General features: G+C 43.7%; 2 protein-coding genes across 3 annotated transcripts; one reads left to right on the forward strand and one right to left on the reverse strand.

Moving 5' to 3' along the window:
• Positions 1-28,704: 28,704 nt before the first annotated feature.
• On the reverse strand, positions 28,705-34,109 carry LOC142401412 (uncharacterized). The gene is made up of 4 exons (XM_075486804.1): positions 33,856-34,109; positions 31,993-32,522; positions 29,715-29,904; positions 28,705-29,114 (listed from the first exon to the last, which is right to left on the reverse strand). Exons 1-4 carry the CDS (start codon positions 33,953-33,955, stop codon positions 28,795-28,797), a joined length of 1,140 nt encoding a protein of 379 aa, XP_075342919.1. The 5' UTR covers positions 33,956-34,109; the 3' UTR covers positions 28,705-28,794.
• Positions 34,110-39,428: 5,319 nt separating this feature from the next.
• Positions 39,429-104,715, forward strand: hlcs (holocarboxylase synthetase (biotin-(proprionyl-CoA-carboxylase (ATP-hydrolysing)) ligase)). 2 transcript variants are annotated; one of them, XM_075487051.1, is made up of 11 exons: positions 39,429-39,880; positions 45,829-45,966; positions 50,649-50,811; positions 52,099-53,120; positions 71,667-71,846; positions 76,063-76,343; positions 96,236-96,303; positions 96,730-96,890; positions 98,924-99,038; positions 101,902-102,115; positions 104,116-104,715. In XM_075487051.1, exons 1-11 carry the CDS (start codon positions 39,593-39,595, stop codon positions 104,285-104,287), a joined length of 2,802 nt encoding a protein of 933 aa, XP_075343166.1. In that variant the 5' UTR covers positions 39,429-39,592; the 3' UTR covers positions 104,288-104,715. The 2 variants fall into 2 exon arrangements, with proteins under 2 accessions (XP_075343166.1, XP_075343167.1); XM_075487052.1 differs by lacking the exon at positions 45,829-45,966.
• Positions 104,716-118,929: the final 14,214 nt, after the last annotated feature.

Genomic DNA, 118,929 nt, shown 5'->3' on the forward strand with positions numbered 1-118,929 from the left:
GCAGGAGGCCACTTGACCCGCTTTTGGTGTTGTGGAATGTCTGGAGCTAGGGCTTCCCGAGCATGGAGGTTCTGGGCGCTGTGGGTTGACTCCTGGCTCGGATCCTCCTGCGTCTCACCAAGGTCCTCTGGAGTCTGTAGGGGCCCGTGGGGCTCGACCCCCACTGGCTCCTCCTGCGGCTCGCAGAGGCTGTTCCTTGTGCGCTGCTCTGGTTGCTCTCTCACCAAACATCCCATCTTGGTCTGGTGGATCTTCAAACCCCGCGGGTTTTTGCAGCTCTTGCCGCATATGCACGTTGTATTCGTTGTCGGTTGTCCGTTTGCATGGGTCGTTGCCTGGTTGTCCGTCCGGTTGGGGTGCTCATTCTCCCCCCCTCTCGGGCTCCCCTGGGGGTATGTTCCTTTAAGACGTTTCGTAGCTGATTAGGGTTTCTTCCTCTCGGAAGATGCAGGGCGGGTTGCTGGCCCTTCCTGCCCCAGTTGCCGTCTTTCCGTGCTGTCCGCTGTCTCTCCAAGCCGTCACCACTCTATTCATGGTCGTCAACCAGTCTCTTCCTGGACGTCACTGGCTTTGCCAGAGTGATACGGTTATTCAATACATCTTGTGATGCAAGATCTTGGGCACATCATCAGTGATAGTACCTGGGGTCACAGGGGGTTTCGGGTCTTTCAACTTCAGACCCCCTCACCCAGGCGACCCGACCGGGAGTGATCAGTTCCCGGCCTGTGTCCAAGAAGCGCTCTTCCACGCCTTGTCCCTCTGAATCCACAGCCATCTGACGCTTTCTCAGCGGCCTCTGTAGCAGAGCGGATGGCTTTCCTCTTACGTGCCCCTGTGATGCCTAGGAGACTGTAGGCCCTGCAGAGTGACTTCCCTGCAAAGCCCCTTCCCCCGACCTCAATGGGCAGGCACCTTGCTCTCCACCCCCTGTTGCGGCAGTCCTCCACCAGCTCAGCGTATTTCTCTCTCTTCCTCCCACTGGCTTCCTCCATCCTCTCCTCCCAGGGCACCGTCAGCTCCAGCATGATGACCTGCTTGGAGTACTCTGATTGCAGCACAATGTCTGGTCTCAGGCATGTCTCTATGATGTTCTCAGGGAACTTGAGCTGTTTTCCCAAATCCACCCTCAGCTGCCAGTCCCTTGCTGTTCCCAGAATTCCTGCTTGGGCCTTTGGCTGGGGAGGAGGCTTTTCCCCAGCCTTCACGAATGGTATCCTGAGCCTCAGTGGTTGTAAGTGCTTGCTGTGGTCAATGGCACAGTGGATGGACTCAGCAACTGCCTTCAGCACCTGGTCGTGGCGCCAAATGACCCAAACGATCCAAACGATCCAGATGATCCACACCATCCAGACGATCCAAAGGATCCAAACGATCCAAATGACCCAAATGATCCAAAGGATCCAAAGGATCCAGATGATCCAAAGGATCCAAAAGACCCAAATGACCCAAATGACCCTAAGGATCCAAACGATCCAGATGATCCAAACGATCCAAACGATCTAAACGATCCAAACGATCCAAACGACCCAAATGACCCAAACGATCCAGATGATCCACACCATCCAGACGATCCAAAGGATCCAAACGATCCAAAGGATCCAAACGATCCAAACAATCCAAACGATCCAAACGATCCAGATGATCCAAACGATCCAAACGATCCAAACGATCCAGATGATCCATACCATCCAGATGATCCAAAGGATCCAAAGGATCCAAAGGATCCAAACGATCCAAACGATCCAAACGATCCAGATGATCCAGACCATCCAGATGATCCAGATGATCCAAACGATCCAAACGATCCAAACGATCCAAATGACTCAAATGATCCAAATGATCAAAGGATCCAAATGACCCAAAGGATCCAAAGGATCCAAAGGATCCAAATGACCCAAATGACCCAAAGGATCCAAATGATCCAAACGATTTAAACGATCCAGACTATCCAAAGGATCCAGACGATCCAAAGGATCAAGACGATCCAAAGGATCCAAATGATCAAGATGATCCAAAGTATCCAAAGGATCCAAAGGATCCAAAGGATCCAAAGGATCCAAATGACCCGAAGGATCCAAAGGATCCAAAGGATCCAAATGATCAAGATGATCCAAAGGATCCAAAGGATCCAAATGACCCAATTGACCCGAAGGATCCAAAGGATCCAAAGCATCCAAATGACCCAAAGGATCCGAAGGATCCAAACGATCCAAACAATCCAAACGATCCAAACGATCCAGACGATCCAAAGGATCCAGACGATCCAAAGGATCAAGACGATCCAAAGGATCCAAATGATCCAGATGATCCAAACGATCCAGATGATCCAGACCATCCAGATGATCCAAAGGATCCAAAGGATCCAAATGACCCAAAGGATCCAAAGGATCCAAAGGATCCAAACGATCCAAACGATCCAAACGATCCAAACGATCCAAAGGATCCAGACGATCCAAAGGATCAAGACGATCCAAAGGATCCAAATGATCTAGATGATCCAAAGGATCCAAAGGATCCAAATTATCCAAATAACCCAAATGACCCAAAGGATCCAAACGATCCAGATGATCCAGATGATCCAAAGGATCCAAAGGATCCAAATGACCCGAACGACCCAAAGTATCCAAACGATCCAAAGGATCCAGACGATCCAAAGGATCCAAATGACCCGAAAGATCCAAAGGATCCAAAGGATCAAGATGATCCAAAGGATCCAAAGGATCCAAATGACCCGAAGGATCCAAACGATCCAGACGATCCAAACGATCCAGACGATCCAAAGGATCCAAAGGCTCCAAAGGACCCAAATGACCCAAAGGATCCAAAGGACCCGTGTGACCCAAAGGATCCAAATGACTCGAAGGATTCAAATGACCCGGATCCAAAGGATCCAAAGGATCCAAATGACCCAAAGGATCCAAAGGATCCAAATGATCCAAATGATCCAAATGACCCGAAGGTTCCAAAGGATCCAAAGAATCCAAATGATCCAAATGACCCAAATGATCCAAAGGATCCAAATGACCCAAAGGATCCAAAGGATCCAAAGAACCCAAATGACCCTAAGGATCCAAAGGATCCAAAGAATCCAAATGACCCAAAGGATCCAAAGGATCCAAAGGATCCAAATGATCCAAAGGATCCAAAGGATCCAAATGACCCAAAGGATCCAAAGGATCCAAATGATTCAAAGGATCCAAAGAACCCGAATGACCCAAAGGATCCAAAGGATCCAAACGATCCAAAGGATCCAAACGATCCAAACGATCCAGATGATCCAAACGATCCAAACGATCCAAACGATCCAAACGATCCAGATGATCCAAACGATCCAGATGATCCAGACCATCCAGATGATCCAGATGATCCAAACGATCCAAACGATCCAAACGATCCAAACGATCTAAACGATCCAAACGATCCAAATGGCCCAAATGATCCAAATGATCCAAAGGATCCAAAGGATCCAAAGGATCCAAAGGATCCAAAGGCTCCAAAGGACCCAAAGGATCCAAAGGACCCGTATGACCCAAAGGATCCAAATGACCCGAAGGATCCAAATGACCCGGATCCAAAGGATCCAAAGGATCCAAATGACCCAAAGGATCCAAAGGATCCAAAGGATCCAAATGATCCAAATGATCCAAATGACCCGAAGGATCCAAAGGATCCAAAAAATCCAAATGATCCAAATGACCCAAATGATCCAAAGGATCCAAATGACCCAAAGGATCCATAGGATCCAAATTACCCAAAGGATCCAAAGAACCCGAATGACCCAAAGGATCCAAAGGATCCAAAGGATCCAAAGGATCCAAATGACCCGAAGGATCCAAAGGATCCAAATGATCCAAATGATCCCAAGGATCCAAAGGATCCAAAGGATCCAAATGACCCAAATGACCCAAATGACCCAAATGACCCAAACGATCCAAACGATCCAGATGATCCAGATGATCCAAAAGATCCAAAGGATCCAAAGGATCCAAATGATCAAGATGATCCAAAGGATCCAAAGGATCCAAAGGATCCAAAGGATCCAAATGACCCAAAGGATCGAAAGGACCCGAACGACCCAAAGGATCCGAAGGATCCAAATGACCAAAATGACCCAAACGGTCCAAACGATCCAGATGATCCACACCATCCAGACGATCCAAAGGATCCAAAGGATCCAAACGATCCAAACGATCCAAACGATCCAAACGATCCAAAGGATCCAAACGATCCAAAGGACCCAAAGGATCCAGACGATCCAAACAATCCAAAGGATCCAGACGATCCAAACGATCCAAACGATCTAAAAGATCCAGACGATCCAAAGGATCCAAAGGATCCAAAGGATCCAAAGGATCCAAAGGATCCAGACGAACCAAACGATCCAAAGGATCCAAAGAATCCAAACGATCCAAACGATCCAAAGGATTCAAAGGATCCAGACGATCCAAACGATCCAAACGATCCAGACGATCCAGACGATCCAAACGATCCAGACGATCCAACTGACCCAAATGATCCAAAGGATCCAAAGGATCCAAATGACCAAAAGGATCCAAAGAACCCGAATGACCCAAAGGATCCAAAGGATCCAAAGGACCCAAAGGACCCAAAGGATCCAAATGATCCAAATGATCCAAAGGATCCAAAGGATCCAAATGACCCAAATGACCCAAATGACCCAAACGATCCAAACGATCCAGATGATCCAGATGATCCAAAGGATCCAAAGGACCCAAATGACCCAAATGACCCAAAGGATCCAAAGGATCCAGATGATCCAGATGATCCAAAGGATCCAAAGGACCCAAATGACCCAAATGACCCAAAGGATCCAAACGATCCAGATGATCCAAACGATCCAAACGATCCAAACGACCCAAATGACCCAAACGATCCAAACGATCCAGATGATCCACACCATCCAGACGATCCAAAGGATCCAAACGATTAAAACGATCCAAACGATCCAAACGATCCAAACGATCCAGACGATCCAAACAATCCAAACGATCCAAACGATCCAGACGATCCAAACCATCCAGACGATCCAAAGGATCCAAACGATCTAAACGATCCAAACGATCCAAATGGCCCAAATGATCCAAATGATCCAAAGGATCCAAATGACCCAAAGGATCCAAAGGATCCAAAGGCTCCAAAGGACCCAAATGACCCAAAGGATCCAAAGGACCCGTATGACCCAAAGGATCCAAATGACCCCAAGGATCCAAATGACCCGGATCCAAAGGATCCAAAGGATCCAAATGACCCAAAGGATCCAAAGGATCCAAAGGATCCAAATGATCCAAATGATCCAAATGACCCGAAGGATCCAAAGGATCCAAAAAATCCAAATGATCCAAATGACCCAAATGATCCAAAGGATCCAAATGACCCAAAGGATCCATAGGATCCAAATTACCCAAAGGATCCAAAGAACCCGAATGACCCAAAGGATCCAAAGGATCCAAAGGATCCAAAGGATCCAAATGACCCGAAGGATCCAAAGGATCCAAATGATCCAAATGATCCCAAGGATCCAAAGGATCCAAAGGATCCAAATGACCCAAATGACCCAAATGACCCAAACGATCCAAACGATCCAGATGATCCAGATGATCCAAAAGATCCAAAGGATCCAAAGGATCCAAATGATCAAGATGATCCAAAGGATCCAAAGGATCCAAAGGATCCAAATGACCCAAAAGATCGAAAGGACCCGAATGACCCAAATGATCCGAAGGATCCAAAGGATCCAAAGGATCCAAATGACCAAAATGACCCAAACGGTCCAAACGATCCAGATGATCCACACCATCCAGATGATCCAAAGGATCCAAACGATCCAAACGATCCAAACGATCCAAACGATCCAAACGATCCAAAGGACCCAAAGGATCCAGATAATCCAAACAATCCAAAGGATCCAGACGATCCAAAGGATCCAAAGGATCCAAACGATCCAAACGATCCAAAAGATCCAGACGATCCAAAGGATCCAAAGGATCCAAAGGATCCAAAGGATCCAAAGGATCCAAAGGATCCAGACGAACCAAACGATCCAAAGGATCCAAAGAATCCAAACGATCCAAACGATCCAACGGATTCAAAGGATCCAGACGATCCAAACGATCCAAACGATCCAGACGATCCAGACGATCCAGACGATCCAAACGATCCAGACGATCCAACTGACCCAAATGATCCAAAGGATCCAAATGATCCAAAGGATCCAAAGGATCCAAATGACCCAAAGGATCCAAAGAACCCGAATGACCCAAAGGATCCAAAGGATCCAAAGGACCCAAAGGATCCAAATGACCCAAAGGATCCAAATGATCCAAATGACCCAAAGGATCCAAATGATCCAAATGATCAAAAGGATCCAAATGACCCAAATGACCCAAATGACCCAAACGATCCAAACGATCCAGATGATCCAGATGATCCAAAGGATCCAAAGGACCCAAATGACCCAAATGACCCAAAGGATCCAAAGGATCCAGATGATCCAAAGGATCCAAAGGATCCAAAGGACCCAAATGACCCAAATGACCCAAAGGATCCAAACGATCCAAACGATCCAAACGACCCAAATGACCCAAACGATCCAAACGATCCAGATGATCCACACCATCCAGACGATCCAAAGGATCCAAACGATTAAAACGATCCAAACGATCCAAACGATCCAGACGATCCAAACAATCCAAACGATCCAAACGATCCAGATGATCCAAACCATCCAGACGATCCAAAGGATCCAAACGATCCAAACGATCCAGATGATCCAGACCATCCAGATGATCCAGATGATCCAAACGATCCAAACGATCCAAACGATCTAAACGATCCAAACGATCCAAATGACCCAAATGATCCAAATGATCAAAGGATCCAAATGACCCAAAGGATCCAAAGGATCCAAACGATCCAAATGACCCAAAGGATCCAAATGATCCAAACGATCCAAACGATCCAGACTATCCAAAGGATCCAGACCATCCAAAGGATCAAGACGATCCAAAGGATCCAAATGATCAAGATGATCCAAAGGATCCAAAGGATCCAAAGGAACCAAATGACCCGAAGGATCCAAAGGATCCAAAGGATCCAAATGACCCAAATGACCCAAAGGATCCAAACGATCCAAATGATCAAGATGATCCAAAGGATCCAAAGGATCCAAAGGACCCAAATGACCCGAAGGATCCAAAGGATCCAAAGGATCCAAATGACCCAAAGGATCCAAAGGATCCAAAGGATCCAAACAATCCAAACGATCCAAACGATCAAGACGATCCAAAGGCTCCAAATGATCCAGATGATCCAAATGATCCAGATGATCCAGACCATCCAGATGATCCAAAGGATCCAAAGGATCCAAATGACCCAAAGGATCCAAACGATCCAAACGATCCAGACGATCCAAAGGATCCAGACGATCCAAAGGATCAAGACGATCCAAAGGATCCAAATGATCAAGATGATCCAAAGGATCCAAAGGATCCAAATTATCCAAATAACCCAAATGACCCAAAGGATCCAAACGATCCAGATGAACCAGATGATCCAAAGGATCCAAAGGATCCAAATGACCCGAAGGATCCAAAGGATCCAAATGATCCAAATGATCCCAAGGATCCAAAGGATCCAAAGGATCCAAATGACCCAAATGACCCAAATGACCCAAACGATCCAAACGATCCAGATGATCCAGATGATCCAAAAGATCCAAAGGATCCAAAGGATCCAAATGATCAAGATGATCCAAAGGATCCAAAGGATCCAAAGGATCCAAATGACCCAAAAGATCGAAAGGACCCGAATGACCCAAATGATCCGAAGGATCCAAAGGATCCAAAGGATCCAAATGACCAAAATGACCCAAACGGTCCAAACGATCCAGATGATCCACACCATCCAGATGATCCAAACGATCCAAACGATCCAAACGATCCAAACGATCCAAACGATCCAAACGATCCAAAGGACCCAAAGGATCCAGATAATCCAAACAATCCAAAGGATCCAGACGATCCAAAGGATCCAAAGGATCCAAACGATCCAAACGATCCAAAAGATCCAGACGATCCAAAGGATCCAAAGGATCCAAAGGATCCAAAGGATCCAGACGAACCAAACGATCCAAAGGATCCAAAGAATCCAAACGATCCAAACGATCCAACGGATTCAAAGGATCCAGACGATCCAAACGATCCAAACGATCCAGACGATCCAGACGATCCAAACGATCCAGACGATCCAACTGACCCAAATGATCCAAAGGATCCAAATGATCCAAAGGATCCAAAGGATCCAAATGACCCAAAGGATCCAAAGAACCCGAATGACCCAAAGGATCCAAAGGATCCAAAGGACCCAAAGGATCCAAAGGATCCAAATGATCCAAATGATCAAAAGGATCCAAATGACCCAAATGACCCAAATGACCCAAACGATCCAAACGATCCAGATGATCCAGATGATCCAAAGGATCCAAAGGACCCAAATGACCCAAATGACCCAAAGGATCCAAAGGATCCAGATGATCCAAAGGATCCAAAGGATCCAAAGGACCCAAATGACCCAAATGACCCAAAGGATCCAAACGATCCAAACGATCCAAACGACCCAAATGACCCAAACGATCCAAACGATCCAGATGATCCACACCATCCAGACGATCCAAAGGATCCAAACGATTAAAACGATCCAAACGATCCAAACGATCCAGACGATCCAAACAATCCAAACGATCCAAACGATCCAGATGATCCAAACCATCCAGACGATCCAAAGGATCCAAACGATCCAAACGATCCAGATGATCCAAACGATCAAAACGATCCAGATGATCCAGACCATCCAGATGATCCAGATGATCCAAACGATCCAAACGATCCAAACGATCTAAACGATCCAAACGATCCAAATGACCCAAATGATCCAAATGATCAAAGGATCCAAATGACCCAAAGGATCCAAAGGATCCAAACGATCCAAATGACCCAAAGGATCCAAATGATCCAAACGATCCAAACGATCCAGACTATCCAAAGGATCCAGACCATCCAAAGGATCAAGACGATCCAAAGGATCCAAATGATCAAGATGATCCAAAGGATCCAAAGGATCCAAAGGATCCAAAGGAACCAAATGACCCGAAGGATCCAAAGGATCCAAAGGATCCAAATGACCCAAATGACCCAAAGCATCCAAACGATCCAAATGATCAAGATGATCCAAAGGATCCAAAGGATCCAAAGGACCCAAATGACCCGAAGGATCCAAAGGATCCAAAGGATCCAAATGACCCAAAGGATCCAAAGGATCCAAAGGATCCAAACAATCCAAACGATCCAAACGATCAAGACGATCCAAAGGCTCCAAATGATCCAGATGATCCAAATGATCCAGATGATCCAGACCATCCAGATGATCCAAAGGATCCAAAGGATCCAAATGACCCAAAGGATCCAAACGATCCAAACGATCCAGACGATCCAAAGGATCCAGACGATCCAAAGGATCAAGACGATCCAAAGGATCCAAATGATCAAGATGATCCAAAGGATCCAAAGGATCCAAATTATCCAAATAACCCAAATGACCCAAAGGATCCAAACGATCCAGATGAACCAGATGATCCAAAGGATCCAAAGGATCCAAATGACCCGAATGACCCAAAGGATCCAAACGATCCAAAGGATCCAGACGATCCAAAGGATCCAGAGGATCCAAAGGATCCAAATGACCCGAAGGATCCAAAGGATCAAGATGATCCAAAGGATCCAAAGGATCCGAAGGATCCAAATGACCCGAAGGATCCAAATGACCCAATGGATCCAAATGATCCAAACGACCCAAATGATCCAAAGGATCCAAATGACCCAAAGGATCCAAAGGATACAGATGATCCAAACGATCCAAACGATCCAAACGATCCAGATGATCCAAACGATACAGATGATCCAGACCATCCAGATTATCCAAAAGATCCAAAGGATCCAAAGGATCCAAATGACCCAAAGGATCCAAAGGATCCAAAGGATCCAAACGATCCAAGCGATCCAAACGACCCAAAGGATCCAAACGATCCAAACGATCCAAACGATCCAAAGGATCCAGACGATCCAAAAGATCAAAATGATCAAAATGATCCAAAGGATCCAAAGGATCCAAAGGATCCAAAGGAACCGAATGACCCAAAGGATCCAAAGGATACAGATTATCCAAACGATCCAAACGATCCAGATGATCCGAACGATACAGATGATCCAGACCATCCAGATGACCCAAAAGATCCAAAGGATCCAAAGGATCCAAAGGATCCAAATGACCCAAAGGATCCAAAGGATCCAAAGGATCCAAAGGATCCAAACGATACAAACGATCCAAACGATCCAAACGATCCAGATTATCCAAAGGATCCAGACGATCCAAAGGATCAAGACGATCCAAAGGATCCAAATGATCAAGAAGATCCAAAGGATCCAAAGGATCCAAAGGATCCAAATTATCCAAATAACCCAAATGACCCAAAGGATCCAAACGATCCAGATGATCCAGATGATCCAACGGATCCAAAGGATCCAAATGACCCGAATGACCCAAAGGATCCAAACGATCCAAAGGATCCAGACGATCCAAAGGATCCAAATGACCCGAAGGATCCAAAGGATCCAAAGGATCAAGATGATCCAAAGGATCCAAAGGATCCAAAGGATCCAAATGACCCGAAGGATCCAAATTACCCAATGGATCCAAATGATCCAAACGACCCAAATGGTCCAAAGGATCCAAATGACCCAAAGGATCCAAAGGATACAGATGATCCAAACGATCCAAACGATCCAAACGATCCAAACGATCCAGATGATCCAAACGATACAGATGATCCAGACCATCCAGATGATCCAAAAGATCCAAAGGATCCAAAGGATCCAAAGGATCCAAAGGATCCAAATGACCCAAAGGATCCAAAGGATCCAAAGGATCCAAAGGATCCAAACGATACAAACGATCCAAACGACCCAAAGGATCCAAACGATCCAAACGATCCAAACGATCCAAAGGATCCAGACGATCCAAAGGATCCAGACGATCCAAAGGATCCAAATGATCCAAATGATCCAAAGGATCCAAAGGAACCGAATGACCCAAAGGATCCAAAGGATACAGATTATCCAAACGATCCAAACGATCCAGATGATCCAAACGATACAGATGATCCAAAAGATCCAAAGGATAAAAAGGATCCAAAGGATCCAAAGGATCCAAATGACCCAAAGGATCCAAACGATCCAAAGGATCCAAAGGATCCAAAGGATCCAAACGATCCAAACGATCCAAACGATCCAAACGACCCAAAGGATCCAAATGATCCAAACGATCCAAACGATCCAAAGGATCCAGACGATCCAAAGGATCCAGACGATTCAAAGGATCCAAATGATCCAAATGATCCAAAGGATCCAAAGGATCCAAAGGATCCAAAGGACCCGAATGACCCAAAGGATCCAAATTATCCAAATGACCCGAAGGATCCAAATTATCCAAATGACCCAAATTACCCAAATGTTCCAAATGATCCAGATGATCCAAAGGATCCTAAGGATCCAAAGGATCCAAGGATCCAAATGACCCAAATGACCCAAAGGATCCAAACAATCCAAACGATCCAAACGATCCAAACGATCCAAAAGATCCAAAAGATCAAAAGGATCCAAATGACCCAAATGACCCAAACGATCCAAACGATCCAAAGGATCCAGACGATCCTAACGATCCAAAGGATCCAAAAAATCCATAGGATCCAAATGACCCAAAGGATCCAAAGGATCCAAAGGATCTAAAAGATCCAAAGGATCCAAAGGATCCAAATGACCCAAATGACTCAAAGGATCCAAACGATCCAAAGGATCCAAATGACCCAAAGGATCCAAACTATCCAACCGATCCAATTGATCCAGACGATCCGAACGATCCAAAGGATCCAAAAGATCCAAAGGATCCAAATGACCCAAATGACCCAAACGATCCAAACGATCCAAAGGATCCAAAGGATCCGTGATCCAAAGGATCCAGACGATCCAAAGGATCCAGACGATCCAGACGATCCAAAGGATCCAGATGATCCAAAGGATCCAAAGGATCCAAATGATCAAGATGATCCGAAGGATCCAAATGACCCGAAGGATCCAAAGGATCCAAATGACCCAAAGGATCCAAAGCATCCAAATGATCCAAATGACCCGAAGGATCCAAAGGATCCAAAGGATCCAAATTATCCAAATTATCCAAATGACCCAAATGTCCCAAAGGATCCAAAGGATCCAAACAATCCAGATGATCCAGACCATCCAGATGATCCGAAGGATCCAAATGATCCAAACGATCCAAACGATCCAAAGGATCCAAACGATACAAACGATCCAAATGACCCAAAGGATCCAAAGGATCCAGATGATCCAAACAATCCAAACAATCCAAACAATCCAAAGGATCAAAAGGATCCAAATGATCCAAATGACCTAAAGGATCCAAACGATCCAGATGATCCAGACCATCGAGATGATCCAGACGATCCAGATGATCCAAACGATCCAGATGACCCAAATGACCCAAATCACCAAAAGGATCCAAATGACCCAAAGGATCCAGATGATCCAGATGATCCAGACCATCCAGATGATCCAGATGATCCAGATGATCCAAAGGATCCAAAGGATCCAAATGACCCAAAGGATCCAGATGACCCAAACGATCCAAACGATCCAAATGATCCAAATGATCAAAACGATCCAACGGATCCAAATGACCCAAAGGTTCCAAATGATCCAAACGATCCAAATGACCCAAAGGATCCAAAGGATCCAAAGGATCTAAATGATCAAAAGGATCCAAATGATCCAAATGACCCCAAGGATCCAAAGGATCCAAAGAATTCAGATGATCCAAATGATCCAGATTATCCAAACAATCCAAACGATCCAAATGACCCAAAGGATCCAAAGGATCCAAATGATCCAAATTATCCAAATGACCCAAATGACCCAAAGGATCCAAAGGATCCAAACAATCCAGATGATCCAGACCATCCAGATGATCCAAAGGATCCAAATGATCCAAACGATCCAAAGGATCCAAAGGATACAAACGATCCAGATGACCCAAAGGATCCAAAGGATCCAGATGATCCAAACAATCCAAACAATCCAAAGGATCCAAAGGATCCAAAGGATCCAAATGATCCAAATGACCTAAAGGATCCAAACGATCCAGATGATCCAGACCATCCAAATGATCCAGATGATCCAAAGGATCCAAAGGATCCAAATGACCCAACGGATCCAGATGATCCAAACGATCCAAACGATCCAAATGATCCAAATGATCAAAACGATCCAAAGGATCCAAATGACCCAAAGGATCCAAATGATCCAAACGATCCAAATGACCCAAATGATCCAAAGGATCCAAAGGATCCAAAGGATCTAAATGATCAAAAGGATCCAAATGATCCAAATGACCCCAAGGATCCAAAGGATCCAAAGAATTCAGATGATCCAAACGATCCAGATTATCCAAACAATCCAAACAATCCAAACGATCCAAATGACCCAAAGGTTCCAAAGGATCCAAAGGATCCAAATGATGCAAATTATCCAAATGACCCAAATGACCCAAAGGATCCAAAGGATCCAAACAATCCAGATGATCCAGACCATCCAGATGATCCAAAGGATCCAAATGATCCAAACGATCCAAAGGATCCAAAGGATCCAAACGATCCAAATGACCCAAAGGATCCAAAGGATTCAAATGATCGAAATGACCTAAAGGATCCAAACGATCCAGATGATCCAGACCATCCAGATGATCCAGATGATCCAAACGATCCAGATGACCCAAATGACCCAAATGACGCAAAGGATCCAAATGACCCAAATGACCCAAAGGATCCAGATGATCCAGATGATCCAGATGATCCAGACCATCCAGATGATCCAGATGATCCAAAGGATCCAAAGGATCCAAATGACCCAAAGGATCCAGATGATCCAAACGATCCAAACGATCCAAACAATCCAAATGATCCAAATGATCAAAACGATCCAAAGGATCCAAATGACCCAAAGGATCCAAATGATCCAAATGATCCAAATGATCCAAATGATCCAAAGGATCCAAAGGATCTAAATGATCAAAAGGATCCAAATGATCCAAATGACCCCAAGGATCCAAAGGATCCAAAGAATTCAGATGATCCAAACGATCCAGATCATCAAAACAATCCAAACGATCCAAATGACCCAAAGGATCCAAAGTATCCAAATGATCCAAATGACCCAAAGGATCCAAAGGATCCAAACAATCCAGATGATCCAGACCATCCAGATGATCCAAAGGATCCAAATGATCCAAACGATCCAAAGGATCCAAACGATAGAAACGATCCAAATGACCCAAAGGATCCAAAGGATCCAGATGATCCAAACAATACAAACAATCCAAAGGATCCAAATGATCCAAATGACCTAAAGGATCCAAACGATCCAGATGATCCAGACCATCCAGATGATCCAGATGATCCAAAGGATCCAAAGGATCCAAATGACCCAACGGATCCAGATTATCCAAACGATCCAAACGATCCAAATGATCCAAATGATCAAAACGATCCAAAGGATCCAAATGACCCAAAGGATCCAAATGATCCAAACGATCCAAATGACCCAAATGATCCAAAGGTTCCAAAGGATCCAAAGGATCTAAATGATCAAAAGGATCCAAATGATCCAAATGACCCCAAGGATCCAAAGGATCCAAAGAATTCAGATGATCCAAACGATCCAGATTATCCAAACAATCCAAACGATCCAAATGACCCAAAGGTTCCAAAGGATCCAAAGGATCCAAATGATCCAAATTATCCAAATGACCGAAATGACCCAAAGGATCCAAAGGATCCAAACAATCCAGATGATCCAGACCATCCAGATGATCCAAAGGATCCAAATGATCCAAACGATCCAAACGATCCAAAGGATACAAACGATACAAACGATCCAAATGACCAAAAGGATCCAAAGGATCCAGATGATCCAAACAATCCAAACAATCCGAAGGATCCAAAGGATCCAAAGGATCCAAATGATCCAAATGACCTAAAGGATCCAAACGATCCAGATGATCCAGACCATCCAGATGATCCAGATGATCCAAACGATCCAGATGACCCAAATGACCCAAATGACCCAAAGGATCCAAATGACCCAAATGACCCAAAGGATCCAGATGATCCAAAGGATCCAAAGGATACAAATGATCAAGATGATCCGAAGGATCCAAATGACCCGAAGGATCCAAAGGATCCAAATGACCCAAAGGATCCAAAGGATCCAAATGATCCAAATGACCCGAAGGATCCAAAGGATCCAAAGGATCCAAATGATCCAAATTATCCAAATTATCCAAATTATCCAAATTATCCAAATTATCCAAATGACCCAAATGTCCCAAAGGATCCAAAGGATCCAAACAATCCAGATGATCCAGACCATCCAGATGATCCAAAGGATCCAAATGATCCAAACGATCCAAACGATCCAAAGGATCCAAACGATACAAACGATCCAAATGACCCAAAGGATCCAAAGGATCCAGATGATCCAAACAATCCAAACAATCCAAACAATCCAAAGGATCCAAAGGATCCAAATGATCCAAATGACCTAAAGGATCCAAACGATCCAGATGATCCAGACCATCCAGATGATCCAGACGATCCAGATGATCCAAACGATCCAGATGACCCAAATGACCCAAATGACCCAAATGACCCAAAGGATCCAAATGACTCAAAGGATCCAGATGATCCAGATGATCCAGACCATCCAGATGATCCATATGATCCAAAGGATCCAAAGGATCCAAATGACCCAAAGGATCCAGATGATCCAAACGATCCAAACGATCCGAATGATCCAAATGATCAAAACGATCCAAAGGATCCAAATGACCCAAAGGATCCAAATGATCCAAACGATCCAAATGACCCAAAGGATCCAAAGGATCTAAATGATCAAAAGGATCCAAATGATCCAAATGACCCCAAGGATCCAAAGGATCCAAAGAATTCAGATGATCCAAATGATCCAGATTATGCAAACAATCCAAACGATCCAAATGACCCAAAGGATCCAAAGGATCCAAATGATCCAAATTATCCAAATTATCCAAATGACCCAAATGACCCAAAGGATCCAAAGGATCCAAACAATCCAGATGATCCAGACCATCCAGATGATCCAAAGGATCCAAAGGATACAAACGATCCAAATGACCCAAAGGATCCAAAGGATCCAGATGATCCAAACAATCCAGATGATCCAGACCATCCAGATGATCCAAAGGATCCAAATGATCCAAACGATCCAAACGATCCAAAGGATCCAAACGATACAAACGATCCAAATGACCCAAAGGATCCAAAGGATCCAGATGATCCAAACAATCCAAACAATCCAAACAATCCAAAGGATCCAAAGGATCCAAATGATCCAAATGACCTAAAGGATCCAAACGATCCAGATGATCCAGACCATCCAGATGATCCAGACGATCCAGATGATCCAAACGATCCAGATGACCCAAATGACCCAAATGACCCAAATGACCCAAAGGATCCAAATGACTCAAAGGATCCAGATGATCCAGATGATCCAGACCATCCAGATGATCCAGATGATCCAAAGGATCCAAAGGATCCAAATGACCCAAAGGATCCAGATGATCCAAACGATCCAAACGATCCAAACGATCCAAACGATCCAAATGATCCAAATGGTCAAAACGATCCAAAGGATCCAAATGACCCAAAGGATCCAAATGATCCAAACGATCCAAATGACCCAAAGGATCCAAAGGATCTAAATGATCAAAAGGATCCAAATGATCCAAATGACCCCAAGGATCCAAAGGATCCAAAGAATTCAGATAATCCAAATGATCCAGATTATCCAAACAATCCAAACGATCCAAATGACCCAAAGGATCCAAAGGATCCAAAGGATCCAAATGATCCAAATGACCTAAAGGATCCAAACGATCCAGATGATCCAGACCATCCAGATGATCCAGATGATCCAAAGGATCCAAAGGATCCAAATGACCCAAATGACCCAAATGACCCAAAGGATCCAAATGACCCAAATGACCCAAAGGATCCAGATGATCCAGACCATCCAGATTATCCAGATGATCCAAAGGATCCAAAGGATCCAAATGACCCAAAGGATCCAGATGATCCAAACGATCCAAACGATCCAAATGATCCGATTGATCAAAATGATCCAAAGGATCCAAATGACCCAAAGGATCCAAATGATCCAAACGATCCAAATGACCCAAAGGATCCAAAGGATCTAAATGATCAAAAGGATCCAAATGATCCAAATGACCCCAAGGATCCAAAGGATCCAAAGAATTCAGATGATCCAAACGATCCAGATCATCCAAACAATCCAAACGATCCAAATGACCCAAAGGATCCAAAGAATCCAAATGATCCAAATGACCCAAAGGATCCAAAGGATCCAAACAATCCAGATGATCCAGACCATCCAGATGATCCAAAGGATCCAAATGATCCAAACGATCCAAAGGATCCAAACGATAGAAACGATCCAAATGACCCAAAGGATCCAAAGGATCCAGATGATCCACACAATCCAAACAATCCAAAGGATCCAAAGGATCCAAAGGATCCAAATGATCCAAATGACCTAAAGGATCCAAACGATCCAGATGATCCAGACCATCCAGATTATCCAGATGATCCAAAGGATCCAAAGGATCCAAATGACCCAACGGATCCAGATGATCCAAACGATCCAAACGATCCAAATGATCCAAATGATCAAAACGATCCAAAGGATCCAAATGACCCAAAGGATCCAAATGATCCAAACGATCCAAATGACCCAAAGGATCCAAAGGATCCAAAGGATCCAAAGGATCTAAATGATCAAAAGGATCCAAAAGATCCAAATGACCCCAAGGATCCAAAGGATCCAAAGAATTCAGATGATCCAAACGATCCAGATTATCCAAACAATCCAAACGATCCAAATGACCCAAAGGTTCCAAAGGATCCAAAGGATCCAAATGATCCAAACGATCCAAATGACCCAAAGGATCCAAAGGATCCAAACAATCTAGATGATCCAGACCATCCAGATGATCCAAAGGATCCAAACAATCTAGATGATCCAAACGATCCAAAGGATCCAAACGATACAAACGATCCAAATGACCCAAAGGATCCAAAGGATCCAAAGGATCCAGATGATCCAAACAATCCAAACAATCCAAAGGATCCAAAGGATCCAAAGGATCCAAATGACCTAAAGGATCCAAACGATCCAGATGATCCAGACCATCCAGATGATCCAGACCATCCAGATGATCCAGATGATCCAGATGATCCAAACGATCCAGTTGACCCAAATGACCCAAATGACCCAAAGGATCCAAATGACCCAAATGACCCAAAGGATCCAGATGATCCAGATGATCCAGACCATCCAGATGATCCAAATGACCCAAAGGATCCAAATGACCCGAAGGATCCAAAGAATCCAAATGACCCAAAGGATCCAAAGGATCCAAATGATCCAAATGACCCGAAGGATCCAAAGGATCCAAAGGATCCAAATGATCCAAATGACCCAAATGATCCAAAGGATCCAAAGGATCCAATGGATCTAAATGATCAAAAGGATCCAAATGATCCAAATGATCCAAATGACCCCAAGGATCCAAAGGATCCAAAGAATTCAGATGATCCAAACGATCCAAAGGATCCAAACGATCCAAACGATCCAAATGACCCAAAGGATCCAAAGGATCCAGATGATCCAAACAATCCAAACAATCCAAACAATCCAAAGGATCCAAAGGACCCAAATGATCCAAAGGACCTAAAGGATCCAGATGATCCAGATGATCCAAATGATCCAGATGATCCAAAGGATCCAAAGGACCCAAATGATCCAGATGACCCAAATGACCCAAATGACCCAAAGGATCCAAATGACCCAAAGGATCCAGATGATCCAGATGATCCAGATGATCCAAATGACCCAAATGATCCAAAGGATCCAAATGACCCAAAGGATCCAAAGGATCCAAATGACCCAAACGATCCAAATGATCCAAACGATCCAAATGACCCAAAGGATCCAAAGGATCCAAATGATCCAAAGGATCCAAATGACCCAAATGATCCAAAGGATCCAAATGACCCAAAGGATCCAAAGGATCCAAAGGATCCAAATGACCCAAAGGATCCAAAGGACCCAAAGGATCCAAAGGATCCAAAGGAACCAAATGACCCAAATGATCCAAAGGATCCAAATGACCCAAAGGATCCAAAGGATCCAAAGGATCCAAATGACCCAAAGGATCCAAATGATCCAAACGATCCAAAGGATCCAGATGATCCAAACGATCCAGATGATCCAAATGATCCAGATGATCCAAATGATCCAGATGTTCCAAAGGATCCAAAGGACCCAAATGATCCAAAGGATCCAGATGATCCAGATTATCCAAATTATCCAGATGATCCAAAGGATCCAAAGGATCCAAACGACCCAAATGATCCAAAGGATCCAAAGGATCCAGATGATCCAAATGATCGAGATGATCCAAACGATCCAGATGATCCAAACGATCCAAATGATCCAAACGATCCAAAGGACCCAAAGGACCCAAAGGATCCAGATGATCCAGATTATCCAGATGATCCAAATGACCCAAAGGATCCAAACGATCCAAACGATCCAAAGGATCCAGATGATCCAAACGATCCAGATGATCCAAATGATCCAGAAGATCCAAATGATCCAGATGTTCCAAAGGATCCAAAGGACCCAAAGGACCCAAAGGACCCAAAGGACCCAAAGGATCCAGATGATCCAGATGATCCAAATGATCCAGATGATCCAAAGGATCCAAAGGATCCAAAGGACCCAAATGATCCAAATGATCCAAAGGATCCAAAGGATCCAGATGATCCAAACGATCCAGAGGATCCAAACGATCCAAACGATCCAAACGACCCAAATGACCCAAATGATCCAAAGGATCCAAATGACCCAAAGGATCCAAAGGATCCAAATGACCCAAACGATCCAAATGATCCAAACGATCCAAATGACCCAAAGGATCCAAAGGATCCAAAGGATCCAAATGACCCAAAGGATCCAAAGGACCCAAAGGATCCAAATGATCCAAAGCATCCAAAGGATCCAAACGATCCAAAGGATCCAAAGGATCCAAACGATCCAAACGATCCAGATGATCCAAATGATCCAGATGATCCAAATGATCCAGATGTTCCAAAGGATCCAAAGGACCCAAATGATCCAAAGGATCCAAAGGATCCAGATGATCCAAATGATCCAGATGATCCAAACGATCCAGATGATCCAAACGATCCAGATGATCCAAAGGATCCAAAGGATCCAAAGGATCCAAATGACCCAAAGGATCCAAAGGATCCAAACGATCCAAAGGATCCAGATGATCCAAACGATCCAGATGATCCAAATGATCCAGATGATCCAAATGATCCAGATGATCCAAATGATCCAAAGGACCCAAATGATCCAAAGGATCCAGATGATCCAAAGGATCCAAAGGACCCAAAGGATCCAAATGATCCAAAGGATCCAAACGATCCAAACGATCCAAAGGATCCAAAGGATCCAAAGGATCCAAACGATCCAAAGGATCCAGATGATCCAAACGATCCAGATGATCCAAATGATCCAGATGATCCAAATGATCCAGATGTTCCAAAGGATCCAAAGGACCCAAATGATCCAAAGGATCCAGATGATCCAGATTATCCAAATTATCCAGATGATCCAAAGGATCCAAAGGACCCAAATGATCCAAAGGATCCAAAGCATCCAGATGATCCAAATGATCCAGATGATCCAAACGATCCAGATGATCCAAATGATCCAGATGATCCAAAGGATCCAGATGATCCAAAGGATCCAAAGGATCCAAAGGATCCAAATGACCCAAAGGATCCAAAGGATCCAAACGATCCAAAGGATCCAGATGATCCAAACGATCCAGATGATCCAAATGATCCAGATGATCCAAATGATCCAGATGATCCAAATGATCCAGATGTTCCAAAGGATCCAAAGGACCCAAATGATCCAAAGGATCCAGATGATCCAGATTATCCAAATTATCCAGATGATCCAAAGAATCCAAAGGATCCAAAGGACCCAAATGATCCAAAGGATCCAAAGGATCCAGATGATCCAAATGATCCAGATGATCCAAACGATCCAGATGATCCAAACGATCCAAATGATCCAAACGATCCAAAGGACCCAAAGGACCCAAAGGATCCAGATGATCCAGATTATCCAGATGATCCAAATGATCCAGATGATCCAAAGGATCCAAAGGATCCAAAGGATCCAAATGACCCAAAGGATCCAAAGGATCCAAACGATCCAAAGGATCCAGATGATCCAAACGATCCAGATGATCCAAATGATCCAGAAGATCCAAATGATCCAGATGTTCCAAAGGATCCAAAGGACCCAAAGGACCCAAAGGACCCAAAGGACCCAAAGGATCCTGATGATCCAGATGATCAAAATGATCCAGATGATCCAAAGGATCCAAAGGATCCAAAGGACCCAAATGATCCAAATGATCCAAAGGATCCAAAGGATCCAGATGATCCAAACGATCCAGAGGATCCAAACGATCCAAACGATCCAAACGACCCAAATGACCCAAATGATCCAAAGGATCCAAATGACCCAAAGGATCCAAAGGATCCAAATGACCCAAACGATCCAAATGATCCAAACGATCCAAATGACCCAAAGGATCCAAAGGATCCAAATGACCCAAACGATCCAAATGATCCAAACGATCCAAATGACCCAAAGGATCCAAAGGATCCAAAGGATCCAAATGACCCAAAGGATCCAAAGGACCCAAAGGATCCAAATGATCCAAAGGATCCAAAGGATCCAAACGATCCAAAGGATCCAAAGGATCCAAACGATCCAAACGATCCAAAGGATCCAGATGATCCAAACGATCCAGATGATCCAAATGATCCAGATGATCCAAATGATCCAGATGTTCCAAAGGATCCAAAGGACCCAAATGATCCAAAGGATCCAGATGATCCAGATTATCCAAATTATCCAGATGATCCAAAGGATCCAAAGGACCCAAATGATCCAAAGGATCCAAAGGATCCAGATGATCCAAATGAACCAGATGATCCAAACGATCCAGATGATCCAAACGATCCAGATGATCCAAAGGATCCAAAGGATCCAAAGGATCCAAATGACCCAAAGGATCCAAAGGATCCAAACGATCCAAAGGATCCAGATGATCCAAACGATCCAGATGATCCAAATGATCCAGAAGATCCAAATGATCCAGATGTTCCAAAGGATCCAAAGGACCCAAATGATCCAAAGGATCCAGATGATCCAGATTATCCAAATTATCCAGATGATCCAAAGGATCCAAAGGACCCAAATGATCCAAAGGATCCAAAGGATCCAGATGATCCAAATGATCCAGATGATCCAAACGATCCAGATGATCCAAACGATCCAAATGATCCAAACGATCCAAAGGACCCAAAGGATCCAGATGATCCACATGATCCAAATGATCCAGATGATCCAAAGGATCCAAAGGACCCAAATGATCCAAATGATCCAAAGGATCCAAAGGATCCAGATGATCCAAACGATCCAGAGGATTCAAACGATCCAAACGATCCAAACGACCCAAATGACCCAAATGATCCAAAGGACCCAAAGGATCCAAAGGATCCAAATGACCCAAACGATCCAAATGATCCAAACGATCCAAATGACCCAAAGGATCCAAAGGATCCAAATGATCCAAAGGATCCAAATGACCCAAAGGATCCAAAGGATCCAAAGGATCCAAATGACCCAAAGGATCCAAAGGACCCAAACGATCCAAAGGACCCAAAGGATCCAAATGATCCAAAGGATCCAAATGACCCAAATGATCCAAAGGATCCAAATGACCCAAAGGATCCAAAGGATCCAAAGGATCCAAAGGATCCAAATGACCCAAAGGATCCAAAGGATCCAAACGATCCAAAGGATCCAGATGATCCAAACGATCCAGATGATCCAAATGATCCAGATGATCCAAATGATCCAGATGTTCCAAAGGATCCAAAGGACCCAAATGATCCAAAGGATCCAGATGATCCAGATTATCCAAATTATCCAGATGATCCAAAGGATCCAAAGGACCCAAATGATCCAAACGATCCAAAGGATCCAGATGATCCAAATGATCCAGATGATCCAAACGATCCAGATGATCCAAACGATCCAGATGATCCAAAGGATCCAAAGGATCCAAACGATCCAGATGATCTAGATGATCCAAATGATCCAGATGATCCAAAGGATCCAAAGGACCCAAATTATCCAAATGATCCAAAGGATCCAGATGATCCAAATGATCCAGATGACCCAAATGACCCAAACGATCCAAACGATCCAAACGATCCAAATGATCCAGATGATCCAAACGATCCAGAGGATCCAAATGACCCAAAGGATCCAAACGATCCAAAGGATCCAGATGATCCAAACGATCCAGATGATCCAAACGATCCAAACGACCCAAACGACCCAAATGACCCAAATGATCCAAAGGATCCAAATGATCAGTTATTGAGACGATACATTTAAGGAAGTTCACAGCTCTAATCAGAGTGAAAGTTATACCTGATAAGCTCTGCTGCCTCTTCTCTGAACCGGGTTGTCCTCCATCTGAGATTCGACTTGAGTGAGAACGGTGTTCATACTGTAACACACACACACACACACACACACGCACACGGTGAACTGAAACCTGCTGACTCTGCTGTACACCTGAACTACAGCTGGAAACTATAATCACAGAAAGGCAGGTTGGAGCTCTGGAATGGGTTAATAAAGGGTTAATAAAGGGTTAACCCTAACCCTGGAGACAGGAAGTACATCAGTGAAATAAACTTGAGTGTAAACTGAAGTATGGGGATGGGGTGGCACAAGCTAAGAGTCTCTATTATTGCTTTAATCTATTTTTAATCTATATGTGCGGTAATCTGCAGATAAGTTCTTAATGAGATGAAAGGCTTCATCAACTCAGAATCCCTCAGGCCCAAGGTGAAGGGAAGGGTGAGAGCAGGTGGAAATGCAGGGAATATGTGCTGCTCACGTTTTAGGAGTGTATGTTGCATAGGTCGGCCCTTTTTAATGACTCAGCATATTGATGTAGCTCCTCATGCACACATGTGTTTTCTGCTCTGCATCACAGGTAATATCAGTGTTCAGCTGTACAGTTACAGTGAGTCCTCTCACACAGATTAATCATACAGTTTAATCATAGTGAGCTGATGAGTTGGGGTGGTGAGTGACATGTGATATATGAATATATGATATATGTGAATGTGTGCACTCAGGCTCTTAAAGAGTTCCCTTTGAGGAACGAGGTCCCTTCTGTTAAATGGATCTTGTTTGACATCATTTTTGAGCGAATGAAACATGTCGACCTGTTGGACGAGGTCATTCTGATGTGTGAAACGCCTCTTTAGAAAGTAGCTGCTGTGTTTGAGTGTCTCAGCTTACCCGTGCGAGGCAGGAACACAGCTCAACCCGACAAAAATAAGAGAATATTCCAACAGAACTGGATGAAAGTCAACCTCTCTGTGCTGCTGCCTCCTTTCTTCTCTCTGTCGCTCACAGGCTTAGCTGCCGTTCTTCCATCAGCATCTATCCTCCTTCTGTGTTTATTTCCCCTCCCATGACTTTCCCACAATGTGACATGGAGTGACGTACCTGGGCATTCAAGTAGAAGCTGGCGGGCTTAGTGTCACCCTCAGTTACAGACAACATGTGCAGCAGCAGCGGCTCAGTCCAGAGATTAGCAGCAGAGCAGTCTTGGCTGGACAAATACATCACGTTGTGGAGATGATCTAACTTCATGACTGACGTCACAGGTTTTTCTCCAAATAACTCCAGCTATGTCTGTCTTTAATGGAGAAATGTTTTTATCACGTATCTACGGGAATCAGCCATAGAATGATGAGCATTATCGTGCCTATTCTCCGGGGAAAACAATCCATACTCTGGATGAAGCTAAATCTGGGGTGGAAACTTATGATCCTTGTCAGTGTGCCATCAGGAATGATCCCCTAATGTGATTTGAAGGCCCTGGGCTCCTCAGATCAGGTACAGAAAGTTTTTAGTCCCACACAGTTAAGAATGCGCCCTCCAGTGTCCGATGGGGAAGCTGGATTTTATGCATCATTACATGACTGACCCCGTGTGACAGGTGGAGTGAAAAATATGGATGAACTGGTTCCATTGGCCTGTGGCAGTGATTGGACATGTTAGGCATCAGTAAAGTTAATGTGCATGAGAACAGGAAAGGATTTGAGCGATGCTGGACAGCCGGGGCGGCTCCTGTAGAACGTGTCTGCAGTGGTGAGGACGAACCAAACGGTCCAGCAAACGGAAACCAGTGAACCGGTGAGCGGATGGTGTACTTCCACGGCTCCCTGATGGGGATCAGTTGAAAGGGATCAGCTTGGTAAAGTCAGGCTCAGGGAAGTCATTGACCGTTTAGCAGGCGGTACAGTTTGCTGCTTAATAAGTAAACTTATATAAGTTAGAGCAAGATAAATGGGTAGAAAGTGGGTAGGCTAGTTTAAAAGGCTTCTCAATCAGGGGAATAACTTATCAGACATTATCAGGTACTCTTAATTTAAGATTTTAGCTTTTTATTTTACAATATTCCCTCTTGTAGAAGTATTTATTGACTGTGCTACAGTAAGATTAAAACATGTTCAGTACCTGGACTGAAATATTGTTCATTATTTAGTATCTGTTGATCTGTTGAAAGTTGTAACACTGGGCATACTGTGTGTTTTAGTAATGTTATGCGAGACAACAAACAACGTAAAGATATGAAAGGAAAGAAAACAGCGAGCTGGCTGGTGGACAGAGGTGCAGCTGAGCTCACCGGTCAGATGTCCGTGGCGTCCTCGGACACGGTCCGGATAGGCCGCACTCCAGCCCAGGCGTGGTGACCGAGTCACAAACTCAGGTGGATCATCAAAACTCGCGCCAACCCGAGGACCGGAGGTGGCGTCACAGTTGCCATGGTGACAGCTGCACATCACGTGCCCACCACCAGCTCCAAACAAAACAAAAATAGAAAGGAAAGAGACCTAACCCCTCCATGAGTAGTATTTCCTCTTGTAAAAGGCTGACTCGATTATGTTTGATGTGTTACAGAAGGAGGAACTGAAAAGCTAATGTCTGAACTCAAAAGTGTTTTTATTTGCTTAGTTAGCCTATAGCTCTGTTAGACCTGTTGAGGTTCATGAAAAATTTTAATAAATGTTCTTATACATCCAGTACAGGCTCATTTTCTGTATACAGTAAGGCAGTGTTGGTGGTGGTGTTCTGGCTGGGGGCCTGGGCCCCCGTACAGCTGTATGCTGAGCACCGTCCCTGACGTAGAATGCACAGCGGACTAACCTATGCTCTGAATCTGTGCAGAAGTTGTAGGCAAGGTAGAAGATAACCGTCAGGATCATCATCAGGTAATATCTTCATTTATTTCAATATTTTATTAGTTACTTTACTTTCCCAAGTATTCGTAAAAGATCAATACTTGCAGATTAAAGTGTTCGTTGGAGTACCCAGCCTAAAGAGGACGAACAGAGGAACGTTTGCCTGTTTTTTTTAACCGTTTGTGTAGTTTTTCAGATTTAAAGATGTCAGGGAAGAAACAAAAGAGTTTTGTTTTTGTTTAGATTTATTTTAAAATATAGCAGAATTTAGTGTAAAAGTGAAGATTTGGGATTTTGGTATAAATCACACATTGGGCCTCATGCCAGAATATTTTCGTATATTTATTCTAAATTTCTCTTTTCTCACTTTTTTCGTATGAAGGTCTCGTATGAACACGACACGTCAGATTCAACTTGGGAAAAAGTGTGTAAACGACCTGCGTAAATGATGAATGCCACCCGTGCGTATTTAAGTGCACGAGGATAGTAGATTTGCATACTCCACGCCCAAAATTACACCATATAAGGCTGTGCTTCCTCTCTCCTGTGCCAGGAAGTGTTGAGTCATGAGAATGGCATCAAGGCACAAAAGGAACAACTTTAGGGGCTCTGAGACTGAAGTTCTGCTTTCAGAGATCCAGAAAGGAAAATCTGTCATTTTTAGCAGTGTCAGCAGTGGAATTATGGGACCTGCTAAAGCGAAGAAATGGGAAGCAATCCAAGCAAAATTCAAGGTGGTGAGGACCTGGACGTGTGGTGGAATTGGGTTTGATCAGCGTGTTTCTCTCTGGAGTCGTGGCTCTAGCAAGCTGCATATTTGCAGCAGCACAGTCCTTGGCAAAATAAATCGCGATGTCAGCCATGGATATCTACACGGTCTCGGAACACACGCTCTCTTCCAAGAGCCTGACGCGCTAAGGCATCCAAAAGTAGCAAGGTTACAAAAGTGGTTACGGTTCCCATTGACCTTGTTATATACAGAGTCAAATTAACCTTCAATTAGTGCATAATGTAAGTCAAACAGAATAATGTCAGCATCATTATGGGGTATAATGTATATTTATTTATGATTGCTTCAAAGTAATTAAATACAATCCATTAGTCAAGCAAACTTGATTGGAATAACAGCGGACTATTTTATGAACCTTCTATGACAGGTCTGGATCACTCGTAAATTCTGTTCGTACCTGAAAGAAAACGTAAAATATGAAAAATTGGTGAATGCGCAAATTCTCTTAAATCACTCGTACGGGCGATTTAAGAACAAATCTGTTCGTACGAATTGTTGTTGCATGAGGCCCATTGTCTTTTATATAGCAGACTTTGTTCTTCTTTAAGAAGCTATTTTATTATGATGGGATGCTGCAAGACAGCATGGCATAAAGTTACAATTCTTCTCCTAACATATAAAGCTCTTAATGACCGAGCTCCATCATATCTTAAAGATCTCATTGTAAGATATTTTCCTAACAGAGCACTTAGCCAGATCCTCACTCGTCACTTGTCAATCGTCACTCCAAAGTTAAGTACCTTTCTTATTCATAGTCATAGTCATGTTTTGTTTTTGTCACAGTTTAGTTTTTGGTATCCGGCTCAGCCGCACTTTTTGTTGAAATCTTTTTTTTGAAAATAAATCAAGTTCTGTTTATGAAAGATTCTGCATCCGCATCCTTCCTCGCACCCACCCCACCTGATATTTTTCATTAAATAGTAAAATGTCTCTGTTTCAACATTTGATATTTTTTCTGTTGTCAATAAAATGTTTGTATATGATATTTATTTTTATTCACCATTCAGCCCAACATTCTGGGCATTGTTGCAGGACACAACCACTTCACGTCTCAAGGCAAGTTTAGCCCGACTTACTCACTTGTGCTCGTCCTAAATGGCAGTAATAAAGTATAGTTTCAACAACCACATAGACATGAAAACCATGTCAGAAACTTTATTTTCTTAAGACACAGACTTAATTGGAAACATTCACTGAAAATACAAAGTGCTGGCTAAACATAGAAAGGGTATAAATGTAATTACAGAACATTGTTTTAAGTGGTCTACATGGAATACGTACAATTGAATGAGGCTGCATAGTAGGGTGAGCCCTACATGTAGTATGTTGGGTTTGAGTACAACAGGTAGTTGAGTTTAGGATCTACTGCTGTGAAGCTGCTGTTCTCGTGGGCTTGGCGGCGATAGTACCTGCGGAGCGCAGGACTACCTGGATGACGCTGTCTCACATGGACGAAGTACTCATCAGGGCGGCTGGAAGTATAGCCACAGTCCTCGCACACAAAGATCTTGGAGCGTCTCTGGCGGTAGGCGTACTGTTGAAGAACCCCATGAATCTTCCTCATATGGGACTCAAGAGAGCAGCGTTGTGTGAAAGCTTTCTCACACAGCTCACACTTGTAGGGACGGATACCTGCAGCAGGGAGACACAAAGGTTTCTTCCTCCTGTGCATGTTCAGGTTGGTCATACAGCCTTACAAAGTTTGCAACCAAGGATGTCAGAGGGGAGAGAAATAATAATATAACAGATACAATGAAATAGTCTTACATTCTGCAGTTAAAGTCTGAAGATTTGTCCTTAATTTGTCCTTTGCTCTAGACTCTAAAGTCATATGAAAAAGGTCCACTCTCTTTCAATTATAATGTTTTCCATATCAAGACATACCAAAAAACAACTTCTCATCTTTACAGGTCTGAAAATGAAGCAGATACGACCTCAGATGAGCAACACATGATATATTACTCTGTGTCATCATTTATTGGACAAAAGCTGAGACAAAACACAGAAGCATTTCATTAACCTACGAGGATAAGCAAACACATTAAAAAAAGTAGAGGCCCAGGATTTCCTTTCATCTGAGAGACACTTTACAGTAAAAAGAGAAAGTTACATATTTTTTAATGAATTTTCTTTACTGTTTCTTTACCCAAACCTGTAAACTAAAGTTGAATCACATACCAAAGAGTGACCCATTTATAGAGGAACCTCTAGGGGGCAGTAGATATTCCTGACCTGTGTGTGTTCGCATGTGCCTCTTGAGGTCAAAGGTATCGTTGAACCCTTTGCCACAGAATCGACAGGGATGTCTTTTCACCAGGCTGTGGCACTTCAGGTGGCGGGTCAGCATGCGCTGCAGGGGGAAGATCTTCTGGCACGCCGAGCACACAAAGTCACCGGAGATGGCCGTGGAGCGCGCACGGGGCTGGAAGGGACACACACACATAGAAATCTCAAAGTGCTACGGATTTAAATAAAGTAAAAAGTCATAATGGAATAAATAAAATCTTGTTTTTTTCTTTGTATATTTGTGAATGGGAAATTTCTTCTTTCCTTTTTGATAAAGCTTATAGTTAGGGATGGCTCAGGTGAGCCTGAAACATCCCATAGTTAAGCTGCCATAGGCCCAGCCTGCTGGGGGAGCTCCCATGATGCATCTCTCCTCCCTCTGCTCTCTGTTTTCTCCATTTAAAGAGAAACTAACTCGACCAAAAAACATATGCACAGTCACACTAACTCCTAGCATCAATTTAGAACCACTAACTGGCTTAAAATGCCTGCCGCTGGAGGAAGCCGGAGTATCTGAAGTAAACCAACACATGCACAACGAGAACATGTCAAGCTCTACATGAAGAGAACCCAGCTGGGTTTAAGTCTGTGGTGGGGTTTTAGAATAGAGGTATAATCCCAGCATTACATGTTACTTTGTGTCGGTTCGGCACAGTGACCTGGATGCATGGACTTGGGCCTTTCTGCTGAATCACTCAGTGGGGTCACATGGCGCTGAAAGGATCAGATTATTGGCTAAATTACAATCAGACTGAGCTGAGCCAGGGTAATTCTCCTTGGATATATGGGGCTGAATGACTCGGATCAGAGGCACAAAGCGTGTCATACCCCGGTATGATAGGTGGCGCTGTACCCATTCCAGCTGTTGCTAATAGAGCCACTTCCTGTTGACCTCTTCACCACCAACAACAACAGCAAACTCAGGCATTGGAGAAAGATGGAGAACGCAGAGCCAGATGAAGCTACGTCCCTCTACATTTGGTCTGTGATGAGCTGCTTGTTGCACATACTCGATGCCCAACGGAGCATTCTCCATCGCGTTGTTTCTTTCTTTCTGACGGCGACAACAACAGGAATATCGTCTCCTTTGACTTCCGGGTCACGACCCCGGGAAAACATCTGGAGCATGCGCAGAACGCAAAGTCTGATTCACCACGTGCTTCAGCGTCTACAAGCAGGTTTAGAGTGACTTTCAACCCAGTTATCTCGGGGTCTGAATCCGATCCGATCCAATTCTTAGTCAGATTAAGGTGTCTACATGCACTTAATAACTCAGTCTGATTGTAATTTAGCCAATAATCCGATCCTTTCAGTGCCATGTGACCCCACTGAGTGATGTCTTGTTTTGGTGGTAAACTACTTCTGTTTTACAGTGGATAAACTGGAAGGTATTCTGCTTTTCTTTTGTTGGACACGGCCCCAGACTTCTCTGATTTCCCTTCACTGTTTTCTCTGAATCAAACTGAATTGTTATGACAGAGTGACAGTAATAATTCTCCATGTGACCACTGAGCAGTACGTGGATTAAACAAAGCACAACAAATCATTTGCATGGAGGACGCTTTTGTAATCAAGTTATTCAAATGACTTAATGAATTGTTCCAGTTCTAAAGTCAGTCTTCAGATTGGATTCTCAATGGGGGGAAATAGATTCAAAAACAGCCCGAGCTCGTTGAGAGTAAAAACATTTCAAAAAGATTTAGGCAAGAAAAGATATTCAGCCTACAGGACAAACTTTGCCTTCAGGACTTATTCCTGCTTTGCTCACTGAGCTGCCCCCCTCCCAGGGGGGGGTTTAATATCTGATGGCCTCTTACACCAGTGGTGAGGATATTCATGGCTTTTATCTACTCCAGGTCATTATCTCCATCCTTGCCCACCACCCACCTCCTATCGATGTTTCTTTTCTTTTCTTTTAACACTCCTTTAACTTTTTTTTATCTCGATCTTTGAGATAATTGTTGTATTCTCTTTTCAGAAGCCAGTCAGCAGAGGTGGTGCCTCCGCTTTCACACCTGCTCTCGCTGTATAAAATGCTAAGCTGCTTCCACCATATGTTGTTCATTCTCATCTGTCTCCTGTTAAAAGGCCTCTTCTTGGTTTTTCCCTGCTTGTTCACAGCACTCACGCTGATGGCAGCATGGCCAGAAATCAATACGTAGTTTACAGGAGCCAAAAACCTGGATGTTATGCGTAAGAGGGCATTAAAGAAGCCTGACCCTACCTTTGCTCTGCTGATATGGGCTAACGCACCGGGATAGTACAGGGAGCCCCGGAGCATGATTTTGGACCAGTCTGGTCTCGTATTTGGCCCTGGTCCTCCTGACCCGGTCAGTGGCACTGGCACAATAATTCCTGCTGAGGTTCCTGCTGAGGTTCCTGCTGAGGTTCCTGCTGAGGCTCCTGCTGAGGCTCCTGCTGAGGTTCCTGCTGAGGCTCCTGCTGAGGTTCCTGCTGAGGTTCCTGCTGAGGTTCCTGCTGAGGTTCCTGCTGAGGCTCCTGCTGAGGCTCCTGCTGAGGTTCCTGCTGAGGCTCCTGCTGAGGTTCCTGCTGAGGCTCCTGCTGAGGCTCCTGCTGAGGTTCCTGCTGAGGCTCCTGCTGAGGTTCCTGCTGAGGTTCCTGCTGAGGCTCCTGCTGAGGTTCCTGCTGAGGTTCCTGCTGAGGTTCCTGCTGAGGTTCCTGCTGGCTGAAGCACAGGAGGAGGCTTCTGGGTGTTGGAATTGGAGGTTATCTGCTCCACAGTATTTTCACTGACTAAGAAAAGGTTATAGAAACAATCATTTACATTTAAAATAACTAAAGTACAAAACACAAAGATACTGTAATAATGTCATTATTATTATATATATTAGGGCTGGGCAAGTTAACTCGTTATTATCGCGTTAACGCATTGATTATTTAACGCCGATAATTATTTTATCGCGGAAAAAAAAAATTATTTTTTTAAATAATAATAATAAGAAATTATTATTTTATTCTTTTAAAATAATATTTTTTAAATTATTATTTAATTATTTAAATTATTATTTTAAAATAATAGTTTTTTGGGGCTTTTGTGCCTTTAATGGAAAGTGAGACAGGAAGCAGGGGGCAGAGAGAGGGGGAACAACACGCAGCACAGGGCCGTCTGATGTGGAACTCGAACCGGGGCCAGCTGCAGCGAGGACTATAGCCTCTGTACATGGGACGTCTGCTATACCCACTACGCCACAAACCACCCGTTTTATAGGCTTTTATTTTGTAAAAGTCTGTTGCTGTCTGCTGTGGAACCGGAAAAGAAAGTAATCGGCGGATCCACCAAACATGGAGAAGGGTACGGAACTTTTACTCGGCCATTTTCATTTTAAAGTTCTTCCAGACATGGGGCGGTCGGTGGCGTAGTGGGTTGAGCAGGCGCCCCATGTACAGAGGCTACAGTCCTCGCTGCAGCTGGCCCCGGTCTTCCCCCTCTCTCTGCCCCCTGCTTCCTGTCTCTCTCCAACTGTCCTATCATTAAAGGCATAAAAAGCCCAGAAAAAATATTTAAAAAAAAAAGTTCTTCCAGACGGCGGAGTCGACAGAACCAAAGTCATCTGTAAACACTGCCAAGTTGAATTGTCTTCTCAGCGTAGTAGTTCCAGTCTAAAATATCACTTAAAGGCAAAACACACAACTGATAGCAGCAAGTCATTCAAGGAAACAGACAGTGGAGCGAGGCTTCTACATAAAAACTACAGAAAGATGCTGATGTTAAAAGTGTGTTTGCACGACAAATGTTGTGGCACTTTCATTCATATGGCAGCACATTTAAAATAAAGCTAAATGCTAAAAGCTATACGCTACTTTTGGATTCATTTTTGGATTCTGCGTACTAATGAGATTAATCGTGATTAATCAGGGAAATCATGTGATTAATTAGATTAAACATTTTAATCGCTGCCCAGCCCTAATATATATATCTATATATATTATATATAGATATATATATACAACATACGGTGTATGATGTAGTTAACTAGCACTCTATGCTACTTCTGATCTCTCAAACCAAAGTAAAACAGGTGGATAAAACAGCTTTTGCAGCCAAAGGAAAACGATAGAAGTTCACCTGTTTTGTTCTGTTCTTTCCATTCGTGGAGCTCCGGTTCTTTCCACTGCCATGCGCCACATGCTCCATGTTTCTTTTTCACAAGGAAAGACCTTGGCATCCTTTGAATTGTCACAATCTTCTTCTTCTTTGGTTGTATTTGTTGACTTATGCTGGATAAATCTCACCCTATAATGCTGGCAAATGAAACTACTTCTGACCAATATGTCAGTCGGCCCTCCTTACTAGAAGCTTCTCCCTCGACACACTGCAAGGAAAGTGTCCCAGGGAAATCACAGCACTCATTTTCATAACCGGGTGGGGGTGGGAGTTACTGCGTGGACAGTAGTGCACCTGTGCTGACGGTGCATATCTGCCATTTGAAGTGGTCCACCGTTGGTTTTGCATGTCTGGTTGTGAGAATCCGGAGAGCTTCTAAATCAAGTAGCCCTTGGCATGCAAATCCTGGCCCCGGACCAAGCCTGGCCCTAGAGAAAGGCCAAGGTCTGAGTAACAGGAGCAAACACAATAGAGCCACAGCCTTAACTGCTAGGGAAATCACTTTGTTCTCTTTTTTCAAGTCTGTTTTGTTGGTATTGTTTCACAGGATTACTGCTCCACACACTGAATAGACTTTGAGGACTTGCAGTCTGTTGAACACATAGTTTACATCATTTCAGATATGATGGCACTGTGCACCCTGCTGTGTTGTGCACGTGTGCATGCTGGAGAAACGCTGAACTCAAAAAGCTGATGAAAATGGATGATTTGTGTGTTTAAAAGTGACAAATGGCCAGATTTACCACCATTTTCCTCATGTAATCCTAACTTTTATCAGTAAGTAGCTCTGTTAAACGGCACACTGGCGGAGTAAACACCACATCCTCGTCTAATTATCTGCACATTCACTGGGGGCATCTTATTTCACCGGACTGTGCACACACAAACAAATGAAGTCTGAGGCTAAAGCTGATCATGCAAATTACAATAGAGGTCACTTCAAGATGGAAGACTGTGTGGTACAAGTGATCCAGCAGTGGAAACCCACTTCAGCTCAGCTTTACTGATACATTTACACTTTTACACATTTACACTTTTACTTGGACTGTGTCAAACCCTAACCCAGAAAAGTTCATATGGAGCTATGACACATGGAGTGTTCATATAGTGTCTCTCAATGAGATGTTAACAATATATTTACTGTATATAAATCTGTAATATAATACAGATTTACCACCTTTTACAGGATGGTAAATACCTGAGAAGCTGAGAAGTGCTGTTCAAGCCTAACTGAAGCTCTTTGCAGCCAGCGGAATTTGAACTTTCACACATCGTCACACTTTACAAAAATGTCAAAGTATTTATAAAAGCCAAAGTATTTACAAAAGCTAAAGTATTTATAAAAGCTAAAGTATTTACAAAAGCTTAAGTATTTATAAAAGCCAAAGTATTTACAAAAGCTAAAGTATTTATAAAAGCTTAAGTATTTATAAAAGCCAAAGTATTTACAAAAGCTAAAGTATTTATAAAAGCTAAAGTATTTATAAAAGCGAAAGTATTTATAAAAGCCAAAGTATTTATAAAAGCCAAAGTATTTATAAAAGCTAAAGTATTTACAAAAGCTAAAGTATTTACAAAAGCTAAAGTATTTATAAAAGCTAAAGTATTTATAAAAGCTAAAGTATTTATAAAAGCCAAAGTATTTATAAAAGCTAAAGTATTTCTAAAAGCTAAAGTATTTATAAAAGCGAAAGTATTTATAAAAGCCAAAGTATTTATAAAAGCTAAAGTATTTATAAAAGCTAAAGTATTTATAAAAGCCAAAGTATTTATAAAAGCTAAAGTATTTCTAAAAGCTAAAGTATTTATAAAAGCTAAAGTATTTATAAAAGCCAAAGTATTTATAAAAGCTAAAGTATTTATAAAAGCTAAAGTATTTATAAAAGCTAAAGTATTTATAAAAGCCAAAGTATTTCTAAAAGCTAAAGTATTTATAAAAGCTAAAGTATTTATAAAAGCCAAAGTATTTATAAAAGCTAAAGTATTTATAAAAGCCAAAGTATTTATAAAAACTAAAGTATTTATAAAAGCCAAAGTATTTATAAAAGCTAAAGTATTTATAAAAGCTAAAGTATTTATAAAAGCCAAAGTATTTATAAAAGCTAAAGTATTAATAAAAGCTAAAGTATTTATAAAAGCCAAAGTATTTATAAAAGCTAAAGTATTTATAAAAGCGAAAGTATTTATAAAAGCCAAAGTATTTATAAAAGCTAAAGTATTTATAAAAGCCAAAGTATTTCTAAAAGCTAAAGTATTTCTAAAAGCTAAAGTATTTATAAAAGCCAAAGTATTTATAAAAGCCAAAGTATTTATAAAAGCCAAAGTATTTATAAAAACTAAAGTATTTATAAAAGCCAAAGTATTTATAAAAGCCAAAGTATTTATAAAAACTAAAGTATTTATAAAAGCTAAAGTATTTATAAAAGCTAAAGTATTTATAAAAGCCAAAGTATTTATAAAAGCCAAAGTATTTATAAAAGCTAGTACAACTTGTGTGAGGTTCATATTTCTTTATTTAGTGAGGAAGGATTCTTTTTGTGCTATTCATTCAGTGTAATCAGAATGAGTAGGAACTGTCCTTTTCATGATACATACCTTCATACCATCTCTGGTCTGGACTGTACAGTTTATACCATCTCTGGTCTGGACTGTACAGTTTACACCATCTATGGTCTGGACTGTACAGTTTATATCATCTCTGGTCTGGACTGTACAGTTTATATCATCTCTGGTCTGGACTGTACAGTTTATACCATCTCTGGTCTGGACTGTACAGTTTATACCATCTCTGGTCTGGACTGTACAGTTTATACCATCTCTGGTCTGGACTGTACAGTTTATACCATCTCTGGTCTGGACTGTACAGATTATACCATCTCTGGTCTGGACTGTACAGATTATACCATCTCTGGTCTGGACTGTACAGTTCATACCATCTCTGGTCTGGACTGTACAGTTTATACCATCTCTGGTCTGGACTGTACAGTTCCCTATAGGGCCTCCACGGGACTGTTGGCTATACTGTGTTATTCTCCTCCACAGCTGCTCTCTAACTGTATGCAAAGCAGCTGCCTTTGTGCTGCAGCATGGAAATGAACTTATGTAAAGGGAGATCCACATTTCAGTGTAACACACAAAGAGAGTGAAACCTCATTTCAAACTCTTTCCACTGATATGAGGCTGAGCAACCTCCACAATGACTTTGGATGATTTGAAACGGTTGCAGTTCCCTCTGGATGACAGAAGGGAGTTGGATGAGTTTTCTTTAGTCCTGATAAAGCTTCCCATCACATGAACAGCCTGCCTGGACATGAGTATGAACACGTCATGCTGCTGTGGGCCACACCCGCCTGCCTGTGCATGTTATGTGGTGCACTTCATCAGAACAGGGGACAGAGTTAGCTGTGTTTGCTATAGAAATAGTTGTGTTAAAAGACTATAAATAAAGTGTTTATAAAACAGGAACAAAAGAAGGAAAACAATCCGTAAAAATAAGCACATTAAATTATTGCACAGAAAGCGGGTCAGTAAGGTTCGATAGGATGTGTGGGATCCCTGAGGATGGGGGGGATCCCTGAGGATGTGTGGGATCCCTGAGGATGGTGGGATCCCTGATAATGGTGGGATCCCTGAGGATGTGTGGGATCCCTGAGGATGGGGGGGATCCCTGAGGATGGTGGGATCCCTGAGGATGGGGGGGATCCCTGAGGATGTGTGGGATCCCTGAGGATGGTGGGATCCCTGATAATGGTGGGATCCCTGAGGATGTGTGGGATCCCTGAGGATGGGGGGGATCCCTGAGGATGGGGGGGATCCCTGAGGATGGGGGGGATCCCTGAGGATGGTGGGATCCCTGATGATGGTGGGATCCCTGAGGATGGGGGGGATCCCTGAGGATGGGGGGCAGTGGTGTCATGTTGATATTCTCCGCCATCCTCACCACTATGTTTTTCTATGTTGTTCCTGTCGGTCAGTTCCCATAAGAGGCAGCAAAGGTGAGTCTGATGAATCTTTCCTGCACCACAGAGGCAGTGGGGAGCGTGTCTATGTTCCCACAGCCCATTGGTCCCACGTCACTAAGACTTTTTTTTTATTTTTTAGGCCCATTGGTCCCACAGCCCATTGGTCCCACAGCCCATTGGTCCCACAGCACATTGGTCCCACAGCCCATTGGTCCCACAGCCCATTGGTCCCACAGCCCATTGGTCCCACAGTTCATTGGTCCCACATTGCTTTTTTATTTTAATTTTTAGGCACATTGGTCTCACAGCCCATTGGTCCCACATCACAAAGACTTTTAACATTATTTTTTAGGCCCATTGGTCCCACAGCTTAGGCCCTATGTCCCACAACTCCATGTTCTCACATTTCTGAGTAAACTAATAGCAAAAAAGGTGTAAAGACATTTGGCCTGCACATGCTAACCTTTTTTTTATTTGTTTTTTTTTATTATTTCCTCAGCTGTTTTTTTAGCTTCATTTCCAAAAGTAGAAAAACACCTACAACTGCACTGGTACTACTAATACTACTGCTACTCCTACTAATAACAATAATAATATGTATTTCATGGCTAAATTGGCTTTACACAATAAAAATAATAAAAAGTACACCTTTTTTCTCTATTAGTTTACTCAGAAATGTGGGAACATGGGGCCTAAATTGGAATAATTTCTTAGAAATGTGGGAACGTGGAGCAGCAGGAATATGCTGTAGGACCATTGGGCTGTGGGACCAATGGGCCTAAAAAATAATGTTAAAAGTCTTTATGATGTGGGACCAATGGGCCGTGGGAACATAGAGCTGACCCCGAGGCAGTGAAAGGGGAGACTGGCTCAGCTAAAACTACCTGCGATTTATTATAGCACTTTGTAAATCAGTCATCTGCTTTGTGTGCATGTTGTAGAAGGGCTACTTCTAACTTCTGACTGACTCCTGGTGCAGAGGGACGAAGTCAAAGGAAAAGAAGTGAAAAACATTTTGGAAGCTGGAGGATGAAGATACTGGTTTGATTAGCTCAGAAAAACTGGGCTGAATGAGCTGATTCCAGTAGGCATACTTTCATATCATTGGCAAGCATGCCACAGGTCACTGTATTAACTGCAGGGAAATGGAGACTGTCCGTCATGTTTTGTTAGAATGCCAAGCGTACAGCATAGAAAGAGGTATTCTGCTAGAGGAGGTTAGAGAACTGGGGGAGACCAGGCTCTCTCTTGAGGGACTACTTTCCTTTTCTGTGCCCTCAGCTTGGAGATTTGTGTTTAATTTCTTAAAGACTACAGGACTTTTTGAAAGGATTTAGTTTATTTTTTATTTAGTGAATTGTTTATTTATTTGTCTATTTCTTTTCTTTTTTTTTCTTTTTTTTTCTTTTGTCACTCCGTCGACGCTCCACACCCGCAGTTACATAATTGTACCGTTGGTGGCGGTAATGCAACATTACGGATGCTAACCGCCAATAAATTACAAGAAGAAGAAGAAGAAGATGATTCCAGTAGGTGGCGGTAGAGCCACTTTTAGGATGCAAGCTGCCGGAAAACGTCCGGAGAAGAAGAAGAGGAGGAGGCGGTAGAAGAAGAAGAAGAAGAAGAAGAAGAAGAAGAAGAAGAAGAAGAAGAAGAAGTTGTACCTTGACAGTTCATCTGGAGGACTCCGCTGTCAGCTGTAGTGAGTGAATATGTGAATATGTCTGCTGGATAAGATGTTAATAACTTTATGCTACGTCTACCTGTGGGTCCGCTTTCACAAATGCTACTCGCTGCTGATCCGCCACAGTCTGTCCCGGCTAACCTGCACTAGCAACAGCTTCTGCCTCAGCTTCTACTCCAGCTCCAGCTCCGGCTCCAGCTCAGCACCACCCTCAGCACCACCCACAGCACCGACCACCGGACCCCGTGCAGGGGTTCCCCGCCGGCCCAGCCCACAGCTCCCCGGGGACAACGTGTTCCTCCAGATCGGAGACAGGACCGTCTATGTGTCCGAGCCTCAGGTGGGATTCTGCAGCTTCCTCTGTTTCCCTCACATGTCATTCAGCAGCTGACTCAGGGTCAGGGTAACCAGGGTAACCCCTCACATGTCATTCAGCAGCTGACTCAGGGTAACCAGGGTAACCCCTCACATGTCTTTCCTGGTGGCTGCAGATACAAGATGAACGCAGAGCGTTTTCCTCACTGTCACGTACCGATGACGCAGTTCGGCCATTCCGCAACTCTGATAACGTCACAGCCCGCTGTCACACACGTCAGCGGCTGGGGGTTTGGGTGTCCTGTGTCTATGCCCCCTGTTAGACCATCTAAATCACCTGTGAGCAGACAGGCTGGTTGATCACGTGGTAAATTATGCTTTAATACTGCAAAGAGTTGAATAGTAATTCATGATAATGTCTGAGTCATCATTTCTTGTTGAAATGTTGTGAGATGAGAAGCTCATTTTGGTTCTTCTAACTTCAAGCAAAGAATAGTTGAAGAAAAGTTTAAGGCCTCATTTCAGCCCGACATTGTTGTCTGTCGTCACGGTTATTTTAGCATTAAGGGTCAGGGGTCAGGGTTATATTAACTCTTTTTAGCATCCATCCATCCATCCATCCATTATCTTCCGCTGCTCCGGGGATCGGGTCGCGGGGGCAGCAGCTTGAGCAAAGAGACCCAGACGTCTCCGTCCCCAGCCACTTCCTCCAGCTCTTCTGGGGGGACCCCGAGGCGTTCCCAGGCCAGCCGAGAGACATAGTCTCTCCAACGTGTCCTGGGTCTTCCCCGGGGCCTCTTCCCAGTGGGACGGGCCCGGAACACCTCACCGGGGAGGCGTCCAGGAGGCATCCTAACCGGATGCCCCAGGAGGCATCCTAACCGGATGCCCCAGGAGGCATCCTAACCGGATGCCCCAGGAGGCATCCTAACCGGATGCCCCAGGAGGCATCCTAACCGGATGCCCCAGGAGGCATCCTAACCGGATGCCCCAGGAGGCATCCTAACCGGATGCCCCAGGAGGCATCCTAACCGGATGCCCCAGGAGGCATCCTAACCGGATGCCCCAGGAGGCATCCTAACCGGATGCCCGAGCCACCTCATCTGACTCCTCTCGATGCGGAGGAGCAGCGGTTCTACTCTGAGCCCCTCCCGGATGACCGAGCTTCTCACCCTATCTCTAAGGGAGAGCCCAGACACCCTGCGGAGGAAACTCATTTCGGCCGCTTGTATTCGCGATCTCGTTCTTTGGGTCACTACCCACAGCTCGTGACCATAGGTGAGGGTAGGATCTCGTTCTTTGGGTCACTACCCACAGCTCGTGACCATAGGTGAGGATAGGAACAATAGATTGACCGGTAAATCGAGAGCTTTGCCTTCTGGCTCAGCTCCTTCTTCACCACGACGGGCCGGTGCAGAGCCCGCATCACTGCAGACGCCGCACCTGTCCGTCTGTCTTTTTAGCATTAACAACACAACTATAAGGCTGTTATCTTTGGAACCGGTTCCACATATGGAACTGTGTCATGGAACCAGAGGTTTCCTCTCCAGCATGTAACGGGGGGCAGTTTATGAGTTTATGGTGGGAAGCGCTGCTGCTGCAGCCCACAGCTGTAGGGATAGCACTGCAGCTCAAACACCAGCTTTAGAAATGAGACAGGAAGTGCTCATTAACAGCATTTAAAGCAGGACTCAACTAATCAGGCTGCAGAGCAGACCTGGATGAGTGCAACTTCCCTTAATCCAGGAAAGCTGCTGTTGCCTGAGTGTAGGAAACCTTCAGCCCCCAGGGAGAGAAGACTAAAGGCTCTAGCATGGTTGCCGCGTCTGCTAGCGCGAGCGGTGTTGATGACGTCACGATTTCGTGCCCGCCATGTATAGTGGCGCAAGTCGTTGCGCCAGTCGCTGCAATTTTCTCCGTCACAAAGGTGTCGCTGCTACGTGAAGGTTACCGCTACTCTACAACCACGAAAGTGGAGAAGAAAACAATGAAGAGCAGGAACACTGTAATTAATGATACTGCTGCAGTTTTCGGATCATTTTAAGTTTTTAATTCAGTTAATAGAGGTGAAGGTCTGAAGCCCCCGGCATCAACAGAGTCTCTGCCCTCTTCTTTGCCTTCAGGCATCTGTCCCGTAGCTTCCTCCACACATTCTTACAGAACTCTCCCTCTTTCCCCAAAGTTCTGCCCATCTCTGTGCACCAGTTTTGGGAGTTTACGTGCTCCCTGTGCTGTTTCACTGCAGTTTCGTACAGCTGCCTGTACAAACGCACCTCCTGACTGAGGCGGTCTCACATCGGTCCATCCGGTTTTTCGTTGGTGGCGCCGCCAAGTTACAAAAATCGACTGGTGCACGACAACGCGCTGCGCCGTCTTTTCAAGGGAAGCGCCAGGCCTGAAACGTCATTTTGACGTCATGGTGCGACACCGCCGTGACAGACGCGGCAACCATGCTAGCGCCTTAACGGTGCGTTCACACCAGACGTGGTCGGGCGACGCGATTACATACAAAGTCAATGCAAAGACGTGAATAGACGCGGATTCGAGCCGGCGGCGCGGTGCGGTGAGGCGGTGCGGTGAGGCGATTGCCGCTGCGCAAGTGAAAATATGCGATCTGCGCGAGTTCAAAAAATCCAACTTTGGCGAAATATTCGCGTCAGACAGCCTATCAGCGTTGAGATTCTGGACGACAGTGACGTGGAGACAGATGGACAGGCGCTCCGCAGCTGAAATGGAGTCGTGTCTGTGACATGCAGATGGGACTGCACATGGAAAATTAGCTTCTAAACTACAATCTGGTGCAGGTCATCTCTTTACTTTGTAATTAATGTACTTTGCACATGGTCCCTGACTAAATAAAATAAAAAAATTAAATCACCGCCTTCTCCAGGAGTTCCGTCTGGATGACGGCCGCCTCCAGCGGCACCCCAGGCCCACCAGGACCCAGCCCGACGACCCGCTCGGGAGGACCGGCGCCGCGATCTCTCGGCAGGACACCAACCACAGGCGCCCCGCAGTTGAAACGGAGCCGCGGCCCAGCTGCGGAGCGCCTGCAGCCGGCGTCCCGCCGAGAGATCCAGGCACCGATCCTCCTGAGCAGAGCAGGCCACCAAACTGGGTCCCGGCGAGCCCGAAACACCGCTGGAAGCGGCCGCCACCCAGACGCAACTCCTGGAGAAGGCGCTGAAATTATCCGAGCTGAATGCACCACCGGATGATGTCACTGACCCAGACACGACGGCCTGTGTGTTTCAGACGAATCTCGGACTGCCACAGCAGGTACAAGGACGCGATGGTACTTATATCAGCCATGGATAGCCCCTTGAGCTATTCACTCGTTTTTTTTTACTCGCGCGAAGGCGGCGAGTGAATTCAATTTACACCCGCGGCAACACTCGCACCGCGTCTGGTGTGAACGCACAGTAATGTCTGCAGAACGGTTTGTAGGTCAGAGGATGGCAGAAAGGACCTGGTGACCTGGAACTGGAAAAAACATTGATCTGAGCGCCAAAACTTAAAGGTTGGAATCAAAAAGATTTCTACCAGCCTGTGGGATGTTATGTGAAAGACTGTATAGAACCATTTGGGTTCTGATTTGGTTCTAAAGAATTTGGGCCATCCAAGATTTTAGGTCACAAATCAAAGTTCTGAGACCAGCTGGGCTGCTGGGATCAGTGCAGAAATGGTAAAGAACATTATGGTCTTTAATAAGCTGGCCAGCAGGTGGCATGCAGACACAGAACAGAAGGCGGCTCAGGACTGAGCCCTGGGGTACACCAGAAGACATTTCAGCAGTTCAGAAGATGCTTATTCAGAGTGACTGAAAAAGTTGTATTAAAGGGATAGTTCGCCTCTTTTGACATGAAGCTGTATGACATCCCATATTAGCAATATAATTTATGAACATTGACTTACCCCCTGCCGTGTCCTGTGAGCCGAATTCCAGCTGAGTTTTGGGGTCCACGAAGCTAGTCCGGCTAGTTGGCTGGGGTCAATAAAATAAAGCGTTTTGCTTCTCAAAAAAATATCCGTTCCAAAGAGTAATACATTTGCATCACAAAATCGTTGTCCAGGAAAAAGTCAGACCTCACTTCGCTTGGCGCTATTTTTGCCTCCCTTGATATCAATGCGTCCAATGTAAAACTGTGCAGACCGAACACTCCCTAGCCACCTAGCGATAGCTGCACCTGTTACGGTGTTTGCTGCTCGGAAGCAGGGGAGTGCTCGGTCAGCACTTCGGTCTGCACAGTTTTACATTGGACGCATTGATATCAAGGGAGGCAAAAATAGCGCCAAGCGAAGTGAGGTCTGACTTTTTCCTGGACAACGATTTTGTGATGCAAATGTATTACTCTTTGGAACGGATATTTTTTTGAGAAGCAAAACGCTTTATTTTATTGACCCCAGCCAACTAGCCGGACTAGCTTCGTGGACCCCAAAACTCAGCTGGAATTCGGCTCACAGGACGCGGCAGGGGGTAAGTCAATGTTCATAAATTATATTGCTAATATGGGATGTCATACAGCTTCATGTCAAAAGAGGCGAACTATCCCTTTAAGACAAATATGAGCGCAATAAGCTAAGAGCAGAATGTGTCAGTTATCAGGGTCATTCTAAGCAACTGGACTTCTTCTTGTTGGTTCTTGGAGATGTTTCACCTCTGATCTGAAAGGCTTCTTCAGTTCTAAAGGACATAAGTCATCCAGTCGCCCGTATTCAAACTCTTAGGGTTAACAGCCCAATCCTTAAATCCAACTCAGGTTTCTAAACAGTGTATGAGGGTGTTGTGATGGATGGTATCAAAATACATCTAAGGGAACGAAAACCAAGCAGACTCTTCTGTCTGCACCTAGCAGGTCAGAGGCAGAGTCCTGTGTTGAACCTTCTGCAGACACACTGTTCTGCAGAGATAACAGTGATGCTGGTGAGAAGGGTTCATCTGTAGGATCATGAGAGGCCTAACAACCCATCGGCTGTTCACACATTCGTGTTGAACATGGAGTAAATCCTGAACACTGCAGGACAATAAGTGCTTTTTTGATTTGACAAAAAGTAAGTTGAGTTGCTCTGTTTTGGTTTCTGATTGTTTTTCTGTCAGTGTTTCCTCACACAGTAGGTCAAATATAGAAGTATAATTGATAAAGTGTTCCGATATTTAGTTTTGAATGTAATTGATTTGTGGCTTTCAGCATAATGTGTTATGGATCGAGGTTGAACCATTTCCAGATATGATGCATCTAGTTTGAACTCAGTTCAGTGTTCATTTATTGTAATGATTGAATTTATTTGCCATTTGAACCCATGACCACAGCACATGAATGTGGGTCGCAGCTGTGGTCCTAACAGAGACCCCTGAGGAACCCCACATGTAACGGTCTGTAATTGTTGAAACTGGTTCAGATCTTTTTGATAAGTTTTCACTCCTCTGACTCCATATCTATTTATTGAATGATATGTGATGGTCTGTTCCAGAAAGGTGTAACTCCACGCTGCTGCTCATGTGATGGATTCATAGAAGCTGTGCTGGAGTCATTCTTGGACTATCTTATAAAACTGTGAAGATAAAGGCCTGTGGTTTGTTGGTGTATGTTTCTCACCAATTTGTAATGATGGCCTACAGATGCAGGAGTCCAAATCGGTGGTTTAATAATATCTGTTCCCCTCATAAACATTGAATTCTGTTTCTGCTGCAGCCGCAGAACTCATTAAAACCATTTAAAACTGTTGGGTTAATGTCCGTGGTGCTTGTGTTGTGTACTGGAAAATGATTTGGACCTCCTGATTTTCTGGTTAACAACTTTCCATATTTTCTTTCTTTAGTAATCCCTTTGGCAGCTTGTGTTGGTTCGCCCTCTCATAAACAGAGTCCATGTTTCTGAATGACTTTATATTAATCTGTGTCTTTCCTCAGTCATTCTCTCATGTCTAATGTGTGTAACAACTTTGAGTAGTTCTTTCTTGTGGTGTCCCCAGGTGTGTGATGACCTTAGCAAATGGACTGTTTTGGGATCCTCTCTGGTTTGTGGTCCACGAATAGAGAATGTTTCATTCATCATAGAAGCTTCAGGAATCAGAGTGGGATGCCCCTCTCCTCCCACCACGAGTAAAAAAGTAGGCATCAAATATCCCTTTTTTTTTTTTTTTTAGAATAATGATCTTTGTTCAGAAAAGAGACCAAACATGTTTTGAATGAATGTGTGAACTTTTAGCTTTCGACTCTTTTCCATAGGCTCAGATGGAGTTTGGCACATTTTCAACACTTGGTTTTGACCTCTGCATGTTCAGCGTAACTTGATCATGATCACACCGGGTGCTTGTTTGCCTCCTGCAGAATATTCCACGCCTTGAGCTTTAAATGAAGAGCTCATTGGTCGTTTTAAGGGCAGGATTACTGCTCCTCAGTCAGGTTTGCTCTGGTGATTGTGAGCCTACAGTTGGTCACATCATTCAGAGTTTCTATGATGAGTTGGTCTGATCTAAATTCTTACACCTTTGACACTGTTGGGGGGAACTCTCTCCTCTCTCCTTGAGATGACATCTGATTTGGTGCTATATAGATAAACTGGATTGACTTTGATAATTAGACCCTGTGCTTCTGGACAGGGTTCTTCACTTGACTGGATGTTGGGGCTTTTTCTCCTTGTAATCCTTTCAGTGATTCTGAGCTCTCAAATGTGCTGTTCTACTCTTAGAGAGGACCAAATTGTTCATTTGGTCAGTCCTAATGTTCTTTTATCCATTTGATGGATTTGTTTTTGTAACCTAAGGATGGCCATTGTTCCCTTGAGTTGGAGCCCATTTGAGTGCATGATATGTTCACAGCAACAGCTGATCTTCTGCTTGAGACCAACTGAATTTGACCTGCTTAATTAATAAAGAAATATTGTGTGAATAGCCTACATGACACAACTTTTGAGTCACTTGTTCAGTGACATTATTAAATAAGGTTGGACATACTGTTAAAATTCCTTCTGACTGACACTGATGTAACTTCTTTAGAAATGTGGGTAATCATTTATCACGGACAGTCTTAATGTGGGACAGCATCTGCTTTTAGGGAGATGACACTCATCCCACGTGGTTTCCCTCAGTCTGAATGTTGGGTGGGACACATTAAGGACAAAACTCTCTGGACACTTCATGCATATGGGAGATGTATGTCACGATGTAAAGTAAAGTCCCAATTCAACACTAATTCCAAAACAAACTCATCTGCATTTGTTTAAATATTATAATTTACAATGTTTTTGCCGCATAAACCTCTCATAATCTTAAAAGGGCTTGGGGGGGATAAGACTGCACTTAATTTAATGAATTGAATTAATTTTTAATGAAAGCACGACTGTCTTAACTTATACTACAGCCAAAACTAATACTTTAGTAATTCAGTATCCTCTCTGATATTTTTTATCTGACACTACTGTGTTTCCAAATAATGAAGAGAAGCTAACTCGCTTTTCAGAGAATATGTGGGACAGCCCAATAATAAAGAATTACAGCAGTCCAATCCTGAAGGAACAGATGCATGGAGCAGTTTTTCTGCATCACTCTGAGACAGGATGTTCCTGATTTTAACAATATTACGAAGGTGAAAGAAGGCAGTCCTAGAAACCTGTTTTATATGCGAGTTAAAGGACAGATCCTGGTCAGAGATGGATGCCGTCTCTCCTCATCAGACCAGGTTTTCTACAGAAAGATTGCCAATTATCTCTGTAGCCCACGTTGTTTGCTGGACGTTGTCTAGATGGTGTAGATAGTCCAAAAAGCAAAGATAAGTTGGTTGCTGATTTCTAGTCATATTGCCATAATATCATTATCCCACCTGATGACCCCAATGACATGTTGGTCAGCACTGCTCACTGATCTATAAGGGGATTATAGGGAATTATTCAGTGAGTCTGGTCCATTTTTTTCAGCACAAATTTCTTGTGATTACTTCGAATCCAAATCTAGCCAAGCTAGTGACTGTTGTGAATATGGCAGCTGACAACAAGGGAAAGACCATGTGACAGATTGGAACAACAGCTGACAGGAGGCAAAGACCCCAAAGGTGCTGCCATGGGCTAGCAATCCATGGTAGCGGTAGCGAGGCCTAGTAGCTTTGTTACAACCAGCATAAGCTACAACTAAACTAAGGAGAATACCCCTAGAGTCAGCGAGAGCAGGGGCAGAAGATGACTCGCAGGCAGACTACATGGCAACTGACACTGGAACGAACATGACTACGAGGTGGATACGCGACTCAGTGAAGGATAGGGGCACGGACCTATTCTCTAGGGCTAGAACTGACCAGAATAGTTCTCAGAGGAAAGAGAGCGTAAATAAAAGGGGTAGACTAGAGGGAAATAAAATCCAGGTTTGTCCTTGTGGCTGGCAGAAAGTAACATCAGTTACAAGCCTTAAAATGCATCAGGGAAGAAACAGATGTGTGATAAAGGAAGGGCAGTGTGGCCGCATCGATCAGTACTTTTTAAGAAGTCAATCGAGTAAGTCGGATGAAGTCCAGCGGCAGGTAGAAAACCACAGTCCGAAGGATATCAATAACACAGCTACGGAGGGGGAGGAGGAGGTTCTAAGAAGGGATGCAGCTGATACTGAGGTGAACAGGCCGGTTAAAGAGAGAAATATGGAGCAGAAAGCTAGAGTTAAGTGGCCTAGGGCAAATGGTTACAAAGAATGGGAGGCAGTCAATAAAGATTTGTCAATAATATTGGGTAGGTTAGGAGGAAATGCAAGCGATAGGCTAGAGAAGATGGGAGATATAATTTACTCCTATGGTGTAGAAAGATTTGGTGTGCAAGATAGAAAGAGGGTTGAAAGAGTACATTTAGTTAAGTCTAGACGGCAAAAAGAGATGGAGAAATTGGTTAAGGAAAGAAGAAATTTAAGAAAGCAGTGGAAAAGAGCTACAGAAGAAGAGAGGGAGGGAATTAATGTTTTGCAGGAAGAATTGAGAAGCAGGCTAGCAATACTCAGAAGGGCTGAATGTCTTAGGAAAAAGAGAAAGAAGAAAGAATATGTAAGGACTGCGTTTTACAGGGACCCGTTCAAGTTTGTTAAAGGATTGTTTAACCAGGAAAAGGGAGGGCAGCTTAAGGCAACAAAGTCAGAGGTGGAAGAGTATCTAAGAAATACATATTCAGATCTTGAGCAGCGTAGAGTAGTAGGCCTTCCACCTGACATGCCACCATTAGGAGAGATAGCTCATAAGATGGATGTTAGACCACCTAGGTGGAAAGAGGTTGAGGAGGTAGTCAGGCGTGCAAAGGCTTCGTCGGCCCCAGGGCCAAATGGAGTCCCCTACCGGTTTATAAAAGTGCACCTGATATCCTAAAGTTTTTGTGGAGGCCATTAAGAATAGTTTGGGAGAAACAGGTTATTCCTAGAGCATGGCGTAGGGCAGGAGGCGTTCTTATTCCAAAGGAGAAAGAGTCCTCGGACCTGAGTCAGTTCCGGATGATCTCTCTCCTAAATGTAGAGGGGAAGATTTTCTTTAGTTTAGTTGCACAGAGATTAGCCAGTTATTTAGAAAAGAATAGCTTAATAGATACTACTGTGCAGAAGGCAGGAATACCAGGTTTCGCAGGGTGTTTAGAGCACACTAGCATGATTTGGCACCAGATTCAGACAGCCAAGAGTGAGGAAAAAAGGCTTGCATGTTATATTTCTGGATCTAGCAAATGCATTTGGTTCAGTGCCACATAGCCTTATTTGGAAAGCATTTGAGTATTTTAGAGTGCCTGTAGTAGTTGTTAACTTAGTGAGAGCATATTTTCAGGATATTAGACTGAGCCTAAGTACAGCAGGTTTCACAACAGGTTGGCAGAGGCTAGAAATAGGCATTATGGCAGGGTGTACGATTTCTCCATTAGCATTTACAATGGCGATGGAGATAATTATTAGAGCTTCCAAGTGGGTTGTAGGTGGAGAGAGACGTCAGGATGGCATGCGCCTTACACCAATTAGAGCATACATGGATGATATGACGTTAGTGACTACAACAGTGCCATGTATGAAGATAATACTTGAGAGACTTAACAAATATCTAAAGTGGGCTGGTATGAAAATCAAACCTACTAAGTCTAGAAGTATCTCAATAAGTAGAGGGAAATTAAGTGATAGAAAGTTTGTAATAGATGAAGAAAAAATTCCATTCCATTGAAGCTGTAGTGTCTGCAGTTTGGATTGTTTCCTAGGTTGATGTGGCCATTGTCTGTGTATTAGATTCCATTATGTGTTGTAGAGAAAATGGAAAGATTAGTTAGTTTTTATATTAGGAAGTGGCTAGGTGTTCCTAGATGCTTAAGTACTGTGGCACTGTATGGGAAAGGCATACTCCAGCTCCCAGTAACTAGTCTAGTAGAGGAGTTTAAATAAACTAAAGTTAGGACAGAGCTCCTGTTAGCTGGGAGTAAAGATGTGGTAGTCAGTAAGGTGGTTCCAAACCCAACCAAGGGGAGGAAGTGGAATCCAAGAACGGCAGCTCAGGAGGGAGAAGCAACTCTTAGACATGCAGAGATTGTGGGTAATGTGCAAATAGGCCGGGGAGGCTTGGCCCAGGCAAACCGGTGTGGAGTAGAGCAGGTCCCAAGGAGAAGAGAAAGCTAGTTGTTGAGCAGTACGTAGCCCAAAATGTGATGTTATGCTTTGTGGTTCAGCAAACAGTTTTTGATCACTATTCTGCTCAGATCAGTTCTAAGGTCTTGTTCATTTTTGAGTTTGTGCAGGAAGTTATTCAACGTACCTGCAATAAGTTCTGACGAAAGCTAACGGGTGATTTTTGTTGTGTGCAGGTGCTGAAGTGGTCTGACTACTGTCTCCCTCTGGCCTGCAGCCCTGGCCAGCCATTCAGAGCAGTGGCACTGGCAACTCTAGATAACTTCTCTCGTCTTGGGGTAGCATTTATTGAAGATCGCCTTCAGCTGGACAACGGACTTGTGCCTTCAAAGATAGTTCGTATGTTACCTTCAACTGAATTTCATGCATACTGTGTTACTCTTGATTTTTCGTTTCTGCCACATCATAACACACATTTTCTTTGCTAATCGTTTCTGGGAAATGCATATTTTAGGGCAGGGGTGTCAAACTGATCCATGAAAGGGTCGTGTGGGTGCAGGTTTCTGTTCCAACCCTGCAACAGCACAGCTGACTTGTTTCCTTCAATCAACTAGTTCAGGGCACTTAGAAAAATAAGTTTCCAGAGACTTTAGATCTTTGATAAGATAGTTTTTACACACTGCTGCTTCAAGCTGCTGGATCAGGGGTTCACTTAGTTTCTCACTCACTGCTGCTACCAGCTGCTGGATCAGGGGTTCACTTAGTTTCTCACTCACTGCTGCTTCAAGCTGCTGGATCAGGGGTTCACTTAGTTTCTCACTCACTGCTGCTTCAAGCTGCTGGATCAGGGGTTCACTTAGTTTCTCACTCACTGCTGCTTCAAGCTGCTGGATCAGGGGTTCACTTAGTTTCTCACTCACTGCTGCTACCAGCTGCTGGATCAGGGGTTCACTTAGTTTCTCACTCACTGCTGCTACCAGCTGCTGGATCAGGGGTTCACTTAGTTTCTCACTCACTGCTGCTTCAAGCTGCTGGATCAGGGGTTCACTTAGTTTCTCACTCACTGCTGCTTCAAGCTGCTGGATCAGGGGTTCACTTAGTTTCTCACTCACTGTTGCTACCAGCTGCTGGATCAGGGGTTCACTTAGTTTCTCACTCACTGCTGCTTCAAGCTGCTGGATCAGGGGTTCACTTAGTTTCTCACACACTACTGCTTCAAGCTGCTGGATCAGGGGTTCACTTAGTTTCTCACTCACTGCTGCTACCAGCTGCTGGATCAGGGGTTCACTTAGTTTCTCACTCACTGCTGCTACCAGCTGCTGGATCAGGGGTTCACTTAGTTTCTCACTCACTGCTGCTACCAGCTGCTGGATCAGGGGTTCACTTACTGCTGCTACCAGCTGCTGGATCAGGGGTTCACTTAGTTTCTCACTCACTGCTGCTACCAGCTGCTGGATCAGGGGTTCACTTACTGCTGCTACCAGCTGCTGGATCAGGGGTTCACTTACTTTCTCACTCACTGCTGCTACCAGCTGCTGGATCAGGGTCCTGATATGTAAAATCTCATCATTTAAACTTTCTTTTTCACTTGACTGTGATCCAGCTTGAACCATTTCTATTGTTAGCAGTGGTTTATGTTCTTCAACCACGCTGTACGGACTTTCTTTTTGTTTTATCTTCATACAGCTGTTCTCCTCCAAGAGCATACCCTCAATAATCTGCTGGAGAAGCAGTGTCTGCAGAGACCAAAGACTGTGAGCACACCTGTTCCCTCCAGCACCCAGACTGAAGAGGACGTCTCTGAGACATTACCCCACCACCTGCTGGCTGACCAGCACCACCTGCTGTGCCGTAAAGGTAGTCTTCACACGATCCCTGAGATAAAGAGAGTAGAAGAGCGACGAGGCTCAGAGCCACTCCCCAGCACAGATCTGGGATCTGGTGTTAACTCGGAGGAACATTTATTGGGGAGTCACCACCACATGGAGGGCCATGGACATAACCTCCACCTGTCCAGCTGCAATGAATGTTTGGAACTGGAGAACAGCACCATCTTTTCTGTCAAATATGCCTCAGCTGAGAACATTCCAGACCTCCCCGATGATAGTTCTGTAGGTCAGGACGGAGTGGACGAAGGACGGTGTGACGCCAACAAGCTTTTTGGTCAAAGCGGTGGTGCCGACTGTAAGAGCAAACCTCCAAATGTTCTGGTGTACACAGGTGGTTCCCAAGAGCGATTTCAGACTATTCACCAGCTCTTATTAGAGTGCATAAATGTGGAAAACATCATCATATATCCCCTCCAGCCACAGCAGGCACTGAGCGATCCTTGGCTGGACAACACCAGGCTCCTGATTCTGGCAGAAGAGGAGTCCCTCACCCCCGAGCTTCAGACTCGCTTTCTTACCTACCTGAACCAGGGGGGCAAGGTTTTGGGTCTGGGCTCCACCCTGTGCCCAGCAGGGGTCCTTCTAGAGGTCAGGGAAAGGCAGCGCATGCAGATCAGAAGGCTGAGCTTCACTAAGGAAGACAGCACGGAGCTGGAACTAAGCACATTGGCCGGTGGAAAGGTCTACCTCAGGGACCCTCAGGGGGGAGGAGAGGTGGAGCTCTGGGGGGAGCTGAAAGGTGGCGGCGCCCATCAGAGCGATATGGTCATCATCAGGGTGACTCATGGAGGAGACGGTGGGGAAGCTGTCCTCTGTCAGGTAAACCCATTACATTACAGAAAGAACTTACTGGTGGGCTTCCACAGCTCAGTGGTTACTGTATCTGATGCCTTTAGTTCCATTCAAGTAAAACTGGGCTTCCAGGAAAACAGGTGTTGTGGAGAAAAGGAGTCGAATACGCGTCGGTCAGCCTTTCATTGGGGAAGTTTATTTGAACAAGCCGTCACAGCAAATGTGCGTACAGGATGTTCGAGAATCTCCACCGACCTCATTTTGTGACATGGCTTTATACTGGTCCTGGATCATAACAAGCGTACGTGGCCAGGCCCCAATCTTCTTTGGAGGCGCCTAGCTTTCGCCATTATCATAAACAAGCTCATTCTAACCTTCAACAATATTCATATGAACCGAACAACAAAGCACACGATGTAATTAGGCCATGTCATGACATTTCTCTCCTACATAATCCCCCCTGAAATCACTTATCAGTGATTTAATAAAGAAATAATCTAAAATGAAAGAAAATCATCCCACATAATTAACATAACTAATTAATTAACATAATCAACACTAAATTATTCTAATAATTCTACATTCTAAGTCAAAGGGAACATATTGAATAAATGAAAAGCAATATATATATGTACCCGAATCACATTAAATGATACTGAATTCAACAACAATACAAATTTTAACATCGCCATCACACTTGTCCACTGTTCGCAGTGCATAGGAGCGAAAAACCCACCGGCTGCTACTTTCGTAACTCATGTCCTTATTTATGGGAAAACTCACCTACGGCCCCACCCCACTCGGCGACCGACCACTTTACCAAAGGTCGCACTCCGAACAGTTGACTGACACAACTGGCAATGGACATATTAGTGATTAGTTCTGATTGATAATAAACATAGAATGAATACACTACCATCATCAAATGAATAAATCACAGTTTTGTACCAAGTACAATACATAAAATTATGGATTATCACACAACAATAGTAATAAAATGCAATGTAATGCAGCTCCTCCAGTCCCGTCCCATCTCCCGTACTCTGGCGTCGTCTGCTTCTGGCCGAACATCCGTCCGGCTGGGTCTGGAACTGCTAAGCTAACTCTGGGAGGAGAGATCGCCAGTACGTCGCTCCCAATCAAAGAGATCTTCAGCATCTCTTCTCCCTATCAGACTATACTTGGTTCCACAACCGAGGAAAGAATCTTGTGAACCGTCCGTTGGTAACCTTCATTCGTTGACCAGCTCTTCCATGCGTTGGTCCTCAGACCTGGTCTCGCAAGGTCAGCTGCCTCCTGGTTTCTTCAAACACCTTCTCAGAATGGGTATAATGCAACACACCAATAGGGAGACCATTATCACTATCAACAATATAGCTATTCCCGCTTTAACTGTCATCGCTCCCCCTTCTCCCAAAATCCCAAACAGACCAGTCCACCACCATTCACCTCCACCAGCATCACTCTTCAGCTCCTCTTTCCGTTCTCTGATCTTCTTCATGGCCGTTGTAAACGTCCCATCAGCTGCAGTGTTCCCGGGTATAAATGTACAACATTTTCCCCAACCACTGGCAAACACCACTTTTCCCTTCTAATATTCATTCTAAAACTTGTCTGTTCTGCCAAGCCATCCTACTCGTCTCATGTAGTTGTTCTCCAAGGGCTACAAACCCTTCACTCGTGTAGTTACGAATTCTCTGTTGGTTGTAGTATATGTAATTAATCCACCCCACATTTTGTTAATTGTGATCCACGGCAAAATAGACTCAAATCCAGCTGCGGTCTCACTGCGTGCTTTGCGGCTGCCTTATTGCATCCAAGTAAACGTGCTTATCCATGATGTAGTTACCACTATATCTTTTAACTCTCCCTTTTTCCACATCCAAACCCCAGCATCTTGTTTACCTTGTCATACACTAACACAACCAATGTCTTCATCCTCACAAGTACGCAAAGACCTATCCACCTGTTGGGTAACACATTTAACAAAACATCATCTCCACACATCCAGTAACTAGAAATGCACTCAGAGAGTGCAGACCTCTGCCAACCGCCAACCTACCTGTGGATAGCGAGCCATGTATGGACATACGTTCCTGATGTGGGCTACTTGTTCTTTGGCGCTGTCAGCAGAAGAGGCATTCCCTTCTCCCTATTCATTATTGAACAGCAGTGTTCGCCGTTATTATTAATTATTATTATAATGTTTTGTGGGGAAGCAGTGTTCTGTCGGGAAGCAGTGTTCGCCGTTATTATTACGCTATATGCAGTTATGCACACTGGCTTGCCGTTGCAATCTTTTGTTGTGCTAATTACAGCAAATCCGCGCAATATGCATTCAATCCGCGCACTATGCATTCTGTCTGGCTTTGGCTCTGTTTGGCTTTGGCACCTTGAGGTCGCGCCACCTTGTGGAGGTCGCGCCACCTTGTGGCAGGTCGCAAGATTGCAGCACGAACAGACGAACGAACATCCAGACAGACGAACGAACGAACATCCAGACAAACCAACAGACAAACTCGGGCGATCACATAACCTCCTTGGCGGAGGTAACTATCTGCTATTGGGTGTGTCTGATCCCCAAAAAGATATAGAGTCAGAGTTGTCATTTCTATATTTTCACATTATTGATCCAAAGGAACCGGATTTTCAAACCACACAGGTGTCCTAATAAATATTGGTTTCATATTTGCGTGTGGAAACCAAGATAAAACCCATGCGACATTGCATTTAACTCATTGGCTGCCAGCCATTTTCAGTGCAGAGAGACCCATACTGCCAAGTGTTTTACAGTATTTTGACTGATTTTCCAAGACCCACAGAAAAGTGTGTCTTATGACTATGTACACACCGAAATTACCAAAAGAAAGAGTAGACTCTTCTTTCATCAGGAAAAAAAAGTTTGTTTCTACCATTTTCAGTCCTTTAGTAATAGACAGTAGAACATAGGTTGGTTTCACCAAAAACAGCTGTTTTTGACCAAAAAATTGAGAAAACGAGCTTTTTTTTTTTTGGTGCAAAGTGGCACTGCTGCCACCTTGTGGGTAATTTTGCCAGTATATTCTCTGTTTAGTGTTTACAAGCCTAAGATTTAGTGACAAACTCCGCTAGATTGTTCCCCAGCCCGCTCTGTTAAAAAACGCAATTGACGTCTATAGACGTCAATGGCACCGAAAGAGTTAACAGTAGTATTACCTACGTGAGTTCCACTGACATTATTAAATCCATCACTTGTAAAGCATACAAACTCACTATCGTAGTCTACTCTATAATCAGTGGGAGGCCCATCCTGCGTTGTACTCAGATTAAATTCAGCACAAGAAGACTCCAATTTGTGGCCCTTCCCTATTTTGAAAACAATTATGTAATTTATTTGGCCCAAACATCAATCTGCACTTAATACCACACATAGGAAGCTTAAACAATAACCATTTATCCTCTTCCGATGTGAACCTACCTTCTCTGCATTCCCGTTGCTGGACCACTGCACAGTCCCTGAAGGTGTGTGGCTCTGGAACAACAACAGACAATGCTCCTGGAGCGTCTGCGCATATGAGACACTCCGTCGCTGTCAGTTCTCTCGTAGTGTACCATGCCCATCTATACCACATATCCTGTGCTGCCTTAACCCATCTTCCACAGTTACACTGTTTCCCTGACTCTACCTGTGCATGTACACTCCGTCTGTTCTTGGATTAACATGATTATTCTGTCCTGTAGTGCTAACGGTATCAAGTCTCCCTAGACTTTCCGGACCCATGATCCACACTTCCTCACACTTCCTCACACTTCCTCACACTTCCTCACACTTCCTCCATCCTTTATTCCCACGTACTTAAGCTTAACATCTGCCTTTTCACGACTAGCTCTAGTGTGTATTGCTGGCAAAGTTCGTGGCGTGGCATGGTCTGAGTGGGTGTGTATTGTTGCATCATACTCATCTGACCCAGGCTGGCTACTTCCCCTGCGGGGTGGTTTCCTCACGGGACCCTTTCCCTCCTCCTGAACCGATGCCGTCCAACATCTCCAGGCCTTGCTCTCCTGAGCCCATGCTGTCGGCCAAAACCCACACCTGGATGCTCATTAGTGTCAGAAATCTTAACCTCTTCCTTTTGTTCATCCTTTCCCTCGGACTCAACTCCGTCTGTGTCTTTAGTCCGAACCTCAGTGCAGTGATTCAAATGGTACCATGCGTTGCTACCTTCCACTTGAACTGCTGTTGGCGTTGCTCGCACCATTGTGTACGGTCCTTTCCGTCTTGGCTCGTGCCACTTCCTCCGGAACACTTCGATGTGCACCTGGTTGCCTGGCACCACTGGTCTCTCAACCAGCTGTTCGAGACTCAAGTCTCTGGACTCCTCCTGTAGATAGATTGTTCTGTGGATTGCAGTCAGTTGCCTCATGTAAGCTTTCAACTCTGTTCGCAACTGCTCCAGTGGGGGCCCTTTAAAGGGACCTCTCACCGAGGTGCCGGCATGGGTCGACCCGTTAGTATTTTATGCGGTGTTAGTGCGTGACTCTATGAGTCTGCATAGGACATCTCATTAGTGCAAGCGGCAAAGCATCCAGTTTAGTTTAGTTGACGCACAGATTTAATTCAATTTCACTTTCCAGGTTCCATTGATCCTCTTACCCATCCCTTGACTCTGTGGATGATAAACGGCCCCACAGCGCTGCTTGATTCGCAGCTGCTGCAGAATGCCCTTTTGCAATTTTCTAAACAAACACTGACCCATTATTTGAGCTAATCTCTGATGGAATGACGAACAGATGAATCAATTCTCTTACCCAAAAATTTTACGACTGTCTATCCAATATGTATGACCAATATCCTTGTGATGGCGCGACCTCTGGCTCCAGTAACACCATTGGTGCCAAAACAGCAAGCTGGCACTTTGATGCTACTTTCGCTGCTTCATCAGCCACGTTATTACCTTACCCGACCATTTCGTTACCTTTACGATTATTTGACACTTTATCACCGCTAGTTCCGAGGGGAGCATCATGGCTGCAATCCGCTCCTTCATTTGGACCTCATGTCGCACTGGACTCCCGTCTGACCTCCTGAACCCTCTCTGCTTCAAAATTGCTCCAAACAAATAGTAAATATCATGAGCATATGCAGAATCTGTGTACACATTCGTAACCTTACCTTTCACCAGTCAACATGCTTCCGTTAATGCCTTCAGTTCAGCCAACTGTGCCGAACATGGCTGTTCACCCTTCTTAGCTTTCACCGTCACAAAGTTTTCCACCTTCCTGTTTCACAACTGCAAAACCTGCATGATCACCCAAATGATCTCACAACATGAACCATGCACAACATAAGTGACATCAGCCTGAACAAGTGGAGTTGCTCCTAAGTCAGGTCTCAGTTTAATGTATCTCACAGCTCTGACACACGCTCATGTGGTTCTCCTTCAAACTCACGTGGAATGACATCTGCAGGATCTGATGTAGTACACTTCTGTATTCTCACATCTGGACGTGTCAAAAGATGCACAACCTGCAAACATCCTGTCCGAGTCACAACATACCTACTCTGATTTATTAGTTCTGAAATCTTATGGTGTCTATTGGAGACATAAGAAAAATGGCTTCTCATAGTCTAATGTTGCCCGTTTTGGATGACTTTTGCTAATTTTGTTTCAAACTTTCAAAGGCTAACTTAGCCTCGGTTGTCCTCTCCAGTTGTCCTTTCAACCTTTGATCTTTGGATTTTTCATGATTCCTTTCAGAGGAAGCAAATTTCATTGCATAATCCTCCCAAAAAGATCATAATTGTTTTATTTTTAATTTTATTTGTTTATTCCTTTAGTTATTTATTTATTTTGGACATGGCGCTTTACTTACTCTCTCCAAGTGGGATGGAGAGATATCAGTAATTCCCTATGGGATAAATAGATACTCTAATTTAGGCTAACAATGCTAAAATTTAAAATAGAAACTTTGTTTTGTAATAGTGACACATTTAATTTTACATTTATAGTGACATATTTAAATTTAAATTTAGAAATTTTGTAATAGTGACACATTTAAATTTAAAAAAACTTTGTTTTGTTTTGTAATAATGACACACCTGAGGGCGGTTTTTAAACCCTTGAGTACGTTTGGTGTAAGTGTACTTCTTACCTCTATATGTCAATGCAAACCAATACTGGGATTCCTCTGCCAGAGGAACGCCTTGGACCTGCCGGGCCACTTGCTCCGCCCCGCAGGGACTGGCCACGGTCCTGCCGAACACTCGGGTTTCTCGGTGCTCTCGGACAGCTGTAAACAAAGTGTCCCCTCTCGCCACAGGCCCAACATGCCCCCGAGGACCTTCGTCCTCCAGGTGCACCTCTTCTTGACCTTTGACAGGGTCGACGGTGGACTTGCCCCTGTGATGGCAGTTCAGCGGCCCCCGCTGTCAAGGCCTCATCTCGTACTTCTTGCTTCGCTTGCAGTTCTTCTAACTGCAACCGTGCAAGTTCCCTTTGCATATCCTCCTCCTGCTCCTTCCGTTTCAGTTCTTTTCTGTATTTGTTTACTGCATGCACCACGTGGTCTCGGAATTGTCCATGTGACATTGAATTCAACCCCACCACATCCTCCAGCCGCCCCTGAACTGGGGCAGGCAGAGCCTCTTTGATGGAAACTCTGAACAATGTCACCCAAGCTGGGCTCTTTTCAATTTCTTCCTCAGACTCTTGTGTCCACTTCTTCAATTGTTGTGCAATGTACACAGCTGGACTCTCTGTTCCTGACAGTGGCTCCCCCTTTAATGCTTCGAGGTCCACTCCTACAGGAAACTCAGCTCGTAACGCTCTCCAGAGTGCAGCTCGATATGCATTAAAATCAGTTCCATCAGCTCGGTGGCTTAACATCCAGTCATTCTCACTGTGTCTCAAAATGCCCTCCATGGTAGAAGTTCCAAAACACAGTGCCCACACTGCCTTAATGTGTCCAACAGTCAACAGTTTATCCACAGTTTCTTGTTCAAAAGCTCTTATCCATTTGCTTGCACCTATGTGAATATCCGGCAATCGAGCAACCAGCCCCCCTAGGTCGAGCGTCTGCCACGGCACATACTGTCCCTGCGTCATTTCTATCAAACTCGCTGCTGACGCTGTTGGACTCTTATGTTCCTCAGAAGATGCCTTTTGAACTGGAGGTGCCAGTTCGGGTGATTTTTGATATTGTGGGAGCTGTCCCCTTGCCTGATCTGAATTACAGACGGCGTCTGGCTCAGGAGCTCCATGACTGCTTGATGTAGCTATTTGTAGTTCTGGACGTTCATGAGATATTTTATAATCTTTTATTTCAGAATCTCCTTGTATGTTTACTGCTCCTGGCAGTGTTGGATATAGCTCTGCATTTTCAAAGAAATGTAAAACTTTTAATTCAAGCTCTCTCTTTTCCTGTCTCTTTTTGCTTTTGTCCTTTGGTTTGTAAACTTTAATTCTTTGTTCCATAATCTTACAGGCAGCTACATTGAAAGTGCCACCTTTTGGCCAGGGTGAGAACTTATTTTTTGTTCGTTTTTCCCATTTTTGAGATATCTTTTTAATATCTTTGGAATGTTCAGGATGCTTGGCGCTGATGGTTATTGTTGGTGTTACATCCATTGTTTCACCTAGTTAGTTCCCTTCTTTCGACTTTTTATTTACTTATTTATTTTTTCCTAATTTTATTTTATTATTATTATTATTTTTCCCTTTTTTTTTTTTTTTTTTTCCGTTTAACAACTCTTGAAAGTCAATTTAAATTAAACTAACTCTAATCAATGCTAATTTAATGCTCAGCTAAATTTAGCTTAGATGCTGCTAATTATGCTAATTGTTGGCTTGGATATTGTCGATGTTAATGTTAGCCTATGTTCGCTTTGAAAGCTAATGCTCTAGGTTGGTTTCAAAATTAATCCAATGTTAATTCAATGTTAGGCTAATTTAGCTTGTTGCTATTTTGATTTCTAGTTTGGAGTTAGGTTACTATTAGCTTATTGCTATCAATGCTAACTATTGCTAATCAATGCTACGTATTGCTAATCAATACTAGGTTCCTTGTTAATCAATGCTAATTATGCTAATCAATGCTAATTATTGCTAATCAATGTTAATTTATTGCTCATCGAAGCCTCTGTTAATGATTACTCTGTTTGAAGTGACTCAGGCTAAAGGCGTTGCCCCAACTTTTGCTCTGCCCAGATGCTTCCGGTCAGATCCATACACAATGTCTCTCCACCAATCCAGATGATACAATGCACGTCACAGCTACGTAAATTCTGACCAATGACATGAAAATTTTGACCAATAAAATATGAACACACCTCTAAGCCTGCCTCCCAGGCTCTTATTAACTCCTCCCTATCTGTAATCTTATGAACAAGACATAACAATTGAAACACACCCTAACTCAAAATGGCGTTTGTCACACTTTTGTAACAAATTAAGAAAGAGAAAGAAATTCAATTTGTCCAGCCGTGGACAGGGAAAAATACAAACCAAACAATACAGAAATAACAATTGCACTATTCTTCAACTCAAAATGGCGTTTGTCACACTTCTGTAACAATTTAAGAAAGAGAAAGAAATACACTTTAACACGCTGTGGACAGGGAGAAATACAGACCAAAAGATACAGAAACGATGCATAAGCGAAAAACTTTCTTCATCAGGAATGTCAAAAATCACGTCGAATGGCGTGACAAACAATGGCTTAGCGGCAGAAACTCTCCTCTAAGTTTGCGAAACCCTCATTTACTCGACTGATAACAACTCTGCAATTAGCACATTACCTAAAGAAAACTAATAATTATTACAGTTCAACCATAAAGTGCCCCTGGAAAACAAAAAGGAAAGAAAATGTGATTACACACGAACATTTGTGAGTGGTCCAGCATAAGAATGTCAAGGACAAACGGCGTGCATCCGCACAAGCAGCGTGCACGCGCAGCACCTCGCTCTCCCCCCTGAAACCCAAACACCTTCAACAAGCCTGTTGAACACAGAACTTAGAAACCTAAAACAAATCACAGCGGTCTTCAATAATTCAATAATAATAGGATGTACTCAACAAAAATTCACAATATTAAAGAAATCATCCTTATTTCAACAAACTATCAATGCGGCAATTATAACAATGAAGCAAATCTGAGTGGCTCTGCACTCACTTAATCTTTTATTTAGCCTAAGATTATATATGTAAGACGTGTTAACTCTATGTGCGAATGTGTATGGAACTTCGACTATATTCACCAAAACTACGTGTGTGTTCTTAATCCTAAATACTCAAAATGACTAAAAATACTCAAAAGTCAAGGGATGAGATGAGTTGGAACCTTGATTTCCCACACAGAATAACTTTTTTCTTCTTTTTTAGATTCACATAAAACAGCAGGATTTCACACGTGGTGACACACACATTGACAGACAAAGACCGGTCACACACACACCCCAAGTCAGTCGGTCAGAGTTTTGTGTCAGTCACCGTTCAAATCTTCACAGTTTTAAATTCTCAATTTCTTTCATTTAGACTTTTAATTTTTCAGGAGACGTTGGTGTTGGCAATATATGAAATACAAAATGTGTTTTCTCTACAAGCCTTGTGATATGGTCTCTGACCAAAGCAACAGACGCTGACGTGTAGCTACTTTATCAGCCTCCCTGTGACCTCTTTATGATATCTCCCGTGGCCAATTCATGAACGAATTTGAGTTTTCTTCTCAAAATGTCTTTATACTGAGGTCTCGGATAACTTCAAAGAGTTCTAAGCAGATATAAAATGATATAAACATATATTTGAAATGTACCCTTATAGAACTGGAATTTACTTTTCGGAGTTTTCTTGAACTGCCTTTTGATTCCACCTTCAAACTTTTTCTGTTCGCAAGTCAATCAATTACCAGCATTCGTCTACTCCTTGACTAGTGAAAATGATTTTCACATATATTAATGACTAATGTGCGCCTTAGTCCAACGGTAGCCCGAACCCCCAATGCATTAAAGGTCGGCCGTTGGCTCTATGACATCACTATGAACGGGTGATTTGCCACCCTGCCCGCTCTAAAAGCGTATCCACCATTCCAGTTAAAACTCATCGATTTATTTCCTGCCAGGGCAATAGCGACTAGTCCTTCTTTAATCACCACAAAAATACAACAACACAATAGCCCGACCAGCTGCTCACAGCTGTCTGCTTCACAAAACACATCTCACGTAAGCTGCTGTTTACCCAATTTTTATCTCAATTCAAACATTCGGCTCCTCTTGGCCCAAAATTTTCCACATAATCTCAGCAGCCCCCCCTGCGCAGAGGTAAACAATGAAATGCTTACCGAATGCAGAATCCGTACTCTCTCCTGTGTTCTTTTAATTTGGGGAAACCGGAAAGAGCCGTCAGCTGTACACCACCAACAGAAATCCGCTGTTTAATGGTTAGGAAAAAATCCCACCTGCCGGCTTTCACAGCTGATGTCGGTTGTCGGGGCACAGAGGACACGCTCCGCCGGGCTCCAGATGTAGAAATCTCACAAATTCGGGGTCACCATTATGTTGTGGAGAAAAGGACTCGAATACGCGTCGGTCAGCCTTTGATTGGGGAAGTTTATTTGAACAAGCCGTCACAGCAAATGTGCATACAGGATGTTCGAGAATCTCCACCGACCTCATTTTGTGACCTGGCTTTATACTGGTCCTGGATCATAACAAGCGTACGTGGCCAGGCCCCAATCTTCTTTGGAGGCGCCTAGCTTTCGCCATTATCATAAACAAGCTCATTCTAACCTTCAACAATATTCATATGAACCGAACAACAAAGCACACGATGTAATTAGGCCATGTCATGACATTTCTCTCCCACACAGGCTGAAGAACTCTGAGTGTAACCCTGATGAGCCACATTTGGGAGCAGGCTTCAGGCTAGTTTTTGGGACAAACGAGGTCAGGTGTTCAGTGGACCTTAGGGAGCGAGAAGAAACACATGGATGAAGCATGTCAGACCGGTAGGGGGGGGCGAAACCATCCAGATGTTTATGTGCCAGATGGAAAACTTTAAAATCAGTTCCATAGCGTTCTGGACAAGCTAAATGTGTGAAAGGGCAGCTTCCACAGGCTTCCAAGATTAAGATTAAGATCTGATTTATTGGTTATGCATACATACACACGAAATTTGTCCTCTGCTTTTAACCCAACCTGTTGACACACACACGCACATGCACAGGGTCACACACTCAGAGACAGATGCCAACCTGGAGCGGTGGGCAGCCATTCAGTGCCCGGGGAGCATGGGGGGTATGGTGCCTTGCTCAGCCGTGACAAGGAGGTGGACTGACATCCCTCCACCAATCTTTTTTGAGTGGCGAGAGTGGGAATTGAACCGCCAACCTTCCGGTTATTGGACGACCGACTCTAACCACTGAGTTATAACCCTATAACCCTGGGTTATAGGGTTAATAGACCCTATAGGGTTAACCCTCACCCTATAACCCTGAGCCTAACCCATGTGACCAGAGCTTCACACTCAGTCGTACTGTTGGAGGTTAAATCATTTGATAGATCATCATATGTAATTAGAGCTGTAACAAAATCCGGGTTATCCGGTTTTCAACCCGGATAAATACGTCACCCGGGCAGACCGGATGGTGGCATGCATTTGATCCGCCTTAAAAAAAATAAAAAAAATAAAAAATGATCCGCCCAAGTCGAGCCAGACGGCATTTCATTATGTCAACAAATGGCAGTTACAGCGCTCTTGCACCTTAGTCGTGAGAGAAATTATGAAACCGGAATATATATCCCTCTTTAGTTGCCTACTAGGCTACAGTCATTCTCTAGCATGGTGTTCAGTCACGAACACACAGTCACACACTGAGTGAAACGAAACCTAACTCCCGCCCCGTTTGTCACGAGCCGGTTGTGAGCCATGCCCCCTACTGATCCGTCCTGACTTGCAATCCGTCCGTTACTTACAGTGAGGGACGAATCCCCGCTGACTCGTACCACCTGGTTTCGTTTCATTTGACCAACTCGGCAGCAGCAGCGAGTGGTCTGGGTGACTCACGGCCCGACAGCAAATCGAAACTTAAAAAGCTCCGAGTTGGCATGGATTCGCTACTTGCCCGTCTGACCGCTGAGTCACCCAGAGCCAGCGATTCAGCGGTCAGACGGGCAAGTAGCGAATCCATGCCAACTCGGAGCTTTTTAAGTTTCGATTCTGTCTCGAGCGCCCAGTCGGCAGCAAGGATTGTCGTCAACCCATCTGACTGCTGAAGCCTCTGTACCTCGCTACAGGCTCAGTTAGCGTGGCTTCATGCATCTTGTACAGTCGTTGAAAAATAATCATTTAGTGATATAGGGAGGGCAAGATCATTCCATGTTGTTTACTTGTAGGTCTAAACTCAGCATTGCCTCACCTAATGCTACCACATTTGTCGCTGTGTAAATGCACACACTAGCTGTTGTGTCTGGCTTTCAGATAAAATGGCATTGAATTATTACTTGACAAAAATAAATGAATGAACTTGTAGCTGTAGGCTGCTCTTTGATTTATCAAAATGAATTGATAAATGGGACAAAAAAAAGGCGAGGCGCATAGCCACTAAACGGCAGAAAGGTTTTTGTTTTGTTTTTTTTTAATAAGTGACTCAAGTGATTCAAGTGATCCGTATAACTCGAATCCCCTCCTCGAAATGATCCAATCAGCCCGGATTGCCCAAAAGATTCGAGTTAAGCATCTCTATATGTAATGAGCATTGACCTCTGAGTTGTGGTATAAACACTCTTCAGGAGCTGTGTCTCCATCTTGTGTTGCTGCTGCTGTGCTAGCTGTGCTAGCCTCCATGTATTCGCCTCTCCAGGTGAGTGGTCAGGCCCGTCGTGGACTTAAGATTTGATGGTGTGGGACAGTTTTTTTTTATTGATTTATTTACTTTATTAACAACACATTCATGTTTTACTCACCATGTGAGGTCTGTTCTACAAGCTCAGTCAGCCAGCTTCTACTTGTAGATTTGGTCTTTGACCAGTTTATGGTGCATTTAGCCTAATTCGGGGGTCCGAGGATCAATGGGCCTCATGCAAGAACATTTTCGTATTTTTATTCTAAATTTCTCTCAATTTTTTCGTAAGAAGGTCTCGTACGAACACGCCACGTCAGATTCAACAAGCGCTCTTAACTTCGGAAAAAGTGTGTAAACGACCTGCGTAAATGATGAATCACACCTGTGCGTATCTAAGGTCACGTGCACGAGGATAGTAGATTTGCATACTCCACGCCCAAAATTATACCATATAAGGCTGTGCTTCCTCTCTCCTGTGCCAGGAAGTGTTGAGTCATGAGAATGGCATCAAGGCGCAAAAAGAAGAACTTTACGGGCTCTGAGACTGAAGTTCTGCTTTCAGAGATCCAAAAAGGAAAATCTGTCATTTTTAGCAGTGTCAGCAGTGGAATTACGGGACCTGCTAAAGCCAAGAAATGGGAAGTTATTACGAGTGCTGTTAATACCATGTCACCGAAATAAAAAAATAAATGGTTTGATCTGAAAATGGCTTAAAAAAAAACGTCTCGCCCTGGGCAGGCGATCGATGACTGCAACTAAAGCCGTGCAATCAGTTGTTGCCTCACCATGATGGCACTTTGATGGGGTGGTCCATGAGGGGGGTCTTCTGGCACCGCGCCTTCTGGTCTGCTTGGGCTGGTTCAGGTGGAGACCCTCGTTCATGGCAATATTGCGCCATGAACGAGGTATGGAGACACACCCACCTGGCCTTCAGCTCAGTGCGCTCCACGACAGCACGGGTGCTTTGATGCGTATATGTGTCTCGTGCTCCAATTATGATTGGCAGTCCAGCCACGGCATGAAAGTTCCTCTTAATCTGCACTTGTTGGACAGCGGTGTATGGGAATTTGATGTACCACAGGTGATAAACTGATGAGAGCTTTGATGACCAAGGGGAGCGCACGACTCACAGAGGACTGGGACACCCCCGATCTGTCTCCAGTCTCCCTCTGAAAGGTTCCAGTGGCCAAAAATCTAAGGGTGGTGAGGACCTGGACGTGTGGTGGAATTGGGTTTGATCGGCGTGTTTTTCTCTGGAGTCGTGGCTCTAGCAAGCTGCATATAAGTAAGTAAGTAAAATTTATTTATATAGCACTTTTCGCAGAAAAGGATTCACAAAGTGCTTCACAGTGAGATCAGAATAAAAAACAAGGGAAAAAACAAAACAAAAAAAAAACAAAAAAAAAAAAAACACTGAACACACAGCTACACATACACATCAAAACACAACATCAAACATAAAACAAAATGTCATAAAAAACCTTCACCTTAACTAAAAGTCTGTCTAAACAGCAAGGTCTTCAGCTGCTTTTTAAAAGGCTCCACAGAGTTTAAAGTGCGCAAAGAAAGTGGCAGTGCGTTCCACAGTCTCGGGGCCACTGATTGAAAGGCTCGATCCCCTCTGGTTTTAAAGTGCGTGTGCGGAATGACCAGCAGGCATTTGTCAGAGGATCTTAAAGAACGTGCAGGATTATAAAGTGTCAGCAGCTCAGAAATATAGGCAGGGGCCTGATTATTCAGAGCTCTAAAAGTGAGCACTAGAATTTTAAAATGAATCCTGACACGGACTGGGAGCCAGTGTAGTTCAGCTAAAACCGGTGTGATGTGCGCTCTTTTCTTAGTGTGGGTTAAAAGCCTAGCAGCAGAGTTTTGAACAGCCTGGAGACGATGAAGATCCTTCTGGCTCAGGCAAGTAAAAAGACTATTACAGTAGTCTAGGTGGGATGAAATAAAAGCATGGATGATCATCTCCAGTTCCACCTTTGACACTAAGGTTCTCAGCTTTGAGATGTTCCTCAGCTGGAAAAAGCAGCTCCTGATCAATGTTTTTGTGTGTTGTTGAAATGACATGGCTGAATCAAAGGCAACACCTAAATTCCGGAGACTCGACTGGATGGATGAGCCAAGGCTTCCCATGTGGCGGCTAATAAGTGGGATCCGGTTTTCTGGAGCAATGATTAGAGTCTCTGTCTTGTCCGAGTTTAGCTGGAGAAAGTTTTCACTTAACCACTGTTTGATGCTCGTCAAGCAGCTGGTTAAGGAGGACAGTTTGTGTAGCTCAGAGTTCTTGAAGGAACAGCACAGCTGGATATCATCCGCATAAAGATGGTAGGAGACACTTTGGAACTGGCTAATTAACTGTCCCAGAGGAAGAATATACAATAAAAACAGAATCGGCCCCAAAACCGAGCCCTGTGGTACCCCACATGTCAGGTCTGCTGTTTCGGAGAAGAACTCATTTGCAAACACATTAAAAGTTATTTCGGTAAGGTAAGAATCAAACCATTTTAAAACCAAACCAGATAATCCTAACTCTTTGAGTCTGTTTCTCATAATGCCATGATCAACAGTATCGAAAGCAGACGAAAGGTCCAATAAAACCAAAACACTGTTTTCACCAGAGTCGGCTGCCATCATGATGTCACTGGAAACTCGAATAAGGGCAGTTTCCGTGGAATGGTTACTGCGAAAACCGGACTGAAATTTATCCAGGACGTTTTTTCCCTTAAGGAACACTGCAAGTTCCTCTGACACTATTTTTTCTAAGAGTTTGGACAGAAAAGGAAGCTTAGAAATTGGCCTATAGTTTTTAGGATGCGATGGGTCCAGATTTGGCTTTTTAAGTACAGGTTCGACAACTGCATGTTTAAAAAAGGTTGGAACCACACCAGTTGAAAGAGAAAGATTCATCAGATATACGACAGAGGGGCTGATCGAATTGAAGGCTGTTAAAAGCAGCTTAGTAGGAATGATGTCGGTAGGAGCTGAGGAGGGTTTCATTTTTTGCAGCAGAGCAGTGATATCCTGGAGGGTCACTGGGTTAAAAGAGGACCAAGTACAGGGTGAGGGTATTACCTCAACAGAGTTTAAAGAAGACTGTGGTGAAATGTTCACCCTGATGTCTCTGATTTTATTTACAAAGAACATGAGAAATTCGTTGCTGTCTGTTTTACAGTACACAGGGATTTGGGGGACAGCAGGCGAGACAAGAGAGTTAATTATGTCAAATAAGACTCTGGGATTTTTCTTATTTGATGATATTATTTGGGTGAAGTACTGGGTCCTAGCATTCCTCAGCATATCATTAAAAGAGGCTCTAAGTTCCCTTAGGTGAAGTCTGTGGACTTCTAATTGTGTCGACTTCCAGAGACGTTCTGCTTTCCGACAGATTGTCCTAAAGGAGCGGATGGAGTCATTTATCCAGGGGTGAGGCAGATTTACTGTTACACAGCTGGATTTCATCACTGAAACTTTATCTAAAATAGCCAAACAGTGACTATTAAAAGTCTGGATAAAATCATCAGGATGATTTATTCCCATCAGTAGGCCTAAGAGTGGCTCAAACAAAGCAGAGAAATCATCCGTAACCTCCTGGTTTAAAATCCTCCTTCGGGCTTTTCTTTTAAAAGGAGGAGGGTTTACAGCAAAGTTTACATTAAAAAGCACACAGCTATGATCACTGACATGAAAGTCCTCCACCTGCACATCCCCAACATCTAGGCCAAGTGAGAAAACAAGGTCCAGAGTATGGCCCTTTGTATGTGTTGGTCCAGTGACATGTTGGGTGAAGTTAAAAGAGTCAGTGATGGATAAAAAGTCAGTAGCTGTGTTACAAGAGACATTATCAACATGAATATTAAAATCTCCAATGATTAGGACCCTCTCCAGCTTAATAATGGAAGATAATAAGTCTGTAAAATCATTTAGGAAGGTACTCACTGCGCCAGGAGGACGGTAAATTAAGACACAATAGAATGTGTTAAAAGTCCCAACTCTGATAATCTGAGACTCAAAGGAAGAGAAAGGCTCAGAATTTACCAGTCTGCACAGTTTGCTGTCGCGATGCACAACAGCGAGTCCTCCACCACGGCGTTCCGTGCGAGGCGTCCCGATCACAGAGCAGCCGGGAGGACAGAGCTCCTTTAAATGAAAATACTCCTTGTCCCTCTGCCACGTTTCAACAAGGAACAAAAAATCCATGTTCTCACTCAAAAAGAGATCATTAAGAGTCAGGGATTTGTTGGAGATGGAACGAGCATTCAGTAATGCCATCCGGGTCGGAACTGACAGATCAGCTGTGGCCGGAGCTGACTGCAGAGGGACTGACAGCAGGCACCTGTTGCGATGACAGGAAATCAAGCGATGCTGGGCAGTCCTTCTCTGGTCGGGCAGAACGGTCCGGCGAAACCCCAAAGACAGGTCCATAATCCCATCCACGAGCGACCGGGGCAGAGAAACGTGTGTGACGGGTGAATAAATCCATGACTGGGAGAACAGTGGAGCGTCCGAGGCGTTGTCCTGGAGGGAGATCGGTCGCAACCAGCGAGCATGTTCATGGCGACTGGACCCCGGACCATCAGTCCGAAGAGCTCGCCTCCTCGATACCTGTACGCCACCTCGGCAACCCCTTCTCCTGGATTTCTTCCCTGGCTTACCGGGACGCCAGTTTGCGAAGAGAAGCCGGTACTCAGGTGAGGAGGAAGAACACACAAACGGTGGCGGAAAAGTTTGTCGGTAGCCCTCCCGGGAATCAAAGGGTCTTTCCATGGACGTTTTAATCCGGAACAAGGACCATCGGTCATAAACCATTGCAGCAGAGATACATCCATTTAGAGGTGAGGTTATGACGACAAACATGACAGATAAAAACAGCGAAAAACGGGCAGGAGCAACAGTGGCCAAGCCAAACAGAGGCGCCATGTCCTCCACCCCTCAGATATCTCGATCTACTGTGAAGTGAAGTCTTATATGTACTTGAACGCAGTTTTTCTAGAGAAGATAATTGTTTTGTATATGGGATTATCGTCCATCGACTCTTTTGGGCTTTCACATGCGCGAGCCTACAACCAGCCGGTGAGTTACATGCTGTTTATAAAGTTGTTTTGTAACGTCCCCATGCCAGTAATGTGAGAACCATGCATATGGTTTTGATGGTAAGGCTTGTGACTTTATTGTCGGATGGTTTATAAAGTGGTGTGACGTTTCTGCTGTGTGCAAGTTGTTGTTTTACGTGGAAGGGTTAGCATTTGCCCCTTAGCCACCACGTATTAGCCTCGCATGACACGCTGTGCGAACAGCGCGATCTCCACACAGGGAGCGCAGATTTGCACCTGTCTGTGTCCTACTATCAGTATTTGACAACCTCTAGCAATAGAAACGCGCTTCAAATGCCCCGGAGTTCCCCTTTAATTTAAAGCCCTGGGTATAATGTATATATATTTATGTTTTCGTCAAAGTAATTAAATACAATCCATTAGTCAAGCAAACTTGATTGGAATAACAGCAGACTATTTTACGAAACTCCTACGACAGGTCTGGATCACTCGTAAATTCTGTTCGTACCTGAAAGAAAACGTAAAATACGAAAAGATTGGTGAATGCGCAAATTCTCTTAAATCACTCGTACGGACGATTTAAGAACAAATCTGTGCGTACGAACGGTTCTTGCATGAGGCCCAATGTTTTTACCTGTCAGCATAAGTGAATAAATCTATGATGGGATGTATTTCTGAATCTATGCATGGATGTATCTGCAGGTCCACTTTGACATTGCACCTGGCTCCCAGAGTTTGGACTCAGAATGTTTTGATGAACTGATGGTCAGCAGTGCACTGCGATATGAAATCCTGACGGAGATCCTCAACTCTCTGGGTCTCAGTTGTGAACCAAACCAGACTGAGGTCCCAACCCCAGTCCACCTCCTGGCCACCTCTCAGGTAAAACCCACTGTGCAGAAGTGCCTTACCAGACTAAGACAAGCTGTCAGACATCATTAAGCCTGAAACTACTTGCATGATCTCTGATAATCATGTGATACAGTTTATTACAGTTTATATCCTGTGACATGCGCAGACATGGTGTTTATCAGTATAACACGCTACATAATCCATGAAAACATCCGTTCTTAAGTGTCTCAGTTAGACTTTTCTTATTTGTTCAGCTAAGAGTTTAACACCTGTTGTGTGAGAGTATTGTGCCATATTAATCCAATAAATTATGTTAAGTTGAAAAGGGGCTGGGGTGTGCATTCAAATCTGTTATGTTTGACAGTAGCTGCTTAAAACATTTCAGAAGACTGAGAATCAGGTTGTACTAAGTTGTGCTGTTTGTGTTTACACCTTTTCACTGGTTTTCTGTTTGCCCCAGTCAGAAATACTGATTCTATGAGGCAGTGGATAAGGTATTTGAGTCCACACCACCCCTAGCACCCTAACTCTGTAATGTTATTAACAGCCCTACTACAGTACATTAGCATTGAATTAGCCAATCCTGCCATTTAGTTTTGTACCTGACAGCTAACTAGCTAACTGTTCTGCTCTCATCAAGGAGATATGTCCTCCCTGGATGTCAGAATTTACTTGTGCTTCTTACTTTAGCTGACAAGTAACACTGAAGATAAGAAAGAATTTAATTTGGTGAAGAGTAGCAGAGTAACACTGGCTGATAGTTTGGGACCCCCCCCCCCCCCTTATTTTGACCTAGCAGTTTCACAAACTTATGCCAGAGACAGGTGGGATTAGGTGGATATACTGCTCCTCTCTCATCGCTGTCAGGTGACATTAAGTGGCATAGTTCAATAAGAAGTTTAAAGATCATGAAAAAGTTTTCAGGTTCTCTTGTGTGCGTTTCCTTTGAAGATGCAGATTTACAGCTCTCAGACCACCTTAAACAAACTGCATCGAGCTGACAGAGCTTTGAGAAGAGAAGATCACAGAAGCCCTACTGTGATGCAAAACTTTCCCATTATTAGTACTGCTGCAGCCTATTAGACTGCTGTGTGCATTGACCATGTAACTCCCAGTTGGGTCACCGTGAGGTCTGGAGCACCATCCATCCTGTGGATGGGTTAGGGTTAGGGTTAGGCAGCTCTGACTGGGAATGCCTCTACTCCCTGTGTTCACAGCCATCAGACTTCTTGATTTAGTGTATTTTAAGTTTGTTCAGTACCACGGTTCTTATCGTAGAGTCAGAGAGATGTTATACTGCAAACAAAAATAACTATTTCCTCCATAAAAAAGTGGTTATTAAACCCTGTGTGAAAATAAAACAAAAAAAACTAAACGGAACTCCTCAACCTAACAAACACAGAAATTGGCCACAAATTGGCAAGATAAACTATATACACACAGTTGTGTTGTACAAGTACAAGTCTGGAGACTCAGAGTGGACATGGAAAGCTCCAGCCAAGAGCTGTCAACTGGACCACTTGGTCTTTTTAAACAGCGGGGCATGCACCAGGAGCCAACCAGCATCTGAGGGTCACAGGGCCAAATCTATGGGGACAGCCAGTCACAAGGAGACCTGAAGATAGACATTCAAACAAAAAAAGATGTGATCAGGGCTGTAACAACGGCCTCTTCGGTTTTTACAGGCATTGAAAGATTGAATATGTGCCGTTTACATGGTTAACTTTAAATGTTCTTGTGTTTCAAATACATGGGCCAGACGTGGCCATCAAACAGGCCCCCCTGGCCTGTCAGGCACCAGGCCAAAATGTGAAAGAATCAACAGCAAAACTACATTTTTAACTCACAACATATTGGAGGCATGCGTGTTAACTCATAGTGGGAAGTATCAGATACAGAGAGCAACATTTCTGTGGACTGTGTGAAGCTGGTTTCGGACAACTTCTTGACTAATCTTCAGAAAAAGCGGTGAAATATCTATTTTTTGTGGTTTTGTTATCTAATTTGAACCAAGTTTTGGAGAGCTATCTGGCTTTGGTCTGATCATTTTCCATCATAAATTACAGCTCATGGCTCTCCAGTGTAGTCACTGACCGGTATCTGTTTCCAAAAAACATCCCGGGTAAGTGCGTATACCACCTGCCGGAGGGGGGCTTTGTGGATTGGGTGACAGTCAGGGGGCCTTGGCGGTCCGCTCTCCTGCTGCTGAAATTGGTTTATGGGATATGGAACGTCACTTCACTGCTGAGGAAGGAGACAAAGAGATACTGGCTCACCTCGACACGCAGCAGAGTCTGGACTTCATCTCCACCCTGGAGTTGCCCTGGGTGACCGGAGACGGGCAGGGGTTGGCTTACTTTGTAGCACCTGTTAGGGTTGGGATTAGGGGTCTGACTGTTGATGGGGCTGATTTGCCTAATGACAGTTTGGAGTACCCAGCCTTCTTGGAGTCTCTGGGTTGGGTAAGCACATTGAGTTGCCTGTAGTATGAAATGCGCTATATAAATAAAAATGCCTTGCCTTGCCTTTTGCCTTGCCTTGCCTTGCCTTGCCTTGCCTTGCCTTGCCTTGCCTTGCCTTGCCTTGCCTTGCCTTGCGAAAAGTGCGCCCCCTGGGAACTGCCTTGCCTTGCGAAAAGTGCGCCCCCTGGGAACTGCCTTGCCTTGCGAAAAGTGCGCCCCCTGGGAACTGCCTTGCCTTGCGAAAAGTGCGCCCCCTGGGAACTGCCTTGCCTTGCGAAAAGTGCGCCCCCTGGGAACTGCCTTGCCTTGCGAAAAGTGCGCCCCCTGGGAACTGCCTTGCCTTGCGAAAAGTGCGCCCCCTGGGAACTGCCTTGCCTTGCGAAAAGTGCGCCCCCTGGGAACTGCCTTGCCTTCTGAAAAGTGCGCCCCCTGGGAACTGCCTTGCCTTCTGAAAAGTGCGCCCCCTGGGAACTTCATTCAGGGCTCATGTGGGCAACAACAGTGAAACCTGGAGGGATGTATTTGGGAGAAACATGCCTACCCAGTCTGAAGCAGGGTGGTGTACTATTGTTGGAATCTATGCTTCTCAGGGTTTGCCCATAAGGGTGTCCATAAGTGCACCTGATACCAGGGCACCCTAGGTCACAGATTGATGATTGATTTTGGGTTAGGGGTTAGACCTGCATCCATATGTCTTGGACACTCATGTGAAAAGAGGAGTTGAGCTGATCACCACCTGGTGGCAGAAGATGGGAGTTGAATATCTCATCCCACCCTGGAGAGGTCTCTTCTTAGACTGTTGTTCTCCTGATCCACACCCAGATTACTGGAAGAAAGTGGATGGATGGATAAATTGATAAAACGTTGTGCATTTCCTCTTGAATTTAAAGCCCCTTTCAGACACTCAGTCATTCACACATTAGTCACTTTTGCTAATGTTCGTCATTCTTCATTCAGTCTGTGAAAGTGACAAAAGGGGCCAGGGTTTTTACACAATATTTACTATTTGTGAGGAATTATACTGTATATCAAGTGAGGTACAATCTAGTCCTCAGTGGTTATGTTTTACTTCATGTGATTAAATCCTCCAAACAGCCGATCAGAAGCCAAATGAACCCTCCTCCATCTTTCTGTTATTGTGACTGCAGCCGTTTACACCTGTGCTGTGTTGAATGTGAGATCATTACTAAGTCTGACCCAGTCAGACTGATGTCACCAAGTCTAATAGCACCCGGAGAATCGGTCACATTTTCATCTTAAGCTGACAGAAAGGGTTTCCCGTGGTCAGTCGATTTAATCCTCATGTTGGTGTACATTGGCAAGACCCTAAATCCCAGTTCACTCATAGGCAGAAGAGCTCTGCCACCAGTTGAGTTTATGTGATTAGGTGCATGGAAAAACTTCTTCTGAAACCCTTTGCTGAAGGCTGAAATGTGTCACATTGACTGGTTGAACAATATCTAAATGTTAAAAGGACCTCGACAAAGCAACAAAAACATATTAACATAGACCCTCGGTACTGGTGTGTTGCTGATGAAAATTAAATTCATAAGAAACACTAAGCCATGTCTGTTAGGGCAATGGTGAAACTTCCTCTGCTGTTCATGAAAGTAAGAGCTGAGATCCTATTGGACATTTTTTATTGTTTTGCTTGGTCATCCTCTGACAGGGTTTGATGAGCAGTATAGGTCATCTGAGATGAGTTTTCAGTCAGAAAGACTTACTCAGTATATTTGTACAAAGCATAATTCCACATGTCTCTTGTTGGTCTCTGTTCCAACTAGGAAGCCAAGTCCAGCTTCTTGAAGTGGCTACAGGCACGAGCAGATCAAAATGCTGATCTTACATTCCCCAAGGCGTCCTTCAGGCTTGTGTCTTCCTCTGAACTCCATTCTGGTGCTCTGCTGCCTGAGGGCCACCTGGCCCTGACCACAGACTCCACCGAGTCTGAAGACCGGCCACAGTTCAGTATAGAGACCTACTGCAATAACCTGAAGACCCAACACCTGGGACACACCCTGCTGTATTCAGAGGTCGTCACTTCTACCATGGACCTGCTGGAAGGGTAACTAAAGTTTCTGAGTCTGGTTAATGTTTTATACATAAGGGAAGTAATTATATGGAAAATATCTATGAAGTTTAGTAACCAAGAAGATAAGCAAAGCTTTGGGTTGGATTGGTAGAGTTTGCACAGTACAAAAAGCTTTTTAGTCACACGTTAAGTACCATGCTCCATCGGGGGAAATGTTTGCATACTTGCCAGTGCACTATGCCTGTTTCCAGAGGATTCCACAAAGGGCCACACTGGGTAACTCGGGCTGGAACAAACCCATCATCTGCACTGCTCTGTTTCTCCAACACTTTCTTCCATGCACCATGTTAGAATATTTAAATGTTACTGATCGCTCTCCAGATATTTTCATAAACATATTTGTCCCGGTGCAGTGGCAGAGATGCATCGAAATGATTTGGATAATTGCGGACTTTCTCTACAAAACTTTCTGCCTCTCTTCCTGCTTAGCGACCCTATGACCCCACAACCAATTAAATTTGGCCTTACACTGCCCCTACTGGTCACCTACATATTGCAGCTTGCAAACATGTTGTGTTTTGAGGATGTTGTGTTTTGAGGATGTGCAGCCATGATAATCACATCTATCCTTCAATAAAACAAGTATAGTTCTGGCCTTACACAATGCCATTTGCCACCCAAAAACACCTTTTCAGCAACGGAGCTCAGAAGAGCAAGCACATTTGTGCCCAACAATGTGTTGAGTGCAGCGGATTTTTTTCCTTGGTCGCACTGGTGCCCCTACGTAACATTAAATGGGTCTGTTATATTTTATCCCCACTTTTTTTTACCCAACAGTCACAGACATAGGCGTTGATTACGGGGGGGACGGTGGGGACATGTCCCCACCACTATTTATGATTTGAATTTTGTCCCCACGACTTTTAAAAATGTGCTCTGATGCGACCGAAAAAAAATCCCCACATACTCAACCGAAATCGTCGAGTGTAAATCATGCGATAGGCGCGCACGAACATGTGAAAACCCCAATTTGGTATTTAGTCGTTTGATTTGCCGACTGTGAGCCACTGTAGAAACGTGAAGTTGTAAAATGACAGCGGAGTCGGTGCATTCCAATGACGTCACACCAGAGGTCCATTTCACGAAGCAGGTTTAGTGAAAACTCTGAGTTGATTAGCCCTGAAATGAGGGAAACTTTTACTCAAGAAACCTTGAGTTTCTCTCTGTCTCCGCCCTCTTTCAGCCACACACGGCATTTGATTTCCTCATTCATTCAGTCAGCAGAGCGAGTTCTTCTACTTCTATAAGTCCTTTAGGCACAGCAGGAGACGACTGTTTCCACCAACATGCACTTTTGACAACGATCCCGTGGATGAAGGAGCAGCATTACTGCACAGAGAAATAAATATTCCTCAGGAGATGGTTATCAGACCGCGCATAGATTTTTGCATTTCCAGATAATTATCTTTTTGAGCGGCACCATCAGAATTTTTTTGGGACAATAGAAAAAAAGACAAATAAATATTTGTATGAATAGGCTTAAAAAAGGCCTATTATATTTTATAAAGACACTCGTGTCTCGGGGGTGGACTCCCTCCAGGGATTCCCTCAGCCACTGGCCTTCCGTTAGAGGTGGCGGTGCTGGGCACCACCCGTTTTACGGGCATCTGCCTTTCTGTTGGCTCAGTAGAAGTCTGTGTTAGTTTAAATAAGCTTAATTATTTAACAGAACATGATATAGATGAGAAGACATAGTTTATGTGTGTGAAAACAGCATTATGTTGGGAATAAAATAACTGCACAGTCAAATAGCCACTTAATATTTAAACATAGCACATTGAGTTGCCTGTAGTATGAAATGCGCTATATAAATAGATGCCTTGCCTTGCATTGCCTATTTACTTTACAGTGTAAAACATGATCAGAATGAGGTACCTCCATGCCGAGGTCTCACCTGTTTGAACAATGTTTTTATATTTAATCTTAAACTGATGCAGAGTGCGCTTCTCCCCCGCGGGATTGCACCTAAATGAAATAAATGAATGGGTTACCATTCAAGCAGTTTCCCTGTAATATAATTGTGATTGCAAAGGACTACATTTAAACTTACACTTTTGCTGCTGCAGCGGTGTTGCACTTATTTCTAAAAACGTGTTGAAACTAGCCGTATGAGCGCATTAAGATTTCCAATTCGAGGTTGGTGAAAAACGTAGCCCCTCCTCTTCCCCGTTGCCATGGTGACTCGTCGAATCGGGGCTTGCTTTGATGCTGGCTTTTTAAAGTTGTGGCGCACGCGCTAAACTCAAGGTCCTACTCAGAGTTGACTAAACTCACTCAAATCAGCGTTTCTGGAACCGAAAACTAAGGGTTTTCTATCTCAGAGTAGAGCAACTCAGAGTTCAGGATTAGACTCAGAGTATGTTGAACCTGCTTTGTGAAACGGACCCCGGGTAAACCGCTTTCCCGGCGAAACTCATTTAGCGCTACTTCTACACAAACAAAAATGCAGCGTTTCTTCGCAACTTCGCTGGTGGTTCTTCCAAGGATAACTTTAGAGGATATACAGGATCGTGGAGTCACACTCACCAACACCACAGTCCAGGCTGAGGAAAGGGTACAAGTTCTTTGTGGAGACTAGTATATACACAGTTATCAAGGTAAATTGTCTAACGTTTTATTTTTATCAGTAGGCTACTCAATAGCCTTGCACATTCATGTTTTGTAATGATAAGCAAACCATATACGATCCATAGAAATCATCTGAAATATTGTCTGTGTGTGAAATGTGTGTAAAATATTTGTTATGTGTAATATTATGAATATAATTTGCCATGGTGGCTATGAAGTCTCCGTGTGCAGCGTTAGCATTTTAGTATTAGGTTATCCAAGGAAAGGTTAAGCTAGTTATTTGCTTGTTTTTTTTAGCAACTCCTGAAAATATCATTCTGTATATGCTCAGTGTCAAATGTAGTTGATGGAAAGGTGGTAGTGAGAGGCTCAATGAGGAGGAATGAGGAGCCCCACACACTACAGGTTTCTGCTTAGTTATAGGGCCCGTTGGCCGAAGTCTGTGTTTGTTTTGATAGTCTGTCCGGACTAACAACTGCAGTTGCAGTTGCACTTTTCCCCTTTTTCTGTTGTTCAGATCATTTTCACTGTTCTTTCTTACAAACAGTACAGTAGCGTAATTAATTAACAGTAATTAATTCATGAATAAATACATAATTTCAGATCATAATGATATGGAAACATGAAATTAAAGGATATCATTTATAAACTCTGTATGTGTTCATCAAAAAAAGGGCAGCTTATTAAACATGACGCTGGAATAGATCTAGAATGCGTTACTTTTTAATGTGCTGGATGGTGGGTGGTCCGTGGGGGGCATAGAATGCATTACGTTTTTTGTCCCCACCACTTCTAAAACCAAACTGACGCCCTTGGTCACAGAAGAAGAATATCAAGGTCAGAGAAGGCAAGTCTCCACCTCCGACTGGCTTTGAGATTCTTTTAGACTGATGTGTGTACTTTTGAAACTGCGACCTGTAGGCTGTTTTCCAAGAGTGAGACATGCTTGTCATTGGTAACTAAAGCTAAAGCGAAGTATTGATAATTTTTATTCATTAAAGAGGGCATATTATGTAAAATCTGTTCTTAGGAGGACATATTAGGATGTCTGAAGTCACCAGCAGGTGGAAAACTTCCACTGGTATTTTTTTTTAAGTTCCCCTTGGTCTGAAAGTTCCTCATTTTACAAGTCGTTCCGATTTTCATTTCTAAAGTACGTCACTCCTTAAGTTGACTCCGCCTCCTCTGCTAAGCCCCGCCCACTCACATCCACCCTGCTGGATGGATGAAGCCTTACCTGACTCCCGCCCTCTGGTATTCGCATACCATCTGGGACGAGCCCACAACCGACATGATTTCAAATGGGGCTATTTTTTCTAAAACTCGTGCATGTGATTGGATGAAGAATCTGTCCGTCATCTTGACTGACACGCCACTTCAGCCACTCCCAATGACTCAACCCGTGACGTAGCTCAGAGCTTACCTGACTCCCGCCCTCTGGAGCATGAATGGGCGTCCATAACGCGGCCATAACGCCGCCCATTCATCCAAAGTCCCACCCAGCGATTAATGATTGGCTCTCATTATTTTCTAATCGGACGAAACACATATGACTCCCAGGCTCCTCAGATGGTTGTGTTAGGAAAGGGAACGCTCCCGTGTGTAGTTGGTGAACGCAGCCAGATGACTTGAGTCAGGTTAGATGAAGCCAGCTTCTGGTGGAAATGTTCTGCTGTCAGCTGCACTGAGGAGCATGCATCTTCCATCCAGCAGCAGCCTCAGAGGATATCAGAGCCCAGTGGATAAACTCTATCTGAGGCTAATGTTCCAGCAGAGTTAGCTAAAGACTGTGGATAAACTCTATCTGAGGCTAATGTTCCAGCAGAGTTAGCTAAAGACTGTGGATAAACTCTGAGGCTAATGTTCCAGCAGAGTTAGCTAAAGACTGTGGATAAACTCTGAGGCTAATGTTCCAGCAGAGTTAGCTAAAGACTGTGGATAAACTCTGAGGCTAATGTTCCAGCAGAGTTAGCTACAGACTGTGGATGAACTCTGAGGCTAATGTTCCAGCAGAGTTAGCTAAAGACTGTGGATAAATTCTATCTGAGGCTAATGTTCCAGCAGAGTTAGCTAAAGACTGTGGATAAACTCTGAGGCTAATGTTCCAGCAGAGTTAGCTAAAGACTGTGGATAAACTCTGAGGCTAATGTTCCAGCAGAGTTAGCTAAAGACTGTGGATAAACTCTGAGGCTAATGTTCCAGCACAGTTAGCTAAAGACTGTGGATAAACTCTGAGGCTAATGTTCCAGCAGAGTTAGCTACAGACTGTGGATGAACTCTGAGGCTAATGTTCCAGCAGAGTTAGCTAAAGACTGTGGATAAATTCTATCTGAGGCTAATGTTCCAGCAGAGTTAGCTAAAGACTGTGGATAAACTCTATCTGAGGCTAATGCTCCAGCAGAGTTAGCTAAAGACTGTGGATAAACTCTGAGGCTAATGCTCCAGCAGAGTTAGCTACAGACTGTGGATGTGCAGCAGCCACTTTTCATCCCACTGTTTGAACAACTTGGTCCAGTTCAACGCTGGACTGAAGAAACTGAGCCACAAAGAGGGATCTGTTCCAACTCTCAGAGCCTGAACTTCAGAGCAGGGAAATGGAAGCATCTGAGAAATAACTCCTCCTGGTTTATTTATTGAGTTATTTTCTCCTTTAGCAGCAGCTAACGCGAACAGCTTAGCTAATGAAGGTGACGTACACCAGCTTCTAAGGAGTTATTGCTGTTCCTTTCTTAAAGATGAACATCATTGTTCCCACATTACTTTGTTAGCTGAAGCTTTCTAGCTGAACGGTTCCGTTCTGTAACTCATCAACCTGCAGCTGTGTGGATAAGGTGTGTTCCCAACACAAGACCGGTCCTCTCCTCACTCTCGCTGTGCTAACGTTACATCATCGGCATGTTTCTGATAAAGATGGAGGTCTCCCAGTACAACGGTTTAATGAGGTTAATATATCCAAAGTGTTTAAACGCAGTAATTAACGGTACACATGCATTACTACGAGTTACGCTGTGTGCATCTCCGGCTTGGTCCATCACAGTTAATTACTATTAATTTCTGCTGCTGACCTCACCAGAAGGGTGGGGTGTGGGCGGGGTTGAGCACTTGCTCTAAAGAGATTCTTCATATTAGAGGTGTTGAAACAGGGGTCAGGGAAGGGCCACGGTGCTTTAGCCAAAAGGTATTTTGACCGAAGAATTTAGCTAAATTTTACATCAGAAAATTCAAATCTTTAAAATGGGCATAATATGTCACCCTTAAGAAAAATACTGTACTGCCTAAACAACATGTGGCTCGAGCAGTGTTAAGTGTTACCTGCTACTCCCTACATAACCCCCCCTAAAATCACTTATCAGTGATTTAATAAAGAAATAACCCAACCTAAAAACCTAACCTACCACCACCCATAATGACAGGAAAGTTTTAAGCCTGATCTTAAAGGTAGAGATGGTGTCTGCTTCCTGAAGGCTCTGCCTCTCAAACTGGCAGCTGGTTCCACAGAGAGGGGCCTGATAACTGAAGGCTCTGCCTCCCAAACTGGCAGCTGGTTCCACAGAGAGGGGCCTGATAACTGAAGGCTCTGCCTCCCAAACTGGCAGCTGGTTCCACAGAGAGGGGCCTGATAACTGAAGGCTCTGCCTCCCAAACTGGCAGCTGGTTCCACAGAGAGGGGCCTGATAACTGAAGGCTCTGCCTCCCAAACTGGCAGCTGGTTCCACAGAGAGGGGCCTGATAACTGAAGGCTCTGCCTCCCAAACTGGCAGCTGGTTCCACAGAGAGGGGCCTGATAACTGAAGGCTCTGCCTCCCAAACTGGCAGCTGGTTCCACAGAGAGGGGCCTGATAACTGAAGGCTCTGCCTCCCATTCTACTTTTAGAAACTCTGGGAACCTCAAGTAAACCTGCAGTTTGGGAACAAAGTGCTCTGTTAGGAAAATATCTTACAATGAGATCTTTAAGATATGATGGAGCTCGGTCATTAAGAGCTTTATATGTTAGGAGAAGAATCTTAAATTCTATTCTGAATTTAACAGGGAGCCAATGAAGAGAAGCTAAAACTGGAGAAATATGATCTCTGCTGTTAGATCTCATCAGAACTCTGGCTGCAGCATTTTGGATCAGCTGAAGACAATTTCAGAGAATATGTGGGACAGCCCAATAATAAAGAATTACACCTTATTAAAGTCTTTTCTCTCTGGTGGTTTCATAGCCGACCTACAGCACATTTGGTCATTATTATTAACCTGTTTTGTCTTTATTCATCCGGTCCTTGCCACCATCCCTAAATCGGACTCCTCCAGCTGAGACTTATTGATATGAGCCCGTCTCCTCCTCCACAGTATTTGCCTGTGAGATTGTGTATGTGCTCTCATAAAGTACTGAGGGGGGGCTGGGGGGTAACAAGGCTGGAACTAATTTCTTGCCAAAGTGACCTCAGTGCAGCAGAGGGAAGTTGCTCCTCATAGACTTCTTTGTATGTATCCACACATGTGAGTAAAATGGCTGCTGAACGGGTCAATCAGGCAGCAGGTGGCAGCAATTAAAACTGTCATAAAGTTTGACAAATGGACTGTGGAGGAACACTGAGCTGATTGGGACAGACATAGTTGTCATTAAGTATACAGAAAGTGAAGCGGGGTGAATGAGCTCAATGAAGCCAAACCTGTGGCTGCAGCCTGATGTTTAAACTTCCAGATGTCCCTCTGGAGCTGCCTTAATTAATGTTATTATTAAGGAATGTCTGCTTTATGTCTTCAAGCATTCATGATACTGGATATTTTCAGACCAAATCCACCTTTTTGATAGAATTTCCAGTTTCAAACGGATGTATAGAAATGACAGCTAAAAGAAAAATGTACTGAAAGGAGCTAAAATGTACAAAGAAGCAAACATTTAGGTGAGAATTATGCAGACCACGTGCACAAAGTCTGCAGTCCTTCCATAACTTCTGAAACTCCTGCACAGCCAATACAATTCAAAGAGGTTCTGTTTAAGTGTGCTGTTGCATTCTGATTTTTAGCACCGTCACTGGTCACTGCCTGTAATGTGCATGTGGATGTAGCCCATAACAAGCAAGCTAAAGAGCTCACTGCTGTCCTTGAAATGTTTGGTCTAACTCAGCATGTGACTGAGCCCACCCACAACAGAGGGCTGAGTACACTCTAGATGTGCTCATTTCAAGGGGTGTTGTTATTTCAAACGTGGATGTCGTCGATGTTGCTTTATCTGATCATTTCTGTGTTTTCTTCGACCTGTCTGTTATACCCAAACCAGCAGCTGGGTCTGCAGTAGAGCCCTGCGTCGCGGGACCCAACGCAAAGCAGTGCGGCGTGGGACACATTTTGAAAGCTCATTGCGGGCGCGGGCAGGAGGGGGAGTGCCCAGTGCGGGAGCGGTGATAAGCTGCAGTCCCGCTAACTAAAAACGTGTTTAATATAAAAGCTATAAATTATTAATTTATGTCTATCACATAGGCTATACAGTAGGAACAACAGTACAACAGTACAACAGTACAAATGCTGGGTTAGCCAAATGTTTTGTATGGCTGAACAATACATATACAAAATTTCCACTTGGAATTACGTGCTGTCTGTCTTCCCTTCCTCGTATTACTACTACTACTATTACTATTATTATTAGGCTATTATTATTATTATTATTATTAGAGAAACTGGTGAATGCATAAGACAAGACTTTGATCTCCTACTGCTGAAAAAAACTAAGAAATAAAGCCTAACTAAAAGAACTTCAAAAGCACGATCCATCTCTCCTTTTATTCAGGAGATGCGCATTGCACAACGACGAGGGACAGGGCATGGTTAACCTACTTAAATAATAATTGGATTACATGTTACATTTTCAACATTCTGGGTTTAGAAAAGGTAGGGTAATTAATAACACATATTGTTTTCATTCAACTTGTTTGCATTTAAATCAATGTAACGTGAGCTGTAGGCTTAGATATTTATGCTCAAATCCACTCAAAGTAGGGGGTGGGGCTCCATCACGCTGTGTTTAAAATCATATTAACTAAAAATATATACTTTTACTTCCAAGAATGGAAATATGAGGAGTTGCATATAACATATGTACAATGTATTATTCTTAATATTCACAGTAGATTTTGGTAGGTATGTTGGGTAGGCTTATTGCTGTAAAGCCTATGTCTGTTTGTTTCTTTCCTCAAGCCAATGACAAGAACTTCCGTGAGAAGTAACGCGAACGTCTGAATCATGCGGGAATTGCGGGCGGGAACGGGACTAAAAATCCTATCTTTTTGCGGGAGCGGGAGTGCACAATGCGGGAGTGGGCGGGCCTCTAGTCTGCAGTTGTTCAGGGAAGACTCATAAATGACAGAACAGGGACACAGTTTATGGAAATGATTAGGTTTGAGAACACCCCGTGTTCTGATGTTGATGATCTGTTGAACTCTTACACATCAAGTCTCTTAAATGTTTTGGATACCATTGCTCCTGTCAAGGTTAGAATGGTTCAAAGTAGGCAAAGGGCGCCATGGAGGAAAGAAGAGTCGGTCAGGGCACAGAAAAGGGAGTGCCGGAGAGCAGTCAAAGCTCCAGGTTCATTATGAGACTTACAAAGAAAAGCTATGTGTGTTCAACCAGACTTTGCGTAGAACAAGGGAGAGTTATTTTTCTGAAATCATCAAAAACTGCAGTAACAACTCTCGTTTCCTGTTTGCTACAGTAAACAGATTAACAAACCCTCCAGTTTCACTGCCTTTAGAACTCATTTCTACATCCAAGTGTAATGAGTTTGCAATATTCTTTAATGACAAAGTTCAAGGCATTAAAAATGCAATAATTTCCACAACACAAATAACTACTCTGCAGCCAGCTGGACACCTGGAGCTGACACATTTCACACCTGTTACTGACAAAACAGTCGAAGAGACCATCTGCAGTCTGAGTTCATCAACGTGCTGCCTTGATGAGTTGCCCACTAGATTCCTAAAGTCTGTGCTGAGCAGTTTGTTACCACAACTCGCTCATCTAGTCAACATCTCACTCCAGACTGGAACATTTCCAAAGGCCTTAAAAACCGCTGTCATTAAGCCCCTTCTTAAGAAGAGCAGTCTGATGCCACAGTGCTGAACAACTACCGGCCCATATCAAACCTGCCATTCTTAGGCAAAGTCCTAGAAAAAGTTGGTGGTAAATCTGTGTCGCACCACCCCTGTCAGATCGCACAAGCTCATAATCGACATCACCCACTCGTCGTGTGACCACAAATGGCCTTTGTCACTTAATTTTGAGCTGGAAGATAGGAGCAATACAAGCAAACAACAACCCGAATCACCGATTCGAGGAACCCTCTGCGGGTCGGGAGCAGCACCTGTAGCGGCAGGGACCTGGGGTGGAGACAGAGTACAGGGAGGGTTAGTGCGGGGGAGAGGATGTGGTCGAGCGGTTTGTACTGGATTGGGCGCTGACAGCCTCCTTCGGGGCGCTGGTGTGGGACGGCCGAGCAATGCTGGCCGAGCCTCCGGCGTCCGACCCCGGGGAAAGACGGTCAGGTGATCCTCCGATAGAGCGATCGCGTCAGCCAGCTCCGTGGGGAGGTGGCAGCGCACCCACTCTGCCGTACCACACGGCAGACCCTCCACGAATTGTTCCAGTATTATCTGTTCGACCATTCTCTTCTCCCCTCTTGAGTCCCGTGGCTCCCGCCACCGAGTCGCCGCGTCCTTTAATTGTTGGGCGTAGCAGAATGGTCAGTCAGTGGAGCCCAGTTTTGTCGCGCTGAAACGACGGCGGTGGTCTTCTGATGAGTACCCCAGGTGATCCAGTACGGCTCTCCTGACGTCGGCGTACTGTCCCCGAGAGCGAGCTGGAAGGCCCAGCGCCGCCGTTTGGGCGTCTCCTGACTGGAGGGGAAGCAGGCGCACCGCCCATTCTGCCTCCGGCCATCTGCACGCCGCCGCCGTTGCCTCGAACATGTCCAAGAAGGACTGTGGGTCGTCTGTCGGTGACATTTTATGTAGTGCGACTCCAGGGAGCGAGGGAGTCGGTGAATCTGTTCCAGCTTGGGCCACCATCGCCTCCAGCAGCTGGGTCTGACGCTCTGATTGCTCCTGGAGTGCGGCCAGCTGTTGTTTGCCGAGGACCGCCTGGTCGCGATTCATCGCTGCGACCTCTGCTAGCATCTGGGCCGGCATCGTCAGAGGTTGTTGCGGTTCTGTCATCTCAACCCCGCTGAATCCCGTTGGGTGCCAAATGTGATGACTCTGATGCCACCGTGGGTTCTGTTAGCAAGGATGCTTGAGATTTAGTCTTGTTTGATAATAATATTTATTTATACGGTATCTTTTTAGGTGGAGTTGTTGGCAGGCCTTCTCCCTCCCGGATTCGTGCTGCCGACTCCACAACCGTTGGCTCTGCTCTCTTCCCTCCCAGGTCCAGCACGCTACTGTTTCTAAAAGAGGAGTGATTAGACAAATGGATACTGGTGCACTAATCACTCCTCTGGTGCTGCTTCCCTGAGCTCTTTCCACACCTCTCTCCTGCAGCTGATGCACCACGCCCCCTCCACACAAACAAACCACATTTCCAAGCCTTTTCCAGTTGTCACAAAGAATTGCAGCAATCCATCTGGGCCACATATCTGATGACATCATGCATATCACCATAGAGTTGCATTTTCTTATCGCCCTTTACCGTTGGCACAGTCGATGCATCATGTCCAGCTGCAGAGAGAGGAGAGAGCTGATTCCCTGTGGGTCACCAGAAAAGCCCCACACACTGAAAACTGATGCCAGGGACCCATTTATCCCTTTCAGTTTGAAGCTTAAAGGGACAACCTGTGATATTTGAAACTTTACGGATCCTCACAAAAGTTTGTCACAATGATAGATTTCATGTGAGATTCAGCCGGGATGAATTTAATTCTGATTGAGAAATGGAATTTCTACTCCTGAAGTTTGCTAATGAGGGTTAGAGCCCTGTAGAGAAGAGCTGATGTGTTCCCATCTGAAGGGTAGGGTACCCTTACCCTCTGAACTTTTCCATCTGGTGAAACATTAGAGATGAACTGCGCCTCTTCTGGAATGCTGAGCAGATCGTTTGCATGCTAACAAATTTGAATTTATATACATATATATGTATATATATTTCTGTTTTTTCAGTTTCCTGATTCTTCTAGTGTGGCTGCTTTGTGAGTGTGGCTGCTTTGTGAGTGTGGCTGCTTTGTGGGTGTGAGCTGCTGGTGTTGAGTTAACCCTTCTCACTGTGTGCTCGGGCTCATTGGAAAAGGTTGGAGAGCACTTTGCTGTTCCACCGAGCATAATGATTCTTTTCCTGCCCTGCTGAACTCGATCCGTGTGCCTAGAGCCACACACTTTCAAAGGGCTGACTTTTTTTTTTGCCGGGCTCAGACATCAACCCCTCCCTTTGTTCAATCAATGATGCAGAAACATTTTTAACTCGATGCGTTCCAGTTGTTGTACGAAACCCTTGGCGATTGCTGTTTGTTTTGACGAGGGTCCCCTTATTGAAACTGACAGTGTTTTGAATGAGGACTGATTTCCTGTAAAGAAAACAAAAGGCAGCAGGACGGGTTTGGTGCTAAGAAAACTGACTGCACTCAAATCTGGCAACAGGTTTGACTATAAAATCAAATTACCCCAGTTGACCTTGTATGCTCCACTTGCAATTCTAAAAATTGTAAGCAGATGCCTAAATGTCCACACCTCTTATCCTGAGAAACATGTGATCCAGTGTTTTAGTGCCTGGTGGGATGAATGCTCAACTCAAGAGCCCAGAGTCCCTGAGAAAGCAAACCCTCTTTCAGTGCTAAGGGTTTACATATCAGATGTTAAAGCTCCGTAAATCCAGCCTCAGATAAACAACAAAACATATTATACTGTCATTATTTACTGAACAACTACTAAGACACACTGCATGAAAAGAGGGATTTGTGGATGTATGTGGCCCCTTACATGTCCGCATACGTTGAGCCCCTGCATTTGCGGTGGTAAAAGTGAAAACTTGGCCCAAGTTGTCGCAAATTGACCTGGCAACTGCTCCCCCATGCCCCCCTCCCCTCCCCTACTTAGGAGAGCCTTTAATATGTAAATGCCAGTGATCAGGTCAGGAGCTGCCACAGTCATTTTCAAGTGGGGTGGGGTGAGGTGAGGTGGGGGGTGGGCAGGCCTGTTTCTACACGTTCACTATCACCTCCAACTCCAGCCAAGTTTGTTGCTGTGTTGTCTTGAAAAAGAAGAGGTGCACGCTGTCTGCTGGTGACAGGTGATGCATATCTGTTTTTTTTTCTCCCAAACAGCTCTTTTGTAATACCGCTTTTTGTGGGCAAAATTCAAGGATTCAAGGATTCAAAGGTTTATTGTCATGTGTGCAGTTAGAAACGTGTTTCCCTGAACAAAGAAATTCTTTTCTTTGTTGCCCGCACTGGATGTCCAAATGTATAATAATAAAGATAAGATAAAGATAAAATAAGCATGCAACAACAATATTCTAAAAGGTTTCTTAAATAAAATAGAAATATAGAAATAAAAATATAGAAATCTGGCCTGTATACATAATGTGCAGTAGTGCGCTCAGTGTTTTATTGTGTATGGCTTAATTCGGTGTCACAATGGTCACAATATCGCCGAGGTCTTTTCTTTGTCCTTGCAGAGTCCATTTTTGTGTCAAAACAGTGCAAATTGCCAGCTGTGGTCAGACAACGTTAAATAGCAAAAGGACGGGAGGTTGTCTCGCGAGTATTCCGTGTAATGACGTATACGCATATGATTGGTGGAGCTTAACGGCTCGCATAAGCTCTCGTTCAATCACGTATGAGAAACATTGTGTCGTGCAGTGTAAACAAAAAGTTTAAAGAGCAGATCTGGCGGCAGAAAGGCAGACAGAAAGGCAGACAGAGTCCCATGCTGTGAAAACTGCCCTGGTTTGCGGAATACAATGGCTGGAAGACGACTAGCTTTCAACTCCCCAGCAACTCTCTGCGGGTCTACAGGTTTGTGTGTTTTTTTCTACTTGCACATGACCATTTGATTGTTTAATTTTAGTCTTGTTGACACTGTACAGCACTTGGGACAGTTCTCGCTGATTTTAAATGTGCTGTATATTAAACTTACTTACTCACTTGCTTACAGGCAGATAAAATGAAAGTCCTGTTGAATGCTATGACCGGGATGTCTCGTATGGTGGCCAGCACTGTGGATACGGTCGTGGAGAGGGTTCTGGAGGGAATGGACCAGAGATTCGCTAGGTTGGAGGCAAGATGGCCGTCGAGAACGGACTGAAGTTACATTCCAGAGAAGTTGAAGAGCGCAAGAGAAGGCGGATACAGAATCCGAAAATCGCGGTAAGAGTAGGTTATTGACTGTGGCTTTAGGCTAAACTCAACTTAATTGTGTCCATCACGTGAAAACCAGTGTGAGTTGCTTTATTTAAAAAAATGAATTTCGTGTTTTCAATTTATAGGAAGCAGTTCGCCGCCTGCATAACTCACCGTGGCATTATAATCCAGGTCAAGGGTAAGAATAAGTGAATGTTCTCCCAATATCTAGTTGAGTTGGACCCGATGTTACGTTACGTCAATGCAGTTTTTTTTTTATTAACCATAGGCCTGTTGTTTTTACAGGCTACTGTCACCTCACAATGTGGATGTAACGAGTCGCTTGAAGGAGGCGGTGGCAAACAGTCCGAACTTCAGAGAGGCAGACGGGGACACTATCGAGGGTGAGCGGCGCTGACTTTTACCACGGCTGGCACTGATACTTTTAAGCACTGGTCATTTTATTCATTCCTCTTGTTTGTTTTTTTTTAGCAGCGTGACGGACCTGTGTGCTGTGCTACAGGCGCGTCTTGAAGCCAACCCGAAATACTCACAGTCTCACCACAGAAGAGTGAAAGAGAGTAAGAACATATACGCTGTCAATATGACTTTCGTTACTTTATAGACAAGTTGTCAATATGCTGTGCATGGATAGACTATGTTTTGATTATTTATTGGTTATTCCAACAGCTCCCAGAAGCCAGCTTCTGATCCAGGATGAGGACGTCTGACAACTCCCGCAGACCCTGCAGGGACCGGAGTAATGCGAAGAATGCGGATTCCAAACGGCGGCGTTTAGGCTTATTGTGTATATTGTAGGCTACAGCAGTGTGTGTGTATAAAGTTTTCAATTCTTTATAATCAATATGGTTCTTATTACAATGTAAGCTATGTACATTGTGTGGTGTGGCAATAAAAGCGCTTTAAAAAAAAAAAGTTTCCTTTTTCATTTCCTCAATAGATTCACGTCATTCATGCCTGCATTAGCCTAGTCATAGTGCAGCTTATAAGAATGACGTGAATATATGAAGTACACAAACATCCCAGGAATATTAGTAATCATAATTACAATTATTAATCATAATTGCTGAGTGATATGCCCATATAAAGTATGCATATATTAACCTTATTGGCCAATGGGTGGTCAGCTTTACAGGAGCTTTTTTATGTAATCACGTGCCTTTTTCGTCCAATACCAGCGAGGCCAGTGAAAGGTCCAGGCACTCTCACAGCGGGGTGCTAATCGCTGAGCCATTAGCACCCCGCTGTGAGAGCCCGCCGCGAGTTGGGTTCGTTTCCGACGATTTTCTCGCTCAACAAACTTAAAGTTTGTCTGCCTGCAAGCGCCCAGGTGCGTCCGAAAATTAGGCAAATTCGCGGAAGTTCACTGCCGTCCACAGTGACACAAATCCCTCTTTTCGTGCAGTGAGAAGCAGTGTGTAAAAGAGCCTGGACACCCTGTGTTTTCATAGTACATTACTGCCTATTTTTGCTAATCAAACACACTTGTTCAGTTGATCTTGTCCAGTTGGTTTTACAGACCCAAGCTCCTGAGCAGAGATGACAAGAAACACCTGTAAGAAGCATCAAAATAGAGTGATAGAAATGGGTTCAAAATTCACAGAGTCGCAGGACGCCAGAAAAGGAAGGCTGTATTAGAAAAGGCTCCAACTAAAAACATTTGAAAGAGGCCAACCCACAGTCAACATCAGGATAGCTTTTCCACCATGACTCCACCGACCCCTTAGGAACCCCAGAGCTGACGGAGTCCTGGAATCTTGAGCCCCCCGCGGAGACATATTCAGTTCTAACCGAGACGTAGGAGCTGAACCCGGTTAAGGCAGTATTACTGACAATGGTGTGTTGTAGCCTGTGAGGGATGTGGTGGTCAATGGTGACGGGAAGGCGAACCTCAGCTGGTGACTCTGATCAGTTTCTGTGCTGTGGGCGAGACGCAAAACAGACTGAAATTTATCAAACAGGAATGGGAGGTTGGATGTGGACCTCAGGGTTAATGGAGGGTTTATTGAGAAGTGCCCCGACCGTAACAGTTCTTAAAGCAGATGGAACGTGGCCAGCCTGAAGGGACTGGTGTATCACTGTTGTGATCAGGGGATTGATGGCAGGGATGTGCTTTCACCGGGGCTGTAGGAAAGGGGTTGACCCCCAGGTGGAGGGTTCCATCGCCTGGATAACCACCTCGACCTGCTGATGTGACACCACAAACTGTGGGTCTGGAGCAGGGGGGGTGGGAGAACCAGAGAGGACTGAACGAATGTTGCTGATTTTTGTTTTGAAAAAGTCTGTGAAGTTGTTGCCATGCTCTTCTATAATCATTGTAAGTAGGGAAGCCGTGAGTTTGAGAAGATGGTTCATGGTGCAGAAAATCTGCTTGGAATGATGTGTGAATAGAACTGTGATCCTGCCTCTTTGGGTAGGTCTTTTGGTGGTCCTGATAGACTATTTTATGAACTCTGAGTCCAGAAGCTTTTACTGCCACTCTAAGGCACACCCTGGGCACCTCAGGATACCCCATAAGTCCTTGGTAGAGCACCACACTTCCAGCCATGAACCAGATGGAGATCCTCAGCATGATCAATCCAGCATCCAGCGGGCTTGGTGAGCCATGTCCATGTTAAAACTGAATTTTATTGCTTTTGTTAAGGATTCATTTATCAAATTCAAGTAGGATGAATTGTGAAAAAACTGAAAATGTTGGTTGGCCCGTCGTTGTGCAATCCCCTGTGATCACTGATACTCTCACGTGGATGCTCCCAGAACAGTCTACACAAGTCAGGAGCAACTAACATTCCCAATTCAGTTGGTCGACAAAACAAAGTAAACCAACCAAAATAAAGTGCTGATAAGAAATCATCAGATGACATGCCTTATTGTGTAGCTGGTTCTGCAGGGCCCCAGGTTTCTGCTGTACACCCCCCCCCCCCCCCCCCAATATCCCCCCCATTCACAAAGTGAAACTGACATTAGTCAGATTTAGTTTCAGGGCTACCTGCACATATTTGTTATTTTACTGCATATATTTCACACTTGTAGTCACATCTATTATTAAATATAAAAAGGAGTGATCATCTGCTGCTGCTACTAAAAGACACCAAAACGTTATTACTGATCAATGACCGGCATAGCTGGAGAAACAGAAAGAAATTGTAAGCTGATATGTTGCAATTGGCTACATGTTGAATGTTAAAAGCTATAAACAAGCCCCATAAACGGTGGCCTATTCAGGGTTTTTAATCATTGTTCATCACCTGATCACCACTTTGGTCATCATCTTATAGCTACAGAGTGATTGTTTGAATAGGGGAACAAAGGTATTTTCATTGTTTAAAATACTACTGAAGAATATTCAAACAAATTCCAGAACCTCAGGTGAACATGGGCAATATGCTAATGTAGGTTTAGTAAATTTGAGGAGAATTCCTCCTCCAGTGATCCCCCTACAATCCCCCAAGTGTGTATTTATTTAGGTTCTCACCAGTGAACATCAGGCAAAGATTTATGGATGGAATCTATTCTTTTAGTTGTTCCAGAAAGAAGGACGGCATTAATTACTGTTGTAAATGCAAAGGAAGGAAAATCAGAATGAGTTTTTTTATATGATTCTTTAATATTTACTACCATGGTCAACCATCCTTTTGTCCAAACTCTCCAGCGTGGGCATCACAGGGAGATCACACTCCTGGTTTGAATCGTACCTTCCTGGTCGGTCATTCAAAGTGTCCTGGCTTGGTCACACTTCTGCAGCGCACAACCTCGCCACAGGGGTCCCCCAAGGTTCAGTACTGGGACCTCTTCACTTTGCCATATACACCACCTCACTGGGCCAGATCATCCCATCACAAGACTAAAGATTGACCGATCATGCCGCTTTGCATTGCTAAACATCAGAAAGATCAGGCCATACCTAACCCAACCCAACACGCCACCCAGCTCCTGGTGCAGTCTATGCTCATCTCCCGCCTTTACTACCGCAACGCTCTCCTAACTGGTCTCCTAACTGGTCTCCCAGCCTGTGCTGTGAAACTGCTGCGGTACGTCTGGTCTTCGGTCAGCCTCACAGAGCACACGTCACACCTCTGTTCATTGAACTCGCCTGGCTACCTTCAGCCGCCTGCATAAAATTCAAGTCCCTGATGTTAGCCTACGGAGTCCTTAATGGAACGGCTCCCATCTACTTGAATGCTCTTGCAAAGGCTTACGTCACAACTCGGGCACTCCGGTCGTCACAGGATTGTCAGCTAGCAGTGCCTACAGCACGCTGAAGACGATCCAGACTCTTTTCATGTGTCGTTCCACGATGGTGGAATGACCTACCGAGCGCTACCAGAACAGAGGCGTCACTGAATATCTGCAAGAAACTGTAGAAAACCCAGCTCTTCAGAGAGCATCTCCTACCCTGCACTTACCCCGTACTTCCCTACCCCTTCTACTGCACTTCATCTTTCTGTACTTCCCTCTATCTCTGACAGAGTCTGACTGGTGGTTTCCTTCTATGCAGCTTATTGTATCCTCATTTGTAAGTCGCTTTGGATAAAAGCTAAATGCAGAAACAGAAAAACAAATCAGTACAGTTAATAACACAGTGTTCTGTTTGCTGTGGCATTACCATTTGTTAAATAGAAACTTGGCTAATGGAAGTACTATTCCACAGATATTAGGACTGTGAATAGACTGTACTGTGTAGCACTTCTCTAGTCTAGTTGACCACTCAAAGTTTTATTACAATACAAGCAACATTCACACGCACACCATGACTTAGTCTACATGGTGATCTACATTTTGTGGTGATTCTGTTATTACTTTGTCCTTTGTATTTCTACATTGTGCTGACCTAAACTGAGTGTTATTGTGAATTAATACATAAACCAGGCTGCAGGACCTCATTAAAGGGAAACTTTTTATTTGGCATAAATAAATATATAGAACAATAAATAAACATTGCTGGAATCTGTGTAATTTATTTTGTCTAGTTAAGTAGTCAGGAAGGCATGGATGATCAATGCAAACATGCTCATTCATAACAAATCCTTTTTTTTTAAGTTTGTTTGTTTTTTTTAAGAGGGAAAATGGCTTTAAAAAAATATATCAACTTTGAATTTATCAGAATGTATTTTATCAAATGGATCAGTCGATTCCATTCAATCCATTTTGGATGAATAGCCTTATATCTGCTTTGAAAAAGAACTCTTTTATTTCTAAAAAAGCTTTATCTTTATATTGCCTAAAAAGAACAGCTTCATGGTTTAGGTGAGTGCGAAGGTTCTGGCTCTTCTTTTTGGTTGTTGGCTTTGCCTCCTTGTTATGCTTGAGTTTAGAAGTGAGAGAAAAAGTTATATGGAGGCTGTATTTCACTGGCACAGGACAGCATTCACTCATTCAAACAACAACATTTATGTTCCAGCCGTGCATCTAACTCTGGGTGACCAGTTAGTATGAAATCAACTCTCATTAGTGCTAACCCACCTCTTCACCATCACCTGCTTGGTGGCAGAAACATCTGGTGGAGCCACTTGACCGACTGCACTGAGAATTCCAGCTAGCTCACATGGTAACAGTAATATGTCTGTTACATTACCTATACGAACAGGAGAAAATGGTCATTGTTAGCATTCATATGCATATTTACAGTAAGTTTGAAATGGAAATGTCCAATATCATTTCCTCAAAGGCATTGTTTTTGTCCAAAGAACATTCTGAAAGCCTAAACGGCTCAGTTAAAAATCATGCAACACTGAAAAAGGCAGCACAAAAGCAGCAGACTCATTATTTCAATAAACATTGCACAGAACTGAACTCTGGGGAAACAATCTGTCCACTTAGACCTGCCCGTACAGACTCATCGTTGGAAACTGAATCAGTAACAGATGCATTTTCAAAATGTTCAGTCTGGTTCGTAGCCAGAGTATGGAACGGTGTGATAATACTTTCTTAAAGTGTCCTTCTCTGGCCTTTGTGTGTCCTCAGGCTGACGCTGCACCTGCCAGCTGATGTGGGTCTGATAGCAGTCGCTGCTCGACAGTGCCAGGGCAGAGGTCAGTGCTTCAGCCGACTGTTCACCCAAACGCTCCCCGACATCCTGCCATAAGCGTGCTGCTATTCCTTTTGGAAATGGAAAAGTCAACAGTGAGATCTTCAGAAGAAGAAAAGAAGGGATTTGTCTTTAGTTTTTTTAAGAATATAGAAATGATTGAAAAATAGCCTGAAATAGAAACATTTATTTCTGTTGACATTATTTTTTGTTATCTGCTTTTCCATCTCTTTATTTCCCTTTTTTAATTATGAATGACTGTAATGTCTTTATTTTAAATCATTTTGCAGCTCTTGAAAATGAAAGTGATTCATTTAATTCAGTTTCTGACCGTGAAATTTAAAAGTAAAACAAGTTGCTTTTTAACATCTGTCCCCTGAGTGATAAACCAACTGAACATTCACTGACTGATGCTTCCTTGCTCATGCAGGTCGGGGGGGGAACGCCTGGCTCAGCCCCCGGGGTTGTGCCATGTTTACTCTGAGGGTCCAAGTTGAGCTGAGCTCCAGGCTTGGACAGAGAATTCCCTTCCTGCAGCATCTGGCAGCTTTAGCTGTTGTAGAAGCTGTTTGCACACTTCCTGGATACCAGGTATCAGTTTGTGCCCTTCCTTGTATCACTTTTCTGGTTACGAAAATGAGCTGAAACGTGAGCTTCCATAGATAAACAGGATCAGACAGGCCAGTGGTGCCCCCTGACAGAATCTAAACTCCTAAAGGAGTTTTACTGAATTTGCTCGATGTCCAAATTAAACTCTTAACTTCGCTGATAATTTGAATTGTTAATAGTATTTAATGAATCCCAAAACTAATGACAGTATTGTTTTGTGCAGTTCTTAGAATTGTTCTGCCCTTCAGGTGTTGGAGTTTGAATCCATTGTTTTAGCATGTGCCAATGCTACTATCATTTGTCTGCACTGCCCAGGCAGCAGGTGGTCTTTGGTGGTGGTCTTTGGTAGTGGGCAGGTACATGCAGCAACTGTGCCTCTTTAATCTACACATGTAAGGACTTACACCTTAATCTGTGCATTGTATGACATGCACACTGTGCATACCATCTGTCTGATGACCAGAATTAGATTAGTGTTTGAAGTTTGTGCCATTTTGTCAGAGCTTGCTGTGGATCTGTGAATAAACTCACTGTTGGGCTGTAAGTCCACATTATGCTGCATGGTGAATGCACAAACTCTCTTAGATCACTCGTATGCACGACTTAAGAACAAATCTGTTCGTACATGAGGCCCAATGCTTTCAGTTTAGTTTAACCCAGCTAACCCTAACCCAGCTAACAACTAAATCTGGGCATTATCTTTGACAGGGAGATGTCACTGGAGCATCATACAAAGCAGCTGACAAGAAACTGTTTTTATCAGCTCAGGAATATTTCAAAACTTAGAAGTTTTGTTTCCAAGGATGATCTGGAGTTGATAATCCATGCGTTCGTGTCTTCTCCTTTAGACTATTGCAACAGCCTGTTTTCGTGTCTAAACAAAAAGGAGCTGTCTCGTTTGCAGCATGTCCAAAATTCTGCAGCGAGGTTACTGACCCGCACAAACAGAAGGGCCCGTATTACTCCCATTCTTAAGTCCCTTCATTGGCTTCCAGTGGCTTTTCGTTTTAATTTCACAATCCTGGTGCTGACTTTTAGAGCTCTCCATGGTCAGGCTCCTTCCTACATCAGAGCCCTTTTGTGTCCGTACACTCCCTCGCGAAGGCTGAGGTCAGAGGACCAAAATCTTCTCCTGGTCCCTCGTACTCGTTTTAAGACCCGAGGAGATCGCTCCTTCCAGGCCGTCGCTCCGCCGCTCTGGAATGATCTCCCACTCTCGTTACGTTCACTTGATTCAGTAGATTCTTTCAAGAGCGGACTTAAAACCCATCTGTTTCGACCACAGCAGTGTATTGGCTGTTTCTATGACCACTTTGTTTATTTTACTTTGTAATATTATTATTGTTGACTTTTATTGTATTTTATGTGCACTTCTTGTGAAGCACTTTGTGACCTTCATTGTCTGAGAAAGGTGCTATATAAATAAATATTACTTACTTAACCCTAACCCTAACCCGGCTGGAGGGCCTGGAGCCCGGTTCTCCTTAACCCTAACCCAGCTAACCCTAACCCATAGCTGTTGGATCTCAGGAGTCTTTCTGAGTCTGCTTGCCTCAGTGGGCACATAGTGACTCCCCTTGGACTGGGAGATGGGTGAAACTTTAGGTTACTCTGTGTCTAACTGTGTCTCATCTGATAGCTCAACACGCACCAAACGGCAGCGTCTGCAGAGACAGACACCCTTGCACAAAGGGTGGCTGGAAGACTAAACATGACTCAGTTCAAGGTCTTTGGATCAAAGCGTTGTGTTTCTGATAGTATAGCAGGTGTAGCATGAGGCCACAGTGCCTAACCCCGTCCCATACTCAACCAACAGGGATGTCACTCCACCTTTACCTCCATGCTTTGGCATAGCCTTAACCAGAGGGTGGGAAGCATGCAGTTAACCAATGCACAGCTGCTCTGTGGTCCTGAAACACTCAGTGTGGTCGTGGGTAGCAGAGTTCTACTCTCTGTTTTATAGACCTTACTTCAACCAAAGCTGTGCTGAAAATCTGCATTGTGCTGTTCATCAGGACATAGACCTGAGGGTGAAGTGGCCCAATGACATCTACTACAGTGACCTGATGAAGCTCGGGGGAGTACTGGTGACCTCCACTCTTCTGGGATCAACTTTCCATCTGCACATAGGTAACAACCCCCCCCCCCCGCCCCCAAACCTCAGATGTTGAAGAAATAATCCTCTTTTCTCTCCGATATGTCACATGATACAGCGAGGGGCGGGTGCACCCTGGACAGGCCGCCTGTCCATCACAGGGCCACACAGAGACAAACCACCACCCACACTCACACTCACTAATTACCCTGACATGCATGCTTTCCACTCATACATATACTCAACACAGAAAGAACCAGCCGGGAATCGAACCTGGAACCTGGTGACTGTAAGATTGTCCCTGGGAGTGAGTCTGGTGTGTCTCTGTGTCCCTGTGATGGACTGGTGACCTGTCCAGGTGAACCCCGCCTCTCACCCAATGACAGATGGGATAGGCTCCACCCCCCCCGCGACCCTGCAGTTGGATTTTTATTTTTTTATTTAACCAGATAAAAGCCCATTGAGATCAGGATCTCTTTCACAAGGGTGACCTGGCCAAAACGGGTCAGCAGCATGAGACATAACAGCAGCACAGCAGTACGTGTCAAACCAGATTACAAAGAATGACAGATAGAATAAAACAACAATTTAGAGATGCAATCGTGATTTCATACAGAGACGTGGGAGCTAAGGACGCGGGATTAAGCGGGTATAGAAAATGGATGGATTAGAACAAACATAATAATGAAATAAATGTGAGAAGAACTCAGCAGTCCCTGTTAAAAAGCCTTCTGGCTGTGGGGACAAAGGACCTCCTGAAGCTCTCAGTCCTGCAGCTGCTCCTCTGTGGAGAGGATGTTTATTGTTCTCCATCAGAGGATAGAACTTCCTCCACCACAGCTCTGAGATGCAGACCGAGTGGCTGAGTTTCAGATCTCCTGAAGTCCACCAGCTCCTTGGTCTCTGGTGTTCAGGAGAAGACGGTTCTTTTTGCTCCAGGCAGTAACGGGTAAAAACAGAAGCTCTCTTAGATCATTGAAGTGGTTTGGAAAGTTTATTCACAGTAAACAACAGATGTGTTCAGTTCAATCAAAGCATTTTAAAGTGACTGAAAAGGCGTCATGCTTATATTTAGCCTGTCCTGCTGAACAAAAGGAAGCTACAATATACGTTTTTACAAGTACAAAGTAGAAAACAAATAATAGTAAAAAACAGAATTGCATCCAATAAAGTGAATAAAGTCAAAATAGAAGAATAGTAAAGCAAAATCTTAAATAAACACAAAATCCTTCACAAATTCTGAATACTTGGAGCCCTCAAAAATTGCTTTAGAAACCATCCTTTTGAAAACCAAAGATGTATAATAAGTTCTTACATTTACGTTAGCATTATTCCATAATGAAAGCCCAACAACAGGTATGCATCTTCTTTTCATTTCTCTTTTGGCCTTTGGTACAGTAAATATTAAGTTATACTTTGTTTCTGGAGATGAGAAAAACCTTTGTATGCTGCCCGGGAGTAACTTTGATTTAGCTCTATACATTATTTGCATTATTTTGTAATATACCAGATCATTGAATTTCATAGCATGTGATTTCATAAACAGGGGGGATTATGTGCATAGTAATCAACCTTATTAATAATCCGTATGGCTCGTTTAAAACATATAAAACAGTTGTTTTAAATGTGGAGCCCCAGACTTCCACACAGGATGATGTGGAAGGAAGTATAAGTGTGCAGTAAATAATATGTAAGGCCTTAGAATTTAATATGTTTCTTGATTTGTACAGAATTGCTGTTGTCTCAGAAATCTTTCCTTTGATATAATTAACATGTGGTTTCCATGTTAATTCATGGTCAATAACCAGCATCAAACATTTTTAATTTCATGTCCAAAGACCATAAATTTAGTTTTTTTTGTATTGAGTGACAATCTATTAACATGGAACCATGTTTTGAGGATTTCTAGCTCTCTTTCAATAGAAGACAACAGTTCATGTAAATTGTTGCCAGAGCAGAACATGTTTGTATCATCTGCAAAGATAATAAAATTCAACAGATCTGTAACATTACAAATATCATTCATTTAAAGCAAAGAAAGTTCCGGGCCGATCACAGATCCCTGGGGTACACCACAGGTGGCCTTCCTTATTGTGAAACAGTTATTGATTTCTACACATTGCTCTCTATTTTCCAAGTAACTCCAACAAGACACACCTCTTCATCCATACTTCTGCATTTTTCTCAGTAATATGCTGTGATCGATGGTATCGAACGCCTTCTGCACATCGATATAAATTCCAACAGAATACTCATCATTTTCTTCTTCCATCTCCATAACTGCATATGCAGTTTGTCGGTTTCCCCTGAACCCAAACTGGTGCTCACTGAGCTGTTCATGTGTGTCCATAAAAAGATCCGATTGTTTAGCAAATCTTTTTGAGAATTGGGGAAGAAGGGACACTGGTCTATAGTTTTCAATGTTTGTCTCCATTGTTGAATATTGGTATTATCTTTGCTGTTTTCATGTTATTCTGAAAAATACCTTTTGGAATGGACAGATTGCAAACATAGGTCAAAGGTTTTACAATAAAATTCAAGACTTCCTTGATTATAACCAATCAATGGAATTTATATCAGTTGAGGTCTTACAGTTATTACATCACTTTCATCGTCCCACAGAGGAAAGTAGATGTTTGATTATCAAAAAATATTTGATTTATTGTCACACGTTGGAGTTATTTTTGGCCAAGTTACGGCCAACACCCACAAAATAATTCAATGAATGAATAAATTATTTTGTAGACTGTCCACTGTGTCACCAGAGCTGTTTAGGAACCAACTTGGGAATTCTGTTTTCCGTGTTTGTTCTGGATGATATGAGTGATAACTGTTCAGTTTGCCTTGGAACGGTCTAACGAGCACCGAAATAAGTCTTTAACATGGCGTGTCCCACAGGTTGTGGGTTTAATGTGACCAACAGCAACCCAACCGTGTGCATCAACGACCTGATCCTGCAGCACAACCGGCAGCACAACGGCAGCCTGGAGCCGCTCAGCTGCTCCCAGCTCATCGCTCGGACCCTGAACTGCCTGGAAGGCCTCATCAGCAGCTTCCAGCACGGAGGCCCAGACGCTGTGCGGCCCACCTACTATAAGAGGTGGCTTCACAGGTATGTGGGGGCCGGGTCTCCCTTATCATAAGAGATTCAGCTCATACATCCAGTCAGGAAAAGTTATTTGGGAGCAGCTGTTAGCCTACGCTACAGATTCTCAATCCTTCCCAAAGTTCAGATATCACTGAGTCAAGTCAACCAGCTGTTTGTCACTGAAATGACTTTATTTAACTCTTTAACTTGATGGCAGATTGTCTATTAAGATCAAAAAATACTAACTATTTAAGCCATGGAGGAATTATTTCTGACATTTAGACTTTCACAAAGGGTTCTTTTACTAAATTAGTCAGCACAGGACTAAATAAAACACTCCGGAGGACAGGAGATTGGATCAGAGAGAAGTTTAGATATAATCCGTTGTTCCTTAGCTAGAAAATAGTTTTCTGAATTGGTTCTGTATGAATTGGACTGTATCTTTGAAGAGCTGAGATAACATTTGTTGTGATTTGGAGCTACATGAATAAAAGTGAACTGTATTGGACTGAATGCATGGTGAGTGACCTCCACAATAAAGATAGAAATATAGATTCTTTGAGTTTGACAGCCGTCAGTAAGCACAATATATGTCCCAGTTAGTGAGCCATTTCAAGCACTTTAAACATTTTCCAGCAGAATAAAGTGCATTTTATGCAGCATTCACACATGCATTCATGTCATAAATTCAGTTCTTCTAGTTATTATATATATTTTTTACTAATTTTATGTCGGCTGTAGCACCATTCAACATTTTGTTAACACACACCTGAATGTTCCAGAGCCAAAAAGCTGCTTTTATAAAGGTGCTCACACCTGTTGATAATCAGTTACTCAATTAATCAAGTGTATTTAATGAATTGCACTTCCTAATACCTGCCTAATTCCTGAGGAAGGCTGTAAAACAGCTATGCACGTTTGCTTGTTTTAGCATTCTGCTGCCACTAGAGGGCAGTCTGAGCTTCGAGCTATTCTCAGTTGTTGTTCTCCTTTAGCTTCACTTTTAGCTTTACTTTTAGCTTTAGCTTCACTTTTATTTTAGCTTCACTCTGCTGTGGAAAATGCAGAGTTCAAAGCAGACAAAAATCTGCTTCGTGATGGAGTCAAAGTAAGATTGTTGCCTAGGCTTCTCACCTCTCCATCTTTGCTATTTATTGCTTTTTGCGCTTCATCCTCTTCCTTATGAAACGGATTGTTGCGAGCCCCTTTTGGCTCATGCTTACTTTTAGCGAATCAGCATTCTATCAACGTGCAGCATCTTGTTTTAAGCCTATGGGATGTTAACTCTTTGAAGGCCTGTACGTTTCTTTGTCTGCATTCATGAAGAACCCATCTGTGGGGACTGAGAGTCCACAGATGGAATCAGCAGCCATTTTGGCTTAGTTTTACTTCTGTAATGAATAAGTTGTGCTTTTTAAAACACAGAGCTATTTTATGACCTGCTCGCGTGTTTAACATTGGTATAGTTTTAATATGTATGTATTATGTCCTGATACTCCTTAGAAGTGGAAGACGGTGCACTTTCTTTTTCACATTAATGTAGCTGGAAGATTTAAGATACCAAAATGAACATGAACTCCTAATCCTCCAAATTAAATTGACACTGTGTATTTCTTTTTTCATGTGAAATATCAGCTAAATAAAAAACATACAAGTAGGTATGAACTGTATTCACTTTCTGGTTTGAATGATTGAATGAAAAACTAAATCTGGAGTCTAAGAATGTATTCTTTTTTTACTTTATTCACATTTTGTGTCATCCATTTGGCCTGTTGGAACTGTTTCTGATCAAATATGCAGAGTGTTCAGAAGAATACGAATACAGAGACAGTGAATTGACTCACTTTAAAATGGGGATAACATGTCCTCTGAGAGGTTCTTGGTGGAATAGGACCTAAAGAAAGAAGAGATGGAGGTGCTGTGTGGCCCCTGCCTTTGTTTGCAGATGGCCCTGAAATAGAGAGCTTGGTAAAGTTTGTTGAACCTTATCGTGAAACTGAACTATGTCTATGCTTTTACCTCAGCGGGACTCAGGTGCGTCTATGGAGTGAGGAAGGACCAGATGCTAAGGTGGTGGGCCTGGATGACAACGGCTTCCTGCAAGTGCAAAGTGAAGAGCAAGGCATCGTCTCAGTGGAGCCTGATGGAAACTCATTCGATATGCTGAAGAACCTTGTGGTTATCAAGAAGCGTTAGGACCAAACTCAGTGCAATCCCTATCTCTTTGGACACATTATAGTCAGCATCCAGGCTGGAACACTGGTTTTTTCTTTATCAAGATACCAATAATAGATGAATAGTTGAGGTTTCATTCTCATTTCTTCATAAATTTAGCAGGTAACAGGTCTTGCATTGATTATAAATGTGACATATAGTGTGAATAACTAAAAGTGACGGGCAGCTATTTAAGTTTCTGCCATGGTGATGGATTCCAAGCACAGAAATATTTCATTGTCACCTGGTGGTTTTGGACAACAAAATGGAGCTACCGTTTGACTACTTAATTTAAATTCTCAAAGATAAACCCTAAACCCTGATGGGAATCTGATTTCATTCTTAGACAGAAACGGTGAGCATTACAGTTTGTGCTGTTGTGACTGCAAAATTAAAATCAGGTTTCTGGATGATTGTGTTGTTTGTTTCTTGATCACCCCAGATTAGGACATCTAATGAAAAGTCAACCCATTTAGCATTAGTTATGGACACTTTGTGAAAACCTTTGAGACTTGTTTAGGCCAAAGTCTTGATTCTCCCAATGAAAGAACCTGTCGTTGTACACAGGCTGTCTGGTTTTCTCTGTTGGTGCCCCTGGTGGTCTTCAGTGAAGGTTTGCCATTGGACTGATGGCTTTGCTGGTCCCTGCTATCATGTGCAGGTTCGCTCCCCCGGTACCTTTGGCTAACTTTGCATTGGAACTGTGTACACCAAATCTACGTTGCAATCTCAAAATGTTTAATGTCATTTGATCTCGCTGGCATGTGGGGGTCATGAAGAGGATCCTGGTTCCTGGATCCATTGATGCGGAACCTTGTAGAAGACAGAAGTGCAAGAATCAGCCATGATCCTGTCATCAGTCACCCCGTCTGATACTCCTGCCCCTCTTTGGGCTACACTTTTACCCAGTAAAAGTAAAATCATTGTCAACTGGCATTTTTGTTCTAATTTTCAGTTGCATAAACATGAAGATCTCAGAATCAGAATCTCTTTATTCGCCAGACGTACGCGGGAGTTTGAGCTGGTGTAAGAGCGCCACAGAACATTAAATAAAGTTAACATAGCAGGACATATATTACTGCTGCAAGTCCCATGAAGGTGGTAACACTTTGATTTTACCAAAACCAAACCAACTTTATGTATAAAGCACTTAAAAACAACCACAGCTGAAACAAAGTGCTGCACACAACTGAATATTAATAAAGCAGATAAAAACATCAGACATATATATATATATATAAACATGACATAAGAACAGCTAAAATTCAACACAATAAGACCAATTAACACAAATAAGATCCAACTATGAAACAGGTTGAAAGGCAAAGAATAAAAATCAGTCTTAAGACGAGTTTTAAAAGTGGACAGTGAAGGAGCCTCTCTAATGTGTAGTATTCCACAGTTGGGAGCAGCAATAGAGAAGCCCCGTCCCCTCTGAGCTTCCTCCTGGACCTCGCTACCTGCAGGAGCAGCTGAAGAAGCTCAGAGAGGTTTAAACATTTAAAAACAAACATGAGAATTTTAAAATGAACTCTAAGATACACCGGCAGCCAGTGGCGTGATATCCTCTCTTTAATGAGTACCAGCGAGTACCAGTGCAACGGCGTCCTGAACCAGCTGCAACATTGAGTCCGTTAGAGTTATCCAAACAGGATGAAATGAACGCATGCATCTCCGTTTCAAATTGCTGCCTTGAAATAAAATATTTCACTTTTTGACAACATGGCAGGATATTTATCAGATTGTGACGACCTGGACCATAACTTAGAGTATGATGGGCGTCCTTACTGGAGTGAACGTCGATGACGTCATCCCACCAGACGCGTGTGTAGAAAGCCCCCCAATAAGCCCCGGATAACAACAACAGGGCAGCTCTGAGCTAACAGTGCAATAGTACACGTTCATTCATTGGTCTTAAAGTATCGGTGAAATAAAGACAGATAATGCCTTATTCAGAGTCTGTACTGTCTCTGCCCTGTTCTCTCTGTTATATGGATATACGCTGATCTCCAGTGATCTAAATATCTTCCAAAGGACGCCGACTTTCACCAAACTGTTATCAGGGAGCAGATGAAGGTATTTATGCCAGATATAAGGACCAGATTTAAAATAACCAAACTTCCCCTTTAAGGAACATGTAAGGCCGACACCTGTGAAATTTCAGAATACAGTAACGCAAATTTATCGAATTTTCAAATCATTTCGAGTAGCATTTTAAGATATGAACCTGTTCTTTTCAAATGCCTTTATATGGAATTTCCCTTTTTATTCAAGAGCATTCAGTTTGAATTTACAATGCATAACTGTATAAAAGAGATGTATAAAACCTCTGTAGATGCACATTAGCATGTCCAGGAAAAAAGTAGAAAAGTCAAAAAACTGCAGGTAGGATTTCAGGGGATCAGTTATATGTAATATTAGTTTTAATCTAAACATTTTATTGATTTTTAGTAATCTGCTTTTTATTCACATTTAGTTTTAGTTTTTGACAATGTGCACAACAAAGGGTCATTTGCAGGCTGGTCTCCTAAGTCTCAACCTCTGGCTCCGTGGTAAAACCTCAGCTGTGGCTGCTCAGGTAATAATTTCCACAGGTGGAGGATGAGATGGGTATCTGAAGAGTAGACAAGCTTGGAGAGGCTCGGGGTTCCCTCAGTGAAGGTAAACAGAGAGGTTAGTGATGATGTCACAGCCAGGCGACAGGTTGAGTGACGGGATCCTAAATCCGATATGAACTCCAGGGCTGGTAACCAGGTAGTCCATAAACAATGGTCAGTACTTCCTCCAGAGAAATAACTGGAATCCAGACTTAGGAGTGAAGGTCCAAGGACCTGCAAAGTTCATCAAGGTGAAGGAAGAGGTCCGAAACAAATTCAAGAGGCTGAGGCAGATACCCATGAGCCAGAAACACTCAGGTTCAAAGGCTGGATACAGAGAGAGGCGGGTGAGAAGCATGAGAGGCACAGGTGGACAAAATGAATTCAAATAAACATGTAAAGTGTGCACATAAATGAAGGTGCAAACTGGGCTAAGCACTGTGAGCCACAGAGTATAAGCAGTTTAACTTTTGTTAACATGTCCTCCACTGGTCAGCAGCTCGGCAGGGATTTAGGTTGTTGCAGAGTGATCCCATGTTGGAACAGCAGCTATAATGACAACAACAGAAAGGAAAGAACAGAAAAGTATAAAAAAGACAAACAGAATGAAAGAATCAGAGATGCTGTCCACACTTGGAGCTATGATTGCTTGATGCTTTCTAATTTGGCTCCCCGGGAGGTTTTGGTTCTATGAAGTATCTTAGCTGTTCCCAGAACTGTGCTTTTCTGGACAGAGATCTGATGTTTTTTCAAGGATCTGAGTTTAGGGGTCATGGCCCCGAGTGCTCCGATCACCACTGGCATCACTGTTCACTTCCCACATCTTTCCCTGCCTCCTGCAGCCCTAGGTATTTCTCAAGCTCCTATTGTTCCTACTTCTTGATATTGCTGTGATTTGGTGTTGCTACATCTATCACTGCTGCCTTCTTTTGTAGTTTGTCGACTACCACAATCTACGGTTGGTTAGCCATCAGTCTGAATCCAGAAGTCCCATGGGATCTTAGCACTGTCATTCCCCACCACCTTTGGACGCATTTGGAGTTTGGGACTTCCAACCACTGGTCAGCACAGATGTTCCTGTACACCGTTCTGCCTGCATCTTACACCCTGATGCTATGTGCTTGACTGTCTGAGAGGACTCTTTGCACAGCACCTGGGGTCCTGTCTGGTGCGGTAGACCCAGGAGTATACACCTTACCTAACATGTTTTCTTTTTTTTGTGTGTAATTTATATTTTTATCCTAGTCATCTCGGATGGTCATATTATAGATTGATCAAACATCTCTTCTGAACTATTTCTGGCCCTCAATGAACATCTGGATTCTGATCACTTAGAATGTTTTTTCAGAATAAATTTTAGATCCATCTAAATTTAAGATGGATTTCCATGAGTTGGCCTGTCTGAATATCTTTTCTCAGTGATTTGATGTCTTATTCTGGCCATGATTAAATAGTCTAGAACTATGGATGTGATATATATGTCTTCTACATATTTAGACATTTGCTCAGTGGTTAGTCATTTAACTTGAATGTGCACTGTCCGTGGTCCTAACCAATATGACATTTGAATGTCAATGTCACGAAGCTTAAGAGTTTATTTGTGGTATATACTGATGATCAATGCCAATCTCAGAGATGTTCAACAACTTAACAAACTATTTGCATGAACACCTTTATGCTTACACCCATCATGTTTGTCATACAGTGCCTTGCATCTACAGAAGTAACCACTCCCATCTGCCCTTTTTCTGGATTACAGTTAGCCTAGCAAGCTAGACCCCTACAGCAAAAAGCTGTACAGGGGTCTAGTGAAGCTGGATAGCAGTGTGGGCGGGATAAACGGTTGTCTGTCAAGTTGCCTCTGCACTCAACGCCACGCAATAGGATGGCGCAACAACCAATCAGAGCGATAAAGAAGGATTACGTAGTCAGCGCGACGGAAAGTACATCGTGGAGTGTAGTCTAATGTCACAGAGGAAAGAATTTCATTTTTCTTTTCGACTTTGCCTGTGTTTTCAATACCGGCACTCCTATCTGTTAATGTAGAAACTGTACGCGAATAATGTGGAAGAATGGAACTAAACGACAGTTGCCGTTTTTGCAAAAAGAATATGAAGATTTCTGGAGTCTTTGTAAATTCAGCTTATATTTTCGAAAGACAGAAAGAAAAACAAACAATTGCCGAGAGATTAACACAGGTTGGAGTGCCGGTATTGAAAACACAGGCAAAGTCAAACAGAATTTGTAAAGTTTGTCTAAAGTTTTTTTACGAGAATAGAACATGACCTGCCAGTGCTCCGGAGATGGGTGCAGGATGAAAACGAGGAAGCCTCCACTTCAGATAGCGCGCAGAAACGTCACCGTGAGCGTACTCCTTCCAAAACACCAAGTTGTGCTGCTCTAAATCCAAGTTTTTCGGCCTCCTGTAGCTGGTCATCCATTAGTGCCAAAAGGGGTGACACCACAACCACCAGCGGGTTGTGGAGACCCATGCATCGTCCCACCAACGGAGCAAGCTGGTAAATTAAACTTTTAATTTTCTAGAGTCGCTGCCAAAGCCAAATGGAAAGACTGTTCGCTGGGCGCAGCCACTGTTCACCTCTCTCTGGAACTACACACTGAAACGTCGCACCTCTGTCGTCACTAGGTAGCCTGGCCTCCGACCCCGCTCCTCACGATTTGATTGGCCTGATTAAGTTTTGATTTGCAGCCTCGCAAAACGACCACAAGTGACTAGACTAGCCCCGGAGCAAATTCAATTTGCGGTCGCTAGGGGCGTCTAGATATCTAGGCTAGATGACAGTCTCATTCTAATCAAAGTGGAAGGGTAGCAAGGCTCGAAGCATTGGTGCAGGGTTTAAACTGCTCTGTTATGGCGTGGATAGGAAGCTAAATGGAGTCAGGTGGTCCTGAAGAAGAATTTTTCAAAGAATGTTGTTGAGACGAAAAGAGTGTCAGACAGGGTGATGTTTTTAAAGCTAGAAATTGAGGGTGTAATGCTGTCAGTGACTATGCACCATAAGTTGGCTGTGCGTTAGAGGAGAAAGAAAGATTCTGCAGGGAGCTAAACAAAGTGGTAGAGAGCATTCCCTGGAAGGAGAGAGTGGTGATTGGTGCTGACTTCAATGGGCACGTTAGTGAAGGAAACAGATGAGGTGACGGGCAGGTTTGGTGTTACGGATAGGAACCTAGAAGGACAGATGGTGGTGGAATTTGCAAAGAGGATGGAAATGGCTGTGATAAACACATATTTCCAAAAGAAGGAGGAGCACAGGGTGACCTACAAGGGTGGAGGCAGGAGCACGCAGATAGACTACATCATGTGTGGATGGGGCTGCTTGGAGGAGATGGGAGATTGTAAGGTAGGGAGACAGCATCAGACGGTGGTGTGCAGGATGACTCTGGTGGTTAGGAAGAGGAAGAGGGAAAAGGCAGTATGTTGTGAGGAGGCCAGAGAGGAGTTAAGAAAGGCTTTGGGTGGTATTAAAGAGCTTCCAGGTGACTGGGTAGCAGCAGCAACTGATTAGACAGACAGGTAGAAAGGTACTCGGTGTGTCATCTGGATAGGCGAAAGACAACAAGGAAACTTGGTGGTGGAATGAGGAAGCGCAGGAGATTATTCAGAGGAAGAGGGTAGCGAAGAAGAAATGTCCCAGGGAGAGGACCGAAGAGAGTAGGCAGGAGTGCAAGATGCAGCGTGGGGCAAAGAGGGAGGCAGGCCAAGCAGAAGGCCTATGATGAGTTTATAAGAGGTTAGACAGTAACCTTTCGGCTGGCGAGATAGAGAGATAGAGCTGGAAAGGATGTACTGACAGGTGACGAAAGGGTGAGGGAAAAATAGAAGGAGTATTTTGAGGAGCTGATGAATGAAGAGAATGACAGGGAAATAAGAGTGGAAGGCGTAGAAATTGTGAAACAGGAAGTAGCAAAGATTAGTAAGGATGAAGTGAGGAAAGTTTTGAAAAGGATGACGAAGGGAAAAGCAGTTGGATATGAGACATATGTAGAGGTATGGAAATGTCCAGGAGAGATGGGAGTGGTGTTTTTCTTTAAGATTATTCATAAGATGCTTAAGAGTGAGATGATGCCTGAGGAATGGAGGGAAAGTGTACGATGTGTATGAATTGAGTTGTAGCAACTACGGGGGCATAAAGTTACCCTAACCACACAACGAATATGTTAGAAATCAATACACCACAGTGCCCCAACATAATGTCACACCACTGCCAATTCTGACCAATCAGACAACAACTATGTGCAGTCGGAAGCACCGACCCTGGCAGAAGGCTGGGAAGACTCCACATGACTGGATATTTGGGTTGAATAAAAGCGTTGAACAAGTCTCGCCGTTGCTGAAACGAACCCGCAGTGGCATCAGTAACGCCACAGGAACTCAAAATGTAATGAATGCAATCTGAGATAAGAACACAAAGCAAACCCAAACAGAACACGAGGGGCCAAACTCTACAAAACTGAATGAGAAGCAGGTTTGTGGCAACATGTAACAGAACCAACCCACCTTTGAGGTCACATTCTGGACCTGCTCATTTCTAAAGGTGTTGATATTTCTTCTGTTGTGGTTATTGATTTGGCCTTGTCTGACCATGTTTGTATTTTATTTGATTTATTGATCACTCAGAATGTTCAAACAACCAGCTTCTCAGTTAAGAAGAGGTACATCAATGAGAACACAAGTGCTCAGTTTAGGGAGGCCATAGCTATGTTACCAACAATCAGCGCAGAGTCTGTTGAAGGAATGCTGGATCATTTTAACTTGAAAATTTTTAATGTAATGGAAGCTGTTGCACCGATAAGAATCAAGAGCACCTTGATCAAACAGAAAACCCCATGGAGAAACACCACTACGGTCAAAGACCTGAAAAGAGAATGCATGAAAGCTGAACGTAAATGGAGGAAAACAAAGCTTCAGATTCACTATGAGCTGTACAAAGAAAGCCTGCGTAGTTATAACAATGAGCTGTGCAAAGCCAGACAGCTGCATTTATCTGAAATGATTAATAAGAATGTCAACAATTCTCAAACTCTGTTTGCTATGGTTGAAAAACTCACAAATCCTCCTAAACAGTCAAACCCAGACCTCCTCTCCACTGAGAAATGCAACGAATTTGCCCACTTTTTTAGCCAAAAAAATCAAAATGATTAGACAAAACATTCAACTAATCTGTGTCTAAAATCTGGAAATAACTGACGTTATGTCACACCTGGATGAGAGAGAATTTTCTACAATTAAATGAAGACAAAACTGAGATCATTCTGTTTGGGAGCAAAGAGAAGAGGGTCAGCGTTGGTAAATATCTTGAGACTCGGGACCTTACAATCACTGACCGAGTCGGTAACCTCGGAGTGTTGATAGACTCAGATCTGACTTTCAGCAGCCACATCAAAGCTGTCACCAAGGCAGCTTTTTACCATCTCAGAAACATCAGCAGAATTAAAGGTTTCCTCTCCCAAACAGACCAGGAGAAACTCATCCATGCATTCATCTCCAGTAGACTCCATTACTGTAATGCTCTTTTAACTGGACTTCCCAAAAAGAGCATTAAACATCTGCAGCTCATCCAGAACGCTGCTGCTGGAGTTTTAACCCGGACTAAGAGATCTGAACACATCACAGCAGCTTTAGAATCTTTACTCTGGCTTCCAGTCAGTCACAGAATAGATTTTAAAAGCCTGCTGATGGTTTACAATCTGTGATATGTTCAGAGAATATAAAGCCAGCAGAGCTCTTAGATCCAAGGACTCAGGTCAGCTGGTCCAGTCCAGAGTCCAGACTAAACATGGAGAAGCAGCATTTAGCTGTTATGCTGCCAACAAGTGGAACAAACTGCCAGTGGAGATTAAACTTTCACCAAATGGAGACATTTTTAAATCCAGGTTAAAAACATTTCTGTTCTCATGTGTCTATGCATGAAATCTGCACGATATCTTTTAATTTATCTGGACTGTTGCTTGTTTTTAAATTCGTTTAAATTATTTTATTTGTTTCTCTTTATATTCTTTTATGTATTTTAATGCTTCTTCCACTCCCTGCTGCAATGCTTTTATTTTATGTAAAGCACTTTGAATTGTTTGTACATGAAATGTGCTACAAATAAATTTGACTTTTAAATGTTTAAAGGATCTTGCCCCACCTTTGGCTTGACCTTCACCTGACCTCTGGGCACACAGAACTGGAGAGGAGGGCCAAGAAGGTTTCAGTTTGTCCTGATGTGGGGGGAGATGTTGGTGACTTTTAACCCGTTTCTGTCGCTGAAGGCTTTCTTTTTTATGGTCAGCAGCTTTTTCAGGGTTTGTTATTGGGGAAGCACCTCACTGTCCTGGTGGGAATGATACTCTCCACACAGAAGTTGATGGGATCTGTCACACACTCAGTCAGGAGTGGACTGGGGCAAAGAAATTTGGTTCTGGTCAGCCCACTGACCATAAGAATGAGTAATTAGGAATGCTATATTTTTATGATAGTAGAATATAACAATGTTCACAAAATATTCAAATGTTAACTTTTATTCTTAAAAAACATTCAAATGTTGCCTGTAAGCTAGTAATTAATATTGTAAAAGTCAAATGAAAGCATATTATTGAAACATACATTTTAATATGCTAAAGTTTTAGTATATTTTATGACATTTGACCATACGTTGAAGTGCATTTTTTACATTCGTATTTCAGCCCATAAAGTGATAACAGAGTATATTGGTAAGTTAAAATCCATCCATCTATTGTTTTCTGATCATCTGTAGTTTGGTTGCGGAGACAACTTCAGTAGAGAAACTCAGACATCCCTCTCTACAGCGACACTCTCGGTCCTCGGGGGGTTAGGGTTAGGTGTTAGGAGTTTATACTCAGTGGCTCCCCTCCTACGTAACGTCTCAGTTCAGACTCCTGTTCAGCCACCATGGAGTTTGGTATGGGTGCCAGGGGGGTGCACTGTCCTCAGGACCCGGCTGGTGGTTGCTGCGCGTACTGGAATGGTCTTGGAGTAACTCAGGAGGCCGTGGGAAACTCCATGCATTTTTTTGTTATGTTTCAAGTGGGTGCAATAGACACAGGGTCCATATCGGTGTGTTTTATGTGCTGTAGGGGAGGGGGGGGGGGATTGGAGTAAGGGGAGTTATGGGTAAAATTGGGGTTTTGGGAAAAGTTAGAATTATGACAATTAATATTTGGATATTAATATTTTCTAGAGGGTTAGGGGAAGTGGCAGGGGAAGGTTGTAATAAGGGGAGGTGGTGGGTGTAATTAGGGTTTTTAAGAAAAAAAGTTGTGAAAATTATGGAAATTAATATTTGGAGATTAATATTTTCTCGAGGGTTAGGATAAGGGGCAGGGATAGGTTCTAGTCTAGGGAGATTGTGGGTGTAATTAGGGTTTTTAAGGCAAAGGTTATGAAAATTATGAAAGTTGATATTTGGATATTGATATTTATTAGAGGGTTAGGGTAAGGGCTAGGGTAAGTGGCAGGGAAGGTTATAATCAAGGGAGGTCGTGGGTGTAATTAGGGTTTAGGAAAGAATTATGAAAATTATGAAAAATAATATAAGAATTTTTTTTTTCTTTAAGAGCCAAGTCTTGGTAGGTTGTAATAAGAAAAACAATTAGAAAAAAAATGGAAAAAAAAATATATATGTGGGTACAAAAATCCACAAGAATTGAAAATGTACCAGCATAAAAACTGAAAAGTATAAAATGGAAAAATACAAACGTGCAAGGGTGGACTCGGTCCTTGGTGTAAAAAATGTAGAAGGTAGGGGTTGGGGGCTTTGTTTTGGAAGGGATTGAAGGAGGATTGCCCCAGAGATTAGGGTGAAACCATATTCCTGTCCTGGTGTTTAGGTGTGTTTGGATTTCAGGCGTCAATTCTGGTATTCAATCCGTCCGGGAATTTGCATTGTAGGCGGTAAATCCAGATGCGTTCCTGTTTCCTTCTTTCCACCTGTGACCATTCGGGGTTGTGCTGGATTGGTCTGGATCGCAAGTTTTCTATTTTGTGTTTTTGGAAGTGTTGGACGATCGGTGTGTCGGGTTTTCTGCTTTTTCTTATGTTGTGTGTGTGGGCGTGTAGTCTGGTTGACGGAATTGCCGGTTTCCCCTACGTACCGTTTCTTGTAGCTGTTGCACCAGATGAGGTAGATGATGTTTTTGGTGCCGTGTGAGATTTTGTGTTGGATGGGCCATCTCCTGCTGGTTTTGGTACTCTTGGTGTTCGTTTCCCTTATCTGGTGGTTTCCTGTTGTTTTTTGGCGGTCGGAGGTGAATTTAGATCTGACCAGTAGGTCTTGGAGGCTCGGGTTTCTTTTGAAGGCCGATATTACTTTCAGGTTTTGGAGTTGTGGGTGAAACTGTTGTTTCTTTTGGGAGTTATTTTGAGTTCCTGGTGGGCTTTGCGGGTGTATTGTGAGTAGAAGCCGTTTAGTGGGAATATTTATTGATCCTGTTTTGGTGTCGTTTCCTTGGAGATTCTGTCGGTCCGGTTGTTTTGTTTTTGTTTTATTTGTCTGAGTGTTTGTCATGCGTAGCCTCTGTGTTTGAGGGCTTTGAAGAGTGTTGTGGTGGCTTCCTCTTTGTCCGACTGGCCAGAGCAGACTCGTGCGTAGCGTAGTAATTGGGATTTTATGATCCCAGAGAATGTGTGTTTTGGGTGGAAGCTGTGTCGGTGTAGTAGGGCGTGTGTGTCTGTGGGTTTGACATAAAGTTTGTGGTCCAGTTTACCAGTTAGGTGGAAGTTTGGACCTTTGAATGTGGTTGTGTCGAGGAAGTAGATTTCCTGGTAGCTGGTGTCCGGTTTGATCTTAATGGATGGGTGGTGTTGATTGAGTGTGTGTATGAAATGTTCGAAATCTGCCGGTGAGTGGTTCCAGATGCCCCAGATGTCATCCAGGTACCGGTAGTAGGCTAAGGGAAGTTTGTCGCATTTGTTGAATGCGTCCTTCTCCCATTTGGCCATGTAGATGTTGGCATAGGCCGGGGAGAATCTTTTTCCCATGGCTGTGCCCTTGATTTGGAGGTACCATCTTTCATCAAAGCAGAAATCGTTGCACTCCAGGTTGATTCTGAGGAGTTCCAGGATTTCAGTATCCGGTCGGAGTGGGTCCGGGTTGGCTTGTAGGCATTCCGGGTTGGCTTGTAGGCATTCCGAGATGGCCTGTATGCCTTTATCCGTTTCGATATTGGTGTAGAGGCTTTCTACATCCGCGGTGAAAAGCATGCAGTTTGGGTCGAGATTAAGGGCTGTGATTTTTTGTAAAAAATCCTGAGTGTCTTTGATGTAACTTTCATGTTGGTTGGCCAGTGGGTTCAGGTGGTAATCCAGGAATTGTGCCGTGCCGTAGGATTTGCTCCCGCAGTCTGAGACGATGGGGCGGCCTGCCGGGATTTTGTTTGGAACTGTCCATTTTTCTGGTTCCTTGTGTATTTTGGGTAGGAGGTAGAAGTAACGCGGTCTGTGGGGTTGTTCGCCTTGTAGGTATTGTAATTGTGATTTGGTCAGGAATTTGCGTTTTTGTAGGTTTTCTAAGATGTTGGTAATTGTTTTGGCTGTTTGTGGGTAGATAGGCTCTGGTAGGGGGCGATAGTATTCGGTGTCGTTAAGCTGTCGTAGGGCCTCCTGTTTGTAATCTAGTTTGTCCATGATTACTACACTGGATCCCTTGTCAGCGGGTTTAATTATCACCGAGTGTGTGTTACGGAGGTCCTTCAGTGCTTTTTTCTCCTCTTTGGTTAGGTTGTCCGGCTCTGGTTCTTTTTTGGTTTTGTTCAGTGTTTGTCTGTCCTGCTCAATTAGCTCCATCACGAAGGGTTGTGTGTCGGCTGGGGACGGTTCCCATGTGGAAGGTGTTCTGAATGGGGGGGGGGTTTGTTCCTTGCGGTTTGTTTTGGAAAAAGGTGGCTAGCTTTAGTTTTCGGTGGTACTGTTGGACGTGCATTTTGCACGATTCCCGTACATTTTTGATCTTAGTCTCCGTCTGGACAAAGGAAAGGCCTTTGGCTAATAAATTAGTGTGATGATTCGATAAATTAAGTGTGGATAGGTTGATTACTGCCTTATTCAGCGGGTTGGGGGAGTAAATTCATATGAGGGTATTTGTATAAATAGTCCCTCCAGACGTTCCACATATGTTGGCCCGTGGCTGGGGACCAGTGTATGTGGTCGGCTGTGGTTCCAAATCTGTTATTTGGAAGAGGGGGTATAATGTTGTTTTCCTGTGAGATTTCCCTCAAGAAGTTGTTAAACTGTCTGAGGTTAGCTTTTTGGTTCGCGGTGAGTCGGTCTGAGAAGTTAAGGGCCTGGAAATAAATGTCTGCGTACGGGAAGGTGTTTTGTGCTGTGTAAATCAGTCGTGATATAAGTTTTGAGGGTAACGTGGTCATTGTAGTCCTTATTGTTTACCCCGAAAGAAAGGATGACTCGTTTGGTTGTGTCTGATACGGGTGTCTTGTTGCGGAGGATGTGGATGGCGTGAGTAAGATTGCCTCCTGGGTAGCTGTCTATTTGGACCTGGCTGTTCCGTATTACGGGTAGTCTTTTAAGGTTTGAATCGCCGAAGATAATATTAGGCTTCTCTGGTTGTAAGAACCAGTTCTGCATTTTATTCCCGTGGTGTTCATGGATATTTAGGCTTGTTGCTGGTTCCGTCGGTGTTCGGGTTTTAGGATGAGTTTCTGTTCTTTTTCTGGTGGGTTCCGTGTTTGTCTTTTGGGTTTTTTGTTTTTTAGGTGATGGTTCCGTTCTGTTTGGTGCCTCCGGTGTTGTTGTTCGTTTATGTGCTGTGTGCAGTGGAGTTGTTAAGCTCCTTGAGGATGTTTGTGGGTTTTTATGTACTGAGTGTAATGGTAGGCCGAGGCCACCTTGTTCATCAGTGCTAGCTGTCGTCTGTCCCTGTTCTGGTGTCGTGTTGTTTCCCTGGTTCTGTGTTACTGTGTTATGTTGCTCGGAGGGTTTTGGATCGAGTTTTGGTTTTGTTTGGCGCTGTTAGATTTTCTTTCTTGCTTTGGCGATGGTTGCTTGTTTTGGTTTAAATGAAGCCTGTGCTCTGGCTGTGGCCAGATTAAGTACCCAGTAAAATTGTTTTTTGGGGATTTTCTCTATTTGTTCCAGTGTTTCTTCATATTTTGCTTCCTCTTTTGAATCTGGATTGTCTTCTTGTAGGTGTACATGTAAGATGTACGCTAGTAGGATCTGTGTCCAAGCGGTTATGTTATTTGGGTCCATTTTTGTTGCTTGTTAGCGTCGAAGTAAGCGATTTGGCCCTTGTCTGTTTTTATTCCTCTATTTTTTGTTCCTGAGTTGAAGTTTTGTAACGCTGTTAGTCTGGAGATGCTAGGAGTATTTCCACACTATCAGGAAGCTGAACTAGTTGTATTTATAGAATTTGAGGACTAATTCATCAGTGGTGCACCACAAGGTCGCAGAAGACACTCTAGGTCCTCCGGGGGTTAGGGTTAGGGTTCCCACGGCATTCCCATGGCAGAAGGGATGTATGAACCCTCCGGAGAGTTTCAGGTCTGCCCTGCGTCTCCCCCCAGTTGGATGTGATCACAGCTGCCATTTTGCCTCAGTGTCTCCCCCTCTACTAATGGTCTTTTCTCCCATTCATTGTATATTTTGTACACAGGATTAGCTTAGTAGGCAGTAGTGTGTATTAAGGAAAGTACCACTGATTTAATCATTGTGCCAACTCTTATATTTTTCACTGCTGGTTGTGAATGTCAGTGCTCGGATTCTTAGCCCGTCTCTAATTGACACTTATAGACCAACCGTTTTTGAGACTTGAGGCCTGAAGGCAATCATTTTCATAAGTAATTTTACTGAAAATCAATAACTGTCCTGGGACACTTATCAGTATTTCCTAATAACTAATCCAGTTCCTGTTTGATCCCCAGCAGAACATGTGACATCATTCTTTTTCAGCAGGTACGCCTGATGTTATGCGTTTGTTGCCCCCTCTAACCCCAGCTGGTCCAAACAGATGGCCACCCTCCCCGAGTCTGGTTCTGCCAGAGGTTTCT

The sequence above is a fragment of the Odontesthes bonariensis genome, chromosome 16 (assembly GCF_027942865.1).
Source record: "Odontesthes bonariensis isolate fOdoBon6 chromosome 16, fOdoBon6.hap1, whole genome shotgun sequence".
Lineage (NCBI taxonomy): Eukaryota > Metazoa > Chordata > Actinopteri > Atheriniformes > Atherinopsidae > Odontesthes > Odontesthes bonariensis.

What these genes read in the sequence shown, in the direction of transcription:
- hlcs (XM_075487051.1), top strand. Translation starts at nt 39,593, where the DNA reads ATGTTAATAACTTTATGCTACGTCTACCTGTGGGTCCGCTTTCACAAA. An exon ending in GCACACTTCCTGGATACCAG is followed by an intron (nt 96,891 to 98,923) that starts GTATCAGTTTGT and finishes GCTGTTCATCAG; the next exon opens with GACATAGACCTGAGGGTGAA. An exon ending in AACTTTCCATCTGCACATAG is followed by an intron (nt 99,039 to 101,901) that starts GTAACAACCCCC and finishes CGTGTCCCACAG; the next exon opens with GTTGTGGGTTTAATGTGACC.
- LOC142401412 (XM_075486804.1), bottom strand. Translation starts at nt 33,955, where the DNA reads ATGCCAAGGTCTTTCCTTGTGAAAAAGAAACATGGAGCATGTGGCGCA. An exon ending in GAAAGAACAGAACAAAACAG is followed by an intron (nt 32,523 to 33,855) that starts GTGAACTTCTAT and finishes ACCTTTTCTTAG; the next exon opens with TCAGTGAAAATACTGTGGAG. An exon ending in CCCATATCAGCAGAGCAAAG is followed by an intron (nt 29,905 to 31,992) that starts GTAGGGTCAGGC and finishes TGTCCCTTCCAG; the next exon opens with CCCCGTGCGCGCTCCACGGC.